A 142876-nucleotide genomic window follows, 5' to 3' on the forward strand; every position below is an offset into this window, starting at 1 on the left:
CACTTTCACTCCTATATTATTTAAAGCAGAACACTAAGTGTTGTTCCACAAACTATTCAATCAATAGAACTTAATTTTATGCATATACAAAATTCACTGGTTTTGAATTCTGGGTTTGTATCTTGTTCTGTCCTTACTACCATGGAATTTGGGATAAGCAATTCACTTATTTTTGCCTCAGTCAACTCATCTGTAAAATGGAGAGATTAACAGCGCTTTACTTCATAGGGACGTGGGGAGGCTTGAATGAGATAACCTCTGCAAGGCCCTTAGGCCAGCGTCCTGCCGTCAGCAGGTGTCCCCTCTGCGACTGGGGGAGTGCAGCTCTGCTCATGCAGATGTGGAGTCCTGGCCCCTGTCTGTGATCGGCTGCTCAGCAACAGCCCGATGGCCGGGTGGTTAGCTTTCCCCAGGATTGGCAGGTCGGTTGGTTCGTTCGTTCATTCATTCATTCATTCATTCATTCATTCATTCAGCCAGTGTTTCCCGTGCCTCCCGCGTCCAGCCGGTTTGGTGTGAGAAATGAGTGGTGAGCGAAGCAGCCCAGGCCGGCGTTTCCCGGAGCTGTGCGCTGCGTGGGCGGGAGCAGGTGCGCTCGGACAGCCCGCGCTGCACTCCGCACCCGCCGCCGGGCGCTCTGTGCTTCCCAGGAGCTGCCGCCGCGGCCCGACCCTCACGACCGCCCCACGAGGCGGAGGAGGAAACGGAGGCCCAGGGGGCGCCCCTTCGGCCGCTGCGCCGGGAGCGGGCTCTCTGAGGGCCGCGCGTGCCGGGGCTGCGGACGGGCGGACGGCGCAGGGACACCCGGGCTCCCGCCTCCCGCGCAGGGCGGCCGCCCCACGTGACGGGAAGCGGCGGCGGCGCGGCCGGCCCAGCCCAGGAGCCGCGGCCGGAGCGGGCGGCGGGCGGCGGGCCCAGGCCCAGGGCCGGCGGGACGCGGGGGCCGGCGGGCGCCGCGCCGGTGAGTGCGGGCCGTGGGGCGCGGCGGGGGCTGGGAGCGGGACGGGTGGGGAGCGAGGGGTGCCTGGGCGGGTGGCGAGCGGGCAGGCGTGTGCGCGGGCAGCAGTGCGTGGGGCATGTGCCTGTCAGAGCTGGGGCAGGGGTGCAGGTGGGGGGTGCCGGTGTGGGGCGCGCCCGTGTGCACATGCGGGGGGCGGGCGGTGTGGATGTTGTGGCGCGAGAGGAGGGAGTGGGTGTGTGTCTGGGGAAGGTCTGAGACCCAGTCCTTGATTCGGGGTGAGCTGTTGGTTTTCTGGAGGGAAGACCCTGGGAGGACCGTGCCCAGAGCCCCTGCCCCTCCACCCCTGGATGGACCGGCTTTATTGCTGTAATGGAAGCTCTTGGGATTTCAGAACTCAGTTCCGGGTCACACCCGACCTGACTTGTTGCCCTGAGCCGGGAGGCTGGGCAGGGTGTGTTGGGAGGAGGGCAGAGACCTCCCCCCGTTCCCCGCAACCTGTCCCAGGCCCTGGGGGCTGCAGGGGAAGCTGGGGTTTCAGCTGCCACCCTGTGTGTCAAGTGGGGATGACTCTAGAGACAGAAGCTGTCCTCCATCGCCAGTTGTCTGCCTGCCGCTGTCATTGTTCCTGCTCAGGGGCTGTTGGGGGACCCTCACCAAGTCCCCAGGCCGCTCTGGGGGCCCTGCCTGGCTGCTGGAAATGGGGGTTCACACAGTGCTTAGTGCAGATGACTGTATTGGGTGCCGGGGTTTATCCCTGATGAAATGCCTCAGTGATTGCAGCGACAGGGCAGGCACGAGGGAAGTGGAGGAGGCTCCTGCAGTGAGCTGGCTGCGGGGAGCCAGCACTCAGGCACAGGGGCCTGTGGGTGCCGGGGCGCCCTCCTCCCAGACTTGCTTCTCTCTGTCAGCCAGAAGCTTCCAGCACTAGGTCACATAGGAAGGAACATCTGGCCAGCTGCTTCCTTTTTCCTTCCAATTCTGCCAGCCAAGCAGCCTCAGCAGTCACAAGAGCGGCCTTTCTGTGGTATGTGGCCCTAGAAACAGCCCTGACGGGACTCCTTGGGAGCCTGCCTACAACCAGCCCTTCCCAGGCCCCAGTGTGTCTGCTCCACGTGGGCTCCAACCCTGATTCTGCCAGTCAACCCTGCACAGGCAAAAATCTGTGTTTGGACTCCCCCCAAACTTAACTACTAGTACAGTTGTCCTCGCAGACACCAAGTCCTCAGATTCTCAAGTCCCTTATATAAAACTAGGGGCCCAGTGCACGAATTCGTGCACCTTGAAAGAACTGTGGGCCGCGAGGCTGTGGTGGGCACAGGGGCGGGTCTCGGCCCATCCTCTGTGCCCCCGCCCAGCCCCTCCCGCCACAGCCCCCGGTCCCCTCTCTACCAGCAGCCCCGCTCCCGCCGCCACTGCTGACGGCGCCGAGCTATTGGGGCTGGCGCCAGCAGCAGGTGCAAGCAGGGTCGGCGCCGTCAGCGGGTGCGAGTGCCTGGTGGGACCACGGCGTGTGAGAGCAAATTCATGTATTAATGAAGGGTCTCCATCGCCCCTCAGGAGCAGGCCATTGGGACCGGCGCTGGACGCAGGTAGCAGGTGCGAGCGGCATCTCCGGCGCTGGCTGCGGGTGTGAGGGGGTCGGCGCCAGCAGTGGGTGCAAGTGCCGGGTGGGACCGCGGCGTGCGGGAGCAAAGAATTTTCAGTAACCACCAGAGGCTCGCCCCACCTTGGTCTGGCGCCCCTGCTCACCTGCTCCACCATCCCGCCGCAGCCAACACTCACCATGTTGTGCGCTCTGCTACCCACGCCGATGCCCACCGTGTTCTGCGCGCACCCTCTGGTGGTCAGCACACGTCATAGCCACCAGTTGTTCTGACATTCGGTCTATTTGCATATTAGGGTTTTATGTATAGAGATGACATCTGTGGATTCTCAACTGCAGATTAAAAATATTGTTTTCAGCCCTAGCTGGTTTGGCTCAGTGGATAGACCTCAGCCCACAGACTGAAGGATCCCAAGTTCGATTTCGGTCAAGGGCACATACCTCAGTTGCTGGCTCAATCTGGGGCAGGCTTGATCCAGGGCACGTGTGGGAGGCAACCAATTGATGTGTCTCTCTCACATCGATGTTTCTCTCTGTCCCCTCCTCCCTTCTACTCTCTCTAAAACTCAATGGAAAAAATATCCTTGGGTGAGGATTAACAAAAAATAAATAAAATGTTGTTTTCAACTGTATATTTGTTTTTGAAAAATGCATGTATTAGTGGACCCATGCAGTTCTAACCCGTGTTGTTCAAGAGTCAACTGTAATGGTCAATACAGTGGATGCTTTACTCTGGAGTTAGACTCCTGATGGGTTCTGATCCCAACTTGCTGTGCACATCACGGTGTATACATTGTACAAAGAAGCCAGGTGATACCCTGCCTTTCCTCCTCCGTGCCCACCTCCAGCAGCAGCCCTCCGGCCCTCGCATGGGGCGGAGTTAGGGCACCACTGCAGGCTCCCAGGATGCTGCAGCCTCTGCCGGACCCTCAGCACGGGGGTTTGGAAGGGCCTATTCTCCCATTACCAGCTCCAGCTGACAAGTTTTAAAAGCACAGAGCTTGCTCTTTAAAAAGTGCTCAGTATTCTAGGCCTGATTTGCAGCTAGCTTTTCTTTTCAGGAAAACCAAGTTGTTATTATGGCTTATTCCTTCATGCCAATATTAAACATTTGTGATCCTTTAACAAAGCTCGAGGAAGTTTTACTTAATGCGTTACGCATCTTCATCTTGGGCTGAATCCAGTGCTCATTAGAAATACATTAATCATTTGTGGTGACCAGGTGTTTGGATACTGACTGCCGAGTAATTTGGCCCACACTTTACAACTCATCTCTTCTGTGGTAAACCTGGCCTGTTTCTCTTTATTAAAAAATGCTAACTACTAAATCTGAATGTAGAAGTAGCAAGCTAATTGGAGGCCCCCATGGGCCTGAGTGCGCTGTGCAGAATGGGAGCAGTCACTGGGCGTGTTGTGAAGTCTTGCAGGTGATTTGAGACCAAGATTTTTTCTTGATAGTCAAGTAGCTGCCATCAAGTAAATTAAAGATTCAAGAAAAACAATATATATAAAAGAAAAATTGCCCAACATCCAGGAGGCAGTGGATAATTCTTTGTCGCTGTTTGAGGTCCAGTATTGGGGGAATGTCAGGAAGAAAATGCCCTAGAGACCCATACTCCCAGTCTGCGCCTCTCCCCTCCCCCTCCCCCTCCCCCAGTCCCTTCTTCAGTTATGTCTGTTGACGTTAATATTATAGGGCACATATGATATATACACATAGGCAACACACATTATATGCGTATGTAAGGTGTGTATATGTGTATATAAGGTGTATTTAAATGGTTTGTATGCGTGTACATATTCACTGTTATGTATATTTAAATATGTAGTTAAATAAGTTTGATTAGTGTTGCCCAGGAAAAGGATACTATCTCTGACGAGTCACACATCGGTACGTGCCAGAATAACGTCAAGTGACCAGTTAGATGTTAGGCTTGAGCTGTATTTTTAAAAAATATTCTTTCAGGTCATTGGAGCCAGTTTATTGTGCTATAACTAGTCTTTGGTGATCTCTGTTACATGAGCGCAAAGGAACGTGAACTGGTTTACGGTAGGTCCTCGTTTTCAAAAGAGGGACAAGTTGTGTCTGTTACAAGCAATAAATTTGTTGTGGATTCCTGGCAAATCTCAAGATTGAGCAGATGTCTGTGAGAACTTCGGGAAGAACCTGGGCCTAGCATGGGTGTGGCTCTGCAAGGACAACTCATGTCACATAAAAATATATCCTGCTTTGGTAAGATTCCTAGGTTGGTGGTGAAACATGTAAGGAGATCATTCTGTATCCGAAATTTAGCAAGGCAGTGCTGACACCGAGGCCCACTGGTTTGTGACAAAAGGTGCAGAGAAACCGAAGGGGCGGGTGAGGGGGGATAGTAGGGTGCCCGCTCTAGCTCAGGGCTACAAGGCCGGGCCATGCTGAGCCAGGGCCCCATAGGAGGCACTGCGGCAGGACCGTCCTCACAGGCCTCATACCACGGAGGCCTCGTGGGTGGAGCGGTTGCTTTCTTCAGCAGGACTGAATTCTAAGAGAGCGTCTGAAATCACACTTGCCCCCTTCGGTCAACAGAGTGGAAAGAATATGGCCTTGGAGACAGAAAGCGAAACGGTTTGAAGTCCCTGTTTTATCACCTGGTAGCTGTGTAATCTGGAGCAAGCCACCAGAAATCTGTCTGTCCGTAATAACCCCACCTCTTACAGTGATGTGAGCGTGAAAGGACATCACTTCTGTCAAGTTCTCAGCATCCGCCCCAACCCAGTGACTAGGGGCTCTCAGCAGGCAGCCGTCAAGGTGTCGGCCGGGGCCGCAGCCGGTGGTGCCCGTCCTTCGTTTAGACTTGGAGCAACAGGAGCAGCTGTACCCCGGGCAGCCAGGTGGCTCAGTGGGTAAGGTGCGTGCTCTTGAGGCAAGCTGCCTGGGTTGGAATCTCCGCTCCCCGTGGTCATTCAACCTTTCGAACCTCGTTCCCTGCAGGCGGAACAATCACAGTGCTCGCCTTCTAGGCTGGTTGTGAGCATGAAGCGAGCATTTAGCAGGGAGCCTTCTTAGCTCCCTGCAATAGTGTCACCACCTTGTGCTTCGAGGAGCTAGATAATAGTGCAGGGGAAGCATGCCAACCAGTCCCATTCCTATTTCACAAGGAGGTGACAGGCCCTGAGGCTCTAAGTGACTTGTCTAAGGTCAAAGATCAAAAGAGTTGGCCAAGCCCCTGGAGCTCAGGACCCCCAGATTAATATTGAGAATGTCTGCTTTGCACCAAGCCCACTTGACCACCCCTCACTATGTGGCCCAGGTTAGCTCCAGGGCCTTGAACCTTATGCAGGGGGGGCAGTTAGGAGGCCTCCTCTCTGCTCCTCCCAGCTCTGCACACCTGCAGCCCTCCTGCTCGCCATCAGGGCCTCCCACCCGCCTGCTTCTCCTGAAGCTCAGAGGATATCAGATTTTGGACCCAGCAGGAGTCAGCTGACATTTACCCCAATCCAGTCTGAATTCGTCTATGAGAAATATTTCAAATGAGCAAGGGTCCCAAAGTCTCCCCTTTGAAATACACTCTCAGGAGAAAAAACTTAATAGGTAGATATTACTCATCCCTGCAATTTTAAATTAGGACACTAAATTTAGAAAGTTCACCCCCAAAAGTTACTGAATAAAAAAGAGCATAGGGCCTGGCCGGTGTTGCTCAGTGGTTGAGCATTCACCTATGAACCAGGAGGTCACAGTTGGATTCCCGGTCAGGGCACAAGCTCGGGTTGCGGGCTCGATCTCCAGTTGGGGGCGTGCAGGAGGCAGCTGATCAATGATTCTCTTTCATCATTGATGTTTCTATCCCTCTCTCCCTCTCCCTTCCTCTCTCTGAAATCAATAAAAAACATCTTTTTTTAAAAAAGGTCATGGAATTGCTCCCACGGCCTGAGTTGCCTCGGGAGTCCACTGGGCTGCTGGCCGCGTGTCCGTTTTCTCCTTTCTGGTTACTGACCCAGCTCGTTCTGAGCATCTCCTTTCCTGCTAGAAAAGGAGAGTCTTACCTCTCCTCTTTTTTGAATAATCGTAGGTAAGATGATAAATAAAAAACTGTGATTACATTTGCCTTTTTATGTTCACTTTCTGTTTCGACATAACTGGCTTACTAAGGGGCTGAACAACAGTACCGCGCTCACCTCCGCTCTGGTCCCCTTGCTGACATCTGGCATGGCCACAGCGTAGTGATCAGAACTAATACTTTACTGTCAGTACTCCTGACCACACTTTATTTGATTTCACCAGTTATTCTGCTAATGTCTTTTCGGTTCCACGGCCCTGCTTTTGATCTCCGATCTGTGCCGGTTCCTCAGCCGCCTCGTTTTTCATGGCCCTAGCACCCTGAGGACATCGGGACTTCGCAGAGTGTGCTCGGTGTGGGGTAGTTTGGCGTGATCTCATGGGTAGGCAGTGGGGATACGTTTTTTTCAAGAGTCCCACAGTGGTGGCATGACTCAATCACTTCAACTTACTGTCGAGTTGCGTTCCGTGTCCCTCTGAAGTGACAGGAGCAGTGACCATGAAACTTCCCTGGGTCCCTCGGGAAGGGAGGGACTGGTGCCCAGGCCCCGGAAGCAGCTCTCCCTCCTGCGCCCCGTGAGGTGGGACAGAAGCGTCCTGTTCCCTTCATGTTTCTCTTCGCTCCATGTGCCCGGTCTCCCAGGCCCCCTGCGATGTCACCTTGAGGGTTTAGGAGAGCTTTTTCTGAGGCAGCTGCAGGTTAAAGAACAAAAATGTTAAGCTTTCTTATCACACAAAAAATTAGGTTCATGGCCACTGAGCCTTTGAGTCCTTTCAAATCTCACCTGCCTTTAGAGTGGCAGGGAAATACTTGCTATTTCCTTTGTTCTGGAGATGATGCCGATTGAAATTATAGTCGATTTGTATCTTAAGGGGAGAGCTGATTGGCCCACAGACCATTCAGATTCATCGTTCGGGTGCTGACTGAAGTTTTGAGACGGATGTGATTTTATGAAGTGTTTTATTTCTACAGACTGAAGGTGACCGTCAGAGGGCCAGTGGGCTCACCCAGAGGAACGAGGTGTTTAGCTGTTTGTTTGGAGTCGAGGACTTCCATAACGTTCCATTTGGCTAGTTTAGCATGAGGAGAACATGTGCAGGTAGCTTGCAATGGAAGAACTTTTGCTAGCAAGGTCTGTCCAAACCCACCCAATGATGCATTTGGAGTTTGTGATTTGGCTATTCATTCAGGCAGGAACGTCGGCAGCCAAAGGGAAAAAATGTGTCCAGTCACACCTGCCTCCCTTGCTCCATTCCTACGGCAGCGTGGCCGGGAGAGGAAAGATGAGGTGGGGTGATCCGGGACCAGGGAGGAGAATGGAGGGTCCGAGTGGATGCTCAGTGCCGCCGGGATGTGAACACAGAGGCTGGACCCTGGGCAGCAGGGCCCTTAGTAACTCTGCACACCGTTCCTGCCTCTTAATTAGCAAGCTGCCCTGAGCCGGGCTGAGTCCCTGCCCCGCCCGCTGAGCCCACCGCCTCACTTCTCTGGGCCATCTCAGTCCAGACACCAGGTCAGCCTCCATTGCTGAGACCAAGGAACTGGGCACAAGCCGGTAAAACAGCGGGTTCCTTTTCTGTGTGTGTGTGGCAATTTTGAGTAAGGCTGCTCTGCATATTCTTGTACGAGTCTTTGTGGATATTGGTATTTACTCGAGACAAATGGAAACATTAAATGTGGAATTGTGGGGTGACAGGATAAATGCATGTTTAACTTTATAAAAAAGCAACAGCTTTCCGGAGTGATGGTACCATTTTGTACTCCTTCCAACAAAGTATGAGGCTTCTAGTTGTTCTGCATCCTCATTAACATCTAGTGCAGTCTTTTTTTTTTTAGTGTTGTCAACTTTTTAATTGTAGTGATTCTAATAGTTTTGAAATGGTACATCATTGTGGCTCTTTGTTTGTAGGAGTTTTTGTATATTCTGGATGTGTGAGACCTTTGCCACATATATTATTGCGATTTTTTCTCCCAGCCTGGGGATTGCCTATTCATTTCCATAATGGTGTCTTTCAATGGATGCAAGTTTTATTTTAGGTTTTGTAAAATCCAGTTTATTAACTTTTTCTTTTATGGTTAGTGCTGTTTGTATTCTAAGAAATCTTTATGTACCCCAAGTTCCCAAAGACATTCTTCTATGTTTGACATTTTACTTTTACAATAATTTGATGTATCTCAAATTAATTAGTCTATACGGCGTGAGGTAGGGATAATTAATGTTAATTTTTTCCTCTTAAGGTTATCCATTTGTTCCAGCACCATTTATTGAAATGACTTTCCTTTCTCCATTGAATCGCATTGGTGCCTTTGTCAAGAATCAATTGAATGTATATGTGGGTCTAATTTTGAACTTTTTCTTCTGTTCTATTGATCTGTCTTTCCCGACGTCTTAATTACTGCAATTTTATAGCAGTTTTTAAATCAGTTAATGTAGGTCTTCAACTTTGTTCTTCATTTTCAAGGTTGTTTTGACTATTCTAGGGAGTCACGTGCTGCCTAGTGATTCGGATACATTCTCGTGCGAACATCATACGGTGTGCTTACACAAACCTAGATGACATATGTAGCCTACTTCACACCTAGGCTAGATGATATAGCATATTGCCCCTACGGTATAAGCCTGTACAGCAGTTACTGTACAAAGCAACCCAAGATTAAATCAAGCACAAGATAAAATGATGCAATCAGGAGATGAGGTAAAGATGAAATGTGTGAGGCTGCTGCCAGTGTAACATGGCATTCTGTTTTACAGCACACTTTTTTTTTAATAAGTAGAAAGAGCAAGCTCTAAGATAATGATTGAAAGTGTAGAGTAGTAAATATATAAACCGGTAACATGGCTGTTTATTACTGTCAGTTATTATGTATTATACATAATTGGATGTGCTATACTTCTATATGACTGGCAGCACAGTAGGGTTGTTTGTACCAGCATCACCACAAACATGAAAATAATGCATTGTGCTGTGATGTCACCACAAGTACAATGTCAATAGGCAATAGGACATTTTCAGTTCTGTTGTAATCTTTTTTAAAATTTTTTAAAATATATTTCTTTATTGATTTCAGAGAGGAAGGGTGAAGGAGAGAGCGATAGAAACATCAATGATGAGAGAGAGTCATTGATGGGCTGCCTCCTGCACACCCCCCACTGGGGATCAAGCCCGCAACCCAGCAGGCATGTGCCCTCGGCTGGAATCGAACCTGGGTCCCTTCGGTCCGCAGGCTGACGCTCTATCCACTGAGCCAAGCCGGCTAGGGCCTGTTGTAATCTTTTTGCACCAGCCTTGTATGCACTGTTTGCTGTTGACCAAACATGATGTGACACATGATAGTATTTTGATTTCCATTTAAATTTTACAACCAGCTTGTCCATTTCTACAGAAGAGTTTGCTGGGGTTATAATTTCGGTCTTCTTTAGGTATTACAAGATTTTGTGATTTTCTTCATAAAGATCTTATACATCTTTGTTAGATAAAATTGCTTCATATCTAATTTTTTATGCCATTGTAAATGTCTTTTGTTAAGATTAACGTTTTTAATTGTTGTTCTATGTAGGAATGCAGATTAATTTTGTCAACTTACAGGTGTTGGCGCCAATTCAGCGCCAACAGAAATCCCCAGTTTGGGGGGCAGTGAAGAAGGAAACTTTATTCAGTGCAAACCGCTCAGTTGTGATACAGCACGGCTGTGGGAAAGCTTAATAGTGTTACAGCTCAGTTATGAAGCAGCACAGCACGGCTGCAAGTCAGCCCTGGGACCTGCAGGCCCCTCTCCAGCGTGGTAGCTCTGCTCTGCTCAGGTCTGCTCTGCTCCAGCGAGACGTCCTCTGTGTTTCATCTTCAGTGTTCCCACTCCAGCCAGGGAACAGGTCCAGGCTTTGGTGGAAAGGGAATGTGCGCTCCTGGAGCTAGAGGGGAGGTGGTTTGTATGGACAGAAATCCTCACTCTGGTCCCAGTGATAGGGCCTCACTCCTGGACAGATTGGTCTGTCCTCATGCAAATGAGAACTCCAAATCATCATGGTTTGATTGGTCCAAAAAGCACTGTCCCGATTGGTCAGAATGGAGCCTCTCTGATTGGTTAGTGAAGATGGGGGTGGAGGGAGAATATAGCTATATAGCTGCACAGCTCCGACTGGATGGGGAAAGCCTCAGCCCTATTGGTTGAAATACTATTCCAGGAACTCCTTTTAAGGGCCAGCTCAGATGACAGAAACACAGTGCAGGCAGGCAGCTCAGTGCAGGCTCTTCCCTGAAGTATCGTTTGTGAGAGAGGTCCCTGTATGCAAATAGTTGCTAGGCTCTGCTTTTTAATTTTTTTAATTTGAGCCCCATTAGTCACCAGGAGCCCTTTTTAGTAAGTATCTTCTTTCTCAGGGTCCACATACATTGATTTTTTTAATTAAACAATATTTCTAAACTTTAAAAAAATTGTAATAGATTGTGAGAGTCTTTGCAAACACTAAAATCATCTGTAAACAATTATAGTTTTAAATTCTTTTTTTTTTTTTAAATATATTTTATTGATTTTTCACAGAGAGAAAGGGAGAGGGATAGAGAGCTAGAAACATCGATGAGAGAGACACATCGACCAGCTGCCTCCTGCACAACCCCCACCGGAGATGTGCCCGCAACCAATGTACATGCCCTTGACCGGAATCAAACCTGGGACCTTTCAGTCCGCAGGCCGACGCTCTATCCACTGAGCCAAACCGGTTTCGGCTAGTTTTAAATTCTTTACAACCATTTTCTTTTTCAGCCTAGCAGAGTCTTCCAGGTCAGTGTTGGGTAGAGACAGTGTTAGTTTGCTAGGGCTGCCATAACAACCTACCAGGAACTGGGTGACTTACACAACGTAGATTCATTGTCTCACAGTTCTGGAGGGTCGAGTCCGAGGTCAGGGTGATGGGCAGTGTTGGTCCTTCCGAGGGAGAATCTGGCCCCGCCTCTCCCCTAGCTTCTGGGGCCTCCGGCATCTGTGGCTTGACTGTCCTTCCTCTTTGTGTATCTGTCTCTGTGCCTAAACTTCCCCTTTTTATAAGGACATCGGTCATATTGGATTAGGGCCCACCCTAATGACCTCATCTTAATTTGATCTTGTGCAAGGACCCTATTGCCACAAAAGAACATATTCCCAAGACTGGGAGTTAGGACTTCATATTTAGGGGAGCATAATTTAATCCATAACAGATGGTAATAATCTTGTTCTTTGTTTTCTGTTTTTTCTCTTTTAATTTGTAAACATGGTGTGCTAATTAATATTTAATACTTTTGAATATGAGTAAGAATGATTGGTTATTTTTCCTTTTCCTACATCCTTATCTGGTTTCGATATCAAAGTTATACTTTATACTGGCTTTATAAAATGAAGTGTGATAGGTTCCCTCATTTGAATTTGTTTTCCCAGACTCGGCAGTGTGCCATGGAAAGTAGTAGGGCCTCTGAAAGCCTCTATGGCTGTTGTAAAGAACACAGACAAACATTTTTTTTGAAGCTTATGGGTAATATAAAAATCTGCTGCCCAGTCCCATGTGTAGCCCAGAGAACAGAATTGTTGTTGTTGAGCTGAGGCTTGGGAATCATGAAGAACCGCAGGGAAGGTGCCCCAGCGACATGTTCTTTTATCAGTGGCGACAGGTGTGAATTAAAGGTAAAGTTTCTGGCCCTGACCAGTTTGGCTCAGTGGACAGAGCATCAGCCTGCGGACTGAAGGGTCCCAGGTTGGATTCCAGGTCAAGGGCATGTACCTTGGTTGCAGGCACATCCCCAGTAGGGGGTGTGCAGGGGACAGCTGATCGATGTTTCTCTCTCATCGACGTTTCTAACTCTCTATCCCTCTCCCTTCCCCTCTGTAAAAATCAATAAAATATATTTAAAAAAAAGAAAAGAAAAGGTAAAGTTTCTGTGTACATCTGTAGAAGAAAATTAGTATTTTTATATTAGCATTTTCAAAGACACTCACTTTGATTCTCATTATCACCAGTGGGTGTGCATACTCGCATTTGGTAGAAAGTAATTACTAATATTTCACTGTGGACCTTAGCACATGTTGCTTCATGTTGTTACTCGATTATTTTCTCGTCCTGTTTCCTTAATGAGCCTGGGAGCCTCCGGGACGTGAGAGTGTTTTCCTGAATTTTATTTTGCACCTCGAGGTGCTTGTTGCACGTGCAGAATCTTTTTTAAACTTTGTCCGTGAATGTTCCATTTTTCAGTCTCTTTCCCTAACTAGGTATGTACTTGGAAATCTTGAGAAAAATATTAAAATGTTGATCTTTCAAATATAACCATGCTTTAAAGGTGACATTCTAACAGAAAGTTAGTTTAAACTTCAGGTCAGTTTGAGATCACACAATGAAGTGTAAATTGTACACCTTAGAGACATTTTTAATTTTATTACCATGTTAAAACCTCTGAATTTAGCACCTAGTAAGTTGGATTTAATGATAATACAGGTTTGGCCAAAAGTTTATCTTTTATGATTCATATTTAATATAAGTAAATTTATCCCGTGAACTAGATCATAGAGAAAATTTCTCCACTGCTTAAAGGAATAAACCATTTTTTAATACCAGAATGTTACCTTGTCAGCTTTCCCTTACCTCTGTGCAATTCTGTTTTGGCAGCTGAGAAGTTCATAACACGGTATTGTGGATAGTCACTGTGCTGTGCATTAGGTCTCTAGGAATTATTTATCTCCTAGTTCCAGGTTCCTACCCTGAAACACCATCTCCCATCCCCCACTCCTCAGCTCCTGGTAACCACAGTCATCTGCTGATACTTGGGTAGTTTTCACGCTTTGAGATCTTATTGTAATGTTCTTTGGAAATGCGCCCAGAAATGGAATTGCTGGGTTATGTGATAGTTCTGTTTTTAACTTTTTGAGGAACTCCACATTGTGATCCATAGTGGCTGCCCCAGTTTACATCCCCACCAACAGTGTCCAAGGGTTCCTTACCGCTACATCCTCGCCAACATTTGTTATCTCTGGTCTTCTTGATGATAGCTATTGTGACAGGTGTTTTGATTTGCATTTCCCTGGTAATTACTAATGTTGTGCGTGTTTTCATGTACCTGTTGGCCATTTGAATGTCTTCTTTGGGAAATGTCTTCTATTTAGTTTCTCTGGCCACTTTTATTGGACTGTTTTTAAAAAAAATATTTTAAATAATTTTGAGAGAGAAAAGAAGGGAGAGGGAAAGAGAGAGAGAAACATCCATGTGAGAGTGAAACATCCATTGACTGCTTCCTTCACACCCCCTACTGGGGATGTAGCCTGCAACCTGGGCACATGCCCTGACTGGGCATCAAACCCGCAACCTCTCAGTGCACAAAATGACACCCAACTAACTGAGCCATACCAGCCAGCGGGCGCGGATTGTTTGTTTTTTGTTGTTGTTATTAATTTGTATGAATTGCTTATATATCTTGTCATTAACCCCTTATCTGATGCATGGTTTGCAAGTACTTTCTTCCATTCCTAGGTTGCCTTTCATTTTGTTGATTGTTTCTTTTCTGTGCAGAGCTTTTCATTTTATTTATTTTTTAAAAATTGATTTTAGAGCGAGGAAGGGAGAGAGAGAAAAACATTGATCGGCTGCCTCACCCCCATTTCTCTCCCTCTGCCCCACACATGCACCCCAACTGGGGATCAATCCCGCACCCTGGTTTTGTGCCATGATCCAACATTAAACCCGCCGCCTTTTGGTGTATGGGATGGTGATCTAACCAACTGAGCCACACCGCCCAGGGCCCTGTGCAGAGCTTTTTAGTTGGATCTAGTCCCACTTGTTGATTTTTTAAAAATATATTTTTATTGATTTCAGAGAGGAAGGGAGAGGGAGAGAGAGATAGAAACACCAATGATGAGAGAATCATTGATCGGCTGCCTCCTGCATGCCCCACCCTGGGGATGGAGCCCACAACCCGGGCATGTGCCCTGACCAGGAATACAACCGTGACCTCTTGGTTCATAGGTCGACGCTCAACCCCTGAGCCACGCCAGCCGGGCCCACTTGTTGATTTTTGCTTTTGCCGCTTGTGCTCTTGGTGTCTCATGAAAAAATCATTACCCAGGCCGACATCAAGGAGTTTCTTCCCTATATTTTCTCACTATTTTATGGTATCAGGTCCCCTGGTTGTTGATTTCTTTTTAAAAAAATATATATTTTATTGATTTTTTTTTTTTTTTTTTACAGAGAGGAAGGTAGAGGGATAGAGAGTTAGAAACATCGATGAGAGAGAAACATCGATCAGCTGCCTCCTGCACGCCCCCCCCCCCCCCACTGGGGATGTGCCCGCAACCAATGTACATGCCCTTGACTGGAATCGAACCTGGGACCCTTCAGTCCGCAGGCAGACGCTCTATCCACTGAGCCAAACCGGTTAGGGCAGGATTTCTAATTTCATACCATTGTGATGGAAAAGATACTTGGTATGATTTCAGTTTTCTTAAATCCACTAGGACTTGTGTCCTATCATATGGGCTTTCCTGGAGAAAGTTCCGTGTACATGTGAGAAGAGTGTGTAGCGGCTCCTGTTGGGCGGAGTGTTTTATAATGCTAAATTCATTTGATTTGGTGTATAGCTCAAGTCAGTCCACTGTTTCCTTTGTGATTTTCTGTCTGGATGATCTATCCATTGCTGAAGGTAGGATATTGAAGTCCCGTATTATTATTGTTTGATCTACTTCTCCTTTCGGATTGGTTTGTGTTTGCTTATTGTATTTAGGTGCTCCGATGTTGGGTGCATGTGTGTTTATAATTGTCATCTTCTTGATGAATGTACCCCTCTGTCATTATATAATGACCTTTTTTGTCTACTGGTTTTGGCTTGAAGTCTATTTTGTCTGCTATAAGCACAGCTACCCCCACTTTCTTTTGGTTTCTACTTGTATGGAATGTCTCTTTTCATCCTTTCTCTTTGAGTCTTTGTGTGTCTTTAAAACAGAAGTGTAGGCAGCTTATAGCAGGGTCTAATTTTTTAAATCTATCCGGCCACTCTGTGCCTGTTGATTGGTGAGTTCAGTCCATTTACAGAGTTTTTGATTTCTGATGTTTTCTAACATTATTATGTTTCCAATGTTATATCTCTAAAGTTAATATCTAATATTTGTGATGTTACTAATGCCAACTTACTATTTTCTGGTTGTTTTGTATTTTTATTGTTCCCTTTTCCTTCAATTTCTGCCTCCCTTTGTAAATTGGTGACTTTCCACGGTGGTATGCTCTGCCTCTCCATTATTTCCTGTGCATCTGCCCTAGATTTTGGCTTTGTGGTACCACGAAGCTTACATAAGACATATAGATAACTGCCCATTTTAAGCTGCTGGCAATTCAACTTAGATCATCTACAAAAGCTCCACCCTTTAACTCCCCTTTTTATATTTTTATGTCATCACTCACCTCTGTTTATATTGTGTATTCGTTAACAAGTAATAGCTGTAGTTATTTTAATACTTATTTCCTTTGACCTTTATGCTGTGTTACTGAGTTTTCTAAGTCTGACTGTATGCGCACCTCTCCGGCGTTTTGTGTCTTTGTGTACATTCTCATGTTGCTGCTGAGCGTCTTTTCACTTCAGCTTGAAGAACTCCTTTCTCTCTCTTTTTTTTTTTCCTTTTTCTTTTTAGAGAGTGGGAGGGAGAGGGAAAGATATGAGAGGGATACATCGATTGGTTGCCTCCCACAGGAACCCTGGGCTGGGGATCCAACCTGCCACCCAGGTACATGCCCTTGACTGGAATTAAGCCCTAACCCTTCAGTGCATAGGCCAATGCTCTAACTACCGAGCATGCCGGCCAGGGCTCCGTTTAGCGTTTCTTGCAAGGCAGGTCCAGTGATGGTTTTGTTTGGGAAAGTCTTTACATCTTCATGTCGGAAGGATAACTTTGCCAGGTAGAGTTTTCTTGGCTGGCAATTTCTATCCTTCCACACTTCAAATATGCCTCCTCCCTCCTGGCTTGTAAGGTTCTGCTGAGAAAGCTGTTGATAACCTAATAGGGTTCTTTGTAGGTTATAGTGTCCCCTCCCCACCCAGCTACTTCTAGATTATTTTTGTTTTTGACAGTTTCTTATAATGTGTCTTGGGGAATTTTTTTTTAAATTGAGATAATAGGGTGATCTATTAGCTTTCTGAGTTTTGATATCTAGTTGTCTTCCTGGGTTTAAGAAATTATCAGCTATTATTTCACATATATACTAGTGGCCTGGTGCACGAAATTCGTGCACATTAAAAGGGGGACCCAGAGTCAAGTCCCCGCCCACCCACATGTGCCTCAAAATCGTGTGAGACCCAGACCCGGCCAACACCCCCCCCCCCCCCACCCCCCCCCCCGCATTGGGCTAGATCCAGACCCGGCCAGTCCCACTCTTGTTAAGCCCCGCCGGGCAGGGGGCGTAGCCTCAGGTCCCCTGGCCTGGTGCCAGGATGGGGGTCGTGGCCTGAGGTCCCCCAGATGGGGTGGGGGATGTGCCTTGAAGTCCCCCGTCAAGTCCCGCCATGGCCTGAGGTCCCCTGTCAAGCCCTGCCGGGTGGGGGGGCGTGGCCTGAGGTCCCCTGTCAAGCCCCTCAGGGGTGGAAGAGGGCGTAGCCTCAGGTCCCTGCTGATTGCTCATTAAGGCTCCTTAAGGGCACTTGGCCTCAGCTGTGGGTGCAACCATCTTTGTGATGGAGTGATGGTCAATTAGCATATTCCCTCTTTATTAGATAGGATAATTTTTAAAAATTGATTTCAGAGAGGAAGAGAGAGAGAGATAGAAACATCAATGATGAGAGAGCATCATTGATCGGCTGCCTCCTGCACGCCCCCCCACTGGGGATTGAGCGCACAACCTGGGCATGTGCCCTGACCGGGAATTGAACTGTGACATCCTAGTTCATAGGTCGATGCTCAACCACTGAGCCATGCCGACCGGGCTCAACTATTATCTCTTTTAATATATTGCCTGCTCCTTTCTAACTCTCTTCTCCTTCTGGAATCCCATTGATCACATATGCTTTTTTCACTCTTCATTCTTTTTTCTTTGTTCTCCCCTGACTGTGTTATTTCACAATTCCTGTCCTCTAGCTCACTCACTCCATCTTCCATTTGCTCTGCAGATGCCCTCTATTGCATTTTTCATCTCTGAGTTCTTGAGCTCCAGAATTTCTGTGATTTCTATCTCTTTGGTTAAAACTCTCATTTTGATCATGTATATATTTTTTGACAATTTGGTGAATTGACTCTGAGTTTTCTTGTAGCTCATTGAGCTTTGTCAAGACAGCAATTTTGAATTCTTTTTCAGCTAGGTCACAAATTCTATGCCTTTGAACTCAGTGGAGAATTGTTTTCTTTTTGCAATGACATAATTTCTTGATTTTTCATGTTCCTTGCAATTTTTCATTGCTGTTTTCACGTTTGAAGCAGCAGACACCTCCTACATCTTTGCTAGTTAGCTTCGATGGGGTATTCTGTTTGATGGTGTTATATTATCTGGGTTTTCTCCCTCTCTGGGGGTGCACCTCCTGTATTCCTCACGTTCCCCCTTGTGACTGAATCCTTAAGCTTTTATGGCTTCTCTGGTTCTTTTTTTTTTTTTTAAATATATATTTTATTGATTTTTTTACAGAGAGGAAGGGAGAGGGATAGAGAGTTAGAAACATCAATGAGAGAGAAACATTGACCAGCTGCCGCCTGCACACCCCCTACTGGTGATGTGCTCGCAACCAATGTACATGCCCTTGACCGGTATCGAACCTGGGACCCTTCAGTCCGCAGACCGACACTCTATCCACTGAGCCAAACCGGTTTCGGGGCTTCTCTGGTTCTTACAACTCGCTGGAAACCGCTCTTGTTTTCCAGAAGGTGGTGGTATAGCTCACGTATGCGGTTTCTCCCTTGCCCGTTTTCTGCGTGGGCTCCTGTCGGCCAGAGTTCTCTCTCGTGCTGCACACAGAGGCACACCGGAGCTGGCACAGAGGGCGGGGAGGCGTGGGCTTAGTGCTCAGGCGCGGGGGTGCCTCAGACCCGGGGGAGATGCTGCGGGTGGACTTCCTTCTTGCTGCATCTGATTCCTTCGTTCCCTTTGAAGTTCTCACCTGCCTCTCTCCCAGCCCTTTGTCCTCCCGGTCCTCCCGGTCATGGAGGTCCTCCCGGTGGGCGGGCGTCTGCAGCCTCTCCCCACAGCTGGGTGGCCGGGCACTCACTCACGCCGTCCTTTCCTCGGCAGAGGTGGCCACAGTGGGAGGTCAGCCTGGGCACTGTTTCCCGGGTGGTGCGTGCCCGGAAGTTTCCCTTGCCGCTGCCTCTGCGGTCACCAAGCTCCGTTTCGTTCTGTTTTGCTCTAGTGCAGTGGTTCCCAGCCTGTTTTTGTCCAGGCCCCACCTAAGCACTCTAAAATCCTGATGCCCCCGCCCCCCGCCCTGTGACATGCAATTCTTATTTAAAAAGTGGACTCCTTCTCACGGGGAGGAGGCCTCAGAGGCCATGAACTTGGTCTAAACAAGCTTCCGAAGATTCTGGCATCCATGAAAGAGAAAAATAAAAGAACAAAAGGACAATTGAAGTTCCGAGGAAGAAATCACTAAGAGATTGTTAAGATAGCTACAGCCACAGAGAGCAAGGTTTCCTAGGTAACAGAGGAAGCCAAGCTTTCTGCCAGCCGTTGCAGGCCTAGCCTCCACTCAAGCTACAAAGTTTCAATTATAGAAGGTAAACAAATTCAAACAAATGGCTGCAGAATGGAGCTTGAGAGAGCAGGCCAGGGTTGCCAACGGCAACAAGGGAAGCAAAGCTTTCCGCACACCCTGGCTGGGCCCACCCGCTTAAGGCAAAATTTCAATTATAACCCCAACACAAATGGCTGCCGGCCGGCCTCGGAGGGAGCCCCAGGCTTAGCTCTGCTCCAGGTTACAAAGTTTCAATTGTAGAAGGAAAATAAATTCCAGATACCAGGGCCTCCGCTTTCGTTGCCAGGGGGCGTGGCCGGCCTGCAAACCACCACAGGCCCCTCGCTCAGGCCGCCCCATGCCCCAAGGGTACCCCACCCTGATCAGGGACACCCTTCAGGGCAAACCAGCTGGCCCCCACCCCTGTACCAGGCCTCTATCCTATCTAATAAAAGAGTAATATGCAGATTGATCATCACTGCAACACACAATATAGCTGCCCCCATGTGGTCAAAGATCCTGCCCCCATGTGGACACAGGATCGCCACCACAGCAGCAGGAGAGGGCAGTTGGGAGGCACCTGGCCTGCAAGGGAGGGCAGTTGAGAGGGACCAAGCCTGCAAGGGAGGGCAGTTGGAAGTGATCAACCCTGCAGGAGAGGGCAGTTAGGGGTGACCAGGCTGGCAGAGGAGGGAAGTTGGGGGCAAACAGGCTGGCAGCAGATGGTTAGGGGGTGATCAGGCTGGCAGGCAGAAGCGGTTAGGGGCATCAGGAAGGCAGGCAGGCAAGCAGTTGGGAGCCAGCAGTGATTGTGAGAGGGATGTCCGATGCCCGTTTAGGCCCGATCCCACTGGGATCGGGCCTAAACGGGCAGTCGGACATCCCTTGAGGGGTCCCAATTGGAGAGGGTACAGGCTGGGCTGAAGGACAATCCCCCTCCGTGCACGAATTTCGTGCACCGGGCCTCTAGTAATAATAATAATATGAAATCATATGAAAAAATAGCAAATAAAGTTTCAAAACATGAGAACTGAAATGCATAAATATGTCACTATATATATTTATATACTATATATGAGGCCCCTAGAACCATAAGACATGCAAAAAAGTCACTGTTAATAACTCATTCTCGAATTGCCCCCCTTAAAAGTCCAGTTGCCCCTGTGTGGGGCGCGTGTCCCTTTGGGAACCACTGCTCTGGGAGTGTACCGGAATGTCCCTGCAGGCCGTCAGGACGGGTGCACATCCTCCCTTGTCTGTATGTCCGCCCAGGTCGGCACTGGCTTTCTCCAGGTTTTCGTTCCAGCCGTGGGGAGAGGGGTCGGGGCAGGCCTGCCTGTCACTGCGCGTCTGGGTGGGTGACCCTCCCCAAGGCCCCACAGCACCCACAGGGGAGCTTTTATTTGCGGACGGATGTCTAATTTGTTGTTTAAAAAGGGCAAAAAGGAACGTCTTACTCTACTGTGTTATTGGCAGCATTCTCCTTCTGCTTTTTATAAATTACCATTTAATTATTAAAGCAGGTCCCTTATTTAAAGGCCTATAGTAGGACACTTATTTTTAGTAAGACTTGAGTCACTGATTACCAGGTAATGAAACAATATTGCATGTCTTTTTAAACATCATAGAATTTTGACTTTTTAATAAACTGAAGCTCTTTTTAACAACTCTCTCCTCCTGTCCTTTGCTGTCCACCCCAGTATTTAGGCTAAATACGAGGCGTTTGATTGTTTTCCATATACATTTGGCCCTTGAGCAACGCGGGGTTGAACTGTGCAGGTCCACTCATACGTGGATTTTTTCTCAGGTGACCCACTCGGTTCACTGGCCGTGCCGTTCAAACCTGTGTTGTTCAAGGCCAACTGGCGGCTGGGAATCCGCATGTGCAGAGGGCACTTTAACTTCTATGTGGATTTTCAACTGCGTGGGGGGTGGGCACCCCTAATCCCATGTTGTTCGAGGGCCAAGCTGTATTCTTTACAGCAAACGTCTTTTGTTTACCTCTTGTGCTAGGTAAAGGTAGAGACTAGAATCATGGACAATATACTTGGGAAGTTAAATAGCGGAGTGGGAGTCTGAGTGCCTGAAGCCTGCTCCTCTGTTCCTGCTGCGAATCGGGCCACAGATTTCACTTCCCAGCAGGGGCGTGGCTGCCCATCCCCCGCCGCCCATCACTGAAGGAAGAACCGTCCTGTGTTACTTGACTTTCACAGACTCGGGTGTTTCAAAGCTTACATTTCAGTGTTTGTCTTTCATTCATTAGGATTTCAATGGAAACAGCCGTGTCTAGGGTGGGTTTTGGTGATTCTGCTGGTCATGGCACATAGGCGGTGGTGTGTAAACTTGCCAGATCAAAAGCCCTCTTCCCCAGCCCTAGGCTTTCCCGGGGGCCCTGGGGGGTGTGCAGCCCAGAGATGGATGGACGGATTCCTTCCCTGAGGCCTTCTGAGCTTTTCCCCAGGCCGTGAGGATGAGCTCACGTAAATGAAATGACTACAGTCTAGCCTGTCTGTCAGGGGGACTCGGGTCGGGTCGGCAGCTCAGGGCCGTGGACAGCACCGCTGTCTCTTGGAGCCGGCCTGGGAGTTAAAAGGAGAGTGCGCCGGGGCCGGAGGGACCCACGGGACCTTTCAGTGAGAGCTTACGTGGGTCGGCTTACTCCTCAAAGAACCATATGAAGTAGGCGCCATCACTACTCCCATTCACAGCTGAGGGCACTGAGGCAGGTAGAAGCCAGTCAGCTCGCCCAGGTCCCCTAGCTACTAGGCGACAGGCAGGGATCGGGAGGAACTGAGGTGCCAGTGGAATCCTTACCCCAGACCTGGGCACTCTGTGGCGCACAGAGGGGAACCGGAGGCTCCCCGTGTGTAGCTGTCGCCGCCCCAGTGGACGGGGTAAGGAATTGTAGCATTCTAAAATCTTTGCGCTGATTCCTACCCTTCCCCGATGCATACATCTTTCTCGAACACTTCCAAGGACTCGTCCAGCCTTTGCAAGGTGATTGAGGAAGTTAGTTTCTCAGGAGGCACCCGGTTCGGGGCAGCGTGCAGTGGCAGACAGTTCTCGAAGCCTCCCGCTCAGTCCCCTGCAGTCCTCGGAGCGTGGCTCCCTCTCCCGCAGGGTGGCGGGGACGGAGATCAGGGACAGGCCGCCTGGCCGCTCCGTGGCCTCTGCCTCCGTGCAGCGTGAACGCCAGCCCTTCAGAGGGAGAAGAGGAAGCCAGGCGAGCGTGGGCAGCCTGCCCTCAGTGGGAGGGACCGTTACCTGCCAGGCCCCCCGAGAGATGCGGGCATGTGCCCCGTCTCTCCTCCACACGGACACACTCACTCTGGGGGCCAGCTGTGGTGCTGGGACACGCGCACCCTTGTAGGGAAGACTCCAAGGAAGCGAGTGTGGCTCCTGCCCAGGGTTCCTGACAAGGTCCAGGGGGCAGGGTTTGGCAACACCATGTAGTACGTCCCGCCATTCACCACATGCCGAGCTCAGGGCAAGACCGTGAGGGTCGTTTCTGCCTTTTCCACAGTTTCATGTTGTCTGTGGGCGTACGTGTGCTTGCCTTCTGCCCGCAGGTGTGTCTCCTCTGCAGCGCGAGGAGCCCACAGGGACCGCGGCATCCCTCCCCCTCTCGGATGAGCGCCGGCTCTCCTGCCGGCTCGCCGTTGGCCTGGGGGAGGAGGCGAGTGGGAAACCTTTTGCCTCCACTGTTTCTAACAGCGTTGAACGCTGTGCTTTCCTTTCCCTGACGTTGTAACTGAGGAGTCAGTGTATGTTTATTGTGACCGGAAATGGCTCTGCTCCCTCCTCCTTAGGTAAGCTCTGTTTTCCTGTCCTCTCCCTGCAGACCAGCAGCGGGCATGATGAGCACCAAGGCCTTCACGCTGGTCTCTGCCGTGGAGCGGGAGCTGCTGATGGGCGACAAGGAGCGCGTCAACATAGAGTGCGTGGAGTGCTGCGGCAAGAACCTCTACGTGGGCACCAACGACTGCTCCATCTACCACTTCCTGCTGGAGGAGCAGAGCCTGCCTGCCGGCACGGCCACGTTCACGGCCACCAAGCAGCTGCACAGACACCTGGGCCTCAGGAAGCCCGTGAGTGAGCTGCGCGCCGCCTCGGCCCTGCACAGACTGCTGGTGCTCTGTGACTGCTCCATCAGCCTGGTCCACATGCTGAGCCTGGAGCCTGTCCCCTCGGGGGCCCGCATCAAGGGGGCCGTGGCGCTGGCCTTGAACGAGAACCCGGTGAGCGGGGACCCGTTTTGTGTGGAGGTCTGCATCATCTCTGTGAAACGCAGAACCATCCAGGTGTTCATGGTGTACGAGGACCGGGTCCAGATCGTCAGGGAGGTGTCCACGCCGGAGCAGCCCCTGGCGGTGGCGGTGGACGGCTACTTCCTGTGCCTGGCTCTGACCACGCAGTACATCATCCTGAACTACAGCACGGGCGCCGCCCAGGACCTGTTCCCCTACTGCAGCGAGGAGAAGCGCCCCATCGTCAAGCGGATAGGGAGGCAGGAGTTCCTCCTGGCCGGCCCCGGAGGACTGGGTGAGCTCCGCGCTGTCGCCCCTGCTACCTTCGCCTCCCATCTGCCCATTCTCTCCAGTTACCTCCACAACTTCATGCTGCGATTACAGTGGTCACATAACCAGGGTCTTTTACATTTTATTTTTCAATTCCAGTTCACATTCAGTATTACTTTGTCTTAGTTTCAGGTGTACAGCTTCGCGGTTAGACAGCCATGTACTTTACAAAATGGACCCTGGTATTTCACACACCCACCTGGCACCGTACATAGTTATTATAATACTAGAGACCCGGTGCATGAATTCGTGCACCAGGGGTCCCTCGGCCTGGCCTGCGGGATCAGGCCCAAACTGGCTCTCCAACATCCCTCGAGGGGTCCTGGATTGCAAGAGGGTGCAGGTCAGGCCGAGGGACCCCACCGGTGCATGATTGGGGCTGGGGAGGGACGCGGGAGGTTGGCCAGCCAGGGAGGGGCCGTGGGAGGGCTCCAGGGCGTGTCTGGCCCAACTTGCTCAGTCCCGATTGGCAGGACCCCAGCAGCAAGCTAGCCCCCCAGCTCAAGCTAACCTCCTGGTTGGAGCGTCTGCCCCCTGGTGGTCAGTGCATGTCATAACAATTGGTTGACCAGACACTTAGTATATTAGGCTTTTATTATATAGGATTGTTGACTGTTTTCCCTGTGCTGTGCCTTACATCCTGTGACTAATTTCTAACTGCCAATCTGTACTTCTCAATCCCTTCACCTTTTTCATCGAGTCCCCCAGCCCCCCTCCCCTCTGACAACATGCAGTCTGCCTCTGTATCTGTGAGTCTGTGTCTGTTTTATTTGTTCTCTAGTTTTATTTTGTGTTGGCATGGAGCCAGATTTGCTCTGGGGAGAAGATTCCTTTAAGTAAATAACTATAAAATAAAAGTCCGTAGCCTTTCGGGTAAGATTTCCTGTAGTGCCTGGGGGTGTCAGTGGATTGTTTTTGCTCTTCATTCTCAAAAGGATTTGAGTAGCTCACCGATAGGTCTTTTCAGATGCAGAGACCTCAGTGTTACTGACATAATTTTCTCTTTAATTGACTGAGATTTCATCCCAGCAAGAAGGATCTAGTAGCCAGCGCCTTGAGAGGGCTGTGGGTTTTGTATGGTCTTCCTAATTCTCTGCCTGCCATGCTGAAGTTAAGAATCAGAGCTACCGATTTCACTGGCAACCTGTGATGTTGACTTCGGCAGTGCGTGCTCCCTCAGGGTGTGGGCAGGTGTGTGAGGTGCAGGTGTAGGTGTCTCCCTCAGGGTGTGGGCAGGTGTGTGAGGTGCAGGTGTGGGTGTCTCCCTCAGGGTGTGGGCAGGTGTGTGAGGTGCAGGTGTGGGTGGTTCCCTCAGGGTGTGAGCAGGTGTGTGAGGTGCAGGTGTAGGTGTCTCCCTCAGGGTGTGGGCAGGTGTGTGAGGTGCAGGTGTGGGTGGTTCCCTCAGGGTGTGTGTGTGTGCAGGTGTGGGTGTCTCCCTCAGGGTGTGGGCAGGTGTGTGAGGTGCAGGTGTGGGTGGTTCCCTCAGGGTGTGGGCAGGTGTGTGAGGTGCAGGTGTGGGTGTGTCCCTCAGGGTGTGGGCAGGTGTGTGAGGTGCAGGTGTAGGTGGTTCCCTCAGGGTGTGGCAGGTGTGTGAGGTGCAGGTGTGGGTGTCTCCCTCAGGGTGTGGGCAGGTGTGTGATGTGCAGGTGTGGGTGTGTCCCTCAGGGTGTGGGCAGGTGTGTGAGGTGCAGGTGTGGGTGGCTCCCTCAGGGTGTGGGCAGGTGTGTGATGTGCAGGTGTGGGTGGCTCCCTCAGGGTGTGAGCAGGTGTGTGATGTGCAGGTGTGGGTGGTTCCCTCAGGGTGTGGGCAGGTGTGTGAGGTGCAGGTGTGGGTGTCTCCCTCAGGGTGTGAGCAGGTGTGTGAGGTGCAGGTGTGGGTGGTTCCCTCAGGGTGTGGGCAGGTGTGTGAGGTGCAGGTGTGGGTGGTTCCCTCAGGGTGTGGGCAGGTGTGTGAGGTGCAGGTGTGGGTGTGTCCCTCAGGGTGTGGGCAGGTGTGTGAGGTGCAGGTGTGGGTGGCTCCCTCAGGGTGTGGGCAGGTGTGGGTGGTTCCCTCAGGGTGTGGGCAGGTGTGTGAGGTGCAGGTGTAGGTGTCTCCCTCAGGGTGTGGGCAGGTGTGTGAGGTGCAGGTGTGGGTGGTTCCCTCAGGGTGTGGCAGGTGTGTGAGGTGCAGGTGTGGGTGGTTCCCTCAGGGTGTGAGCAGGTGTGTGAGGTGCAGATGTGGGTGTCTCCCTCAGGGTGTGGGCAGGTGTGTGATGTGCAGGTGTGGGTGGCTCCCTCAGGGTGTGAGCAGGTGTGTGAGGTGCAGGTGTGGGTGTCTCTCTCAGGGTGTGGCAGGTGTGTGAGGTGCAGGTGTGGGTGTGTCCTTCAGGGTGTGGCAGGTGTGTGAGGTGCAGGTGTAGGTGGTTCCCTCAGGGTGTGGCAGGTGTGTGAGGTGCAGGTGTGGGTGTGTCCCTCAGGGTGTGGCAGGTGTGTGAGGTGCAGGTGTGGGTGGCTCCCTCAGGGTGTGGGCAGGTGTGTGAGGTGCAGGTGTGGGTGGCTCCCTCAGGGTGTGAGCAGGTGTGTGAGGTGCAGGTGTGGGTGGTTCCCTCAGGGTGTGGGCAGGTGTGTGAGGTGCAGGTGTGGGTGGTTCCCTCAGGGTGTGGGCAGGTGTGTGAGGTGCAGGTGTGGGTGTCTCCCTCAGGGTGTGGGCAGGTGTGTGAGGTGCAGGTGTGGGTGGCTCCCTCAGGGTGTGCACAGTCTGTGGTGCTGGGGCTCTGTGATGTGCACGCACGTGTGTGGAAGTGTGTCCATGTTCATTTTCCAGTTTGTTTGATTCAGATTCATTCCAGGCCTCGACATTACAACATCTGTTCAGTTTCTCTTGTCTTTAGGTTCCCTCATCCTTCTCTTTTATTTTTCTTTAATTTTCTGTCGTAAAAGCTGGATCATTTCCGTTGCATATAGTTGAATAGGTGAGGCTGACCTTTGTGTCTCCTGCAAACTGGGAGCAGGAGAGGTTGGGCCAGATTCAAGTGTCGTTTTTTGTTGGTTTCTGAGGAGAGGCAAGACTTATTCATAGGCAGGGGACTTCTGTCAGGGTTACACACTTTCTTGTGATTGCGTCTGTGTTGTTACTAGTTATTGGTGAGTATTGCCTATATATTTTTTAAAACAATATATTTCTTTATTGATTTCAGAGAGGAAGGGAGAGGGAGAGATAGAAACATCAATGATGAGAGAGAATCATTGATTGGCTGCCTCCTGCAGGCCCCCCACTGGGGATCGAGCCTGCAACCTGGGCATCTGCCCTTGGCTGGAATGAATCTGGGACCCTTCAGTCCACAGGCTGATGCTCTGTCCACTGAGCCACACCGGCTAGGGCCTGCCTACATTTTTAAATCTACAAACTAGCGGCAACATTCTGTCTGTCCCTCCTTCATGTATGAACTGTAGTTCCTTGAGGAAGAGAAATGCCTCTATTTGGACAGGAGGAGGTTTTCAATAAGATGATCCCTCTGTCTTCCAGAAGTGACTTTTTAACATTAGAATTATGAACCGCGGATTTTAATTTATACAGTGTATTTGCAGCCATCTGTACGTGGTGGGAGTTTATTCAGGTTGAAGGATAAGTCCTTCCCATGGCCCTGCGCCTGGATAGCTTCCTTGCCTTCGGGGATGGCAAGGTGCTCAGGTTCACCTGGCACACTTCCTGCCCTGGATCTGGTTCCATGTCGCCAAGGAGCCCGCCGTTTAGAGACCACAGTCTGGTGCCAGAGGAGCTTGCTGTCCATTGTTTCTAGGCCTCTTCAGTAGACAGAGCTTAGAAGTTTGTTTTTAAATTTTATTTTATTGATTTGAAAGAGAGGAAGGGAGGTAGAGAGAGAAACATCAATGTGAGAGATAAACACCCGTCGGTTGCCTCCCATGTGTGCCTGAATCAAACTCTGTTATATGGATGATGCTCCAATCACCGAGCCACCGCCGGGGCAGAAGGTTGCATCGTTTAGAGGTGAAATCCAGTATGAGATCTAGTGATAGAACCAGGTCAGGGCGGCAGGACACCGACCTTATTTACCTGTGCACCGGAATCTCCTCCCAGCCACGCCGCAAACCTCCCTGCCGGCCACCCGGCACACTGTTCCTTTGTTGTCCCACAGCACCCAGGACAGAGCAGTCATACCGACCTGCGGTTCCCACGTGTGGTTACTGAGAACAGTCCGGTGGTTCGGGTGGGTACGGGACGTCCAGCCCCCTCACTGTGTGTTCAGGTCACTGGAGCAGTCCCCTGCATGTGCTTATGCCACCACCTGGACATACAGTTAGATTAACTTGTTTCATTTTACTTTTGATTTTTAGAAATTGCTTTATTTTATATTTTGTTATGTAAATATTTAAAGGGTTCCAAGTCAGATCGATACAATAAGGTAAATTCAAAGAGCTCATGTCCTGACTCCTTCCCCCAAAGGTTTTATGGTTTATCCTTTCACTTTTAAACAAAAATATAAACAAATATGTGACTATTTTTATCTCTTTCTTCCTTGGCTTTTTACTGAACAACGTGTTAGGAGCCCACTTGGTAGGTTAATGCATGTTCCTCATTGCTTCTGCATGCTGCTCGGTGGTGTGGCAGTCCCAGTTTATCAGTCTGCCCCCTGCTGGTGGCCATTGGGGTTTTCTCCAGTCCTGTGGTATTAAGGAGGGCTTACCTTGTACTTTCCCCGTTGTATCCGTTGTATCCGCGGGAGAGCTTTCTAGAGGTGGGACTGCTGCGTCAGAGGGAAGTGCCTGTGCATCCGGCTAGGTGTTGCCAGGCGCCTTGTCCGATGGGGACTGTCTCTGCTTCTCCCAGCCCTTCATTTTAGTGTTCTTTATAATTAGGGATGGAACCCAGTATGAGGTCATATTGATGGAACCAGGTCAGGGCTGCAGGACACTGACCGTCTCCACCTGTGCACCTGCATCTCCTCGTCTAGGTTATGGACAAATTCATCCATATTTTCTGCTAATAACTTTATGGTTTCATTTCTTACAGTGAAGAATATAAGGAATGGATCCATTTTATCCTTTTCTACACTCTGTTCATTATCCCAACAAATTGATTAAAGAGTCCATTTTTCCTCACTGGTTTCGGTGGCTGCCTTCAGCGTCCACTATATTTCCTTCCGTCATTGGGTCTGTCTCGATTTCCCTTTTGTTCCATCAGGCGGTCTATTCATGAGCCAATACCTGTTTTAGTTACAGACACTTTATGGTGAACACATTGGATCGCAATATCTTTTTGCTGGTTTTAGTGTTAGGATTGACGGGAAATGGTAATTGTTATTGGGGATGCATTTTTTCCTCAAGCTTACTTTGTCTCAACTACATAGACATCATGCAAAATGAACAGGCATTCTTACTTGTTTTGCTTATAATTGGTACGATTATAAGCAGATTGGACGATCACTTGTAAGCTCTCCCATGCATTTCTTACGTACAAGTTCTGTAGACAGCATAGTCACCACCATCATGGATGGCTTCAGAGATTACTAAGTTCAAACAAATCACTATAACAAATGCAAATCCACTTTTAACATTTGAAAGCTATGCATTACATTTGCCTTTCTTTCTGAAGATAACATGTGTCCACTCCTGTATCATAAGAAATTGCTCTTCACTTTTTTGGTCTTAATTTAAATTGACCTCTGTAAATTTTATTAATTTAAAATTTTAACCAATATCTTGCTGAAAATTTGATAATAAACTTTATTTTTTAAAATTAATTAATTAATTTACTTATTTATTTTTAGAGAGAGGTAGTGAGAAAGAGAGAAACATCAATTTGTTGTTTCACTTATTTATGCATTCATTGGTTGATTCTTGTATGAGCCCTGACCAGGGATTGAACCTGAAACCTTTGGCATATCGGGATGATGTTCCAACCAACTGAGCTATGTAGTCCCAAGGATTCTGCTGAAATAACTGTGTTCGGTAGAGCACAGCTCTCAGGGGAATATGGGCACGGAGACCTCCCCCAGCCCTCACGTGCAGTGCAGTGCGGAGGCCCTAGCACGAACGTTCTCGAAAAGGGCAGAAACCAGAGGTGACTATTAGTTCTATCTTTTGATAATGCTTGTTGAGAATGCAAATAATCCCCGTGGCTGCCCCCGCAGGCAGATAAGGGGTCCAGCGATACTCAGAGGGCGCACAAGTGAAGGCCATGGTTTTACAGGCGTTCCCACACGTTGCCACATTGGCACGCCTTACGTATGGAAACAGGAGGTCACCTGTTCACAGGTGCACAGGTGGCCGGCAGGTGTCACCGCAGCGCCCTGTTTCCCAGCGGGTCTGGCTCCTTGTGCTGGACCTGGACCCCGATTGCCTGCCGTGACTGCGCTGCCCTTGCCTCTCGGGAGTGTGCGCCGCTGTTTGTGCCGAGGCCTCTGTTCTGTGCCTCTGGTTTCTGCCCTTTTCATTTCGAGAACGTTCATGCTCGGGTCTCCCCACTGCACGGCGAGGGCTGGGCGAGGGCTCCGTGCCCATATCCCCCTGAGAGCCGTGCTCTGCAGAGCACAGCTATTTCAGCAGAACCCTTGGGATTCCCGCTCTCCCGGGCGCCTGGGTGAAGGCGGGGCACGGCCGGTGCCCGCTGGGCTCCCTGGCGGCTGGTTCTGACCGCATGGAGAATTCAAGTTCGCGCACCTGATTCGCTCCTCCAAAGCTCAGCCTTAATTTCAGGTCCTTCATGCTCCAGGAGCTCTGCACCGTGGTTTCTCCTTCAGGATTTTTAGTGCGTTGTGAGGACTTTGGCGATATTAATTCACCCGACTTGGTTGGGTATATTCAGACCTGAGTTACAGCCTCTCTCCCACTGGCAAACCTTGGGATGCCAAGCCCGCCCCCAGCTGTGCGCGTGGTCCCCGCTCTGGAGCCAGCCCAGACCCCTTACACCTTTTGTTCGATCTTACCCCTTCCCTGAGCACCTCCGGGCGCCTTCCTCCTTTCTATGGACTCCTGACCTCTTATCCTTCGGAAGAAGTGGGAGCAGGAGGCCCTCCGCCGCCCGGCGGGCCGTGGTGTGCCGCACAGAAGCGTGTCTCCCGCGTGGTCTGTGTCTGTCCTGGCGCTTGGTGTGCTGCGTGGAACCATGTGTCCCCGAGAAAGCACTTGAACCCCATGTCCTCCCCTCGCAGAAGTCTCTCAAGTTCTACGAAGTGCAAACCTGGCCTCCCAGCTGCCCTGCTCCGATTCCCGTCGTGTTGGCGGCTCCGCCCAGCCCTGCAGTCCCGAGGCTGTCTGCCCCTCCGAGTCCGGTGGCAGCTCCTCGGAAGGGAGCCTGCTCTTTGCGCACCTAGCCCCCTCCCGCGGCAGGCAGCTGCCGGCCTCCGGGTCTGGGTCTCCCTCCTCCGTGCAGCCTCCCCCGCAGGTGGTTTCTCGAAAGCCCTGGGACCTGTGCCAATTTCAGGCTGCACTCCTCCGCCCCACCCAAGCCTCGCTCTCCCACACTCTGCACCCCGTGAAGGGTTTGCCCTGTTCTGGGAGCCACTCCTCTGGGGGGGCACACGCCCCTCTCCCCTGCCTCCCTGTGACCTCCTGCTGCTTCCTGCGGAGCCACCCACCCCCCTCACCCGGTTCGTCCCCCCGGTGCAGCCTGTCGGACCACAGCTCGCCCGGACGCCGCCTCCTGTCTCTGCCGGGTGGTTGCCTCCGCAGTGACTATTCGGTTCTTCCTGAGCCTCCGGCGCGGAGTCCCTTGCTGTGTCTCAGGGTTTCTCTCCGTATCTGACTCAGTGCTGCACACACAGCAAGGTCCTAGCAAGTGTTGAATTTAGGTTGATACTCAACATGCTCATTTATAATTTTTCTTTTTGTAGGTCTTCATTTAATAAATGAGCTTTCCTTTCTGTTTGTGATGAGTTCACCAGAGTCCTACTCTGTTTGGTGTATGATACTCAATTTTATGCTCTTATTAAAAATGCCACGGTGGCCATCCATGTGCTTACCGGTTGGTGGTAGATTGAAGGCAGAATTACGGAACTGATTGTAGGTTTATGGTCAGTTTTGATAGAAAACACCAAATTATCCTCCAAAACGTTTCTTTATGCCATACTAACACAGTCTGTAACCTCCAGCCAATCTGCTGGGTAAAACTTGCTCTTTTCTTTACATTTGTGTCCCCTGGTTACTAATGAGCATGGACTCTATTCATGAGTTTATTGGTCATTTGCGTTTTGTCTTCTGTGACTTACTGATTCAGATCCTTTGTTTTTCTATTGAGTTTGGTCTTTTTCATAATGATGGTTAGAGACTTACAGGGTCAAAGGGAAATACTTAAGGTGAAAGAATGGTTCATGTTAGGCAGTTGTAACTTTGGTGGGCGGTGCACACGTGTTCTCCTCCCCCCCCCTCCTCTCTCTCTCTCTCTCTCTCTTTCTCTTTCTCTCTCAAAAAGCTTACTGTTCTGTCATCCTGACAGTTTCAGTTGGTGCTGCTTCACACTCCGAAAGCCAGTGTTGAAGGGTTCGGCAGGGCCAAGCAAGGGTTCTGGCACGGGGGAGGCTTCGGAATGTGCTCGGCAGGAGCAGGGCCTGCACACGGTGAGCCCCGGGTGCCGTCCCCTCGGACAGCCTCTGAGAGGGAAAGCGCCATGTCTGCACTTGAGCACGTGCAGTACTTTTCAGCCTTTGTAACCACGGAATATGGAGGAGGGTCAGTAGTTTCAAAGCCTCTGTAGACTCTTACATTTGAAAAGGAAATGTATTCGAGATACTGTTCATTGTTTCCATCTTAAAGCATTCTGGCATTCCTTCTGTCTCCCCCTCCGGTGTGTGCTGTCGAAGCTGCTTATCTCCTGCAGCAGCGGAGTCTAATCCTGTGCAGGCAGCAACAGCAGGCTGCTCTTTTTTTTAATTATTACTTATCTTTATTATTGAAAGTGTTACGTATGTCCCCTTTATCCCCATTGACCCCTCCACCCTGCCCCCGATTCCACCCAGGCCTTCGCCACACTGTTGTCTGTGTCCATGGGTTATGCATATATGCAGATGAGTTATTTGGTTAATATCTCCCCTCCCCCACCCCCTGCAAGCTGTTCATAAAGGTATTTCTATGTCCACAACTTTGAAAACAAAGTTAAAATGGATGGACTTCACTTGCTAAAGGCATTAATTTCGGTAAATACCAGAATCTATGGATTATAAACAGCTCATTTAGAAATGGCTCATTTAGTGCTTTCTGTGCAAGATAGATACACTGTCACTTACTAGTTTGATGTGGACGTTACTGCCGACAAACCCCTCTCAGCGCTCTGCCTGGAACTGCGGTCCTGATTCTCTGTCTCCTGGTGAGAGCTGCCCGGTGGGCGCTCGCTCCGACAGGAAGCCGAGGCGCCTGGCACATGGCAGGTGCGCAGTAAGCACTTGAATGAATGTATTCCGTACTCTTGTGGAACGAATGTATAAGGAAGGGCTGTAACTTCCAACTGCAAGCCAGGTGGAGGACTAGAAAGCTTGGGAAGCTTCTTGAAATTGTTTGGCACTTCCCCCACTGTGAGGACAGTGTGATAGAAACTTTCACCTGGGAATATGTAAACATTGGTTTACCTTCATTTTTATTTTATGTATTTTTTATATTTAAATATATCTTTATTGTTGAAATATTATATATGTCCTTTTTTCCCCCAAGGATCCCTTCCAGTCTGCCCCGCCCCCCGCCCCAGGCCTTCACCTCGCTATAGTCTGTGTCCATGGGTTATGCATCTATGCATACAAGGTCTTTGGTTGATTACCTCCCACCCACCTCCCCCACCTTCCCTCTGAGATTCCGTACTTTGTTCCATGCTCCCCTGTCTCTGGATCCACTCCTTTCATCAGTTTATTTAGTTCATTAGATTCCACATATGAGTGAAATCATGTGATACTTGTCTTTCTCTGACTGAGTTATTTCACTTAGCATGATACTCTCCAGGTCCCTCCATGCTGTCTCAAAGGATAAGAGATTCTTCTTTTTTATTGCTGCATTGTATTCCATGGTATAAATGTACCACAGCGTTTTTATCCACTCATCTACTGATGGGCACTTGGGCTGTTTCCAGATCTTAGCTATTGTAAATTATGCTGCTATGAGCATAAGGGTGCATGCATTCTTTCTGATTGTTGTTTCGGGTTTCTTAGGTTATATTCTTAGAAGTGGGATCACTGGGTCAAATGGCATATTTAATTTTTTGAGGAACTTCCATACTGTTTTCTATCCATAATGGCTGCACCAGTCTGCAGTCCCACCAGCAGTGTACTAGGGTTCTCTTTTCTCCACATCCTCGCCAGCACTTGTCTTGTTGACGGTAGCCATTCTGACAGGTGTGAGGTGATATCTCATTGTCGTTTTAATTTGCATCTCTCTGATGGTCAGTGACTTTGAGCATTTTTTCATATGTCTCATGGCCATCTGCATGTCCACTTTAGATAAGTGTCTATGTAGGTCCTTTGCCTGTTTTTTAATTGGATTGTTTGTCTTCCCTTTGTTAAGTTGTATGAGTTCCTTATATATTTTGGATGTTAACCTTCATCAAATGTATCATTGCCAAATATGTTCTCCCATGCAGTGGACTCACTTTTTGTTCTGTTGATGGTTTCTTTTGCTGTGCAGAAGCTTTTTAATTTGATGTAGTCCCATTTGTTTATTTTCTCCTTAGTTTCCTTTGTCCTAGGAGATGTATCTGTAAACACATTGTTATAAGAGATGTCTGAGATTTTGCTGTCTATGGTTTCTTCTAGGGTTTTTATGGTTTCAAGACTTACACTTAAGTCTTTTATCCATTTTGAGTTTATTCTTGTTTATGGTGTAAGTTGGTGGTCTAGTTTCATTTTTTTTTTTTTTTTGCATGTATCTGTCCAATTTTCCCAGCAGCATTTATTGAAGAGACTGTCCTGACTCCATTGTATGGTCTTGCCTCCTTTGTCAAGTATTAATTAAGGCTAATGGCTTGGGTTGATTTCTGGGGTCTCTGTTCTGTCCCAATGACCTATATGCCTGTTCTTGTGCCAGTACCAGGCTGTTTTGATAACGGTGGCTTTGTAGTATAACTTGATATCTGATATTGTGGTTCCTCCAACTTTGTTCTTCTTTCTCAAGGTTGTTGTAGGTATTTGGGGTCTTTTTTGGTTCCATCTAAATTTTTGGAGTATTTGTTCTAGATCTCTGAAATATGCTGTTGGTATTTTATTTTATTTTTATTTAATTCTTTATTGTTGAAAGTATTACATATGTCTCCTTTTTCCCCCATTGACCTCTCCCAGTCAGCCCCACGTGCCCCAGCTCATGCCCTACCCCCCTATTGTCTGTGTCCATTGGTTATGCTTTTATGCATGCATACAAGTTCTTTGGTTGATCTCTTACCCACCCCTCTACCCTCCCCTGCCTTCCCTCTGAGGTTTGACAGTCTGTTCAAAGCTTCTGTGTCTCTGGATCTATTTTTGTCATCAGTTCATGTTGTTCATTATATTCCACTAATGAGTGAGATCATGTGATACTTACCCTTCTTCACCTGGCTTATTTCACTTAGCATAATGCTTTCCAGTTTCATCTATGCTGTTGCAAATGGTAAGAGTTCTTTCTTTTTTACAGCTGTGTAGTATTCCATTGTGTAGATGTACCACATTTTAAAAATATTTTTTAACTAGAGGCCCAGTGCATGAAGTTCATGCACTGATAGGGACCCTAGTGGCTGCTGGCTGCTGGCTGGGTACTCCCTCCCTTCCCCTGGCTGGCCCCGCCTCCTGGTTGAACTCCCAGACAACTCCCAGTTGAGGGAACAATTTGCATACTATGCTTTTATTATATAGGATCCTCACCTGAGGATATTTTTCTTTTTTTGTGTGTGAACAAAAAACAATCTTTATGTATACTATGAGTAGATACCTAAATACAATATGGTTTTTTAAATGAAATTATGTGTATATAGTTGTATTCATAAAGATAAGTATACTCATCAAAAACTCTACAACAATAACAGCAAATCCAAATGCAAACGAATATATTCTTCTGAATTCTGTTTCATCGAGCATCAAAAACCACCAATTTTTTAAAAATATATTTTATTGATTTTTCACAGAGAGGAAGAGAGAGGGATAGAGAGTTAGAAACATCGATGAGAGAGAAACATCGATCAGCTGCCTCTTGCACAACCCCTACTGGGGATGTGCCTGCAACCAAGGTACATGCCCTTGACCGGAATCGAACCTGGGACCTTTCAGTCCGCAGGCCGACGCTCTATCCACTGAGCCACACCGGTTTCGGCAAAAACCACCAATTTTTTAATCCTTTTTTTGTACATTATTCTGTATCCACATTCTCTGCATCTGATTGGATCCCTGGATTTTATTTCATTTTCAGCGTGACATGCTCCACAGATATGTATCATTGGCTGCTGCTTTGGGGGAGGGACGTCCTTCCTGGTGCCCATTGTTAATCCTTAGCACCAACACACTCCTCTCGCTGCGATTCTAAACATACTGCAGCATGTTGTCGTATGCAGTCCACTTCCCCTGAGGACATTTTTCCATTGGTTTTTAGAGAGAGTGGAAGAGAGAGGGAGAGACAGAGAGAAACATCGATGTGAGAGAAACACAGGATTGGCTGCCTCCTGCACGCACCCCCAACAGGGCCGGGGAGGAGCCTGCAACCGAGGTACATGCCCATGACCGAGCTGAACCTGGGACCCTTAGGTCCCTAGGACGACGCTCTATCCACTGAGCCAAATCAGCTAGGGCTACCACAGTTTTTTAATCCACTCATTTGCTGATGGGCACTTAGGTTGTTTCCAAATCTTAGCTACTGTAAATTGTGCTGCTTTGAACATAGGGGTGCATATATCCTTTCTGATTGGTGTTTCTGATTTCTTGGGATATATTCCTAGAAGTGGGATTACTGGGTCAAATGGGATATATTCCTAGAAGTGGGATTACTGGATAAAATGGGAGTTCCATTTTCAGTTTTTTGAGGAAACTCCACACTGTTCTCCGCAGTGGCTGCACCAGTCTGCATGCCCACCAGCAGTGCACAGGGTTCCTTTTTCTCCACATCTTCACCAGCACTTGTCGTTTGTTGATTTGTTGATGGTAATCATTCTGACAAGTGTGAGACGGTACCTCATTGTTGTTTTGATTTGCATCTCTCAATGATTACTGACTTTGAGTATTTTTTTCATATGCCTCTTGGCCTTGTGTATGTCCCCTTTCTAAAAGTGTCTATTTAGGTCCTTTGCCCATTTTTTATTGGATTGTTTATCTTCCTTTGGTTACGTTATATGAGTTCCCTATAAATTTTGGAGATTAAACCCTTATTGGATGTAAAATTGGCAAGTGTGTTCTCCCATGCAGTGGGCTCTCTTGTTGTTTTGTTGATGGTTTCTTTTGCAGAAGCTTTTTATTTTGATGTAGTCCCATTTGTTTTTTTTCTCCTTAGTTTCCATTGTCCTAGGAGATGTATCAGTAAAGATATTGCTATGAGAGATGTCTGAGATTTTGCTGCCTATGGATTCTTCCAAGATTTTTATGGTTTTCCATCTTACATTTAAGTCCCTTATCCATTTTGAGTTTATTTTTGTGTATGGTATAAGTTGGTGGTCTAGTTTCATTTTTTTGCATGTATCTGTCCAATTTTCCCAGCACCATTTATTGAAGAGACTGTCTTGACTCCATTGTATGCCTCTTGCCTCCTTTGTCAAATATTAATTGAGCATAATGGCTTGGGTTAGTTTCTTTGGTCTCTATTCTGTTCCATTGATCTAGGCCTACCGGTTAACAATGCGGATTTTGTAATCAAAGAAAACATAATTTCAAGAGAAACATCAAAAGTGCTTTATTCAAAGTACTGTCCATCGCTAGCTACACATTTCCCCCATCTTTCAGGTAATTTGTGGATACCGTCCCAATAGAACTTTTCTTGTTTTGAGGCAAACGATTCAGAGACCCAATTTTCCACTTCTTTCGTATGTTCTGAAGTGCTGCTCAGAAAGTGCGTGTGCCATCGATCGGAACAAGTGGTCATCTGAAGGAGCAAAGTAGAGCGGTGGGCTAATACTTTCCAGGCAAGATCTTTTAACGTGTCTTTAACTGGTTTTGAAGTGTGTGATGGTGCGTTATCATGAAGCAAAATTACTTTGCTGTGTCTTCTGGCCCATTCTGGTCGTTTACGATCAAAACGTGATTCAAAATTGATTTTTTTGTTGTTGTCGGTAGCGATCAATATTTATCGGTTTCACTGGGTTTTAGAAGCTCATAATACACCACACCTTCCTGATCCCACCAAACGCAGAGCATTGTCTTCTTTCTGAAGTGATTTGGCCTTGCAGTCGATGTTGATGGTTGACCTGGATCAACCCATGATTTTGTGCATTTGGGATTCTCAAAATAAGTCCACTTTTTATCGCCAGTCACAATTCGATGCAAAAAAGACTTTCTTTCATGCTGTGGAAGCAACATTTTATTGATGATTTTTCGGCTTTCCATTTGTCTTTCGTTCAGTTGATGTGGCACCCATTTTCCTTCCTTTAAATCTTTCCCATTGCTTGTAAATGATCGGAAATTGTTTGCTGAGCAACGTTTAATCTTTCTTCAAGTTGTTTTTGAGTTTGACATGCATCTTCATCCAATAATGCTTGTAATTGTTGGTCTTCAAATTTTTTTGGTTGACCTGGACATTCTTTGTCTTTCACATCGAAATCATCACTTTTAAAGCATTTAAACCAGAGTTCACAAGTATCTTGAGATGAAGCATGTTCACCATAAGCTTCCCGAAGTATATGATAACTTTCAGCAGCACTTTTCCTCAAAATAATGAGTTAAAACTTCCTGCAAATGCTCTTTTTTTTTTGGCATGAAATTCAACATTTTTAAGCGTAAAAATATCTATGATGTTAACACCTTCAGAAAATTTGACATATGAAGTTTTGAAGCTTGTTGCCAATACAACAAAATAGCATACGTATCAAATCGCATATATATCAACATATGTGTAACTCCATCTATTGAAAAAAATCCGCATTATTAACCGGTACACCTGGTATATGCCTGCTCTTGGGCCAGTACCAGGCTTTTTGATTACAGTAGTATAACTTGAAATCTGATATCATGATTCCTCCAACATAGTTCTTCTTTCTCAGGATTGCTACGCCTCTTCAGGGTCTTTTTTATTCCATATAACTTTTTGGAGTTTTTGTTGTACCTCTAGGGATTGCATTGAATCTGTAGATTGCGTTGGGTAGTATGGATATTTTAATGATGTTGATTCTACCAGTCCATGGACACGGAATATTCTTCCACTTGTTTATATCTTCCTCTCTCTCTTTTTTTAAGGTCTTGTAGTTTTCTGAGTACAGGTCTTTTACCTCCTTAGTTAAGTTTATTCCTAGGTATCTTAATTTTTTTGGTAAATGGGATTGTTTTTTTAGTTTCTCTTTCTGTGAGTTCATTATTGGTGTATAAAAATGCCATAGATTTATGGGTGTTAATTTTGTATCGTGCTACATTGCTTAATTCATTGATTAAATCTGGCAGTTTTTGGTGGAATCTTTAGGGTTTTCTATGTTCAATATCATGCCATCTGCGAATAATGACTGATTTACTTCTTCTTTTCCAATATGGATACCTTTTATTTCTTCTTGTCTGATGATTATGGCTAGCACTTGCAATACTATGTCGAACAGGAGTGGTGAAAGTGGGCATCCTTGTCTTGTTCCTGTTCTTAGGGGAAATGCTTTTAGTATTTTCCCATTGAGTATGGTATCGGCTATAGGTTTGTCATATGTGGCCTTTATCATGCTGAGATATGCTCCCTCTATTCCACTTTGCTGAGAGTGTTTATCAAAATGGGTGTTGGATTTTGTTGAATGCTTTTTCTGCATCTATTGATATGAACATGTGATTTTTGTCTTTCATTTGTTTGTGTGATGTATCATGTCTATTGATTTGCAAATATTGTACCAGCCTTGCATTCCTGGAATAAATCCCACTTGGTCATGGTGTATGATCTTTTTAACCCTTTGCACTCGCTTGCTTTTTTCATCGAGCTGCTACCGATGCTCACCGTGTCGAGTCACACTCGACATCCGAGTGCAAAAGGTTAATATATTGCTGGACCCTATTTGCTAATATTTTGTTGAGGATTTTAGCATCTGTATTCATCAGGTATATTGGACTGTCATTCTCTTTCTTTGAAAGTGTTCCTCCCTCTTGGATTTTTTGGGAATAGTTTGAGGAGTATAGGTGTTAGTTCTCCTTTGAATGTTTGGTAAAATTCCCCTGTGAAGCCGTCTGGACCTGGGCTTTTGTTTGCTGAGAGTTTTTTTGATTACTGCTTCTATTTCCTCAGTTGCAATTGGCCTATTCAGGTTTTCTGATTCTTCCTGATTCAGTTTTGGGAGATGGTATTTTTCTAGGAATTTCTCAATTTCATCCACATTGTGCAGCTTGTTGGCATATAGTTGTTTATAATATTATCTTACAATCCTTTGTATTTCTTTGGTGTTAGTGGTTAATTCTCCACTTTCGTTTCTGATTTTATTTATTTGGGTCCTCTCTGTTTCTTGATGTGTCTGGCTAATGGTTCATCGATCTTGTTTATCCTTTCAAAGAACCAGCTCTTGGTTTCATTGATTTTTTTTTTTTTTTGGAATGATTTTTTAGTCTCTATGTCATTTATTTTTGCTCTAGTCTTTATTATTTTCTTTATTCTACTTACTCTGGGTTTTTCTTGTTGTTCTCTTTCTAGTTCTTTAAGTTGTAAGGTTAAATAATTTATTATTAATTTTTCTTGTTTTTTTTTTTTTTTGAGGTAAGCCTGTAGTGCTATGAACTTCCCTCTTAGGACTGCTTTTGCTGTGTCCCAGATTTGGGGTTGTGTATTCATTTTCATTGGTTTCCAGGAAGTTTTTTATTACTTTATTGATCTCATTGGTAACCCATTCAGTGTTTAATAACATGCTCTTTAGCCTCAATGTGTTTGAATGTTTTTGGGTGTTTTTACTGTAGTTGATTTCTAATTTCATTCCACTGTGAGCTGAGATGATACTTGATATGATTTCAATCTTCTTGAACTTGTAGAGGCTTGTTTTGTGTACTGACATGTGTTCTGTCTTTTTGAATGACCCATGTGCACTTGAGAAGAATGTATATTCTGCAGCTTGGGGTGAAATGTTCTATAAATGTCAGTTAAATCCTTCTGATCCAGTGTGTCCTTTAGAGTCACTGTTTCCTTGTTAAGTTTTCGTCTGGAAGGTTTATCCAGTGGAGTCAGGGGGTGTTAAAGTCCTCTACTATGACTGTATTGTTGTCAATCTCTCCCTTAACCATTTGTTCCCCATAAGTGTCTATAGATGCAAGTGGCAGACCATTTTTAATTAAATTCAAAATACCATGGCAGTTAACTGGTTAAAGCCCTCTAGAAAGTTTTTAAATATATTTAGGTGCTCCTATATTGGGCGCATATATGTTCATGAGGGTTATATCCTCTTGTTGGATCGATCCCTTTAGTATTATGTAGTGACCTATGTTGTCTCTTGTGATGGCCTTCATTTTGAAGTCTTATTTTGTCAGATATGAGTATTGCTACCCCAGCTTTTTTTTTTTTCTTTTCTATTTGCATGGAAAATTCTTTTCCATCCCTTCACTCTCATCCTGTGTGAATCTTTTTTTCTGAGCTGGGTCTCTTGTTGACAACATATAGTTGAGTCTTGTTTTTGTATCCATCCAGCTAACCTATGCCTTTTGATTGGAGCATTTAATCCACTTACATTTAGGGTTATTATTGATAGGTACTTATTGATTGCCATTTTAATTCTGTATGCTTAGGTTTCTTCTTCTCATGACAGCAGTCCCTTTAGCGTTTCTTGCAATGCTGGTTTGGTGGTGATGAATTCCTTTATCCTTTCTTTCTTTCTTTCTTTTTTCTTTTTTTTTTTTTTTGTCTGGGAAGCTCTTTATTTGACCATCTATTTTGAATGATAGCCTTCCTGGATATAGTTATCTTGGTTCCAGATCCTTGCTTTTCATTACCTTAAGTACTTCATGCCATTCTCTCCTGGCCTGTAGAATTTCTACTGAGATATCAGGTGTCAGCCTTATGGGAGCTTCTTTGTAGGTAGCAGTTTGCTTTTCTCTTGCTGCCTTTCAGATTCTCTCTTTGTCTTATAGTTTTTGGCATCTTAATTATGATGTGTCTGGGTGTGGGCCTATTTGGGATCTTCTTGCTTGGGACTCTCTGTGCCTCCTGAACTTGTATGATGTTTACCTTCACCAGGTTAGGGAAGTTTTCTGGCATCATTTCTTCAAACATGTTCTCTATCTCTTGCTCCCTTTCTTCCCCTTCTGGCTCACCTATTATGTGAATATTGTACAATTCATGTTGGCTTCCTTAAGCTGTATTCCTGGTTTTTAATTGTTTTTTTCTTCTTGGTTCTGATTGAGTGATTTTTCTATCCTGTCTTCTAATTCACTGATCTGATCCTCAGCCACTCCTAATCTGCTGTGTATTCCTTCCAATGTGTTCTTTATTTGTGCTATGTCGTTCTTTATTTCTGGTTTCATAGTTACTATGTCTTTTCTCTTGCTGTTGAGCATCTTTATCATCATTTTTCTTACTCTATATCAGTTAAAGTTCTTATCTCCATTTTATTTTTCTCTTCTTCTGGAGAATTCTCTTATTCTTTCATTTGGGGATTGTTACTTTGTCTCCTCATTTTGGCTGCCTGTTTGGATTTGTGACTTTGTATTAGGTAGATCTGCTATGCCTCTCAATCTCTAGTATAGGATAGTCAAACACTGTTTCTGACCTAATTAGATCAAGCAAAGACTCCAAGCCTCTGGAGACTGCTTCTGCTTGCAGACTGATTGGATTTAGTCTCAACTATCCCTCATGCAATCGTCTACAGGTATGGCAAGAGTTTTTCCCAACAGGGTGGGGCAGTTGCTTCTGCCTGGAGGCTAATTCTAATTCTCAGTCTCTTAATGGGCCTCAGTAACTCCACACTGTGGGACAAGGTGGTTTCCAGTAGCATCTGTCAACTGTCTTCCCCCCAGGCAAAGCCGCCTATATAGCAAATGTCTGTGTGAGAAAGATGACCTCTGCAGCATTAGGGAATGACTGAGCACTGGAAACTGGGGTGTATACCTTTTGAAGTATAACCCCAGAGCCCCCAATCCTGACTTCTGCTCACACAGCTCCAGTTCACTCTGCCCTCCTTCTGCTGGAGCACAAGGTGAGTGGCTACACAGGGAATTTTGTGTGTTGGCCCTTTAAGAGGGTGCCTACATTTCTAGCTGTCTCTCCCTGGCAGACAGCAACCCTGCTGCTTTTCACAGCCAGATGTTATATCATCTTTCTCAATTCTGGTGCTTTCTGCTTGGGGTTTAGACCCCAGAGTTCTCAATGGGAACCTCCCCGGAGCTGATCTATTGCTCTGGAACCTCATCTGGTGTCTGTGGCAGCCGGCTAGACCTTTTGCGCCTCTGCCCCTCCTACCAGTCTCTATGTGGTCTTCACTTTCGGTCCTCATTTATCAGGGTCCTCTCCAGCGAGTGTTCAGTTGCTTATTCAAGAAGTTTCTCTGTGTTTTAGTTGTAATTCCAGTTAGGTCCTGGGAGCATGTCCATGCAGCATCCACTTACTGTGCTGCCAATTTTAATCCCCCAGTTTACCTTCATTTTTAGTTGGAAGTAAATATAAGATATACACTCTGGGAAGCTGGTTCTCATGGAAATGAAGTCACATAGAGTTCTTCACACGTGCAGCAAATTATGTTATGTTTTCTATCTGAGATATAAGGAAAGTGGGTGATATTCTGTATCCAGACGCAGGAAAATAAGTAGTTACTTAAGGCCTCCTAATCGCTGTTTTCCTAGGCATGTTTGCCACTGTTGCTGGGATTTCTCAGCGGGCTCCTGTGCACTGGTCAGAGAACGTGATCGGGGCGGCCGTCTGCTTCCCCTACGTCCTGGCGCTCGACGACGCCTTCATCACAGTCCACAGCATGCTGGACCAGCAGCAGAAGCAGACCCTGCCCTTCAAGGAAGGCCACATTCTGCAGGACTTCGAAGGTACCGCTTGTGCAGAAATCTTAACGGAACTCAGTTATCACTTCTCTTGTGACATTTCCTCAGTAAATACTGCTCCGGGCCTTTAGGAACCAGGCCTTATGCTGAGCATAGCAGATACACAGGTGATGGTAACACACATTCCGCACTTCGGGGGCCCCAGGGTCAGAGGAGAGAGAGACATTAAACAGTAGGTACAGCAGTTGAAGAGCCTGATAGAATGAAGTAAGGGGAAAGCAGAGGAGGAAGTATTTCCTAGAAATATCAGGGAGGACTTCCTGAAGGAGGTGGTATTTGAGCCAAACCTTTAAGGGTGAGAAGGACTCAGCCAAGCACATGTGCTATGAAAGAACCTTCAGGTAGAGAGCAAGGTGCATGCAAACCTGCACTTCAGGCCCCAGAAGCAGGTCAGTGGCTGTGGTGCATGGCGTGGGAGGAGGATGGTGTCAGATGAGGAGACCAGGGCAGTCAGGGAGGGACTGCCTCTTCTGTGCAGTGGGGAGCCAGGGGGCAGATTTATTTTACTTGTAAACTTTATTAGAATGTTTTTAAATGTACTGAAGAGTTGAGAGAAGACAAAGTGAACCTAGATGTAGCACCTAACGTTGAATGCAAGTGGAGGACCACACAGCGTTTAAACCGTAATGTTCCAGCGTGCCTCTCCTCAGAATCAGCGCACTTTCCTCCATAACCACAACGCCCTTCCGCACTTTAGAGAGTGAGCTCCAATGTCCTGCCTGTGTCCAGATTCCCCAGGGGTCCTAGAACGCCTGCTATGATCTTTTCTTCGAGCCAGGAACTAGTCTAGATCCATGCACTGCATGTATCATTTAAGGATCTTAGCTTATCACATGTTGCCCTTCCTTTTTGAGATGCTGGGGATGTGAACTTACTAGGACTCATCCGGCACGTTAAGCCCCTCAGATTCCAGCTGAAGGCCTGACACGGGCCTCAGAGGACACATTGCACAACGGTGTTATGGTGCCGTGAACCTCGGGCGTTGGAGGTGGGCGGGGTCGTGTACACCGAGAGGCTGATGAGGTGCCCACCCTAGGTGGGAGCAAGGGAGGCTTCTGGGAACAGGCACTCCAGCGCAGAGAGGGGACAGAGTCTCCTGAGTATGAGAAAAGCCAGTTTGGCTGTGATAACAGAAGACAGATAATCTAGACGAGAGAGCAGAGCAGGAGGACCAGGGAGGGAGATGCGGTGACGATCCAGGCCAGGAGACGAGGGCTGGCTGGGCCGCAGTGGGCAGGAGCGCAGGGGAGAAGAGCTGACAGCAGCAAAGGCGTGGCTGACGGGAACTCTCCTTGAGGCAGAAAGAAAAGCGTGCCATTGCTTCCTGTGAACATGTAATAGTTTGCTTACCACGTGTCCCCAGGGGGCAGCAGAACTCACTTTAAAAGCTCTGTACTGGACCCTGGCTGGGTCACTCAATTGGTTGTAGCATCGTCCCATGCATCAAAAGGTTGTGGGTTCGATTCCAGGTCAGGGCACACACCTAGGTTGTGGGCTCGATCCCTGCCTGGGGCATGTACGGGAGGCAAATGATTGATGTTTCTCTCTCTAGCTCTCTCTCTCTAAAAATCAATAAACATTTCCTCAGGCGAGGATTAAAAAAATAAAGCTTTGTACTAGGAGCTGGTCTTGGACTGTGGTTGCACTCCTGGGTGGATGCCTGTGCAAGGTCCCCCGGGAAACGAGGGTGACATTGTTGGCCACGGTCAGGGTGACTCCCAGCTGCGTGGGGAAGTGAGTGAGGGAGTGCCGAGTGTGGAGGTGTTTGTATGGCAGGTGAGTATGAAATACTCTCATCGTTCAGAGTGTAGTGTTCTAATCTTTTTTTCCTGTAAAGTAACTAACACGAACAGAAAATAAAATTTTGAAAGTTTTACATGAGGTACATCATAATTCGGACTGACAATTTTCCATAACTGATCTCTATAACCTCATTAGACTGTATATTGTATATCTACTCAACTGGTTGTACATTTATCAGCACTTTCAAATAAAAACAATGCAAAAGAGGCTATTTTATACTTTGGAAATGTAGTGTTAAGAGTTTGGCCTTTGCTGACAGTTGAAAGTTTGGGATGAAGAAGAGAAAAGTGTTGTAATTTCTAATTTCCATGGTGATTCTGTGTGGGAGAACGCCAGTGAAATTGATCAGCAAGTCAGAGCAGGTCAGTGTGGGGAGCAGCGTGTTTTCTTGCCCGCAGTATGCCTTCCCCTTTCCAATTGGCTGATTTTCTTCCCAGGAAGAGTGATTGTCGCCACAAGTAAAGGCGTTTACATCTTGGTTCCCTTACCTCTGGAAAAACAAGTACAGGATCTCCTGGCGAGCCGCCGAGTGGAGGAGGCGCTGGTTTTGGCGAAAGGAGCCCGGAGGATCATCCCAAAGGAAAAGTTTCAGGTCTGTAGCTCCTGCTCACAGGAAGCACGCCTCGGGCAGTCAGCGGAGAGCACTCAGGTTAGCACCCCCAGAGCCCTTCCTGTGGGCCAGACCGCTCTCCCGGGCGGAGTTCTCTCGGCACATCCCACTGTGCAGGTAAGGAAACAGGTGCAGAGCCGCGGACGGGCCTCAGGACACTGCCAAGAGCCAGGTCAGGCTGGGAGCCTCCGGCTTCCGTGCTGAGTACACAGAGCTGTGCTTCTGGTCAACTTCCTTCCTCAGTGGCCTTCAAAGAAGAATCAGGGCATAATTCTGAAAACCAAGAGTAGCAGCGTGTTATTTTGTTTCCTCATTTAGAATTTGTATTTGTTGGGATGGGACTGAATGATAGAAGTTTAGGTTTATATTGTCTACAGGTTGACCATACTGATAACTATCTAATATTGCAGGAGTCCACCTAATTAATTTCCTTAGGAAAAAACTTAATGCCCTTAAGAAACATGAACTTTCATAGAGTTGGTATGGATAAATGTAATGGATATGATAATCACAAGTTAGTCTTATGTCTAATGAAATCACATTCCCTAACAATTGCTGCTTGATCGGCTGTCAGGTGAGTTCAGGTTACTCTCTGGAGTCGGGAGAAAAGAAATGTGACGTGGGTGAGTGTGCATTCCTGTGAATGTCTCAGCCGTCACTGAAAGGGCTCATGGACCTAGAGTGGCCCTGCGATTATGACAGAGGGGTCAGGTTCCCCGTGACTATGACTGCTGTGGAATGAAAGGATGCTTTATGCTGAAAACGGTAGTTTCTGAGAGTGAGAGGCAGGAAGTAGACTTAATGGTTATGGGGAGTGAAAGAAGGCATTATTCTATATTTAAATAGTGATAAACTTTCATCTTCCTGATTTTTTAAAGAGAGACCTACCTATCAGCACTCAGCAGGGGGCAGCAGAGGCAAAAGGAAGAAAGCGCCTGCTCAGGGCCTGCTGTGCTGAGCGCCCTGCAGTGCTTTCCTTAGGCCGCCGGCCCGTGGCCCCGAGGAGCCGAGGAGCCGAGGAGCCGGTAGCCCGGACCTGAGACCCTGCTGGGCTCCTCGCTCCTCTCTCCTGTGTATCAGGGACCCATGAGCTGCTGCCTGCAGACGAGTTGAATGGCCGGACAGGCTGGTCCTGGGGTGCCCCTCCTTGTGCGCACACACGCGTGCGCGTGCACACTTTAAGTTTGTAACATTTTCTTAAAGAGGCTCTCCTGGCTCTTTGTCTGCTTTTGCTTTTTCTCCTCTCTTCTTGCCACAGTAGACACATGCAGTGAGTATTAAGACATTACTAGCCGTCTTGCTCTCTAGTCCGATACCTCAGTTGGCGTGTCCCCTTTCTAACATGCTCTCTGCCTTCTCCCTGTTGCTGCGAACACGCACAGCCCTGGAACCTCAGGAGGCCCTCAGGTTCAGCCCTTTCTCCGTGCCCGTCTCTGCCGCTGGTTGGTGTCAGCAGCCTCCTCGGTGTGCCTGCTCCATCCTCCATGCCACCATGCCACCCTGGGTGACCTTTCTAAACGGCAGACCAAGTCCTGGCGTAAAACGCGTCGGAGGGGCCTCCCTGCCTACAGTCAAGTCCAACCCTGCAGGCGCTTCAGCTCGGCCCCGCCCGCTCCCCTCCTCTCCGGCCCCCTCTGTCGCCCCGTGAAACGGGCCTGAACCACAGTTCACCTCACGGGGTGGAGGACGGGAACGGCTGAGCCTGCAATGTGGAAGCCCTCTGAGAGGCAGCTACAACATTTTAGTCCTCAGAGCAGTTAAAACATAACCAGTACCTCTGCAGACAGGAAGGCACGGCAGCTGGTGAGAGCAGAGCGCTGGGCCTGTCTCCCGGTGCGGACCTGCCATGCACCTGCCGTGCACTCACACACACACACACACACACACACACACACACACACACACACCCGCCTTGCTCTACTGGAGCTACTTCCATGCGCTGTAAATTACTGTTTCGATACCTTGCTGAACTATGCCTGTTCTCGGAGCCTTCCCGGCTCCTGGGTAGACTCTTCTCTCTCGGTTCCCATCTCTGCTCATTTCTGGGCTGAGCTACAAAGGAATGGGTCCGTGTGAGTCACAGCTGTGGACCGGGCTCCCAGCAGCCCTGATGTGATGGGTGGGACAGAGGTGATTGTTTAGAACTAACTTCTCCTAAAGGGGTTGTGTTTTAGGGTTAGATGACTCTTACCATAAGGTACATTACTTCTTTTAACTTTAGGATGCGTGGGACCCAATGCTAGCCCCAGGCTTAGAGAGACCGGAAAGGGGGAGGAAGGAGACCAGGCGGTCAGTAGACTGGCATCTCACCGCTCACCCATTCTCTTCACTTAAAGCCAGAACTGATCTTGCTCCACTGAGCGCTAGGGAGGGATTATCAGAAGTTTGACTGAGGGGCTGGGAGTAAAGGAGTATTTCTTCTAGAGATCCAAAGAGACAGAGAGTGTGGCGCTTTAAGAAAGAGGCATCGAGGAGACAAAGGTGTGTGTCCAAAGTCCCCTTGATTTGTGTCGTGTGCTGTGGCTGGTATTTCTGTCGGAGCTCCTGAGCGTGGATCTGAGACGGGTCTTTCTTTCAGGGAATGTACAGAAGGATCCTGCAGCAGGCCGGCTTCATACACTTCGCACAACTTCAGTTCCTGGAAGCTGAAGAGCTCTTCAGGTAATTCGAGTGCTGGTAGCCGGACTTCCGAGGGTCCCTCTGTGCTCAGGGCTCCGTTCCACCTCGATGCTGTGCTGGGAGGTGCTGCCCTGGTTACATGGTACTTCAGGGAGGAGTGGCGAGGTGCCCATCCCCTGCCCTCCTGCCCCCTCAGCCTTAGTTTAACGGTCCCGTATCTTAGAGGGCGGGGCTGATGCACACGTACAGGACAGGAGAGGGGAGTTTAAAGAGTGGATTTGATAATGTGGAGGGTTTTTAGGAAAACACTATTGTTCACTTTTCCTTTTCTCCGGAGATTTCACAAGAAGCTATGAGTTTAGAACAAGAGCAGGTGGTCCTGGGAGGACTTACGAAAATGATTCTCTAAAGACGGTAAATGGCTCGCTCAGGAAGTTGCGTTTCTCCCGGGAGGTTCCCGGCACATGAGTAACCCTGTCTGTAGCAGGGCCGTCTCGCCCTCGCCCCTCGCCCGCTCCCGTCTCATTCTCCCCGCTGCCCTTCCCTCTCACACTGTGTGCCCAGCATGCTTTGCAGAAGATGAGGTGAAACCTGTACCGTCGTCTGAATAGCCACTAGCGCATCGCCTGTGAGCAGCTTTCAGAATGCGGGGCTAGAGCAGAGCCTGCCGTGGGGGCCACCACGGGCTGCGCTCGGGAGGAGCCGCGCCGCGCCTGCCGCCAGCACCGGCCGTGGCCACGCGCTGGGCTCTGATCTTTGTCACCAGATTAGTTGCAGAGAACAGACTCTGGGTGAAGAAGGGGTTCCCGTGTGAGCCCTGGTGCCCTCTGACCTTTGGCCTGCGGAAGTTCTCCGCTGTGGTCATCTGCGCCTGGATGACCACTAGCTTGGGGTCGGAGGGGAGTCCTGGTCCCTGTGGGCCGACGCTCGTCTCTCACGCCTGGTCTTGTCCCGCGGACCTGACGGCCTCCTCACCGGGGTCTTTTGTCACGGTCATGGGCGTTCCTAGAAAGGTTGGCCGATTTTGTGAGAATAAATACAGGGCCTGTCCATGGCTAGTACAGGCCCCTGTGCTGTCACGTCAGCCGCTGTATCACGTACCTTTACGTGGACGGCTGCTCGCTTTGGTCAGCGAGCGCCGGAGCAAGGGAGGTTAGCGGAGGACCCTCCTGGGACCGGCATGATTCTGCCTCCCCCTCCTGTGCCCTCGGCAGACGTGCTAATAGCACTCACGATTCTTCTCTCACTGACCTGGGGCCGGTCCTCAGATCCCTCTCCTGTGCTGCTAGAAGTTTGGTGCTGCCTCACATGGCGGCGGGCACCTCGCACCCTCCCACGGTGGGGGGGGGGGTGTCCCCAGGCGGCTGCTGGTAGCACTGTGGGCAGGACTGGGGCGGAGGGAGGCGAGGGGAGAGGGAGCGGCGATGGGGTAGCGATGGGCGTTACTGGAGGGCTTGCGAGGTGAGGACTGCTGGCCGCTTGAGTCCTCAGGAGTCACCGGCAAGGGCCGCGGGCGCGCGTGTGCCTGGTCCCAGGTGCCTGCCGAGGAGGCTGTAAGCTAGGGCCTCGCAGAGCCTTTGGGACGGTCAGCAGCCCGGCAGGAAGCAGTGCGGGGCCCACCGGCGCTGCTGGGTGTCGCCTTTGTGTCTCTGCCCTGGGCCTGGGGAGCCCACAGCCCACGTGGTGTTCCGCTGTGTCGGAGATTCCCTGCAGCACGTGCTGTGCGTCCTCCCGCTGGTCCCCTCCCTCTGCTGGGAATCGGGTGGTGGCCCTCGGCTCAGGGATGCTGTGCCGCACACGCAGGTGAGGGCGGTCTCTCCGGTGGCTCGCCGCTCTCCCGCTCCGTGGCAGCGTGCGCGCCCTCCAGTGCTGTTTGTGTGCCTACGTGCACTCTCTCTCTCTCTTTGCTTCATTTAGTTTGACACTGTAATTGCAGAGGCGGCCAGCTTGACGTCCGGGAGCTGATCTCTCTGTGCCCCTTCCTGCTGCCCACCTCCTCTTCATTCACGCGGTCTCACCCTCCTCTCCACGAGTACGCAGACCTGAACCAGCTGACCCAGGGCGACCAGGAGAAGGTGGCCAAGTGCAAGCGCTTCCTCATGAGCTACCTGGACGAAGTGCGCGGCACGGAGGCCGTGCGCAGCTACAAAGAGGACGTGGACACGGCCCTGCTCAAGCTGTACGCGGAGGCCGGCCACGCCAGCCTGCTGGACTTCCTGGTCAGCGAGAACGCCTGCCTGCTGGCCGACAGCGCTGCCTGGCTGGAGAAGCACAAACGGTGAGTGGCCTTCCGCCCGTGGGGAGGCTGCTGTGGAGCCGATGAGCCAGTGGGTTCGAGCTGATGAGCCCTTCGAGGGGCTGCCCTGAAGTCCCAGGGACAGCCAGCGCCCCTCCGGGCATCTTCCGTGGGAGCTGACCAGCCTGTAGTAAGTGAAGTGGTCCTTAGGTCGCTCCGTGTTCCAGGCAGGATTCGCCTGTGGAAGACACCAGTGTGTGTTGGCACAGTTAATAGTGCACGTTAACCACTGATGACCAGTTTGAATAGACAGACAGACAGCTGGGTGAATAGATAAAAGGGGCTTCTTGGTCTCGTGGTTAAGAGGTTACGGCTTAAAACGGTCTTCGTTATGTGCACGCGTTGGTAGGCGGCCACCCCCTCGCCTCACGCGAGGGCAGATAATCCGAGGACACGGATTGAATGCGGGCGGTAGCTTCCTCCTCCTGCCGGTGTCACGTGGTCGAATCTTCTGGGCCTCAGGAGTTTTTTCTTTAAAAGTGTTGGGTGACCCCCCAGCTCCACTTAGCAGTAAGGTTTTTGTTATGTATTTGAAATGACAACTGCCCTGGTGAAATCTCACGGGCCTGTAAGGGAGGGCAGTTGTGGGCGACCAGGGCTGCAGGGGAGGGCAGTTAGGGGCGACCAGGTCTGTCAGAGAGGGCAGCTGGGGGTGACCAGGCCTGCAGGGGAGGGCATTTGGGGGCAACAGGCCAGCAGGGGAGGGCAGTTGGGGGTGACCAGGCCTGTAGGGCAGGGCATTTGGGGGCAACAGGCCAGCAGGGGAGGGCAGTTGGGGGTGACCAGGCCGGCAGAGGAGGGCAGTAGAGGGCAATCGGGCCAGCAGGGGAGCAGTTAGGGGGCGATTAGGCTGGCAGGCAGAAGCAGGTTAGGGGCAATTAGGCAGGCAGGCGAGTGGTTAGGAGCCAGTGGTCCCGGATTGTGAGAGCAATGTCCAACTGCCGGTTTAGGCCTGATCCCACAGGGGTCGGGCCTAAACCAGCAGTTGGACATCCCCAAGGGGTCCCAGATTAGAGAGGGTGCAGGCCGGGATGAGGGACAGTCCCTCCTTCCCCACCCCTCCCCCATGCACAAATTTTGTGCACCGAGCCTCTAGTAAGTAAATAAGCAGAAACGAGGATCTTGTTGCTGAACTCTGAGTGGAGTAGAATGCAGGATGGAGTGTCGCTGTGTGGGTGCCACCACAGAAGGCGGGAGGGCACTCACCGCACTGTTTCCTTACAGGTATTTTGCACTGGGACTGCTCTACCACCATAATAACCAGGATGCGGCTGCAGTTCAGGTTAGTTCAAAAGCATGTTGGCATTATTGAGAAATCAGTACCGTTTGCCTTAGTGTGCTTAAAGCCATCACAAGTTGAAAGAGACCACTTTCCCCTGATCTATAAGCTTTTTTAAACAACAAGATGACTACTGCTTTTAGAAAGTGAATGTCTTGAGAATGTTGGCCAAGAATTTTTCCTCTGTCTTTACATCTCTTTAAAGAACATTATGAAGGCTGAGTTTTTTGAAATCTTAAGAAATAAAAGTATGATTTCTTATTGAGGCTTCAGACATTTGCCTTCACTGCCTTATTAGAAAATTAACACTGGGAATAACAGTTTGCTTTATAATTCCCTGCTAATGTTAGTGAATTTATGATATTAATAACTGTTAATGACAGTAACGATTGCCAGAGAGCTGGGTAAATTATATCCCTGTGTCATCTGTGACAAAACTAAAGCTGGTTGCCGGCCGGTGGTAGGGCGTCGACCTATGGACCGGGAGGTCATGTTAGGCTTCCCAGTTGGGGCACATGCCCGGGCTGCTGGCTCCATCCCCAGAGTGGGGTGTGTAGGAGGCAGCCAATCAATGATTCTCTCTCATCATTGATGTTTCTATCTCTCTGTTCCTCTTCCTTCCTCTCTGAAATCACAAAATTATTTAAAAACACACAAAACTGAAGATGGTCAAGGCAGGTTCAAACCACTGGCCAGCGGTAGAGCTGGGGCTGGAACCAGAGCTGCAGGTGGCCCTGGCCGGATGCGGAGCCTGAATCAAGTGACCCCAGTGTTAGTCTTGCATCGGGCAGCATCCGACTGACGCCCTCACGCTCTTGGGAGACTGTTCCCCGTGGTAGTTGCCATCCACTGGGGTTGCTGTGGTTTTTATGGAAAGGAAAGTCTTTTCTTTTTTTAAATTATAGTTTGCATTTAATATTGTTTTGTATTGATTTCAGGTGTACAGCATAGTGGTTAGACAATCCATATACTTTTAAAAAATTTTTTAGTGTTGAAAGTATTACATATGTCCCCTTTTTCCCCCATTGACCTCTCCCAGCCTGTCCCTGCCCCCCCAGCCTAGGCCTTTACCCCCCTATTATCTGTGTCCATTGGTTATGCTTATATACCTACAAGTCCTTCGGTTGATCTCTTCTACGCCCCCCCCCCCCCCCCCCGCCCCCCTGCCTTCCCTCTGAGGTTTCATGGCTGTTCAATGCTTCTATGTCTCTGGATCTATTTTTGTTCATCAGTTTATGTTGTTTATTATATTCTACAAATGAGTGAGATCATATGATAGTATCTTTCTCTGACTGGCTTATTTCGCTTAGCATAATGCTCTCCAGGTCCATCCATGCTGTTGCAAATGGTAGGAGTTTCTTCCTTTTTAGAGCAGCGTAGTATTCCACTGTGTAGATGTACCACAGTTTTCTAATCCGCTCATCTGCTGATGGGCACTTAGGCTGTTTCTAAATCTTAGCTACTGTAAATTGTGCTGCTATGAACGTAGGGGTGCATATGTCCTTTCTGATTGGTGTTTCTGATTTCTTGGGATATAGTCCCAGAAGTGGGAACATGGGTAAAATGGGAGTTCCATCTTTAATTTTTGAGGAAACGCCATACTGTTTCCCACAGAGGCGGCACCGTCTGCAGTCCCATGGGTTGCTTTGTGTCACTTTCCTCGTGGGCCTTCTTCTCTGTGCTTTGTGAGCAGCCACGACCACCAGCTCTCCTCAGCAAGCTGGAGGCGGCGCCGTGACTTTGGCAAAGCACACTGCATTTGCTTACACTGTCGTGGCAACATCATTGCAGAAAGGCTGAGAGGGAAAAAGGGCTCCTGTCAGCGGCACCCAATGCTGAGAGTAGATTTGAGTGTCAAAGATAAATTTTTATTTTTTACATCACATAATTACATACGGATTATAGCTTGATATACATGTAATAATAATATCAGCAGGGGTATATAGAGATTTACAAAATTGAAATAATATGAAAAAATCTCACTATATGACAGACATCCACCATGTTTTTAAAATGACACATTTAGTGTGTGTGTGATCAGATTATTTGGTTTAGGGCATTCAGTGTTGAAGAAACCGGTGCCATAAAATATGTTGGCGCGCCGACCACCGGGCTCAGCCGCTGCTGCCTGCCCGTTTCTGGGGCTCCAGCTGGTGGCGTGGCCCGCAGGGCAGCGCGGAGGAGGGCGCGGAGGCACCCCGGGCAGCGCAGCGGCGGGCGGGCGTCCTCCCCGCTGCCCTGCCGCTGCCCCTGCTGAGTTCGAAGGTAAGAGATGGCAGAGGCCTTGTGCAAAGGCTGTCGGACGCGAGGGGACAGACTCAGGGCGTTTGGAAGGACAGTGTCTGTCACCGTGGGAAGAAGACTAAGTGAGGAGTTCCTGTGGAGAAGGGAGACAGCCTGGCCAGCGTCATGGTGACTTCCCTGCTGAGCTGTCAGCCACCGCGTTGCTTTTGTGCACAAACATGCTGGACACACCCCCCTCTCCCGTACAGGCGTGTGTGACCTGTGTCACTGACGTCGCTAACGCGGGGGGAAAGGACAGGTTTTCTTGGTTTCCTGCGCCATGTCTTCTACACTTCTTTATTTCTCTGAGGAAAAGTTAAATTTGACTTAAGCACTTAAAATTCGTCCGACTGCTTTTACGTATTAAAAGGCCAAGTAAGTGAGGGTGTGCCCTTTCTCAGCCGGTTCTAGCAGGTACGTCAGCTTGTGTTTCTTCTTCTCGTTGCTCCTGCCAGCTGTGGGTGAGCATAGTGAACGGGGAGATTGACGACCCCACGCGCGCAGACCTGTACGACTACGTGGTGGATTTCCTCACCCGCAGCCCCGACCCCGAGCTGGTGTGGAAGTACGCCGACTGGGCCTTACAGAAAAGTGAGGAGGTTTGTGCTTCGTAAATGCATTTGGGGGGTGGGGCAGGGGGCAGGGGCGGTAAAAACAGACAAAACCTTGATGTAGGTGGGTAGGCAAGCTACGCGTTGAGCTGTGTCCACTTCCCTTGCTCCCCCTTCATAAGCCCCCTGAGCACTCAGTGCTTTTGGAGATGCGCCGTTCAGCGCCCTGTCTGGGGTGGGCCACTTTAGAGACGCGGCAGCATAGCCAGGCCCTTCTTAGCATCTTCTGGAAAACTCCCCCTAACTGGGGCTGGCGGCCGTGAGGTCTGTGGACGGGAGTAGGATCCGATGGCTGCTCTGCAGGCTGGGCGCCCGGGCTGGGCCACGCCAGGCGAACCGCTGCCCTGTCTCTGCTCCCACCGCTGTGATGGGGGCTCCTGGGTCTGGAGGAAGGAGGGCAGCGTGAGCAGGACTGGCCCAGCTCGGAGGCTGAGGAAGGACGTCCGTGAGAGAGCACCTGTTGGCCCCAGAGGGAACAGCGTGCTCGGGACAGGCCAGAAGCCCGAGGACAGACCCAGAGACGCCCGGGAAAGCGATCGCAGTCAGTTCTCGCCATCGAGAACGTCTGCGCGGCCTCGCTCCTTTGGAGACACAGCGGTGGCTTTCCGACGCAGGGCCTCGGCCGCAGGGGCGGATTTCTGCCCCTCTGCAGTGTGAGTCGGCCCGCGTCCTCCCTGTGCTGTCATAGCTGGAGAGTCAGCCCGTGTGCTCCGTGCACGTTTTACACCATCCGCACTCTGCCGTGCCACACGCAGGGCCAGGCCGACCTGCTCACGCCCGCTGACAGCCCAGGGCCGGTGCAGCTGAGGACTCCCGCAGCTAAGAAGAGGTCATGGCGCTTGGGCTGTGGGTGCGCTGCCCCGGACGCTGCACCGGTCCCTGACACGTGTCACCTCTTTAAACAAGGAGACGGCCCCCAGCGGGCGCCTAAGGATGGGAGCCAGGCTCCGAGAGCTCTGAATGTCCCCGAGGCGCTACGGTTGGCAGAGCCGAGCTGCGCTGTTCCGCCGATGGGGTTTGTGGCGTGCGAGCGTGTGCGTAAGAGTGCACACAGTGCCCAGGGCACGTCCTCGGAGCACGGCATTGCACCGTGGGCCCGGGAGACGGGCCCAGGCAGCGTGGAAACGAGGCCGGCCACCAGGCGGTGTCGGCGTCAGGAGAATGGGCTGCTGGGCGGGCAGCCCTTCAGATCCTTCCACTTCCCGGTCAGCCAGTGACCATCCTGGTTTGGGATGATCTTAACATTACAAGGTTTCGCTTTATGGGCTGCTTCCAATAAATGCTTCGTTCTTTAACTTCTGTCCCTTTAAAGGGAATCGCCAGGCTGAGGAGGGCAGGGCCCAGCAGCCTCTGCTCCGTCTGCCAGCTTCCTGTGCACTGCCCCCAGTGTGGCTTTCCCCAGAGCGCGGACCGCGGCGCGCGGGACACGGTGAGCAGGGCCTGTGCAAAGCCGGCCCTCAGGCGCGCTCTCCCCTCAGGTTGGAGTCCAGGTTTTCACCAAGAGGCCTTTGGAGGAGCAGCAGGACAGTTTCAATCCAGACCATGTGCTCAGTCGCCTTAAGAAATACCCCAGCGCCCTTGTCCGGTACCTGGAGCACCTGGTGATGGACAGGAACCTGCAGGTGAGCCCGCGGAGGAGGTCAGGTGTGCAGGTGGCAGCGTCCCGCTCTAAGCGACGGGAGTCGGCGCTAAGACTGGGGCAGGTGGCCCTCGTGGAACGCCCTCGGTGCCCTGGCTGCCAGCTGTGCCGCTGGTGGTCTGCAGGGAGCTGGCGGTTGTGAGAGAGATGGGAGGAGTAAGTAGCTTCTTACCCTCATCGCATGTCCACCAGCTCGTACTTTTCTTCTCTAGTCCTTCCTTGTTACATTTCTTAAAGGAAATGAGAGAAGCTGCACCTCTTTGGAGAATACTGACATCCTGTGGCCCTTACTTCTCCAAATGAGAAGTAACCCTTTATAGTTTCCCCATAAGTTTTAATATTTATTTATATTTTTATAGATTTCAGAGAGGAAGGGAGAGAGAGATAGAAACATCAATGATGAGAGAATCATTGATCGGCTGCCTCCTGCATGCCCCCCACTGGGGATTGAGCTTGAAACCTGGGCATGTGCCCCTGACTGGAACCGAACCTGGGACCTTTCACTCTGCAGGCCAAGGCTCTATCCACCAAGCCAAACCAGCTAGGGCCCCCGTAGATTTTAAATTCACCTTCTCTGTGTTGTGGTTTCTGAGAGGCTCTTGACCAGCCAGTGTGTTGTGGGTTGTCCTTACGAATCCGCCAGATCCCCTCGGCACTGCGGCCGGGCACCAGTCTCCCCCTTTGCGAACACGCGTTTGCTTGGCCCGTTTCCTGCAGAGGGAAGAGTACCACACACGCCTGGCCCTCCTCTACCTGGACGCGGTGCTGCAGCGGACGCCCGGCGCCGGCGGCTCGGGGGCCGAGGTGACGGAGACCCAGGCGAAGCTGCGACGCCTGCTGCAGAAGTCCGACTTGTACCGAGTCCACTTCCTGATGGGTGAGGAGGAGCTCGCCGTCTCCACGATAACCTGCGGGTGGCAGGAGCGGGGGAAGGCTCCGGCATCGCTCCTGTGGTTCTGTGGGTGATTCCTTGAGCCTTTAAGGCACAAAGCCAGTCCCGCTGGAGCACAGCTCCCAGGCCTCCCCGCCCAGTGGGCAGCGGCCCTTTCCCTGCAGGCGGGGCTCATGAGTCACAAGGCCATGCTCTATAGTCTCCACAGACAATTAGTGAGGACCCCGCTGCGCTCAGGTGACCCGGGCCAGCTCCCTGCGCACTCTGATCCCTAGCTCTCCCTCGGCCGGTCCGTGCATAGCCGTGTTTTATGAGCCTCTCTGTTTAAAGGTCTTATGTAATATCAGCTGGTTCGTGAACACTGTCTCACAGCAGCAGCGCTCTGAGTCAGCCTCCCCGAGGCTCAGGGGACACACCGCTTCTGAGAGGCACTGCCTTCCTGTGCTCCCAGCGTAGACGCGTCCAGCACTGTGCTTGGGCCGTTTCAAATGCCGACACCACCGACAGAAGCACAGCAGTGCTCCCCCGGGACCCTCCGTGGACCGTGATCAGCACACGGGTGTGCCCAGTGAGGGCCGAGCATCGCTTTGCTTGACCTGTCGCTGGCTCACCTGTTTGGCCACGCTGGGCCAGGCCACGGATGCCTCAGAAGCACCACAAGTATTGATTTTGGAGTTACAAATAGATGCTGGTTAGGAGGCACATAGAGAATCTGCAAATACTGGGGACTGACTGTGTGTATCCCAGGCATAGGTCACAACGCTCAGCACGCAGTGTGACGCTTATTTCCTGACCTTTATAGCAGAGGAATGTGAAGCTCAGAGCAGGTGCCCAGCAGGCCCAGCTCGCCAGCCCCACAGCAGGCGTTCCGAGCAGGCATGGGCTCAAGGTTTCGCGTGGAGGCCAACACTTGCCCACAGCCACCGCCCATTATGATTGGTCAGTGGCCGTGCTATCATGTTGTTCAGCATTTTTACTGGCCCTGACTTATGTCCTACTTTATGCTGTACCGATCCCTTCATAAAAACTTCATGCTACTCATCGTTTGTTGATGAGTGTTTTTATTCAGCCTCCTTCTTGGAGCATGCGTAGTGTCAGACATGCACAGAGGATAGAGAGTGGTGTGGCTGGATTCCTGTCCTCGTAACCGAAGGTCAGGCGAGGGCCCAGGGAGTGGCAGGCCAGGCCTTGGGTGGATGGGCCGGGGAGCCGCCCAGAGGCGGCCCTGTTCTGGCAGTCATAAAAGGTAAGCCTGGGAGCTGGCGGGAAGTGGGTGTCCCCAAGACTGGAACAGCACTGCAGCTCAGACGACCGCCGCCCCCTGTGAGTCAGGTGACTCGGGGGTCACCGGGGCACGTGGCATAGTAGTTCCTGTCAAGCCCACCATGGGGGCGAGAGTCAAGCATGAACGAGACGGCGACGTGAAGGTGTAGGTCACCGCCAGACCTTTCCGTCACCATCTGTGCCTCTCCCTGTCCCTCCCGGGTGGGTCCGCTGAGGAATGGTGGGTCCGGGGCTGTGAGGCCCGTGTCGGTGCAGTGGGTGGCCTGTGGCGGAGCCAGCCCTTTGCTGCGGGACTGGTGGTGCCCACCATGTGCGCCAGGCCTGGATGTAGCCAGACTTCAAATGCAAAGGCCTGTAAGCGGAGTAAACCTTGTCCCCGGAGAGGTGGTCCGTGGGAGAGACCTACGTTACCGTCCTGGTTGGCGGGGAGTGGGCAGTCACTGATGAGACGCGGCCCACCCGGGGCAGCTGGCCAGCTGCTGCTCTCTGCTGGTGCCGTTTACTCGTCACCTGGACATTTACATGGGAAACAGACAGGCAAGTCGTTAGGCCAAGCACGTCACACTCACAGGCTCACACGGGCCAAATGAACAAGGTGGAAGTGTATGTGGCCGCAAAAGCAGAAGCTTCAATTTTCATAGAAACGTAGGTTTATTTCGATAGAGACATGCTGAATACAGAGGGCTGAAATAAATGAGTCATCGTTAACAAAATAATAGAACATTTTAATAAAAATATTTTTTCTTGCACATTAACTTACCAGACACTGAATAACTACACAAATTAATAAGCGTAACGCAAATAAACCTATTTCTCTTGTTCTCCGAAAGCGAAATATTTCCTGTGGAGCACACCATACAAGTCAATACAAGACTAATGACGTGGCCATCGGCTGCTGGAATATTTGCTGCTGGTATTAGTGGAGAGAAATGGGCACCTGCGCATAAGGTGCATGAGGGAAATGAATGCAACACAATTATAGTAATCAGTCATTCTAGTTCGTTATTAATAGTTACGTGTAACAGGATATTGTAAAAATTAAGTTACGAAATTTTTATTAAAACGTTTCTTACGTACCGTTATATTGGCCGGGCCGCATGCGGCCTGTGGGCTACAAGTTTGACATGCTTGCTTTAGGCCTGTGTAGACGTGGATTTTAGCACTGTGGACCCATATGCCTTTGCATGGAATAGAGTTTAGATTAGAGTAAAGGGGTTTGGCCGACTGTATGGCGAGAGGTGGCATTATCTGTGACGCTTTTCTGCGTCAGTCGAAGGCACTCGCTGGAAAGGGGGTCCTGTGGCCGGTTGGAGGCCCCGTGCTGGCAGGCAGGTCCCCGGGCCTTCTGAGACCAGGGTCCTGTGTTTCGTTCATTCTCTAAACTCTGAGCCAAAGCTGTGTTCTGAGACCTGCCTGTCCTGAGAGAGAGGCAGCCTGTGTCTTTAGCGTTAGGGACACCAGATGCAAAGTGTGGACACGGACGCCGCTCCACACGGTCTGGGGCGGGGCGTGGGAGCGGCTGTTCTGACCCGTGGTTCTGCCCACAGAGAGAGTGCGGGGCGCTGACCTGCCCATGGAGAGGGCCATCCTGCACGGGAAGCTGGAGGAGCACGAGCAGGCCCTGCGCACCCTGGCGCTCGAGCTGGGGGACTTCCCTGCGGCCGAGGACTACTGCGCCTGGCGCTCCGCGGGCAGGGAGCCGGCCTACCGGCGGCGGCTCTTCCACACGCTGCTGGCCCTGTACCTGGGCCCCGGCCCCAGCGCTCCCGCCTCCGCCCCCTTCTCCGCGGAGCTGGCCGTGGCCGCGGTGGACCTCCTGAACCGCCACGCCGCCGAGTTTGACGCTGCCCAGGTTCTGCAGCTGCTGCCGGGCACCTGGTCGGTGCAGCTGCTCTGCCCGTTCCTGGCGGGCGCCATGCGGGACAGCACCCACGCCAGGAGGACCGCGCAGGTGGCGCTCGGACTGGCCACGTCGGAGAACCTGATCTATAAGCACGACCAGGTGAGAGCCAGGCGCTCCTGACGTGAGTGCTCCGTGTGCCGTGCGTTTTGCCTGGGGAACGTTCTCTGTCAGTGTTTTCTCTGCAGCGTCGGTCTGTGTGACACTCGGAGAGGCCTGTGCGCGGCAGGAGCGGGCCGTGTCCCGTGGTGCGTGCTTTCTCCCCTTCCCAAGACGATGGTCAGGAAGGCAGGCGCACGTTGTGCGTCGGGCGCTTTTCTGCACTTGGCATCATGATATCGCTTCATCGTCACAGCATTTGAATGCAGCACTACTATTATCTCTGTCTCACAGGAGGGGAAACTGAGGCACAGAGCAGTCACGTCAATGGAAGAGCCAGGCGTGCGTCCCAGCCCCTCGGAACGCCGCATCTTGGTCCCTCTGTCACTCAGCTCGGGCGGCCCTAGCAAATGCCCGCCTCGGGTTAGACTGCAGGCACGTTTCTCACCTTACAGGGACTGGGAGGCGAAGATGCGTGGCCGGCAGATTCCCTGCCTGGTGCGGACTCCCTGGCCCTCCCTGCGTCCTCACGCAGCAGAGCCAGCTCTGGCCTCTCCCTCTTCTGACGGCCCTACTCCCGTTTTGGGCGCCCACCATGGCCTCATCTGACCTTAGCACCTGCCACGGGCCCCACCTCCAAATACCATCACATTAGCAATTAGGGCTCCAACCTATGAATTGGGGGGCACAATTCAGTCCGCAGCTGCCCTCCCTCTGGAGACCCCTCCGTGGGAGGAGCGGTCTCCCGGAGCAGGAGCCGGCCTGTCCCCCTTGGAAGCGTCATTGGCTCCCCAGGGGAGAGGTCGATGCCTGGAAGATTCCGTCTCACCTCTTTGGCCCGTCACGGCTCGCCAGCACATGTGGCACCTCCCAGGGTGACACGCTGTCCACATGTATGGCCTTCGTTCCTGCCGTTCTGTCGGGGTGGTCTCACCTGTCCCTCCATGTCTGGGGACCACCTGCAGGAAACCCAGCCAGGCGGTGCCCCTCGTGGGACCTTCACACCCCTAAGCAGGTTAACCACTCTGAGCACACCTTTCGTAATTGCTTGGGTTCCTTGAGAGCAGGAAATGTCATTTATGATCTCAGTACTCCTCAGTGTTCCTAGAGCCACGCCAGGCGTCCCGGGGGCGTTGAATAAATGTTGGACGACTGATGACGCTAATGTGTCCAAGGTGAACTCACCAGGTTGCTGCTCAGTCCCTGCAACAGACCGCCGTGTCGGCCGCAGGGAATTGTGGCTCTTAGCTGGCGACGGAGTCACAGCTCGGGCTTGTCGGTACCTTAAGGAAAGAAAACGTGTCGTAGGACGTCAGGAATGGGCCGCTAACCAGCCCTGGGGCTTTGACCAGGTGCCTTGTTCGCGCCTTCCTCGGCCTGCTTGTCTGAGAGGCCCCGGAGTGAGGGTGGTGCGGCCTCATTCCGCTCTAAGAGCTCCCACGGTGAGCAGGCCTCGCTGGAGGGCGCCGAGCTCACAGAGCGTCCGAGGGGCCGCCTCGGGGAAACGCCTCCGCCAGACAAGCACCAGTGATGTCTGTAAGATAAGAGAGCGGTTCCGAGGCTGTGTGCTCTCCAGTGACTACGGCTGTGTTTGTTTATTTTCACTTGTGATATTTTGTCTCGGGAAGTTGATATTAAAGCAATGCTCATCAGTAACAGGGATCCCTGGGGAAGGCGTGTCTGAGAAACTGCACAGCAACATGTGAGCGCCCTGTCTTTATTTCCTCAGATGAAGGTGAAAAGGAGCTCGTTCCGGCTCTCAGACAAACAGCTGTGCCAGGTGTGCCACCGTCCCTTCTGCGAGCCCGTGTTTGTTAGATACCCAACCGGAGACCTCGTCCACACCCACTGTGCCGCCAGCAGACACGCGAACCCCAGCGCCCCCCGCCCTGGCGCTCGGACTTGAAGGGGCCGCCTGGGCGCCAGGGGGACCTCGAGTTCTTCGCACACCAATGCAAGGAGCAGAGAGCGCTGGCGCTATGCCAGCCCAGACAGGTGACATCTCGGTGCCGGGAGACTCGGTCAATGTGAAACAAGGACTCTGCCCTGCTGCCCAGTCGGCATGAATGTACACAGAAAGCCCACAACGGAGAAGTGAGCCTTCCCGGCGCACTCCCAGGACTGGCGCCCACCCCACCTTCAGGCACACACTTGCCCTGGGGCATTTCCTTCAGGGTGGCACGCAGGTGACACCGTCAGCCCGGTGAGTGGCCAGGACAGAGTCCTGTGCGGGCAGGTTTCACGTCGCACTTTTCCTCCCGCCTGGTGCGTGCTCCATCCACCGCACAGCGGCTGCTTCCCGATGACCTCGGGGGCTCTGCTCTTGCCCTTGGCCTTGGCGGGCCTGGGGGGTGTGTCCGTTCCCTCCTGTTTCCCATCCGGCTCCCCACCCTCAGAGCGCGCCCTTTGGGTGAACGGTATGCTTCTGGCTTCTAGCAAGTGAACACCACCACGAAACTGATGAAGGCCGAGAGAGAGGCTGCCTGCCCGGCGGGACGACGGCGGAGACGGAACCGTGGGGACAGGGCCCACGCGTGTGCCCCTCACTGCCGGCGTCTGCTGGTCTGAAACTCCACCGTCAATGTGCTTGACTAAACGTTTTCATTTGAAGTTATATTATCTTTGTAATCTTTCTCTTATTTAGAAAGTCATCTGTCATACTTGTTAGGGATGTTTTTTCTTGTTAAAATGTGCCTCCTGTTGAATACCTGGGAAATTAAAAGGGAAACAATGAGCACAACCCGAGTGTATTTTCAGGAGAGGCCGGCCTCCCGCACTCGCCGCTGGGCGGGCAGTGGGCGGCGCTGCCGCTGCGCACGGTGAGGTGGCCGCCTTTCCTGCAGGTGATGCCGCCCGAGAGGAGGCCCAGCCGCTGCGCACGGTGAGGTGGCCGCCTTTCCTGCAGGTGATGCCGCCCGAGAGGAGGCCCAGCCCGCCGCCTTACCTCCAGCTCTTCACACGCCGCTCCGGGTTTCCTGGTCATGGCGAAACGAATGCCCGTCGCCCCAGACTGCTGATGCGTTCTGTGGTTCCTGCACCGCCCTCGGACTTCTTCGTTTTGGTGACCGATTCTGTTAGGGATGGAAAATAAAGACACTGTACCCCGATGCAAGGCTTGCAAGCAAGCATCAGCGTCTGAGGAGAGAACCCTGGAACACGCCCTCCCGCAGCCTCAGCCTTACGGAGGGGGATGAAGAGCCCACTCCAGTCTTCAAAAACCTTCTGCACTAGGAATGGTCAGCGTTCCTTTTCCTTTGTGATGCCAACTGGGCCAAGAAGGCAGCGGCCTCCACGCCTTCTTTCCTGACTACGTCTCCGTGAGCTCAGGTAGAGAACGAAGGAATTCTGCCTGCAGCGCAGCCCCGTGCTGTTACTCGGGGTGGACACAGCCCAGCCGGGACTGACCCTGCGGATGGCGTGCAGAATCACCATGTTACTGTGCATATCACCGTTCAACTTGTGTGCTTGGATTTACTCCTCGAAGAACGGGCGACTAGTCCATGCAATATGCACTTTGCAAAGCACTGTTTCTCTACTCAGAATGGGTAAAATCTTGAAAAAGTCTTGTGATTGCTCATTTCTAACTTGGGGCCTCTACTCAGTCTCTTTTTTCTCTGAACATTGATCAGTACTTTGAAATGTTTGTTTTCCTTTAGAATAATGGGAATTGAAGTTGAACAGTTTTCCAGCTCTCTGTGACACTGCAGAATTGTCTCCTGTGTTCAAAACCGTTCTCTAATCTTCCTCAAACTCCCACAAGGCGCTTTTCTCAAATCATATTTTGAAAAGAAATACATGTTCTTTCCACAGGCCTGCTGCTTTGTGACCGTGCTGTTGACTAGAGCAGTTAGAAGCACCACTCAGCCGCTTTTCCCTCCAGGTTCTGTGTGACCATTCTAGTTAAAACAGCATGCTCCGAACTCAGTTGTCATTGTATGTTCTGTGCGCAAGGCTGTCTAATTTTATGGCCCGTGGATCTGCTGTGCCTGTCGAGAACTAACGGGGGAAGTGTAGGCTGTGGGGCACGGGCCTGGCTCAGCCCCGGGAACCGTGCTGGAGGGAGGGGCCTCGGTCACACCATGGAGCGATGCCTGTCACACAGGGGGGGTAGCCCTGGCTTTTTGCTTGCTCTCCTATGGAAACTGTTGTCCTTGCAGCTCTATCCTTTGCCCCTGGTTGGGTCCCAAATACACAAGATGTACAAATGTAAACTTGATTTTATTAAAATTCTTTTAATTCTTTGTCCTTTCTGTAGTTTTTTTTTTTTTAAATAAAATTCACTTGATAAAGGGAGGGTGTCCACTCGCCTGCGGAGTTCCAGAGCTCACGCCTCCGTACCTGGGCTCCTCCCGGCACCGGCAGGATTTCCGTGGCCGCCCCGTAAAGTTTTTGTTATTACTTTACCACATTTTAAATGGTCCACTTCTCATTGCTCTCCTGCACACTCACGTTGCTCCTTGACTGCTCCTTCAGGTCCATGGTGTCCTGAGGAGTCAATGGAGGTTTCTGGTGACTTCTGACATACCTTACCATTTAGCTAAACACTCAGTAAGCCTGCTGCCCGTGCATTTCTAATCCTCAATGTATTCAAGGAATAGAACCTTTAAAAAATTTCACCTTTTAGATGTTAATTTCCCTCTTAGAACCCTGTTCATAGCAGGTCTGGGATGTTCTGTGGAGTGACTTTGCCTGGCATTCTCTCACCCAGGCCTGGCCCCGCCCAGCACTGTCCCGGGCTCTCTCTCTCTCTCTCACCCAGGCCTGGCCCCGCCCAGCACTGTCCTGGGCTCTCTCTCTCTCACCCAGGCCTGGCCCCGCCCAGCACTGTCCTGGGCTCTCTCTCTCTCACCCAGGCCTGGCCCCGCCCAGCACTGTCCTGGGCTCTCTCTCACCCAGGCCTGGCCCCGCCCAGCACTGTCCCGGGCTCTCTCTCACCCAGGCCTGGCCCCGCCCAGCACTGTCCCGGGCTCTCTCTCTCACCCAGGCCTGCCCCCCCCCAGCACTGTCCTGGGCTCTCTCTCTCACCCAGGCCTGGCCCCGCCCAGCACTGTCCCGGGCTCTCTCTCTCTCACCCAGGCCTGGCCCCGCCCAGCACTGTCCCGGGCTCTCTCTCACATCCAGGCCTGCCCCCCCCCAGCACTGTCCTGGGCTCTCTCTCTCACCCAGGCCTGGCCCCGCCCAGCACTGTCCAGGGCTCTCTCTCTCACCCAGGCCTGGCCCCGCCCAGCACTGTCCTGGGCTCTCTCTCTCATCCAGGCCTGGCCCCGCCCAGCATTGTCCTGGGCTCTCTCTCTCATCCAGGCCTGGCCCCGCCCAGCACTGTCCCGGGCTCTCTCTCTCATCCAGGCCTGGCCCCGCCCAGCACTGTCCTGGGCTCTCTCTCTCATCCAGGCCTGGCCCCGCCCAGCACTGTCCTGGGCTCTCTCTCTCTCTCACCCAGGCCTGGCCCGCCCAGCACTGTCCTGGGCTCTCTCTCTCTCACCCAGGCCTGGCCCCGCCCAGCACTGTCCCGGGCTCTCTCTCTCTCTCTCACCCAGGCCTGGCCCCCCCCAGCACTGTCCTGGGCTCTCTCTCTCTCTCTCATCCAGGCCTGGCCCCGCCCAGCACTGTCCCGGGCTCTCTCTCTCATCCAGGCCTGGCCCCGCCCAGCACTGTCCTGGCCTCTCTCTCTCACCCAGGCCTGGCCCCGCCCAGCACTGTCCTGGGCTCTCTCTCTCACCCAGGCCTGGCCCCGCCCAGCACTGTCCTGGGCTCTCTCTCTCACCCAGGCCTGGCCCCGCCCAGCATTGTCCTGGGCTCTCTCTCTCTCTCTCTCACCCAGGCCTGGCCCGCCCAGCACTGTCCTGGGCTCTCTCTCTCTCACCCAGGCCTGGCCCCGCCCAGCACTGTCCTGGGCTCTCTCTCTCTCACCCAGGCCTGGCCCCGCCCAGCACTGTCCTGGGCTCTCTCTCTCATCCAGGCCTGGCCCCGCCCAGCACTGTCCTGGCCTCTCTCTCTCACCCAGGCCTGGCCCCGCCCAGCACTGTCCTGGGCTCTCTCTCTCTCACCCAGGCCTGGCCCCGCCCAGCACTGTCCTGGGCTCTCTCTCTCCCATCCAGGCCTGGCCCCGCCCAGCACTGTCCTGGGCTCTCTCTCTCTCTCTCACCCAGGCCTGGCCCCGCCCAGCACTGTCCTGGGCTCTCTCTCTCTCTCACCCAGGCCTGGCCCCGCCCAGCACTGTCCTGGGCTCTCTCTCTCTCATCCAGGCCTGGCCCCGCCCAGCACTGTCCTGGGCTCTCTCTCTCTCACCCAGGCCTGGCCCCGCCCAGCACTGTCCTGGGCTCTCTCTCTCACCCAGGCCTGGCCCCGCCCAGCACTGTCCTGGGCTCTCTCTCTCTCACCCAGGCCTGGCCCCGCCCAGCACTGTCCTGGGCTCTCTCTCTCATCCAGGCCTGGCCCCGCCCTGAGCACAGGGTGAGCTGACATAGGCCGACGGTTCTGTGCTGCATGCCACCCGGGCTGGTAGGGGGAGGTGCACGAGTCATCCATATTTCAAGTTGAAGAAACAGGCAGGGTGTTGGGTGGTGGTCCTATGCTGAGGCGCACCAAGCCAGAGCTCTGCCCAGCCGGCAGGTTCCCTGCCTGCTGCTTCACCAACCACGAACAGAAGCAAAACCCAGAACCAGCCCAGGGCTGACCACGCCTGCCGAAAACCCTGGGGCAGCAACGTGGCTGTTCTTTTTGCATTTCCATGTCATTGGTGTTGGGTGGTTCATTCTCACGTTAGGGGTGAAGAGGGGCGCAGCGGCTTACACACCTGACCAGACCGGAGAGGGTGTGGACTCACACTGCCTGTCCCGGTGACTGAGTGAGAAAGAGAGTGAACTGATGGGCGGAGAGACGCGCCAACTCCGCTCAATGGGCCGTGGCTGTGTTAGGAGTAATTAGATACTAACACCCATCTGCTCTTAGCAGCTCTGTCAAGCTTACTATTGAAATGAAAGTGTACAGGAATCTAGCCCATATGGACGAGAGGCCCTTTTACCACCTCAGAAAGCTAAGCGGCGGGAGCACCGCCTAACGGCGTGTTAATGCCGCTCGGAGACGAGCGCTGGAAGTAATGAGGCCCGCTTTCCTTTGCTGGCAGCTGGGGGACACACCGCCAATTCAGTCTGCACTCCAGAGTGGTCAGCTAGCTAAACGAGACCGGCAAAAGGGATTACAAAGCAACACACGGCTCAACAGGCCAGGGTGACTTGGGAAGTAACGTTATCACGAGGTGTCGGGAAACCTGGGTCTCTGGCTCCACCAGCCAACTGTGGTCCTGGGCAAGTCACACCCTCGAGACTTTGTGGTGCCATCGCAGACCGAGGCAGAGCGGGGTGCTGTCTGAGGGCCCTTCAAAGAAAGTCAGGCCGGGGCAGTGGGGGTGGGCCAGCCTCTGACAGCAAACGCTGCCCCACAGGTGCTTGGGTCTCTCAGGGCAGCATCCAGCTCAGGAACTGGGCTGCAGGGTCCCCATGGCTGTCTGAGCTCCCAGAGTCCCAACCCCTGGAGTCTCGCTGCGTTGCAGAGACCAGGAAAGTGCCTCTGTGGCTGCCACCTCCCGCTGCGAGAGGAGCTGGTCTGTACGAGCCCTTTCCAATAGCGGGCTTTCAGACACCCCCTCTGCCAGCATTTTCCAGTCTTGGCTGCACGAATCCCTTTGCCTTTCCTCATGGCTCCCACAGTCCCTCACCATTATGGCCCTCTTTCCCCCGGGAACGTTTTCTGTTCGCTTCACTTGAAATACTAGTTTTTCCCTTTCAGATTCCATTGGTGTTGACTGAGCTGGGAGGCAGATTCCCAGTGTGAGTGGGGGGGGAGGGGAGGGGGGCAACAGGGGGGAGGGGGACCCAGAGCATGCGCACATCACTACCCTCACCTGGCTCTTACAGCCCCATGAGTTCATGACTGAGCTAGAGCAACGTGTGCAGGCAGTGGGCTGGGTGGTCCGTCGCCCCCACCTCCGCAGCCCGCACATTACAGTAAGACCCCAAACTTTTCTAAACTGCTCTTCAATACATTGCTGACTTGCAGTAACTGTTGACTTCAGCTCAGAAATAAATATAACTGAAATGCTAAACGTCTGCTTTCTTGAGAGTTAGAGTGCAAGAAGCATTGCCGTGGTTGAGGTTTGCACAGCTAACGGCATTTGATTATCACTTTGATTTCAGTTAATTTACAAGAAAGTATCCACTTTATAGGACTAAACAGTCAGAAATTCAATTTCCTGTCCCCCCAAAAAAACACAAAAAACAGGTTACAACATTCTAATATGTCTATACACTGAGTGGCCAGATTATTATGATCTCTGAACGCATAATAATCTGGCCACTCAGTGTATATCCTATATAATAAAAGGCTAATATGCAAATTGTCCCCTCGACCAAGAGTTCGACCAGCAGGCAGGCCGGCCAACCGCCCATGTCCCCTCCCCCTGGCCAGGCTGGCTGGACCCCACCCATGCATGAATTCATGCACTGGGCCTCCAATATATATATATATATATATATATATATATATATATATACTGAGTGGCCAGATTATTATGCGTTCAGAGATCATAATAATCTGGCCACTCAGTGTATATTTTTTGTGTGGACTCTTTCAAACATTTATTAAAAAAGCAAAATGGATGTCCATCTCAAAAGGAACCATTAAAAACGAGAAAGCAATACAAAAGTCATCTCTAGCAGCCTCCGGTGGTTAGCCTGCGGCCTGGTCTCCAGCCGGTCGGGCGAGCCCAGCGCCTCGGAGCTGGGGCCTCCCGCACGCCCTCTCAGGGTGCGGGCCACACCAGGTCCATAAAATTAACAATTTCAGTTTAAATAAGCTTAAATAAGGGTGTTAAATACAGGACACTTCATCGAAACCTCTGTACAAAGACGATTTAGCCTTGTCCTCATGACCGCCAGCCCAGCTCGCGGGAGGTTCTGGCACATGAGCAGGTGACCCTCATCTGACAGTGTCCCCTACACGCGTGTGAGCTAAGGTCAGGGAGACTACTGAGCGAGCCATTTACAAGGCAGCCGCATCTTCTTAAGAAAACATCAGAACACTGTCAAGATTCAGGCACCATTTGCTCCTGCAAATAAATTAGCCTCAGTAACTGCATCCAAGCGAGTGTTAAGCATCAAGCACACCTTCCCCAGGCCTGTCTTATTGCTGTGTTAGTGGCTGTTAATATGGCCATTTATTTATCTTCTACATGTTCTGTGTGTGTTAGTCTGCTTGCCGTTTGTATGAATTTTAAAGTTGAGGTAAAATGTACGTAACGTGAATGAGCCATTTTAATCGTTGCAGTGCACAGGTAAGTGTGACGTCAGCTCACAGTGCAGCCATCACACCCTCCATCTCCAGGCCGTTCTCATCTTCCCAGTCAAGCTCTCCCCACGGCAGCAGCGCCCTGCCCTCCTCCTGTGCCCTGGCAACTTCCATTCTACTTTCTGTCCCCAAATTTGATGACTTGGGACCTCAGATGAATGGAATCACACAATTTTTGTCCTTCCGTGAACTGGCTTATTTCATTGAGCATCGTGTCCTCAAAATTCATCCATGTTGTAGCATGTGTCAGAGTTTCCTTCCTTTAAAAGACTGAATAATCTTCCATTTCATGGTTTTTAAAATAGTGTATTTAGTTACCCAAACTGTGTACACATATACTATTTGCTTGTGTTTTATGTAAAACTAGAGGCCCGGTGCACAAAATTCGTGCACAGGGAGAAGGGGGTGTCCCTCAGCCCAGCCTGCACCCTCTCCAATCTGGGACCCCTCGAGGGATGTCTGACTGCCCTCTCACAATCCAGGACTGCTGGCTCCCAACTGCTCACCTGCCTGCCTTCCTGATTGCCCCTAATCGCTTCTGCCTGCCAGCCTGATCACCCCCTAACCACTCCCATGCCAGCCTGATTGATGTGTAACTGCTCCCCTGCCAGCCTGTTAGCCCCCAACTTCCCTCCTCTGCCGGCCTGGTCACCCCTAACTGCCCTCCTCTGCAGGGTTGATCGCCTCCAACTGCCCTTTCTTGCCGGCCTGGTGCCTCCCAACTGCCCTCCCCTGCTTGCCTGATCGCCCACAACTGCCCTCCCTTGCAGGCTGGGTGCCTCCCAACTGCCCTCTCCTGCTGACCATCTTGTGTCCACATGGGAACAGGATCTTTGACCACATGGGGGCAGCCATATTGTGTGTTGGAGTGATGGTCAATCTGCATATTACTCTTTTATTAGATAGGATAGAGGCCTGGTGCATGGGTGGGGGCCAGCTGGTTTGCCCTGAAGGGTGTCCCGGATCAGGGCGGGGGTTCCCTTGGGGCATGGGGTGGCCTGGGCGAGAGGCCTGTGGTGTTTGCAGGCCAGCCATGCCCTCTGGCGACCCAAGCGGAGGCCCTGGTATCTGGGGTTTATTTATCTTCTACAATTGAAACTTTGTAGCCTGGAGCAGAGCCAAGCCTCCTGCTCGCTCTATGGCTGGCAGCCATTTACAAGATGGAATTGATGTATCTTCTATAATTGAAACTTTGTAGCCTGGAGTGGAGGCCTGGACTGGCCAGGGTGTGCCGAAAGCTTTGCTTCCTCCATTGCCAGGGGCAACCCTAGCCTCCTGCTCTTTCCAGCTCCATGGCTGCTGCCATTTCTGTTTGGATTTGTTTATCTTCTATAATTGAAACTTTGTAGCCTTGAGTGGAGGCTTAAGCCGTCAAGGGCAAGCGGAAAGCTTGGCTTCCTCCATTGCCTGGGAAACCCAAGCCACCCTCCTGCTCTCTGTGGCTGTAGCCATCTTGGTTGGGTTTATTTGCATACTCGCTCTGATTGGCTGGTGGGCGTGGCTGGTGGCATGGCTTGTGGGTGTAGCAGAGTGATGGTTAATTTGCATATTACTCTTTTATTAGGTAGGATTAGCATTGCTATCTATAATAATAAAAGCGTAATATACTAATTAGACCGGACAGCCAAACGACCTTTCGGATGAAGCTGGGGCTGCGAGGGCCAAGCCCCTTGCACAAATTTTGTGCATCGGGCCTCTAGTTTTATATAATCTTATTAACATGTAGAATATAACCCTGCATTAGCCATCTAGCAGTCATCACGCATTGTCCTAATTCCTTCCATTGGGTTAAAACAGAGCAACAAACAAAGCTCCCAAACGGCCCAACACAGGCCCTTGAAATGGTTCAGAACCAGCCTGGGTCTCTGTCCACTAGGAAAGGCACAGGGCCCTGCCCAGGGACGTGACAGTTGTGCACATGCAAGATCTGCAGGAGCTGACTGAGAGCCAAGGCCAGACTCACTTCTTTTTTAAAAATATATCTTTATTGATTTCGGAGAGGAAGGGAGAGGGAGAGAGACATAGAAACTTCAATGATGAGAGAGAATCATTGATGGGCTGCCTCCTGCCCGCCCTGAGCATGTGCCCTGACCGGGAATTGAACCGTGACCTGGTTCATAAGTTGAAGCTCAGCCGCTGAGCCACACCGGCCAGGCCAGACTAACTCTAACGAAGCAGTGGCACAGGGCACGACTCAGCAGCCGGGCGTGCTTCCCGCAGGCCCGCACAGAGATGTGCACGTTTCTCTTCTTCCAGCCTGTCCCCACGGGCTCTGGGACAGCTTCCGGGCAGGCGGGGCAATGCCAGCCCAGACCCTGGCCAGGCCCTGCCGAGAGGCTCCAGCTGTCCTGGCTCCAGTGCCGGCCTCCGAACGGGTCACGGTGGGACATTCGGGGCGCTGGCAGCCGGAGGCAGCCGAGCACCAGGTGGGCAGGGGCATTCTCTTCGCTTTCCTGGGAGAGCAAGAGAGTGACTGGGCAGCAGCTTCTGGACGGCCCGTGTGTGCGTGTGGGTGCGGCGTGCTGAGGGCAGTGCTCCCCACTTCTTCCAAACATGTGAGTCAGAACCAGCCTGCTTCCTCCACCGGGCCCTGTGCGGGCGCCGCGGGTCTCAGCGCTGCGTCCCGGATAATCCAGCAAGGGCTGTGCCTGCACGCTGACCGCACGCGCACCCCGCACCCCACATCATCGCTGCTCCTGGAACCAGCTTCTCCCCTCTGAACGTGGGAGAGGTACCCGCTGTGCCCATTGCCTGTTGGTGCTCGGTTTGTGCCCACGGCTGTGATTTTCAGAGAGCTTGTGTTTACACAAATACCAGCAATGAGCTGCTCCCCCCTAGCAGCGGACAGGTCAGCCAGTCCCACCTCCATGGCCCGAGGACGGAAGGCTCTCTCCACGTGGGAACTGCCTGGGCTGTCCTCAGTGCGAGTGTCACGCCACAGGCCTTCCTCCGAGGTTACTACCATGTTCACACAACTGACACTGCTGCAGAGGGAGGCAGGGGGGCTAAAGACTCACATTACCAAGAACTAATGCTAGGGGACAGTTTTCCTTTTCCGTCCATGCCTCCCCGTATCACATGTTCACTCATCAGCAGGAGAGGCACGTGTTCATGCTGCAGAAAGACGGGTCATCCCATCCCACCCCGGCAACCACGGCCAACATGTCTGCCCTTCATCTGGTCTTTGTATCGTTGTTAATGACATGGGAAAGGACTCCAGCCCCACCACCAAAAAGGCAGAATACAAAATGTTGTAGCCGGTGTATTTGGAAAATCCTTTGTTTTAAAATATAGCATATTAACAGAAAATCTGAGGTATGATAAGACCAACGGGTCAGGGGACACTTGCATTGAAAAGATAGCGTTTATACTCACAGCTCCCGGAGGTCCTCCTCGCACCACCCCAGGGGTGCCCGTGAGGGGCGCCAGGGTCCGTGGGGCAGAGGGAGGAGGGGGCTGCGGGCAGCAGCGCGGTTGTGGTTCCAGGGAAGGGGGCGAGGCGGTGAGCAGACTCGGGACTGCTGGTTTGGATGATCCCAGTGGCCCCTGGGCGTAGGCTGTCCTGTTGTCTAGTGGACCAGGCCCTGGTGCGGAGGGCGGAGGACAGTGGACGGGGGGCCTGAAGTGTGGAGGGGGCTGCTCGGCGAGGTGTTCACTATCTAAGACCCCCAGGTCAGCAGGGCCCCGGTGTGAAAGCATCAGATACAGAAAGTAACGGTGCAGTTGGTACATCCTTTGGATGAAGCCACAGGGCAGCCACAGCTGTGTTCTGCTCCCATGACAGAGACCTGAACATGGGGAACCTAATGCTCCAGCAGCAAGGTGAGAAGGGCGGCCTTGGAGTGACAGCACAAGGAGAGACGGGGCTCTGCAAACCTTCCTGGGCCCCGAAGCCAGCCAGACAGGCTCCTCTGTGTTCAAAGAGTTTCTGAATGTGGAGGACTCAGGTTTGCCTGTAGTTGCCAGGAATAGCCACAATCCTTTCAGCCTAAATCAGTTTCTGAAGAGGTGTAAAATACCTTTAACAGTTGTTTGTTTTGTGCTTTTCTATATAACTAGAGGCCCGGTGCATGACATTTGTGCATGGGTAGGGTCAGGGTCGATCAGGGCTTTCCTTCATTCCGCACCGCCCCCTTGTGGTCAGCGCATGTCATAGCGAGCAATTGAACTCCTGGTCTCCTGGTCGAGCTCCCGAGGGGACACTTTGCTTATTAGCCTTTTATATAAATAGATTAATGAATAGCTATTAGTTGACCGTAGCCTACACAGAACTGCAGAGCTCCTGACTGCCCTCTCCTCATCCCGTGCTGTGTTTCCTCTCCCTGTGCCTCCACGCTCCAGTTCTTGAGCCAATGGGCACCAAAGAGTGTTGGCCCAGTCTTGTGGAGGGCTCCAGGGGCTCGTGGGAACTGATCCATGACCTAGCTTAAGAGTTTCTGTGTTCACGGGTGAGGCCTCGTGCACCTAGGCCCGGGTGAGCCCAAGTGGCCCTGGGTCTGGGAGAGGCCAAGCGTCCCTGGGTCCGGGTGAGACCATGTGTCCCTGGATCCGGGTGAGGCCTTGTGCACCTAGGCCCGGGTGAGCCCAAGTGGCCCTGGGTCTGGGAGAGGCCAAGCGTCCCTGGGTCCGGGTGAGACCATGCGTCCCTGGATCCGGGTGAGGCCTCGTGCACCTAGGCCCGGGTGAGCCCAAGTGGCCCTGGGTCTGGGAGAGGCCAAGCGTCCCTGGGTCCGGGTGAGACCATGTGTCCCTGGATCCGGATGAGGCCTCGTGCACCTAGGCCCGGGTGAGCCCAAGTGGCCCTGGGTCTGGGAGAGGCCAAGCGTCCCTGGGTCCGGGTGAGACCATGTGTCCCTGGATCCGGGTGAGGCCTCGTGCACCTAGGCCCGGGTGAGCCCAAGTGGCCCTGGGTCTGGGAGAGGCCAAGCGTCCCTGGGTCCGGGTGAGACCATGTGTCCCAGGATCCGGGTGAGGCCTCGTGCACCTAGGCCCGGGTGAGCCTAAGTGGCCCTGGGTCTGGGGGAGGCCAAGCGCCCCTGGGTCCGGGTGAGACCATGCGTCCCTGGATCCGGGTGAGGCCTCGTGCACCTAGGCCCGGGTGAGCCCAAGTGGCCCTGGGTCTGGGAGAGGCCAAGCGTCCCTGGGTCCGGGTGAGACCATGCGTCCCTGGATCCGGGTGAGGCCTCGTGCACCTAGGCCCGGGTGAGCCCAAGTGGCCCTGGGTCTGGGAGTGGCCAAACGTTCCTGGGTCTGGGTGAGACCGTGCGTCCCTGGATCCGGGTGAGGCCTCGTGCACCTAGGCCCGGGTGAGCCCAAGTGGCCCTGGGTCGGGGAGAGGCCAAGCGTCCCTGGGTCCGGGTGAGACCATGCGTCCCTGGATCCGGGTGAGGCCTCGTGCACCTAGGCCCGGGTGAGCCCAAGTGGCCCTGGGTCTGGGAGAGGCCAAGCATCCCTGGGTCTGGGTGAGACCATGCGTCCCTGGATCCGGATGAGGCCTCGTGCACCTAGGCCCGGGTGAGCCCAAGTGGCCCTGGGTCTGGGAGAGGCCAAGCGTCCCTGGGTCCGGGAGAGACCATGTGTCCCTGGATCCAGGTGAGGCCTTGTGCAACTAAGCCCGGGTGAGGCCACGTGCCCCTGGGTCTGGGAGAGGCCAAGCGTCCCTGGGTACGGGTGAAGCCAGATCCTGGGTCCGGGTGAGGCCGTGCGCCCCTGGATCCATCCCGGTGAGGCTGGGTCCCAGGCCCGGGTGAAACCACGTGCCTCTTGGGTATGGGTGAGGCCACGTGCCCCTTAGTCTGGGTGACGCCGTGCCCCTGGGTTCGGCCGAGACCAAACCAGAGGGAGTCGGACCTCCGTTACCACCATTTGTCCACCATCCAGAGCTGAGGGGTCAGTGCTGACATGTACACATAAGGAACTACTGGACATCGAAATTGGGTCTCAAAAGAACTGTTGGTCCAGGGGGAAGCTCGCTACAGATTGATTCATTTGCCTGTCAGCATAAATATTATTGCTCGTCTCACATTCAGTTCTTATTAGTATATATCTAGTGACATATGATCTCGTTCATCTAGAGGAAATGATGAACAACATAGACTGAGGAACAAGAACAGAACCAGAAGCAAGGAGGCATCGATCGGACTATCGGGCCTCAGAGGGAGGATAGAAGAGGGTAGGGGGAGGGTGGGGGGAGGGGGAGAGTTCAACCAAAGGACCTGTATGCATGCATATAAGCCTATCCAACGGTTAAGTTCAACAGGGGATTGGGGCATGCATGGGGAGAGGGGTGGGATGGGAATGGGGGGATGAGGACAAATATGTGACACCTTAATCAATAAAGAAATTTAAAAAAAAAAAAAAAAAAAAAAAAAAAAAAGAGTTTCTGTGTTCAGTGATCCCCGAGCACAGGCTGCAGGATAAGCCACTCTGGACTTTCTGAAAAAGCAATTTTGTTGTGGCACCAGAAGCCCAGAAGTCCACTGTTAGAAGTTTATTTCAGGAAAACAGTCAGCAGCTAGGCAGAAAGATTCACATTGAGGATGCTCATTGCAGCATTTAAAAAATAGTAAACTAGAGTGCCTACGTAACTTAGCTGGGGGCACCTCCAGGCAATGGAGGGTTCCAGCCATTAGAAATGACTTCAAAACACAAACAAACAAACAAAAGCCCATGAAAAATAAGAAATAACATTGATCTGAATTTCTCAAAGAAAAAGACACATTTTTGTATGTAATAGACAAACACTACAAAATCTTTATTTTTCTTTATGCTTTTGAGTAAAAATACACACCTCTGATAAACACATTACTTATTTTCATTTCATTTCATTTCTTTTCTTTTTTTTTTTTGCTTACTTAAACTGATGATAGACTTTATTCCCCCTTTCCCATTGACTGCTTCTAGCCCACCCCCACCCCTTGTCCCAGGCCTTCACCACCCTATTGTTTGTGTCCATGGGTTATGCATATATGCATATACGTTCTTTGGTTGATTTCTTCCCACACACCCACCCCTGTCTTCCCTCTGAGAGCCGGTAGTCTGTTCAATGCTTTTATGTCTCTGGATCTATTTCGTTAATCACTTTATTTTGTTAATTAAATTCCACATTATGAGTGACATCATGTGATACTTGTCTTTCTCTGGCTTATTTCACTTAGCATGATACTCTCCAGGTCCCTCCATGCCATCTCAAAGGGTAAGAGACCCTTCTTTTTCACTGTTGCATAGTATTCCATGGTGTAAATGTACCACAGCTTTTTTATCCACTCATCTACTGATGAGCTCCTGGGCTGTTTCCAGATCTTAGCTATTGTAAATTGTGCTGCTGTGAACAGAGGGGTGCATACATTCTTTCTGATTGTTTTGGGTTTCTTAGGATATATTCCTTCCAGACTTTTTTGAGGGTGAGGATGAGCACCCTCATCTTTTACACACACACCTCTTCTTACCTCTCAGCCCTGCCCTACCCCCAGTGATGTCGCAGCCTCCTCCCCAGTCTGTCTCTTCCCCACACAGCTCGCCTGTCAGAAGCAACCCTCAGGGTTCCTTGCGTCTGTGCTCAGTGCGGCTGAGGCATCCTTCTTGGCTTCTCTGGTCAAGAGCAATTCGAACACCTGCCCAGACATCTGGATTGGGATTCATCACAGGTGTGATGACATCTCCTGCCTGTTATCTCTGAAGCTGCTGTGGCCATTCAGGCCCACTCCCTGTCCCTGTGCCTGCCCAGAGAACTCCAGAGCTCAGAGATCTGCAGGGACATTTTGGGGGAAGGGAGGACCTGGAGGCCAGGTGAAGAGCTGAGTTCTGTGAAGGTCAATAGTCTCCAGCTGAAGTTAATCTGCCTCTTGTTCAGATTTGTGTACAATTCAGACGTGACACCCTGTAATTCAGTTCTCTGAGCTTCAGTGAGGCTACACATACTGTGCTGAGGAATCCTTCAGGGAATTCTCCAGAGCCAGGAAATGCAATGCTGGTTTGTCTTCTCCCATCTCCTCTCATCTCTCCTTTCTTTGGGTCTCCTTCCCCTGGAGAGGGTCCCTGGTGACGATGAGTGTGGAGCTTTGAATTCTAGGCTAGAATCTGGGATGTCTTTCCTTTGAGCCATGAGCTCCACCAGCCCCATTCACTTTAGGTCCTCTCTCTCTCTAGGCCCTAGATGGGCACCTGTACTTAAGGAATTAGAAAGAAAACAACAAGAAAAGCCCAGAATAGTATTTCATTTCATTTCTTTTTTTTTTTTTCTTACTTAAACTGATGATAGACTTTATTCCCCCTTCCCCATTGACTCCTTCTAGCCCACCCCTACCCCTTGTATTATAGTATAATAGTATTCTGGGCTTTTCTTGTTGTTTTCTTTCTAATTCCTTAGGTAGGGTTAAATAGTTTATTATTAATTTTTCTTGTTTTTTTGAAATAGGCCTGTAGTGCTATGAACTTCCCTGTTAGGACTGCTTTTGCTGCTCCCACAGATTTGGGGTTGTTGGGTGTTCATTTTCATTTGTTTCCAAGAAGTTTTTTATTTCTTTCTTGATCTCATTGATAACCCATTCAGGGTTTAATAACATGCTATTTAGCCTCAATGTGTTTAAGTGGTTTGGGGTATTTTTACTGTAGTTGATTTATAATTTCATTCCACTGTGATCTGAGAAGATGCTTGATATGATTTCAATCTTCTTAAACTTGTAAAGGCTTGTTTTGTGTCCTAACATGTGGTCTATCTTTGAGAATGATCCATGTGCACTTGAGAGGATGTATATTCCTCAGCTTTGGGGTGAAATGTTTTATAAATGTCAATTAAATCCATCTGATTCAGTGTGTCATTTAGAGTCACTGTTTCCTTGTTAATTTTTTTGTCTGGAAGATCTATCCAGTGAAGTCAGTGGGGTGTTAAAAATCCCTTACTATGACTGTTTTGCTGTTGATCTCTCCCTTCAAGTCCTCTAGAAGTTTTTTAATATATTTAGGTGCTACTAAATTGGGTGCATATATGTTTACCAGGGTTATATCCTCCTGTTGGATTGATCCCTTTAGTATTATGTAGTGATCTTTATTGTCTCTTCTGATGGTCTTCATTTTGAAGACTATTTTGTCAGATATAAGTATTTCCACCCCAGCTATTTTTTTTCTTTCCATTTGTCTGGAAAAATTTTTTCCATCCCTTCACTCTCATTTTTTGTTCTGAGATGGGTCTCTTTTAGACAGCATATATTTGGATCATGTTTTCTTATCCATTTAGCTACTCTATATCTTTATTGCCATTTTAATTCTTTATGCCCATGTTTCTCTCTCTCTCTCTCTCTCTATATATATATATATATATATATATATATATATATATATATATATATCTTATTCTCAGTACAGCAGTCCCTTCAGCATTTCTTGCAGTGCTGGTTTGGTGGTGACACACTCCTTTAACCTTTTTTTTTTTTTTTTTTGTCTGGGAAGCTCTTTATTTCACCATCTATTTTGAATAATAGTCTTGCTGGATATAGTAAAATTGGTTTTAGATCCTTGCTTTTTATTGCCTTGAATACTTCGTGCCATTCCCTTCTGGCCTGTAGAGTCTGATGAAAAATCAGCTGACAATGTTATGGGAGTTCTTTTGTAGTCAACAAATTGCTTTTCTCTTGCTGCCTTTAAGATTTTCTCTCCGTCTTTAATTTTTGGCATTTTAATTACCATGTATCTGGTCATGGGCCTGTTTGGCTTCTTCTTGCTTGGGACTCTCTGTACCTCCTGAAGTTGTGTGACTTTTTCCTTCACCAAGTTAGGGAAGTTTTCTGCCATTATTTCTTCAACCATGTTCTCTATACCTTGCTCCCTTTCTTCCCCTTCTGGCACACCTATTATGTGAATATTGTTATGTTTCATGTTGTCCCACAGCTCCCTTAAGCTGTCCTCCTGTTTTTTTATTGTTTTTTCTTTTTGGTTCTGTGATTGAGTGATTTTTTTTCTACCTTAATTCACTGATCTGATCCTCAGATTCTCCTAATCTGCTGTGTATTCCTTCCACTGTGTTCTTTATTAGTGCTATTCCATTCTTCATAGATACTATATCGTTTCTCATGCTCTTGAGCATCTTTGCCACCATTATTCTGAACTCTATGTCTGATAAATTTCTTATCTCCATTTCATTTAGCTTTTCCTCTAGAGAAGTCTCTTGTTCTTTCATTTGGGGCTTTTTTTTTCTCTCCCATTTTGGCTGCCTGGTTGGGTTTGTGACTATGTATTAGGTAGATCTGCTATGCCTCCCAATCTCTAGTGCAGGACAGTGTTGGACACTGTCTGTGACTGGCCCTGCATACCCTGTTTGGAGCTATCAACAATTGATAGCTTGTGGCTCCCTCTGCTGGAGCTGTGTGCCTTTGGAAAAGACTAAGATGTGCCTCAAGGTATGCTTTTCCTAGCCCCAGGCCCTAAATTAGATCAGGCAAAGACTCGAAGCCTCCAGAGACCCACCTCTGCCTGCAGCCTGATTGTATTCAGTCATGATTAGCCCCAGGCTATCAACCACAGCTTGGGGTTTTCCAACAGGGTGGGGCAATTGCTTCTGCCTACGGGCTGATTGTTATTCTCAATCTCTTGATAAGCCTTGGAAATTCCACAGGGTGAGGTAAGGGGTTTTACAATAAGGTGAGACAACTGCCTCCCCTGCCTGGTAAAAACCACCTGGATAGCAAAAGTTTGCCTGAGAAAGTTGTCCTCCACAGTGTGAGGGAATGACTCAGGACAAGAAACCAGGATGTCAGCCTTCTGAGGTCTAACCCTAGAGCCCCCAGCCCTGACTTCTGCTCACACAGCTCCAGTCCACTCTGCCCTCCCTCCACCAGATCCCAAGGTGAGTGGCTGTACATGAAATTTTGTGTGTTGGCCCTTTAAGAGGGTGCCTGCATATCTCTCCATGGCAGATAGCATCTCTGTTGCTTTTCATAGCCTGATGTTGTATGGGCACCTTTCTCAGTTCTGGTGCTCTCTGCTTGGGGTTCTCAGTGGGAACTCCCTGGAGATGAGATATCCCTCTGGAACTTCAGTTTCTGTCTGAGGGAGCTCAGCCAGCCCTTTCCTGCCTCCACACTTCCTACCAGTCTCTATGTGGATGTCACTTTCCATCCTTGGTTATGAAGGTTCTCTCCAGCTAGTCTTCAGTTGGTTATTCAGGATGGTTTTTCTGTATTTTAGTTGTAATTCCAGTTTTGTCTTGGTAGTGTGTCAGTTTAACATCCATTTACTCTGCCACCATTTTGGAATCTTCAGTTGTTTTCATTTCTATAAGGAGCAAATTACCTGTATAATTAAAAAGTCAATCGATAGGTATATTTTGAAAACTTTTCTTAAGCCTAGGGAATATTTATTCATAAAGAAGGAAAATATGCCCTTCTTGTACAGATGCTACCTCTAGACTTTATAGAGTCTAGTTAGGAACCTAATGATATCTGCTTCTTGCATTGTTTGAGAAGGAAAGAGAAGAGGCCTGTAGATAGAAGAGGGCCTGCAGGTTCCCACAAAGACATAACAGAGTTGTAGACTCTGTGAGGTGAAACCCTGTGGAGTATCCTTTCGGTGCTAGTGAGGGAAGCCTCCATGAGTGCCCATCTGGGCCCAGCAGAGAATCCCACAAGTGGGTGTGTTTCAGCTGCACCGGGCTCCCCTCGAGGGGAGACACTGCTCAGTAGCCTGGGCTGACTACTTCCCAAGAGGCCCGGCACATCCTGGAGAGACTAGCCAGCCAAGGAGAGAAGGAGCCTCCTGTTTACCATATTTCTCCCTCACTGGTGGGTACTCTGTGAGAGCAAATTAAGCTTTCCATTTCCCATGTGCATGTGAAAAATTTATTCCGCTTGTTTGTCTTTTATGGTGAGGCTAGCGAACCTCTTTTCCTGGTTTAATAAAACATTTGAATCTTTGTGACACCACACAATACTGCAGCGAGGAAACATGGTGGCAGCATTTCAAAAGGACTCTTAATAAGGAGCAGTAACCTGTCTTTTTAAAAAAATGTCTCCAAAAACAAGCTTGGCTATTTTTTTCCCTTGGCTGGACTGGTTGGCACAGGACCAGCAAATGCCAGTGGCCACAGGAGCGCACAGTGGAGATGGAACGTGCAGATCTGGTGGGGGACTTCCTGCTTGTTCTCGGCCTCTGGGGAGCTTTAGGAGCTTAACCCTGAACACCTCGGGGGGCTGCACTTGCACCTCAGGCACCCAGATTCCTGATTGCAGAAGGTAACGTTCTGGTCACATCTAAGTGCTTATACAGTTCTTTATGTTCCTGTCAGACTAATGAGGCCAAATCTATCTCCCCAGAGGCCGCCCTGTTTCCCTCTCTGAGCCAGGCAACCTCTGGCCCTCTCCTGTCTCTAGAACACCATGTCCCCTGCTCCTCCAGGACGAAGGGCCAGAGAGCAGAGGGTGAACTGGAACTGCCTGCTAAGGTAACCTCTTGGCCATCCCCTCAGCACTCTCTCTCTCTCTCACACACACACACACACACACACACACACACACACACACACACCATGCTTGTGCTCAGCACCCTTCTATTCTTAGAGATCCAGCTAGGATGGGAAGCCCTGACTTTCCTTGAATAATTTAATGGCCAGGGCGTGGCCTGTGCCCTCCCACACTCTGTGGGGTCTTCCTTGTCACTGGCAACCAGTCTCCACCTTTCAATAGGCAAAGCTTTGAACTTATACTCTTTCCTTTAACAAACACATTCTCAGGCAAGGGTGGTCTCAATCACTGTTAGGACTTACAAGTCAATATAATTACTGACGGCCATTTGTAAGCTTTCCCGCCACAGGAGGACAAACACCAGGAAGGCTTGTCGGACCGGAAATGCCAGACACCAGGAATCAAACCGTATAAGGAGCTAAAACTGCCAAAAGCACCACATGGCATTCCTGTTGGCCCAACCCACTGCCCAAGCCCACCCACCAAGCCCCCCAAACCCACTGATGACAAAGCTTCCTGCCACTGACTGCTTATAAGGACAAGATTTGAGCTCCTCGGGGCTGCCATCATCGATCCAATTCCCTTTGGCTCGGTGCCCTGTAGCCCTTCCCTTTGCACATTCCCATCCCCCAACCCCTTTTCTTTAAATAAATTCAATTTTTCTTTATTCACTGTCTAAAATTGCTATTTTGCCTGCCTGTGCACCAACGAATTGAACCTTTCATTCACTGTTGATTTTGTTTTAAATAGTATTTTTTTTCTTATTTGGCAAATGCGTCTCTTTGCGGCTGCAAAGTTTCAGGTTAGCCCTCCTGTCTCACATCTTCCGTGTCCAAAAGGTTGCCTGTGGGTCCTGTCTTCCTTGGCACAGGTGTTGGTGCTTGCCGTCTCTGTCTGGGAGCGGTCCCTGTATGTCGGGGCGGGAGTGGAGAGGCAGCCTTCCGCGTGGCTGTGACAGAGACGTGCTTATGTTACAGTAAGGAAAGGGTCAGTGATGCGATTTCTACTTCGGACGTGAGAATTTGTATATGTGCTAGGATCCCTTGTCTTTCAAAATCGTGCCATGTCTTGGCAGAGGCTGCTGGGAACGCACCAAATCCTTCTCCTCTCCTTCCAGGCTAAGAAAGCCAGAGCTGGGCACACACTCTAGACCAGTGATGGGCAACCTTTTGAGCTCGGTGTTTCAAACTTCGCCAAAAAACTGAGCAAAACTCGGGTAGTGTGTCCCTTTGAGGAAAAAAACATTATTTCGCGATATTTATAGTTTAAATAACATAAATGTTTCATCCTCGGCATGCAGCCGCCTCAGCGGCCACCTCAGCAGTCGCGTGTCATCAGAAATGGCACTGACACGCGTGTCAGAGGTTCGCCATCACTGCTCTAGACTGTAGGCTCACCTCCCAGCCGCTTTTGCAGCTGTGTGGTCATGTGACTCAGTCTTGACAGGGAAGCCCAGGGGACTGTGGGTGTCTTACTTCTCTGCTTTTCCACACCCTTTCCTCTCCTCAAGGGCCAGCGGGAACCTGGACGGGAGGAGGGAGTCCCGAACCGCCTCCTGGCGGAGAACCCGCCCACTGCCCTGGACTTCAATGAGGGAAACAGGGTTATTTTTTCACAGGCACTTTCGAGTTGGACGTCTGTTAGAGCAGCCCCACCCTTACCCTTGTCACACTCCTGCCTCCCTCCTGCTTCCCTGCATGCTCACAACCCTGCTCAGCTCTGCAGCACGGAGCCCCTCCGGGCAGTGTGCTCTCAGGATATGCATGGAAAGGGGTCCACGGGTCTGTCCTTCTCCTGGCAGCCCTGTGAGGCAACTCACAGCCCAGGGACAGTTCGGATGCGGTCAAGTGCTGCAGTCCAGCCATCGGGAATTTTGCTCTTTAAAGTCAAACCTATGCTCCTGGCTCTTGTGGATGTTGTGTTATCAACTGAACCACGAAATCTTAGGGCCACCTGAGAAAAGGGACTAACAGCCAGTTTCGGAAACAAATCTCTACCCTTGCCCCGGAGTACAAAGGTTGGCCTTAGAGCAAGTGGACAGTACAACTGTAGTCATTACCGCCACCGTGTGTGCAGCCTCTGCCATGGCCCCGCAGGGACCGACCCTTCATGTGCACCAGTTCATTTCTCCCCCACGGAGCCCTTGGGTGGGAGTATTTACAGGTAGGATATGAGGAAGCTCGGACACCAAATCACTCGCCCGGAATCACGCAGAGAACAAGGTGGCCCTGGGTTTGGGGAGGGCATGCCCTTTGGCTCCGCCCCCCGTGCATTTCCTAGGAGCAAAGCCTGGGTGCTGGCACTCCGAGACTTCAGGGCCCTGGGAGGCGGGGCTGCCGACTGCGTGAGCAAGGGGGCAGAGCAACATTGTAAAGACTTAGCCAGCAGGCTTTTAGCCCCCCAAAAGTGTGCTGGAAGTCACGCAGGGGGAAAACACACCCAGGTCTCAGAACAGCCCAGTAGGAATTAATCTAGATTTTTGTCACTTATCTGGGTTGGCAGAACGCCCTAGGTAACCTTTGCTTTTATTTCATCCCGACAGTAGGGACCAAGATTCAAGATGAAAAGGTCGTGGATTTCCCGGAGGACTCGGAATTGGGATGACGCCCCTGAGACGTGTGTCTCAGTTTTCTCCCAAGGAGCCAGGGAGCTGCCTCCTGGAGAGTCACTACCGTCATCACCTCCTAAGGCCACACCAAGCAATTCAGGTGCCGGGTTTGGGTGACTCCGGGGCTAAAGAAGAGACAAAAACGGAAACCAAAGGAGCCGTGGTTGTCCTCCTCAGGAGACAAGCGTGGACAGCTGCTTTGGGCACAGCCTGGGCCTTACACAATGGCTTAGGGGAGGAGAGTTTGGTAGAGGTTCGGCGAGGAAGAGAGCCTTCCGAAGGTGCCGCCTGGGAGTCGGAGGTGAAGACCACAGGTTACTTAGCAGGGCCGTGATTTAAAGCGATCTGGGCGCCCCACCACTGAGCCCACTGCTCACACAGTCTCCCGCTTTTCATCTGCCCGCAGTGTCCTTCAGTCACTCAGCACAGGGAGTAACTGCCAGGTTCTGCGTTTCCTGAAGTTGCTGTGCCTTAGGGGGCGCTAGACTCCAGATCAGGGGTCCTCAAACTTTTTAAACAGGGGGCCAGTTCACTGTCCCTCAGACCGTTGGAGGGCCGGACTATAGTTTAAAAAAAACTATGAACAAATTCCTATGCACACTGCACATATCTTATTTTGAAGAAAAAAAAAACAAAACGGCAAAAACACCCGCATGTGGCCCGCGGGCCGTAGTTTGAGGACGCCTGCTCCAGATGGTTGGCTTACTATTCATGGCCTTGGTGCTAATTATGGCAAGAGCATAGTCTTATACACAGAAAGAGCAATAGTACTTTATTTAAAAATATGTACAAAATTATTAGTTTGAAACACATTACTTTTCAACATACATCATATAACACTGACGGGTGTAAATTTTGCTACCTGCATTCATTCAGTTTTGTGATTTCTCTTTTACTCAAGGCTCTGGGGGAGCATTTTCTTAAACGCCCACCAGGGGGAGGCGACCACTGGCCTGGCCCCTTGGGGCTGGCTGTGTTCTGGGCCCACTAAGGCGGAACTGGATGGGAGCCAAAGGCAAACCCTGACCCTGCCGGGGGCACGTGGGACACGAACTGACAGGCCATCTCAATCACACACCAACTGCCCATCTGCTTCCTCTCTGTACCTGGGGAAAGTTAGTGAGAAAAAGTACCAATTATTTTCACAACAAATCCTGCTCTGGGCTTAGATAACATGATTTATGTTCTCTGTGATCCCTGCCCTTCCCTGCCTGTCACCAGCATCACAGGAAGCGAGTGCGAGACGGGAAGCTGGCCTCTTACTACAACCTGGGAAAGGAACCGAGATGAGCAATGAGAAGGGAGCATCTGCGTTAGGCCGAATTTGAGTTACAATAATATTTTTAGAAATATATTTTTATTGATTTCAGAGAAGAAGGGAGAGGGAGAGAGAGAGGAACATCAATGATGAGAGAATCATTGATCAGCTGCCTCCTGCACACCGCCCACTGGGGATGGAGCCCACAGCCCAGGCATGTGCCCTGACAGGGAATCAAACCATGACTTCCTGGTTCATAGGTCGATGCTCAACCACTGAGCTATGCAGGCCAGGCTTGAGTTACAACGATCTTGAGATAAATTGGACAACTGCCTTTGGGCACAGCCCAGGCCTTACTCATCCCCCTTCCTCCCACAGTGCCTTGCGTCTAGCAGGCACTTAATAAAGGCTCATGGTGTGGGGAATAAACGAATACAGAAGGGCTGTGACTACGAGCAGACAAGATACCCTTTTAGAATCCGAGTGTTTGAGAGATGAAAGGGACACGGGAGATCATGTAGACTTGCCTCTTCGCTTGGTAAATGGGGAAACAGACCCATAGAAGTCAGGTGACGTGAACAAGGTCACACACCAGTTCCTGTTAGAGTCAGACTTGGGTTCAGATTTTCTGAATTTCTCCTTAAATTTCCCACTCTCTTCATATCTGAAACTGTAAAAAGAACTGCATGGACTTAGTGGTGTGCCTCAAACTCGGGAAAACCGACCCCACGTCAGAAGCTCTGGAGTAATGGGTGACCTTGGCCAGGTGGCCAAGCGCACAGCGCAAGCAGCCAAGCTCCCTGTCGGCAGCCTCACTCCCAGGGCCCAGTCCTGCCTGGGCTCGGAGGACCAAGGCCCCGGGCGGGTGGCCCAGAGGACAGCGGAGGAATGAGGTAGGAGGAGCACGGAGATCAACGGGGACCTGCGGGCAGGTCGGCGTCTGTCCGGCCCCTGCCAGCAGGTCCAGCGCAGAAGTCCGTGCGGCAGCTCGGGAGGCTACAGCCTCAGCGTGTCCCGAGGAAACGTGTAAACTAAGCCCACGGACCGCTTCTGAGATGGAAAGCTAGTCGCTTCACGTACTTGCCAAGAAGATGAATTACAAGAGAAGGACGGTGCCTCTTCTGCCCCCCGGGGAGGACGGAGTGAGAACAAAGGGAGGCGTGAGGAGCAGCGAGAGAAAGAGAGGGGCAGAGGAATGGTCCTGGCAGACAGGAGGATGGAGGGCCCCGGGCCCAGAGACAGGGTGTGCTGGACCAGCAGGAGAGGCGGGGTACACACCCAGCCCTCCGTGGGCCTGTCCTCTCAGCTGAGCTGCCCCGGGGCCTCCCACGTGCCCTCCCGGGAGCTGAGAGGCACTGGCTCCCTCTGCTCCCAGCGTGATCTTGGTTTATAGAAAGGACGATGTGGCCTGGCTGGAAACGCTCATGTGATCGATGTAAGGAAACCACAGGCTTTCTCTTAAGCAGAGCCTTCTTCCCGCGCACACGCAGCCCACCCACCCCCTGCTCCCTCCTCTTCCCTGACTTTCTGCCCACTCCCTGCTCCCCTCCTCTTCCCGGCGCCTTCCTCCCAAAGTCTCCATCAGACCCCCTCCCTGCTCTCCTGCAGCAAAACACAGAAATCATTCACCCTGCAAAGAAGCCGGCTACTCTGCTCACAAATGAGTACCTTTGTGCTTCCTAGGCCGCCACAGGATGCCCCCTGGGGCCCAGGGGCCAGGAGGCAGAGCAGGACAGCCAGGTCCCGGCCCCAGGCCCTGTGCCCCCTCCACCCGCCCGCCTCTCGCTAGACAGCCGACTGGTTTTCGTTGCACGTGTAGATGGTGCTGGGCTGGATGCGCCTTCGGATCCGCTCAGGCACTCTGGGGAGGATTTGGAAGGTCTGGGGCAGCAGCTCTATGCAGGCCTCGCGGAACTTTTTGATCCTCCAGCAGTAGACGATGGGGTTGAAGACAGACTTGATGTAGCCGAGCCACAGGACGCAGGAGCTGGTGGTGTAGAAGGAGGGGCTGCAGTAGAACCGCCTGCTGAACACGGACAGGAGGCTGTAGACGGCGTGCGGCAGCCAGCACAAGGAGAAGCCCACGAAGAGGATGAGGATGGTGGTGAAGGCCTTGGTTTTGAAACTCAAGTCCAAGCTGATCTGCTGCTGCCGCTGGCGCCGCCGCAGGCCGGCCCTGGCGAGCTGCCGCAGGTCCAGGGTGTCCGACTGGTTGCGCACGCGGACCGCGTTCTTGCGCACGGCGTGCAGGATGCCCAGGTAGGAGCCCAGCATGACGCCGAAGGGCGCGAAGAAGGCGGCCACCACCAGCGTCACCACGTAGGCGCGGCCGGCCGGGAGCTCGGTGTAGCCCAGCACGCACTGGGGGGCCCGCGCGGGCACCTCCACCAGCGTCCAGCCGGCCAGCGAGGGCGCCGACACGCAGAAGGACAGCGCCCAGGACGCGGCGATGATCGCCTTGGCCCGCCGCGGGGTCAGCCTGTCCTGGCGCTGGGCGATGATGAGGAAGCGGTCCACGCTGATGATGAGCAGGGCGGCCACGCCCTCCAGGACGAAGAGCCAGTAGAGCGCGGCCGAGAGCCGGCAGAAGGAGTCGCCGAAGCGCCAGCGGACGGTGACCAGCGTGGCGGCCGCGAAGGGCATGCAGCACAGCGAGAGCATGATGTCGGAGAAGGCCAGCGTGGCCAGCAGCAGGTTGATGGCGGAGCGCATGGCCGGCCGCTGGTACACGATGACGCAGACCACGGAGTTGCCGAGGAAGCCCACCGCGATCATCAGCACCATGATGCCTGCCAGGCACCCCCGGAGGGGCGCCGCCGCCGCCGCCCACGCGTGGCTCCCGTTGGGCAGCAGGTATTCAAAAGTCTCCGCGGACGTGCGGTTGCAGGACATCCTGGAGAAAAGCTGCGAGTCTAGACAGAAACGCCGGAGGGGCGCCCCGCAGCGCTTTGGGGGCCGCCGGTTCGCTCGGCTGCCTGCATCCCCCGCGGCCGTCTTGGCTCTCCAGGGCGGTGGAAGGGTGCAGAGAAGCGCCTTCCTCGGGGAGCATTCGCCAGGATGTGTGACTCATCAGGGACATCCACCCGGCTCAGACCACCGCCCGTGTCTCAGCTTCCTGGTGGACGCTCTCCCACCTGGGCAAGGGGCAGAGGGAGACCGGAGTTAGACCTTCCAAGCGTGCTGAGCTGAGCATTTAATCCGCGGGTTCTAAGCCTGGGGAGGAGAGAAAAGGGATCACCCAGTTACCATTCGGGACAAGGTTTGCTGTTCACAAACACTGTAACTCTTGTTAAGTAACCCAGAGACACCTAATCAGACCTGCTTTGCAAGGGATTATTAGTAAGTGAATACTTTCTAATAATCACTTACATAATGAGCATGGATTTAATAAAGAATTACAAGCAACCTGGCAGAAGGAAGTTTGGGGAAGCCGGCTTCCAGGGGAGGTCAGGGAGTGTGTCTGCCTCCTCCGAGGCCTCCCCGCACCCGGAGCAGGCCTGCACGTAGGAGCTGCCAGCAGATATTCGTTGAGTAGATGAGTCCAGGGCAGCTGCCACTGTGACATTTATTTAGCTTTATTCTGAGACACACGTAGGTAGAGTCACGTGCGGTTGTAAGACATAATCGGGTAGATCCTGTAGACCTGTATCCACTTTACCTCAGAGACACCTTGGGTAGCCAGTGTTGCGGAAAGAAGGAAACTCTCCCCAAAGATAAGCTCTTTTAAAAGATGCCGCTGCCCTGGCTGGTGTGCTCAGCGATTAGAGTGTCAGCTGGCCCACTGGAGGGTCTCGGGTTCCATTCAAGGTCAAGGGCACTGACCTGAGTTGCAGGTTCGATCCCCGGCCCAGGGGTGTGTGGGAGGCAACCAATCAATGTGTCTCTCTCACATTGATATTTCTCTCTCCCTCTATCCCCCTCCCCCTTGCTTCCACTCTCTCCAAAAAAAGAAAAAAAAGATGATGCTGACTTTACTTTTGTTTCTCACAGACATGGGAAGAATGGTGCTCAGCGTTCAGTAGCCTGAGGCCAGAGTCTTGCCGGGCTGGGTGACATCCAGCCCCCACGGCAAATCCATCACTGGCTCCCTATAGCAGGCTGCTGACCTCTGCCACCAGGTGTGCCCTCCTCACGGGGTCACATGGGAATCCCATGCAGTAACTTCACCATGCCTGGGCCATAGAGTACTCAATAAACCTTAACACTTGAGCCATGTCATTTACCATGTTACAATGACATCGCTTATTTATATGTGATACGTGCGCCACTCCCGCGTCTGTTTAGACCGGCCGACAGGTGATGTGGCTCCACCCGGAGGGAGGCAGTCATACTTTTCCCGTCCCTTCCCGCCACCACTTCCCACACAGCTGCGGGGACCAGGCCACCGCCCCAAGGGCAGCTGGTCCACGGCCTGGCCACTGAGGACTCTGAGGGCTCACATTCATTCAGTAGAAATTTGAACTAGGAAATAAAGTAACTAAAGCAACTACACGTAGGGATGTGACAAAGGGCTTCATGGAAAAAAGCCCCAAGTTCACATTCATCCAGGCCAGGAGGGTGTGCTGATGCTCTTCCTTTGCCCTTCCAAGTCCTGCCACTCTCCGCCTTGACCCTGCCCAGGAGACTGGCACCTTGCTTAGGAGAGAGATGAGGTCTTTTTTGCCCTGGCTCCCTCCCATCTGGTTGTGACTGGCAGTGGTTCATTCTCAGAAGGTCTCAGCCCCTCCAGGGCAACTGCCCAGGAAAGCCCAGCCCTCTCCCCAGTTCCCTGACTCCCCCTGCCTCAGCCTGTGGCCTCCGGGTGACGCCCAGCGTGCTTCCCCAATGTTCATTGGGTTCCCTTAGCCTGGCCTCACCTTTGACAAGAGTCTCTTACTAATTGGGTCTGGACTCTTTCTGATCTGCACCCTGACTAATAAAAGGGGTCCTGGCAAACTGAAGCTATGAGGAAGCAGAAACTGAGAGTAAGTAGGTATCATAAGGAAGAAGAAAAGGTGTGTGTGTGTGTGTGTGTGTGTGTGTGTGTGTGTGTGTGTATGCGCATGCGCGTGCGCCTGCCTACATGGAAACAGAAACACAGGAAATCTACCTCAATTCCTGACAGGTTTCTAATTAAAGTTGCATTTCCATATGCATATTTATAATATTTACTAGAGGCCCGGTGCACGAAATTCGTGCACGGGGTGGGGTGTCCCTCAGCCCAGCCTGCACCCTCTCCAACCTGGGACATCCCTCTCACAATCCAGGACTGCTGGCTCCCAACTGCTCACCTGCCTGCCTGCCTGCCTGATTGCCCCCTGATTGCCCCCTGAAGAGCATCAGCACACCCTCATGGCCTGGATGAATGTGAACTCGGGGCTTTTTTCCATGAAGCCCTTTGTCACATCCCTACGTGTAGTTGCTTTAGTTACTTTATTTCCTAGTTCAAATTTCTACTGAATTTCCACTCCCCTGCCAGCCTGATTGACCCTAATTGCTCCCCTGCCAGCCCGATTGACCCTAACTGCCCTCCTCTGCTGGCCTGGTCGCCCCTAACTGTCCTCCCCTGCCAGCCTGGTCACCCCTAACTGTCCTCCCCTGCAGGCCTGGTTGCCCCCAACTACCCTCCCCTGCTGGCCCAGTCACCCCTAACTGCCCTCCCTTGCCAGCCTGGTCACCCCTAACTGCCCTCCCCTGCCAACTTGGTCACCCCCAACTGCTCTTCCTTGCAGGCCTGGTTCCCCCCAACTGCCCTCCCCTGCTGGCCCAGTCACCCCGAACTGCCCTCCCTTTCCAGCCTGGTCACCTCCAACTGCCCTCCTCTGCTGGCCCGATCACCCCTAAGTGCCCTCCCCTGCAGGTCTGATCGCCCCCAACTGCCCTCCCTTGCAGGCCTGGTTCCCCCCACCTGCCCTCCCCTGCTGGCCTGATTGCCCACAACTGCCCTCCCCTGCTGGCCATCTTGTGGTGGCCATCTTGTGTCCAGATGGGGGCGGCCATCTTGTGTGTTGGGAGTGATGGTCAATTTGCATATCACCTCTTTATTATATAGGATTCCTTTCTTTGTTTTTAATTAAAATATTAGCTTTTTGTTTTTGTCTAGTCTCTTACACCAATCTTTGCCATCACCTCTCAGAGGCAGGCTCTTTTTGCCATTTTGTGGTTTGGGTTTTGCTGATGGTTACCCCATAACCAGATGGTTACTTATGTCTAATTTCCTGATTTAGTCATTAGAGACACTATCTGCTGGCCTCACCATATGAAAGATGAGGTTCAGCTCACTCTACTTGACCTCACTCTCTTCCTAATGATTTCGATTCACTATTTTTAAAATAATTTAATTGAGTGACCATTGTAACTATAAAAATATACTTATATGTCTGTATGGCCTATCAAATATGGACAGTATCTCTTCATCGCTATAAAATATGGACTTGGTATCTCTACCCATCCCCCACATCCTCTCTCCCCTTTCACATTCATACTGTCATCCACTATGCCTGTCATTAATATTTACATCCTTTCCTGAATCCACAACTAGGCTCCTATGCCTTTTATCAGTTGGCTCTAAGAAGGTAACTACCGTTAAAAGTGTTTAGATTGCTCAGGGTTGAGTCAGATTGTCTGCTGGAATTCCTTCTTCCCGCCTGGTGTAACTTGATCCTAGAGGGGTCCTCTGTGTGAGGAGCACAGGCCAGCGTCACAGTCCGATGGCATCTATTATCTGACAGCTCGTCGGCTCTGATGCTAACCACATGCCATATTACAGCTGTCCCATGTGCTGCCCGTGGCTTTCCTGGGCCCCTCTCTGTGTTTTCCTGGGAGTTTCTTGTTGCCGTTCTCATTTCTTCCCCAGCGCAGTGAGCCTTTTCCTGGATTTTCAATCATGCTTTCTTTCAGAAGATGATCCTTTCTTCCCAAGGATTCCTTCCTGGAGCCTTTGCACCTGCTCCTCGATTCGCCATTTTTAAAATAACTTAATCGAGTGACCATTGTAACTACACAAATATACTTATGTGTCTGTATGGCCTTCTTTCAAGTGTGGGCAGTATCTCTTCATCTCATGTTCCTAACCTTTGTCATCTTTCTTGGTTTCCTTTATTTTTCTGGACCAGTGGTCGGCAAACTCATTAGTCAACAGAGCCAAATATCAACAGTACAACGATTGAAATTTCTTTTGAGAGCCAAAAACTGACTTCTGCGCATGGGCCATGAAGTTTCAATCGCACTGTACGTGCATGCCCGCACGTGGTATTTTGTGGAAGAGCCACACTCAAGGGGCCAAAGAGCTGCTTGTGGCTCGCGAGCCATGGTTTGCCGACCACTGTGACAATATCCTTAAAACACTGGCTAAGAAAGGGCTCTCCGAGTCCTTGCTCACCTGGAATCTTCTGCCTTCCTGCTGGCTGCTGGCGTGCAGGCTGGCGTGCAGGCTGGCGTCATTTCCCAGGAAGCTGGGAGGTGCCCCCTCTGGCACTCTGCATTGCTGGGATGAGGTTGCAAGTAGATTGGATTCTTTTCCTTCGTAGGTGACAACATTTTGTCTATTGGCGGTTTGATAGTTTCTCTCTGAAAATGTCTTTATAAGGGTGTAGCTAGGTTTGGGTCTTTTCTCCTTTATTGGCTGGATGCTTGGTGGGCCTTTTAAACCCAAAGCCACGTACATCTCGACTGGAAACGTCTCTGATCCACACCTGTATTCGTTTCTCCCTCCTGATCGTTCGGGTCGGTGCGGGACCTCACCCACTGGGCCTCAATTTTTCTTTTCTTTTCCAGGATATATTTTTAAATTTTGTCTCTTTTTAGTCCCTTTTCATGCTATGCTCTGGGATTTTTAACTTTATGTTTAGTCTTATTTAATTTCTAATTTTGGCATTCATATTTTTTAAATCTGAGAGCATTCTTATTTTCTGTGCTTTTTGCATAGCACTTTATTCCTTTATGGATGCACTATACTGACAGGCACAGAGTGAGAAACACAGTCCCCACACTCCACAAGCCACAGCTGAGGCACAGGAAGCCTTAGGATAACTCCTGCTCTTCTCTCCAGCAGGTGGGAAATGGACGCCTAGAAGACAGCACTGATGGTTGGAAATCTGTGAGGGGAGGGAAGGAATCTCTTCCTGCTCTCTAAATATGACGACTTTATGTGGAACCCGTTTTACGCCAGCGCAACACCCTTACACGCTCTCCTAGGCTTTACTGATTCCCAAGGACCCGTCTTGCCAAGATGCCCAAAACTCGTGGCGATGAGGCGCAGACGCTGGCAGCACTGCGTCCTGAGGGTGCTGGGGGCCCGCCTCCAGCCACTGGAGCAAAACAAACGCTGACGCTATTTTCACTTTCTCCTGTTTTCTTAAAAGTGAAAGTCCTCTTTTATTTATCTGGTTTGTGAAAACAGGTGCTAATGTGGGTCTTTTGTAGAAGTGAAGTGGTGTAGCATGAACTTTTGAAAAATGGGGAATATATACACACATACATACACTGGAGTACATACGTGCTCACACACACATGCATGTACAAACATGTACGCACATATATCGCCAACAGAACTTGCTGCTTCTATTCCAGCCAGTAGCAGGGCGTCGGGGGACGCTGTGGTTGTTCCTGCTGCTTCAGGGCAGGAGCGGGGCTCTGGCGTGGATTTCCTCTCCTGGCGCCGAGAACGTTTTGGTGCGCGGGTTGCTGGGGAACAGGTGACTCTGCCACTACCTGCACCAGTGTCATCTTTTTGTTACAGATGGTATATTTCCATTTCAATAACTTTATTGGCAATGAGGAAATAGGCAGGGACTGCCAGAGTGAGACATCAAGTAGCTGTGTTTGGAAGACAGATATTTTATTTCTCAACTCAGACAAGGCCCTCGGGTGGGGGTTTCAAATAGAACTGAATTGGGAAGCCTTTTAAGGAAGCAAATCTTTATTGATGATCCTTAGCAATGCCTGCCGTTTCTTGTGTGCTGATTAGATGCTGGCTAAGCCCTTAAGAGACCAGTGCTTCCCTGGACCTGCGTCAGCATGACACAGGACCTGTCACACATGCAGTGTAAGCATGACACAGGACCTGTCACACATGCAGTGTAAGCATGACACAGGACCTGTCACACATGCAGTGTAAGCATGACACAGGACCTGTCACACATGCAGTGTAAGCATGACATGGGACCTGTCACACATGTAGTGTCAGCATGACACAGGACCTGTCACACACGCAGCGCCAGGCCACCCAGACCTACTGATTAAGGACCTGGGTGACCAGCCCTCTGTGTGCTAACTGCCAGGGCGTCAGCGGGTCCCAGAGGTGGGAGCTACTGACACGCTGAGCTCTGGCCCCTCGCAGCGGCTCCGTGGCGCATGAGGACCTGGCGCAGAGCAGTCCTGACGGAAGGCAGCAAGCAGCCCGCTTAGCCCCGAGCGCCTGCATCAGCCCGCTAGCCACTTCCAGAACCGGAAGGTGGGAGTTCACGTCAGGCCTTGGTGTTGGCAATGAGTTAGCGTATGGGAGCAAGAGCACTGATGTCATCCAGCGGGAACAGAGACGCGGAACCGCGGGAGAGGGCTGCAGGGCATCCGTGGGACCGCGCCGCTGGAGCCAGCAGGCTGTGGACAGTGGGAGCCGGGACAGAGCTGCCCACGGCCGGTTACACTCCGTGCCCGATGGCTGTGCTGCCACAGGTGCTCTGGAGCAGACATGGGTGAGACCTATGTCCCCTCAAATCTAAAACCTGCTGCGTGCAGACGATGCAGGATTGCCTGCTGCAGTGATGGGAGGCGCGGGCGGCACGAGGATGTGGCCACTGTGCAGTCTCTGGCCAATCCTTGGTGTCCCCGGGACACATTTAGGGAATATTCAGATGTCATGCCGGGTGACCGGGTCAGAGGGCGGAGAGGGTGATGCCCTGTGCACCTCAGCAACACTCCCTGCTCCCCAGCAGCTCCTCCCTGCTCCCCAGCAGCCCCTCCCTGCTCCCCAGCAGCCCTTCCTGCTCCCCTGCAGCCCCTCCCTGCTCCCCTGCAGCCCCTCCCTGCTCCCCTGCAGCCCCTCCCTGCTCCCCAGCAGCCCTCCCTGCTCCCCAGCAGCCCTCCCTGCTCCCCAGCAGCCCTTCCTGCTCCCCTGCAGCCCCTCCCTGCTCCCCTGCAGCCCTTCCTGCTCCCCTGCAGCCCTCCCTGCTCCCCTGCAGCCCTCCCTGCTCCCCTGCAGCCCTTCCTCCTCCCCTGCAGCCCTCCCTGCTCCCCTGCAGCCCTCCCTGCTCCCCTGCAGCCCCTCCCTGCTCCCCTGCAGCCCTTCCTCCTCCCCTGCAGCCCTCCCTGCTCCCCTGCAGCCCTCCCTGCTCCCAGCAGCCCTCCCTGCACCCCAGCAGCTCTCCCTGCACCCCAGCAGCCCTCTCTGCTTCAGGGCCAGGTGCCCCAGTTGGGAAACTTTAATCCAAGTTGCCAAAGTTCAGCGCTCTGCATATACGAGGTCTAATCCAGATGTAATTTTTGCTCTGACCAAAGAAACAGTAATAACATTTGGATAAAACATTAAGCAAACTGTTCCAAAACTGTGCCCTTATTTCTTTTCCCCAGTGCTGTGCTCTTACTGCTCCAGTTACAGGTGAGGAGGCAGCAGCAGGACTCGGTGGTTTGCTGGGATGATGCGCGGGGAAGAAGGGGCACCAGGGCTGCCTGTCCCCGGTCCTGGCCGGGCAGGTCCCGTCAGCCGCGCGGTGCCACGGGCCAGGGTGTGGACAGAGGCCTGCCGCCGAAGTTCAGAGGACCGAGGTTCAGAGGACCGTCAGGCTGGCCACTGCCTACCCTCACGCTCGTGATGAGAAGGAACAATTGGTATTTTACGTGCTTCTTGACCGTCCACAATAACCTGCGGCCCTCCACGAAGGTCTGTTTTCATGTATCTTCCACGTACCTTTCCTAGGAGAGGCCAAGCACCTAACTCCTCAGGGCCAGACCCCCAGGGGGTCCCTGGGAATTTTATTTGTGCCTTTGACGGTTAAAAGCCAACGTTTGCCCCTTTATGAACTAGTTTCTCGTGCTGCACCTAAGGTGAGTTTTTAAGGCTCGGCACCAAGCATGGAGATTTTGCTAGAGGCACAAAGCATACGGTGCTTGTTTAAATGGATATAGCTTGGGATTTAATGAAATCTGAGTCACTTCTGCTTTTCCAAGATGCTAACGATGAGACCGGCCCACGTGGACTGGCTGCGGGGGGCGGGGCCCTGTGGCGGCCCCTGGCCCAGGCCCAGGCCCAGGCTCAGGCTCAGGCTCAGGCGGTGGGGCTCCCTCCAGCGCACCGCCCTCGGGCGCAGCAGGGCTGCTGTGCAGAACCTTTCCTTCTCCACAGTCACGCGCAGGCTCCCTGCCTCTGCTCAGCTTTCTAAGAACCAACCTTAAACTTCTCTGTACCTTTTGCAATTTTTCTAACATTTTATGTCCCTAGTCTGTACACAAACAAAACACAACGAACACCCAAGTCTGGTAGAAGTCAGCATTTTCATTTGTAATATAAAGAAGACAGGCATAGCTATGTATTCAGTTACAATTATTTTTGATGTTTTAATGTTTTTAACAGCTTTATTGGGACATAATTTACATATCATAAGATTTGCCCATTGTAAGTTTACAATTCAATGAGTTTTTAGTCAATTTACAATGTTGTGCAACTGTCACCACAATTCACTGTCAGAACATTTCTGTCATCCAAAAAAGACCCCTCATTTCTGTTTGTAGACAACTGATTGAAATTTTAATTGTGGTTTTAATTAATTTTCCAAAAAAGAGTTCTCAGTACTGCCCAAGAGCACTGAGGCAGGGCCTACGGGAGGCCCGAGGGCTGGCAGCCCCTGGTCCATGGAACGAGGAGAAAGTGGCGTTGAAAAGGCCTCCTTCCTATTACAGATGAAAAATCATGTCCGTCCTTCGGCCAGGCCCATGCTGATACTCAGGAGTCTGGGTTAGTGAGGACTGTTGAGCGAGAGAGGACAGCTTAACGTACTCACATGCCTCCACCCCATGCCCAGCTGACATGAAGTCATGATGGCCCCAGGACGTATGGGAAGCCATGGGGACTTGGGCCATAAGGCAAATTCCAGGGCTTGGGTTCAGATCTAACCATAGTCCGGGCTCTGTTTACAGCCTGTACCCCAGGGAGGTCCCCACTGTTTGGCCTCAGATTCTTTTGTACCCACCTCACAAGGTTGTTGTGAGGATGACAATTTAGAAAAGCACCTTGCAGATCACAAGGCACCAGGCAAGGGGCGGAGTGGGCCTTTATGGGCACAGAGGGCGAGTCCTGATCACCCAGTGTGTTAGGTTTTAGGAGTAGTCTGAGCTAACTGTGGGAATGTGGGTCCCTGGGGCCACGGTCCTAAGGGTTTTGCTTCTGAGCAAATTTAATCTTACACGAATGGCAGTCTAAGGCTTTGCAAACCGTTTCATGATCGGTGCCTTTCAACTCCCATGAGGCCACAGGGTATGTGCGTAGAAAAGCTGGAAGTTGGCACCTTTCTCATCCTTTTAAGTTCCCTCAAGTCGGACTTTTGGGATTCTTCTAGAGTCTAGACAGAGTGTGGGCGCGCTCCAGCTGGCAGAAAGCACACCTTCAGAATTTGAAGGAGAGAAAACCTCTTTTCTCAGCAGGGTTGGGGCCCAACGCTCTCTGGCACAGCCATGGCATTCAAGCCACAAAGGAAATAAGCCAGGTGGTCAGTGACCTTGCCCATCCACAGTGAGTAAGAGGTCTTCCAAAAGAGAAACAACCACAGGGGAGTTTACTTTGGTTCGTAAAGTGAAAAACAAAATCTAAGAGAGGTTAAGTAGGTTCCCGTGAAGTAACGTCTTTGAGTTGTATAGCGAAGTGAAACTAATGTCTTAGTCTTCAGATCAGAGAAGTGCTCAGTGAATTCCTGGTTTTTAAAAAGTTGTTAAAACATTGAAATCGTGTTTATCAACTTGTGAGTTCTGGATCGAGCACTGTCTCGGCCAATCCCAAACGGCCCGTCTGCACACAGCTGTCTTCACCGTTATGCGGACACCAGCCGCCTATGCAGTAAACAAGTTTGTGCATAAATACAGTCACTGCGGTGACATCTATGCTTCACGGATTGAATGCCTGTAACAGCAAACACCTAACTGAAAATGTCCCTGCTTGCATGACGTGTTGGGTAGAAATGCAAAGCCTCTGGGGTCCACGTCGGGGAGACACGGTGGCAGGGTGGGCGTCTAAGGGGTGGCCCTCAGAGTTGGGCAGACTCCGCATTGGACTTCCTGCTTGGCCATCTGTCAGTTGCTCACAGTATTTATATTGATGAGCCTCAGCAATGTTATCTGTGAAATGGGTATACAATACTAATATTGTCTCTTTAGGCTTAAAAACTAAATGAGAATAAGCATGTGAAACATACACATTTTGTCTTTCATTGACTCTAAGGGCCATTGATTTTAAGATGCTTCATTACTTTACACCCACTACCCAGGAAAACATGCTTCCAGTCAACCCGACACGGTGTCCTCGCAGCAGCCCGTGCTGGGGAGTCGCCATGCTGCTCCTCGCTCATGACTTCTCCCACGCGGCCCATGCATTTGGAGGTAACAGGCAATTGTACACTTTTATACTTTGACTAGAGGCCCCATGCATGAAATTCATGCACTGAGGGGGGAGGTCCCTCAGCCCAGCCTGCCCCCTCTCACAGTCTGGGAGCCCTCAGGGGATGTCCTACTGATGGCTTAGGCCCACTCCCTGCGGGGAGCCGCAGTCTCGCCTCCCTCTGTGGGAGGTGACTGGCTGATCAGGGAAAGGCGCCACCCCCATCACCCCACTGCTGCTGCTACTGCCGGCTGCCGCAGCCACCAAGGTGTTTTCATCAACACAGACTCCAGTTCCTTCACCATGAAAAAATGACAACTTTCTTTAGGCATTTTCAAGATGTCTCTTTCTAATAAGAAAAATTGTCAATTTAAGTCATTACTACTCTTTTATCTGTAGGTCTCAATTTTATACCATTTCTGTTTCGAACTCAAGATATATCGACATGATAGGCAGGAAGGGAAAACAGAGACTGAGCTGGAGGGAGAGGTGGTGAGGCAGGCAGAAATGGCTCTCTCAGGCCATTTCCCAGGCAGCCGTCAAACCCCTTGCTAAATCAAGGGGCTGGAATTTAATGCTGCTCCTTATCAAGAAAGCCAACTTGTTAATTCAAACCCTGGGACAAAGTATTTCAATACCAGCCCTTCCAACTTCTAATAATTTTCAACATTCTTCCATTGTTCAGGCTTCTAACAGGACTCACCAGCACAAGGAGCACATTTAGTTCAAAAGCATCCAACACTGAAACATGTGAAGTGCGTGGCCCAGCCCGGGTGACGCAGCCTGGGGGCGTTCCCGCGTGGGCCCCACATCCAGCCAGGGGAGGAGGCCCCACTCAGGCTTCCTGAGATGATGCCTAGCAGTCAGCTCAACACAGACCTGCTCTGTGTGGACCTCCTCGGCGTGATGTCCTCCAAACGTCGCGAGGGCACAGAAGATGGTGACTTGGTTCTCACCTGGAGACAGAGGTCATTCTAGAGCCTGGCTGTCTCAGGGCCTGTCTCTGCTTTTCTCACGAATCCTCCCTAGGAGATCTATTCTCATCCACGGCTCCAAACACCCCCAGGATACTGCCCAGCCCCGATTCCACAAACCCAAACTGGCCCACCTTTCTTGAGTTTCAAAGTCCACAGAACATCGATTATTTATTTATTTATTTACTTACTTACTTACTTATTTAAACTAGAGGCTGGATGCACGAAATTCATGCACAGTGTGTGTGTGTGTGTGTGTGTGTGTGTGTGTCCCTCAGCCCAGCCTGCGCCCTCTCGCAATCTGGGACTCCTCACTCCTAACTGCCTGCTGACTCACTCCTAACTGCCCACCTGCTCGCTCCTTACCACTTGGCTTAACACTCCTTAGCGCTGCTGCAGAGGCGAGAGAGACTCCTGCCACTGCCGCTGCACTCCCCAGCCATAAGCCCGGCTTCTGACTGAGCGGCACTCCTGCTGTGGGAGCGCACTGACCACCAAAGGGCAGCTCCTGAGTTGAGCGTCTGCCCCCTGGAGGTCAGTGTGCATCATAGCAACCAGTCGTTCTGGTCGTTCCACCTTAATAGTCACTGTGCTATTTTTTTTTTAATTTCTTTATTGATTAAGGTGTCACATATTTGTCCTCATCCCCCCATTCCCATCCCACCCCTCTCCCCACGCATGCCCCAGCCCCCTGTTGAACTTAACCGTTGGATAGGCTCATATGCTTGCATACAGGTCCTTTGGTTGAACTCTCCCCCTCCCCCAACCCTCCCCTATCCTCCCTCTGAGGCCCGATAGTCCGATCGATGCCTCCTTGCTTCTGGTTCTGTTCTTGTTCCTCAGTCTATGTTGTTCATCATTTCCCCTAGATGAGCGAGATCATATGTCACTAGATATATACTTATAAGAACTGAATGTGAGACGATCAATAATAGTTATGCTGACAGGCAAATGAATCAGTCTGTAGCGAGCTTCCCCCTGGACCAACAGTTCTTTTGAGACCCAATTTCAATGTCCAGCAGTTCCTTATGTGTACATGTCAGCACTGACCCCTCAGCTCTGGATGGTGGACAAATGGTGGTAACGGAGGTCCGACTCCCTCTGGTTTGGTCTCGGCTGGACCCAGGGGCATGGCGTCACCCGGATTAAGGGGCGCGTGGCCACACCCATACCCAAGGGGCGCGTGGCCTCACCCGGGCCTGAGACCCAGCCTCACCCGGATGGATCCAGGGGCACACGGCCTCACCCGGACCCAGGATCCGGCTTCACCCGTACCCAGGGACGTTTGGCCTCTCCCAGACCCAGGGGCACGTGGCATCACCCGGGCTTAGGTGCACAAGGCCTCACCCCGATCCAGGGACACATGGTCTCTCCCGGACCCAGGGACGCTTGGCCTCTCCCAGACCCAGGGGCACGTGGCCTCACCCGGGCCTAGGTGCACGAGGCCTCACCCGGATCCAGGGACACATGGTCTCACCCGGACCCAGGGACGCTTGGCCTCTCCCAGCCCCAGGGGCACGTGGCCTCACCCGGGCCTCGGTGCACGAGGCCTCACCCGGATCCAGGGACACATGGTCTCACCCGGACCCAGGGACGCTTGGCCTCTCCCAGACCCAGGGGCACGTGGCCTCACCTGGGCCTAGGTGCACAAGGCCTCACCCGGATCCAGGGACACATGGTCTCACCCGGACCCAGGGGCGCTTGACCTCTCCAAGACCCAGGGGCACGTGGCCTCACCCAGGCCTAGGTGCACGAGGCCTCACCCGGATCCAGGGACACATGGTCTCACCCGGACCCAGGGGTGCGTGGCCTCTCCCAGACCCAGGGGCACGTGGCCTCACCTGGACCTAGGTGCACAAGGCCTCGCCCGGATCCAGGGACCCATGGTCTCACCCGGACCCAGGGACGCTTGGCCTCTCCCAGACCCAGGGGCACGTGGCCTCACCCGGGCCTAGGTGCACAAGGCCTCACCCGGATCCAGGGACACATGGTCTCACCCGGACCCAGGGGCGCTTGACCTCTCCCAGACCCAGGGGCACGTGGCCTCACCCAGGCCTAGGTGCACGAGGCCTCACCCGGATCCAGCGACACATGGTCTCACCCGGACCCAGGGACGCTTGGCCTCTCCCAGACCCAGGGGCACGTGGCCTCACCCGGGCCTAGGTGCGCGAGGCCTCACCCGGATCCAGGGACACATGGTCTCACCCGGACCCAGGGACGCTTGGCCTCTCCTAGACCCAGGGGCACGTGGCCTCACCCGGGCCTAGGTGCACAAGGCCTCACCCGAGTCCAGGGACACATGGTCTCACCCGGACCCAGGGACGCTTGGCCTCTCCCAGACCCAGGGGCACGTGACCTCACCCGGGCCTAGGTGCACGAGGCCTCACCCGGATCCAGGGACTCATGGTCTCACCCGGACCCAGGGACGCTTGGCCTCTCCCAGACCCAGGGGCACGTGGCCTCACCCGGGCCTAGGTGCACGAGGCCTCACCCGGATCCAGGGACACATGGTCTCACCCGGACCCAGGGACGCTTGGCCTCTCAGACCCAGGGGCACGTGACCTCACCCGGGCCTAGGTGCACGAGGCCTCACCCGGATCCAGGGACACATGGTCTCGCCTGGACCCAGGGGTGTGTGGCCTCTCCCAGACCCAGGGGCACGTGACCTCTCCCAGACCCAGGGGCACGTGGCCTCACCCGGGCCTAGGTGTGCGAGGCCTCAACTGGATCTAGGGACATCTGGCCTCACTCGGACCCAGGGGAGTGCGGCCTCCCCCAGACCCAGGGGCGCTTAGCCTCACCCGGGCACGGGACCCAGCTTCATCCGGGTCCAGGGGCACATGGCCTCACCCGGACCCGGAATCTGGCCTCACCTGGGCCCAGGGGCACGTGGCCTCACCCAGACCCAGGGACGTGAGGCCTCACCTATACCCAGAGGCGTGTGACCACACCCGAGCCCAGAGGCGCGCAACCCCGCCCGCACCCGGGTCCCAGCGGGGCCCCGTTTTCCCGATCCCAATTCCTGCCGGTCAACCCCCCCTCAGCAATTCCCCTGGCCATCCTTCCAGAGCTCCAGGACGGCTGCTGCAGAACTCGTCGGGCGGCGGCTCGGTGAAGCTCCGGTGCGCCTGGTGCATGGCGGCGGGCCGGTCCGGCGTCGCTGCATCGGCCCTTGGGTCTGCAGCGGTGGCCGGTCGCCGAGCATGCGCACCTGGCCGCTTCCGGGGCGTTGAGATTCTTGACGGACTCGGAGGTCAGCAAGCGCGGAGTCTCCCACCCCATGTCTCATAGGGGCTCGTCTGTCCGTGCTCGGCAGCCAGTGGAGCCGTCCCCTCAGCCGGAGACCGCCGGGGGAACTGTGCCGAGCACGTTCCAGGCCGCCGTTGTGTCGCCTGAGCCGTAGTTCTTAAAGTGTGGTCTTTGGGTCACCGGCATCAGCATCATCCCGTATACCCCTCTTTTATTCTAGTTGTAGAGCATCCACTCAGCCAGCCCTATGGTGGTCTTGGATGGTGTCTGCTCTGCTCTCCTGTCGTAGTCTCAAAGTTGTTGTGGTAGGCAGCAATCAGGCTTCTGCCCTATGCCTCCATCTTGGTCCTCCTTTGTATAGTTAAGTCTTGATTGTTGTTGGTGTTACTGGGAGGGCTCTCTTTGTCTATAAAGGAAGAGTTGCTGTGCAGGAGACACGTTTATGGGCCGGGTCTTGGTGCAGCAAGGCTTTGGCACTCACTGAATGTGTCACTTATGCGCGTGGTTGAAATCTGGTGTCATCTCCCACAGACCACTAGATGCCCTCATTTCTGGGTCTCCAATGGGGTGTAGATCAGCTACTGCCTTAGGCACTCAGCAAGGATTACAGCAAAAACTGTAGTTTCCTCCTCCTGTCTGAGTGGCCCTGGAGCAGTCCGACTAGAACAGCAGTTCATCTGGTCCGCTGCCAGAGGGCAGGCCACCCACATGCATAAGCCGTTGCTTGGAGCGCAGGTGCGCCTGCAAGACTTGCGGGGCGGGTCTTCAAAACGTGTGGGGCGGGTCCCAGGGCAGGGCAGGTCCCAGGGCGGGGCGGGGTCTCAGGGCGCCAACAGGCCATGGTGCGGCGAGCCGCGATGGCTGCGAGTCTGGTCCTTCTGCCTTCCACGTTTCTAAGTCCCCTTGTTCCGCACTCCAGCGCAGCATACACTGATTGCTGGGCGCACCTCCGCAAGAGTCCCGCCTCTCCCCGCAGGCATCTGGGTCTCCCGCGGGTCCCCAGAAGCTGGATTTCAGGGTGATGGAGAGCTAATCTCCCCTAGGTTTGGAACAAAAGCCCCTTTCCCCCGCCACCAGCCAGACCCACGCGCCTCCACACCTCATCCCCTCCGATTTCGCTGGATGTGAGGCAACAGGTCAGCCTTTCACCTCCGCTGCCATCTTTTTCGAACTTCCCAATTTGTACTTCTTAATCCCTTCAATTCAGTCAACTCTACTGAAGTCTAGCGCCGCCAGGAGGTGCACGGAGAGGGCGCCCGGGCCTCCGTCCGGTGTGCGGGGCGCGCGGCCCGCGGAACCAGGCGCGCGGGGGCTGCGCGGTGGGGATGGGCGCTGGGCGGCCGCCGGGCTCCGGGCGCCGCCGCCGCCGCCGCCGCCGCCGCCGCCGCCGCCGCCGCCGCGTCCCCAGCGCCCCGGGCCGGGCGGCCTGCGGGGGCGGCGCAGTTGCGAAACTGAGTGAGTATGGAGTCGGAACTTTCCTTGGCGGCCGCGATTTCTGGGCAGCGTCTGGGACCCCTCCCGCCTGCTCCCCAAGCCCCCGAGCCCGCTCCCTCTCCGCACCTGGGGCCTCTTAGCCGCCGTCTTGATTCTCCTCCGTCAAAATGGCTAGAGGGCTTGAATGTAAGATGAGAACTCCTAAGAATCCTCCAAATCGGTGTTGGCGGCCTCCGGGGCCCCGAGGATCTCACTGCGCAGCTCGGCCAGGTCGGTGGCGCAGATGCGCCCCTCCTGCAGAAAGATGGTCTCTTCCTTCACCGAGAGCCGCTGCGCCGAGTCCGCGGCCTCCGCCACAGCAGCTGCCGCGGCGCCCACGAGCCCATGGCCCCGGCTTCGGTGTTGACTGAGAGGAGCAGCCGCCCGGTCTGGGGAGACGCGAGCAGCAGTCGCCACCCTCACCAGTCCATGTTTCAGTTGTATTTCCGAAACTGCCATGCGAGGCAGCAGATCAGCCTTTCACCTCCGCCGCCATCTTTTTTTTTTTCCTCAAGCGTCACTGTGCTTTTATATATAGAGAATGTTTTTATTGATTTTTAGAGAGAGAGAGAAAGGGAGAGGGGGAAGGGAGAGATAGAAACATCAACAAGAGAGAAACATCAATTGTCTGCCTCTTGCTTGTCCCCTACTGGGAATCGAGCCCTCAACTTGGCATGTGCCTTGACTGAGGATGGAACCAGTGACCTCTTGGTGCATGGATCAACACTCAACCACTGAGCCACGCCAGCTGAGCTATTAATTTATTTTTAAAATTTATATAAGCTTTTTATTTATTTTTCATTTATTGGTAATTTAAGCCTAGGGACAAAATATTTCAATAGCAGCCTCTCCAACTTCCGTATATCTATGCATTCACACACAAGGGGACTAAAACGGGGGTGGGGGGGGGAATTCACTTGAGGAAATGAAATACTCTAATTCCAGACATCAACAGCACATTAATCGATACAGACATTGCCTATGGTTTCACTTTTAAAAATTTAAGACAGATAACTATCATCAACATATTACCTAGATAAGGAATGCTTTGACTTTTGACTCTATATCCAGAATGTTTAATATATTTATAATGAGAACATTTTTATTATGCTTATGTAAATGGACTTAAGAGCAACTTAAAAATTAAAATCAGAATGAAACATTGAGTGAGTAGGAGACTGAGTAGAGACTAAAGGATATGGCATTGAGAAGGGAAGGCACAAGGAAGAGTTGGGTGGGGAAATACCGAGGGAGATTATTTTAGTGAGGAAATCAGCATGTGACTACACTGATGGGGAAGAGCCAATAGCGAGGGAGGACCTGAGGATAGTGGTCAAAGGCGTATGCGAGAGTGGGGAGGATACATCTGTGGAGCAGGATGAAGGGATAAAGATGATACGCAGAAGACCATCAACTCTTGAATGTCTCACACACAGCCACCCAGATTGGAACTCAGCACCTTCCCCCCAGTGGGGTCCTCCTCCATTGTTCTGTTTCTCAGCACCCAGCACCACCATCCTTCCAGTTACCAAAGCACAATCCTGGCATCACCCTTGACTTCTCCCTCCTCCTCACTCGACGCTGCCAACCAATCACCTATTTTCTGTCTTAATAATCTCAAAAAGCAATCCGCTCTCTGTCCATGCTGCCATTGCTATATTTGGGGTGCCCTTATCTTTCCACCAGGTCACAGCAGCCAACCAGACCTAGGGTGTCCTTCCTCACGCCCACCACGTCCACCTTCTGCTGGAGCGTGAGTGTTGCTCCATGAACAAAACTGGACCAGGTCACTGTTGGCTTAAAGCCCACCAATGGCTTTGTACTGACCTTGGGGGAAAGTCCCAGCTCCGTACAATGATTTTCGATGGTGTGTGGAGACTCAGTAGAAGGTTGTGAAATCAACTTTGTGTCTTAACCAGCACTGGAAAAAATACAATAAGCTAGAAATAGAGTACTTTTGCATGTTGCTTGTGGCTGTTGTATTATACACCCATGCTTGTCCTGACTTACGACATTAGGTGTATTTCTTACCGTGTGTTGTAGTGAAGACAAGTTTGAAAAAACTATAGACAAGAACTTTTGTGATCTGGCCCTAGACCAATACTCCAGACCTCCCCGTACCTTCAACATTCTCTAGTAACATGGAATCTCAAACACTCAGCTCTCCACACCCTCCGGCCCTTTGTACACGCTGCTCTCCTTGCTTGGAGCTCTGTGCTTGCCCCGCACACACTTTCCTGCATGGCTAGCTCTTACTCTTCGGATCTCAGCTCACACGTCCCTCCCTCATGGAAGCCTTCCTTGACCCCTAGGCAGGGGTAGGTCACCTGCCACAGGTGTCCCACCACATCCTGCCTTGCCCATCGTAGCACACACAACACCGCAGTGCAGCGTCTGCTTTCCTGCTCCTGTCCCCATTGTGGCAGGAATCACATCCATCTTTTCACCTCTGTATCCCCAGCACACAGCAGAGTGTCCCACATAGTGTAGGTATTTAATGACTACGTGTTGAATGAACAAACAAATGAGCCCATTCATTAAGGGAGATTTAAGGGCTGCTTGAGCCCCTCTGATGTGGGGACCCTTGGACATACAGAAACAAAGAAGGCAACATTATCGCCTTGAATTTAAAGATAACACATCCCTGATCCCCGCAGCAAAATCGCATCTCCCCAAAATGGCTCACAAGCAAGTTCACGAGGGAGGCTGGGGCTAAGGAAGCATCTCTTGTGTACCAAGTAAAAGTCAACAAAACCTCCTCCAGCTACCACGCTAGATTTCAGCAGGTGACTCCCAGCATGGAAATCTTGCGTTTTATTTATTTATTTATTATTTATTTATTTATTTATTTATTTATAATATATTTTTATTGATCTCAGAGAGGAAGGGTGAGGGAAAGAGAGATAGAAACTTCAACGATGAAAGAGAATGATTGATCAGCTGCCTCCTGTATACCTAACACTAGGGATTGAGCCTGCAACCCGGGCATGTGCCCTGACTGGGAATCGAACTGTGACCTCCTGGTTCCTAGGTCGATGCTCAACCACTAAGCCATGCCAGTTGGGCGAAATCTTACATTTTATATAAAATTTTTACATATCACATAAAATTCCATGTGTGGTTTAAGCAGGACTTTAATATTTTGGGACAATGTTATAGTTCCTTAGGCATAAGCCAAGCTCCAAACACACCTACCCAAAAGGAGAGAGTCCACATGTGTCAGTTATTTACACCGCGGCAGCTCATAGTTCACATTAATGCCTCACTCCTTCTGCAACGTAAATGGCACTGGGCAGCGGGAAGAGCATTCTAGCCCCTGAGACGAGGAGTCTGAGAGAGAGGGACGAGGAGCACGTGGACGAGGGCACGTGACAGTCTCCACTCCTGCTCAGAGTGGTGGAGACCAGGCCTCGGGGACAGGGTCCCAGTCCCGAGCTCTGCCTGCCTGCGGCCTAGGTGCCCTGGTCAAGGCCCCCCGTCTTCCCAAATCACGTCGCCTTCCTGTAGCGCTGGGCAATGGGACCTGCGGCCGAGCGTGTTGGAAGGATGAAGACCAACGGAACTTTGAGGCTGACTCGGCAGGCCCTCCTTACGGTACACTAGGGCGGCGGGTTCCCTTCACGGGACAAGGTCTGCAAGTGGCCTCTCTCGGGAAGAGGCGGGTCCTCTAAGCCCTGGGCAGGCGGGGACCAGGATCAGCCACTGTCACCAACCCCGCTCAGGGGAGGGCCAGAGCATCACCGCAGCATGAAGTGGGACTGCCCAGGGTTCAGGAGACAAAGGGGACTTCTACAGCCAGGAAACCACCTGAGCATTTTCATTCCTTTTCTTTATGTCTATTGTGAGCCTGTGTGTCCGGCAAGCAGCCCCCCAGCAATAAAACGTTTTCTTCAGGGACAGCGGGTGTGAGGAGTGAGGAAGGAAGCGTATGACTGCTCATTAGTCCCCGTCAGCCTGGGCCTTCGGCTCTCTGATGCCAGGGCCCCAGGACACAGCGTGTTCCCTATCTCCTCGCCTGCTGGAAGCCCTGGAGGAAGCCAGAGGGGAGGCCGGCCAGGGGGAGCCGGGGGGACCGGGCCTCCCACCGCCTTGTTGAAACAGTTCCAGCCGACACCCCTGAGAAAGCGCATATGAACCAGCGAGGGAGCCCTGCATCTCGCCCAGCGTTTAATGTAAAACAGCGCAGAACAGTCGCGGCTGTGAAAGGAGGGGCCTGCTTTGCTCAGAGAAAGTCTGGAGGTCAGATTCTCAGTCTCTACAAGCCATTTGTGAAAGTAGGAAAATGAGGGGCTGGCTTGGCCTTTATACTTTGGGGTGAGGATTGGCGAAAGGTGCGCATATTTTATCAAGGGGAGTCAAATAAATGACAAGGTCTTCCTTCCGGCGCATCACAGTGGGCGATGGTGAATTTTATGTGTCCACTTGACTAGGCCACACTCTCAAAATATTGGCTAACCATCGTTTCTCATGCCTCTGTGGAGGTGAATATTTAACTCAGTGGACGTTGAGTGAAGCATCGTGTAGGAGCCTCATCCAATCAGTTGAAGGCCTTAAGAGTAAAGGACTGAGCAAGAGACAATTTGCCTCCAGACTGCCTTCAGACTGGAGCGGAACATCAACTTTTCTCTGGGTCTTCAGCCTGCCACCATCAGACTTACCAGCACCCACTCTGCTGGGAGGCAATTTCTTAAAACCAACCTCTCTATCATCTATCTCTATCTCTATCTATCTATCTATCTATCTATCTATCTATCATCTATATCATCTATATCTATCTATCATCTATCTATTATCTATCTATCTATCTATCTATCTATCTATCTATCTATCTATCTATCTATCTATCTATCTCTATATCTATCTATCTATCTATCTATCATCTATCTATTATCTATCATCTATCATCTATCTATCTATCTATCTATTATCTATCATCTATCTATTATCTATTATCTATCTATCTATCTATCTATCTATCTATCTATTATCTATCTATCTATCTATCTATCTATCTATCATCCATCATCTATCTATCTATCTACCATTTATCTATCTATCTATCTATCTATCATCTATATCTATCTATATCTATCTATCATCTACCTATTATCTATCATCTATCTATCTATCTATCTCTATCTATCTATCATCTATCTATCTATCTATCTATCTATCATCTATCTATCTTCTATCTATCTATCATCTATCTATCTATCTATCATCTATATATCTATCTATCATCATCTATCTATCATCTATCTATCATCTATCTATCTATCTATCTATCTATCTATATCTATCATCTATCTATCTATCTATATCTATCTTCTATCTATCTCTATCTATCTATCTATCTATCTATCTATCTATCTATCTATGCCATTGGTTCTGTTTCTTTGGAGAACTCTGATTAATATGGGGGTAGGTGTGAGGACAGTCCCTCAAACCAGGTATGAAGAAGGTGGTTAAGGTGAGATAAGGTCTTATAATTGCAGATCTACCAGAGTATTTGCTGATGGGGGTGGGGTGGGGGGTGAAGTTAGCCTAACATCTGGGTAGTGAGAGTCAAAAAAGATTTTTGTTCCCTCACCAGGCTAGGAGATGGCAAGCTGACTGAAAAATTCGGATCACACATCTCTGTGTTCCCATTCATTCAGGTGACAATCCTGACTACAAGGCACTCTCTGGACACTGGAGGTTCAGCAGTGAGCAACGCAGGGCCTGCCTTCCTAACTCAAAAAGAGACAATACACAGATAAACTAGGAGGAGAGAGTAAAGTAAGAGGGCTGAGTCTGGTGGGCGGCTAGCGGGTCTCCTCTGGAGCAGATTGCCAGCACCTGAAACACAAGGCCTGCCCAGTTTCATGCCGGGGGCCAACTAGTTCATGGGCGGTTGAGGCACAGCTCTGTCCGGGGCCAGGCAGCCTCCTGTGAGGACACCACATGCCCGCGGCCGCAGGAACTGTGGCTGGAGGAGGTGCCTCTAGGCTCCCAGAAGCCAGCCCTCCTCAGGCTCTCCATTCGGGGAGCATGGGCAGGGTGAAGCCCAGGGGGCCTCAGGGGCTCCGCCCTGGCTCAGCACCCCTCGAGGCCCAGCTCCCTGCAGTCTCTGCCTGCCGAGTTAATCCGGACCAGAAGGCTGCCTCCTTTCTGAAATGCATTCACGTCGAGGAGGTAAGGAGCATCTCCATCAGGCATAGAAGAGCCCAGGTCCATGAAGGGGACAGGGAGGGGGGTGAGCCTAAAACTGGGGCCTGGCAGGGAGGGAACCAGGCTGGATTTCCACCTGCAAAAACCAGGAGCCAAGCTGCGCTGGTCTCTCTGGTCGACGCAGGCTCCAGGAATCAGCAGAGGGAAGGGCCTGGGGCTGGCTTTGCAGCAGTGGGACTTCTGAGCTGAAAAAAAAAAGTGTTTCCATTCGAGGACTTCATGGAAACAAAGCCTCACACACTGAGCGGAAGTGATGGCCCTTCTCGGCCGCTAATGGTTCCTGACGGCGAGGCTTGGTCGGCATTGGTAACATTTGCAATCGGCGTGTCTTCTTCAGAGCCCTGGCATTTCACCCAGTGCCTGGAGCTGCAGTGGTGATGGGCACCCCTGCATTTCACACAAACAGAACGGGGAGGGAACCAGCTCGAGGCAGGCTGAGCATTAGTCACAACTGCAAATGGAACTGACGCCTGTGCCCTAGCAGGAGCGGAGCCTGCGCGTGAGCAACGAGATGGAGGTGTGAATGTACAAGACTAACATTGTATCTTGTGGGCTAGGCCTTGTATGAGAGACGGGATCACGCCTTTCTATGTGTGTTATGTTCCTGCTACTGAGGTTAGTAGAGACATTTATATGTGAGTGAGCATGGTATTTATTATATTAAAATGCATGACAGCAAGTTCTTAATTTTCCACATTAATGGCTGGAATCTTTGGTGAATAGCATTAATAAAATAGTGGTAATAATAATAACAACAACTACTACTACCTAAAAACCTAACCATAAGACCCCAAACCATAAAACTTGTAAAAAAAAAAAAAAAAAAAAAAAACAAGCATACGAGAAAACATTATGACATTAGATTTGGCGATGATTCCTTGGATATGACACCAACAGCATAGGCAATAAAAACAAAGACTGACAACTAGAACAACATCAAACAAACCCTTTTCTACAGCAAAGGAAATAATCAACAGAGTGAAAAGGCAGCCTATGGATGGAAGAAAATATTTGCAGATCATATACTGGTATCTGTTAAGAGTTTAAAATGCAGAATATATAAAGAACTCCTACAACTCAACAACAGCAACAACAAAAACAACCAGATTGAAAAGTGGGCAAAATATTTGAATAGACATTTCTCCAAAGAAGAGACACAAATGGCCAACAAGCTTATGAAAACATGCTCAAAATCACTAATCATCAGGGAAATGCAAATCACAACCACAATGAGATATCGCCTCACCCCCAGTAGGAGGGCTACAAAAAGCAGGAGCCTGGGTGTGGACGTGGGGAAACTGGGACCCTGGGCACTGCTGGTGGGATTGTTAAACGGTGTAGTCACTGGAAGGCAGGATGGCCTTTCCTTAAAAAATTAAAGCCATACGCTGCAGCTGCTCCTCGTCTAGGTGTACAGCCAAAGCATTGAAAGCACGATCTCACAGAGATATTTCCCACCCCGTGCATCAGAGCAGCATCCACAATAGGCAAGGGTGGAAGCACCCATGTTCATCCATAGGTGAACGGATAAACAAAATGTGTGATCTACATACAATGGAACATCACTCGGCCTTAAAAAAGAAGGAATTCTTTTAAAAAATGTATCTTTATTGTTGAAAGTATTACAGATGTCCCCTCCCCCTCTACCGCACATCTGCACCCCCCAGGTCTACCCCACTATTGTCTAGGACAGTGGTCGGCAAACTCATTAGTCAACAGAGCCAAATATCAACAGTACAAAGATTGAAATTTCTTTTCTTTTGAGGGTCAAATTTTTTAAACTTAAACTTCTTCTAACACCACTTCTTCAAAATAGACTCGCCCAGGCCTGTGGTATTTTGTGGAAGAGCCACACTCAAGGGGCCAAAGAGCCACATGTGGCTCGCAAGCCGCAGTTTGCCAACCACGGGTCTAGGATGTAAGGAAGCTGCCATGACGTCATCACAAGATGGCCACCCCATGTTGTCACAAGATGGCCACCACAAGATGGCTGTCCCACGTCATCACAAGATGGCCGCCACAAGATGGCCACCCCCATGTCATCACAAAATGGCCACCACAAGATGGCTGTCCCACGTCATCACAAGATGGCCGCCACAAGATGGCCACCCCCATGTCATCACAAAATGGCCACCACAAGATGGCCACCACAAGATGGCTGGCAGGGGAGGGCAGTTGTGGGTGATCAGGCCAGCAGGGAAGGGCAGTTGAGGAGGACCAGACCTGCAGAGGAGGGCAATTGGGGGCAACCAGGCCTGCAGGGGAGGGCAGTTGGGTGTGACTAGGCTTGCAGGGGAGGGTAGTTGAGTGTGACTAGGCCGGCAGGAGAGGGCAGTTGGGGAGGACCAGGCCTGCAGTGGAGGGCAGTTGGGGACAACTTGGGCTGATTTCTAGGTTCTCTGTTCTATTCCACTGATCTATATGCCTGCTTTTGCCAGCACCAGGCTGTTTTTATTACAGTGGCTTTGTAGTATAACTTGAAATCTGGTATTGTGATTCCTACAACTTTGTTCTTCTTTCTCAAAATTGTTGTGGCTATTTGAGGTCTTTTTTGGTTCCATATAAATTTTGGGAGTATTTGTTCTAGATCTGTGAAATATACTGTGGATATTTTAATAGGGATTGCATTGATTCTACAGATTGCTTTGGGTAGTATGGACATTTTTGATGATTTGATTCCACCAATCCATGAACATGGTATATTTGGTATATTCTTTGTATCTTCCTCTATTTCTGTTTTCTGTGTCCTATAGTTTTCCAAGTACAGATCTTTTCCCTCCTTGGCTAAATTTATTCCAAGGTATCTTATTTTTTGTTGTTACAATGGTAAATGGGATTGTTTTTCTAGTTTCTCTTTCTGAGAATTCATTATTTGTGTTTAAAAATGCCATCAATTTCTGGATATTAATTTTGTATCCTGCTATTCATATACTATAGCATAGATGAAACTAGAGGACATTATGTTAAGTGAAATAAGCCAATCACAATGAAACAAATACCATACAGTTTTATTTATTTATTTATTTATTTATTTATTGGTTTGAGAGAGAGGAAGGGAGAGAGAGAGAGAGAGAGAGAGAGAGAGAGAGAGAGAGAGACATCAATGTGAGAAACATCTATAGGTTGCCTCCCACATTCAGGGGATCGAACCTGCAGCCTGGGTATGTTCCCTGACCAGGAATCAAACCCGCTACCTTTTGGTGTACAGGGTGATGCTCCAACCAACCGAGCCACACTGGCCAGGGCCATATGATTTCAGTTATATGCAGAATCGAAAGTAGTCAAACTCAAGAAGCACAAAGTGGAACGGTGGTTGCCGGGGCTGGGGGAGGGGCAATACGAAGTTGTTCAATGGGTACAGATGAGCAGAGCTTCGGAGACCTGCTGCACTGAGGGTGAAGGCACGTTTAAAATTAAAGTTTAAAAAAACTGCTTATTGAGCCCTAAGTGCCAGATACCGAATTAAGCTCCTTACATATGTTATTTCATGGAATCATTGCAAGCCATCCTGCTGAGGAGGGCCTGCTGGTTAGCCTGTTCTGCAGAGGGTGTGATTAACGCTGAGAGGGCAGTGCTGTTGCCCAGCCTGATGAGCAATGTGTCTAAGTGACGCAGCTAAGAAGTGGCTGAGCTGGGATGAGAGCTACCCCAAGCTCATTCCCGGAACCACCACATGATACTGTGGGGCATTAGAAGCTGGGCTGGGGTGACCTTCCCCCCACCCCCAGATGTGGGACTCAACCTCGGGCACAGTGGGGGGCGAGCTGGGGCAGGGAGCAGGCTGCAAGGCTCCTTAGTTTGGAGTTAGGGATGAATGACAGGTTTTGTTTCCAGAGGCAACGAATCTAAGGTTAGTTTCCAGGGCAGCATCTGAGCAGCACACGTGGGTCACCCACGAGGAAAAGGAAGGCTGCCTTCATGTGAGTGAGCTATGACTGGTCCTGTGTTGGGGCCTTACCGATGTTATTTAATCCTCAGCAACAAGTCAGGAGTCAGGGTTCTAATCGCTATCCAACAGATGAATAAACTGAGGCTCACAGCGAATCAGGAACTTGCCCAAGGAAGTTCAGGATTCTTAGTATATATTCCAAGAAGTGAGATCACTAGATCAAATGGCAGTTCCACTGGTACCGCCCCCAGGACTGGAAAGCTGCCGGCTCTCACTGTAAGCACCGGACGCAGCCTCCAGGGGGCGCGCGGCCACACTCTCCTGGTCCTCTGGCCTCCCTCTCTCCTGGACTCCTTTTCCTCTCTTCTCAAATTCCCATCACTCGCTCCCCTCCCTGCGCCCGGCGTCTGGCTTCGTGCTTAACTGGAAGAAACAGCCTCCCCAGGCTGCCCCCCCAACCCACTGCGAACTGCATCTGCGCTGACTCTCCCCCGCCCCCCTCTCCGGCCGTGGCTGACTGTCCTTGGTCCTGATGCCAACCAACCCTTCCCCATCCTGCAGATCTCCTCTGTCTCCCCCGTGTCCATGGTCCGCCTTCCTTCCCCGCTGGACCATTCCCACCTCAGCGAAAGGGCTTTTCTTTTGTGGGTCACCAGTGACCGCCGCGGAGAGGCGTTTCTAGCGTATTTCACAGCCAAGCCGGTCGGTTTTTAACTGTTCCTCCTCTATACAACACGGTTTATTCAGTAACAACCATTGCTTTCTTGACTCACTGTCTAGTTTTAAAACAATTAACGGTTAAACAAGAATAAATTTCCATGGCAAAGCTATTCAAATTCAGTATATTTCATGACTAAAATTTTCACTTATCAAACCAAAGTATTGCACCTTGCAGCTTGCACTCTGCTGTTTAAATTTTAAACACAAACAAAAACTTCAGTCAGTCACACAAAAATGACAGAACTGAAGTAACTCAAGTTCTGTTTTTAAAAGTATACATTTCTAAGTCCATGAAGATCTGTTTGACAACCTCCCTGCCATTCTCTGAGCTCAGGACAACTTCCTAGAGCCACTGCAAAAGTCACTCACTAAAAGCAACAAAGACGTCCCAGACACAGGCACGTACCACCTGCTGGCTGGAGACCTCTGACGAGGCTTAGGCCAAGGAGGCACGTTTATGGCATGGATTTCCCCCTCTTCCCTGAGAGATCTTGGCAGACATTATCCTTCAGTCACAGCCCAAAGTCTCCATGACGCACCAGCTACTGTTAATTAATGGAGTTGGCATGTGAAATGACATTTATTGTGCCATCTTTAGTTTTAAAATGCTCAGGCCCTGACTGGGTAGCTCAGTTGTCTAGAGTGTCATCCCAATACACCAAGGTTGCAGGTTTGATCCCCGGTCAGGGCACATACAACAATCAACCAATGAATGGGTAAACAAGTGGAACAACAAATCAACATTTCTCTTTCTCTCTCTCTCTCTCTCTTTCTCTCTCTCTCTCTCTCTCTCTCTCTCTCTCTCTCTCTCTCTCTCTCATCAATCAATAAATAGCTCAACCAGCACGACTCAGTGGTTGAGCATCGACCTATGAACCAGGAGGCCATGGTTCGATTTCTGGGTCTCAGGCTCAGTCTCCAGCAGGGGGCATGCAGAAGGCAGCCAATCAATGATTCTCTCTCATCAGTAATGTTTCTATCTCTCTCTCCCTCCCCCTTCCTCTCTGAAATCAATAAGAATATAAGAAAAATAAAAGCAATCAATCAATAAAATAAAAACATTCAATGTATACATTTTTAAAAATATGTATTTTTATTCAAACTAGCCAACCTTGCGAAGTTCACCCTGCCCCGCCTGGTCCTTCCTGGACAGCCCAGACCTCCCCCTTGCTCCTGTCTTCCTGACCACCCTGGTGTGTCCCCCATGGGGCCCTTCATGCGTGCCCCGCCCCCTGTCCCTGGAAGCTGTGAGAACAATAAACTTTGGTTTCCTAAGCCTCTCCTCTGTCTCCTCTGGAGGCCACACCTGACTGACCATCTCACCAAAGAACACAAAACACTGTGGATAGTAGTCATTACCCACAAACTTATCATGTACTTAAGGCCATTTTAAGTTATGAAAACATCATAATATACATAAAGTAAAATATATATGACTCACGCCCAGTGCATGAAATTCGTGCCTGGGTAGGGTCCCTAGGCCTGGCTGGTGATCAGGGGCGATGGGGGGCGGGGAGGAGGAGGCCCACTGGCACCTGCCTTGGCTGGCCTGGCACCGCCCGCTCACCAGCTCCGCCCCCACCAATGCTGCAGGTTGGGGCCTGCGGGCTGGGGGCAGCTCCTGTATTAAGCGACTGCCCCCTGGTGGTCAGTGCGCATCATAGTGACCAGTTGTTCTGACAATTGTTCTGCTGTTCAGTCGATTTGCATATCAGGGTTTTGTTATATAGGATAGGCTCAGTTAGTTGAGGCAGAGAAGAATTTGAGCGTAGGTGGAATTACTCAAACTAGCCCACCTTGCGATGTTCACCCTCCCCGTCTGGTCCTCCCTGGGCAGCTCCAGCCGTCCCCTTGCTCCTGTCAGTAATGGCTCTGCGCGAGGGCTGGTCTCCGGTCGCCTGGAACCTGGCCCTGGGATGGCCAAGGCACAGGGATGTTGCCGGCTGGGGTGTGAGGCCAGAGAGAGGGGGTCTGGCTCGGGACTGTTATCTGCATGTGAGGGGCAGCTCCTGGCTAGACCCTTTGCTGCCTCTAAGAATTGGCAGCCTCTCCCTGGCCAGGAAGGTCTCATAACATACATAAAGTAGAATATATATGATATGCTCATAAATAGAGCTGCTAGTTTACATGTTCTTTGAAACTTTCATTGCTTCCCTTTAAAAAATATTTATTGATTTATTGATTTATTTTTATCCTCCCACCCCCATCCCACCACTGTCCTCCTCGCTGGCAACCATCAGCTTATTCTCTATATCTATGAGTCTGTTTCTGTTTTCTTTCTTTCTTTCTTTCTTTCTTTCTTTCTTTCTTTCTTTCTTTCTTTCTTTCTTTCTTTCTTTCTTTCTTTCTCTCTCTCTCTTTCTTTCTTTCTTTCTTTCTTTCTTTCTTTCTTTCTTTCTTTTAGATTCCACATGGAGGTGAAATAATACAGCATTTGTCTCTGATTTATTTCACTAGCATAATATTGTCTATGTTCATCCATGCTGTTGCAAAGATTCCTTCATTTTTATGGCCGAGTGTAAATGTACCAAAGCTTTTTTATCCACTCATCTATTGATGGGCACTTGGGTTCCTTTCGTATCTTGGCTATTGTAAATAACGCTGCAATGAACATAGGGGTGCATATATTCTTTTGAATTAGTGTTTTGGGTTTCTTCAGATAACTACCCAGAAGTGAAATCACTGGGTTACAAGGTGGTTCCATTTTATTTATTTATTTGTTTATTTGTTTGTTTGTTTGTTTTTGTTAATCCTTACCCAAAGATATTCGCCCCCCTTTGATTTATTTTTATTTTTTAATAAATCTTTATTGTTCAGATTATTACAATTGTTTTTCCTTCCCCCCCCCCCATATCTCCCCTCCTCCTGGTTCCCACCCTTCCCTCTGCCCTTACCTCCCCCCCTCGCTATCCTTATCCATAGGTGTATGATTTTTGTCCAGTCTCTTCCCGTACCCCCCACACAGACACACTCTTCCCCTGAGAATTATCAATCCACGCCCATTCTATGCCCCTGATTCTATTATGTTCATCCGTCTATTCTGTTCTTCAGATTTTTAATTCTCTTGACTTTTAGATTCACTTGTTGATAGGTATGTATTTGTTGTTCATAATTTTTATCTTTATTTTTTTCTTCTTTTTCCTCCTTTTAAATAATACCTTTCAGCATTTCATATAATACTGGTTTGGTGGTGATGAATTCCTTTAGCTTTTTCTTATCTGTGAAGCTCTTTGTCTGCCCTTCAATTCTGAAAGATAACTTTGCTGGGTAGAGTAGTCTTGGTTGTAGGTTCTTGCTATTCATCACTTTGAATATTTCTTGCCATTCCTGTCTGGCCTGCATAGTTTCTGTTAAGAAATCAGCTGATAATCGTATGGGTGCTCCCTTGTAAGTAACTAACTGTTTTTCTCTTGCTGCTTGTAAGATTCTCTCTTTGTCTTTTGCCCTTGGCATTTTAATTATGATGTGTCTTGGTGTGGTCCTCTTTGGATTCCTTTTGTTTGGGGTTCTGTGTGTTTCCTGGACTTGTAAGTCTATTTCTTTTACCAGGTGGGGGAAGTTTTTGGTCATTATTTCTTCAAATAGGTTTTCAGCGTCTTGCTCTCTCTCTTCTTCTGGCACCCCAAAAATTTGGATGCTGGTATGCTTGAAGTTGTCCCAGAGGCTTCTTACACTATCTTCTACTTTCTGAATTCTCTTCTCTTCTTGCTTTTCTGGAGGTGTGTCCTTTGCCTCTTTGTATTCCAGATCTTTGACTTGATTCTTGCGTTTCTCTAGTCTGCTGCTGGGTCTCTGTATAATATTTTTTATTTCAGTCAGTGTATGTCTCATTTCTAGTTGGACCTTTTTCATATCCTCGAGGTTCTCATTAAATTTATCGGCTTTTTCCATGAAATTCTTGAAAAACCTTATAATTGTGGTTTTGAACTCTATGTCCAGTCATTTGTTCTCCTCCATTTCTTTTGTTTGGGATCTGTTTCCTTGCCTCCTCATTTTCATTTTTGCTGCTTCCCTGAGTTGGTAGGGTAGCTTTGTGTACTAGGTGTCCTATTGGTTCAACGGGTCAGCCTCCCAGTTACCTGAGGTGGACGCTCTTGGTGCACCCCTTTTTAGACTGTGTGTACAGCCTTGTTGTAGTTAAGTCTTGATTGTTGTTGGTGTCACTGGGAGGAATTGACCTCCAGGCCAATTAGCTGTGAGGACCCGCTGTGTCTATAAAGGAAGAATTGCTGTGCTGGAGACGTGTTTATGGGCCGGGACTTGTTCCAGTAGGGCTTTGGCGCTCACTGAGTCTGCCTTTTGAATGTGTCCCTTATGCTAGTGGTTGAAATCTGGTGTCGTCTCACGCCGACCACTAGATGCCCTCGTTTCTGGATCTCCAATGGGGTGCAGGTCAGCTACTGTCTGAGGCCACTCAGCAGGAGTTACAGCAAAAACTGCAGTTTTCTCCTCTTTGTTTGAGTGGTTTTGGAGCAGTCTGACTGGAGCTTCAGTTTATTTGGTTAAGCTGCCACAGGGCAGGCCATTTATATGCAAAAGCTGCTGTTTGGAGCCTGGGTGGGTCTCAGGGCAGGGCGGGTCTCAGGGCGTCACTAGGCTAGGGTGTGGCAAACAGCAATGGCTGCTAGTCTGCCTTTTCTGCCTTTTCTGCCTTTCCACGTTTCCCAGTCCCCATGTCCCATGCTCCAGCGCAATAAACACTGATTGCTGGGCACACCTCTGCAAGAAAGTCACTCTCACTTTCCGACACGATGGCCGAGAGTCCAGCTTCTCCCCGTAGGTGTCTGGGTCCCCCGCGAGTCCCCAGAAACTGGATTTCAGAGTGATCGGGAGCTTATCTCCCTTCGGGTTGGAAAAAAAGCCGCGCGTCCCGTAGCCCGCCACCAGCCCGATTCATGCACCTCCGTACCTCAGCCCTTCCGCGTTGTTCTTTCTTTTTCCTTCTTAGTTGTAAATCTACCATTCAGCCAGCTTTCCTGTGGTTCTGGGTGGTAGACGCTTTGTCTTTTAGTTGTATTTTTGAAATTGTTGTGCAGGGCGGCAGTATAGTTGTTTAACTTTGCCGCCATCTTGGTTCCTCATCCCCCACATTGATTTTTAAAGAAAGTGGAAGAAATGGGGAGGGACAGAGAGAAATATTGATGTGAGAAAAACACATTGACTGGTTGCCTCTTGCACGCAACCTGACTGGGGTAGAGGATCGAGCCTTCAACTGAAGTATGTACCCTTGACCAGAATCAAACCCAAGACCCTTCAGTCCAAGGACCAACACTCTAACCACTGAGATAACCAGTGGGGGTGGGGAACTTTTTTAGTGTCGAGGGCCATTTGGATATTTATAACATCATTCAGGGGACATACAAAATTATCAATTTAAAAATTAGCCTGCTATATGTGGTCAAACATTTAATTAACTCACCCCTAATGTCTTGGCAGAGCCAGACCAAATTATTTCGTGGGCCTTATGCGGTCTGCAGGGTGGACGTTCCCCACACTGGCTAGGGCAAGGCGGATCCATTTCTAGTTTTTAGAGCAACTGCCATCCTGTTTGCCTCCATCCTATCTGCATTGCCACCAACAGTGCATGAGGGTTCCCTTTCTCTGCATCCTCACCAGCACTTGTTGTTTGTTGATTTATTGATGGTAGCCATGCTGGCAGGTGTGAGGTGATATCTCTGTGGTTTTAATTTGCATCTCTGATGATTAGTGATATTGAGCATGTTTTCACATGTTTATTGGCCATCTGTATGTGCTCTTGAGAGAAATGTATATTTAGTTCCTCTGCCCTTTTGTTGTTGTTGTTGTTTTGGTAGTTAATCCTCAAGGGAGGATATTTTTTCATTGGTTTTTAGGCAGAGTGGAAGACAGAGGGAAAGACGAGATAAACATCAGTGTGAGAGAAACACATAGATTGGTTGCCTCCTGCACAAGCCCTGACCAGGGCCCAAGCTGGGGAGGAGCCTGCAACCATGGTTAAATTAAAAAAATGGGCAGCCCTGGCCAGTTTGGCTCAGTGGATAGAGTGCCCTTGACTGGAATCAAACCCGGGATTCTTTGGTCCACAGGTCGACACTCTATCCACTGAGCCAAACTGGCCAGGGCTGCCCATTTTTTTTAATTGGATTTGTGTGTGTGTGTGTGTGTGTGTGTGTGTGTGTGTGTGTGTAAGTTGAATGAGTTCCACTTAATGCATTTTGGATAGTAACCCCTTATGGGATGTATCATTGTTGAAAAATCTTCTCCCATTCGGTAGGTTGTCTGTTCATTTTGTTGATGCCCCTCCCTGCTTCCTGTTAGGTGCTGGTGCTGGAGGCAGTGCCACTGTCTGGCCTGTGCGATGACTGAATGAGGTGGGGGTGCATTTAGCACACTGCCTGGCACACAGGACTCCATAAATGGCTGCAGTTGCTGTGATTATTATTACTTTTAAAATATATTTTTATTGATTTCAGAGAGGAAGAGAGAGGGAGAGAGATAGAAATATCAATGATGAGAGAGAATCATTGATGGGCTGCCTCCTGCATGCCCCACACTGGGGATTGAGCCCGCAACCCAGGCATATGCTCTTGACTGGAATCGAACCTAGGACCCTTCAGTCTACAGGCCGATGTGCAAGCATGTCAAACTCGAGGTCGAAGGGCCACATGCCTCATTTATTGAACACATTAATCACATGATGCTGTGATTATTTTTATTGTTCTTGCTCAAAGCTTTCCCAAACCCATACAGTTACCATGAAAAAACTACTTCCCAACCTGTACCACTGACATGAATTTCCAGAGCAAAATGCGGAGGAATGATGGGTGCCCCCTTGAGGATGAGCAGGTGCAGCCACAGTCGGCTTTCATTCGCCAGCCTCTTCCTCCTGCCTACATCCTAACATCAAGGCCCTCTGCTGGGAGAGCAAATCAAAATGGCCTTGGTGCGAGGCAGTTTGAACTTGCCTTCCTGTTGCTTATGAACTAACTCACAACCCAAACTGCTGAGAAATCTCTGCATGTCACATATTTCCCTCCTAACTGATAAGGAAGTGCTAAAAAATAAACTGTCATCTGACAAATCCCAGGACTAATTGCCTGGCATGTAGCAGGCATTCTCCCTCCACTGGTGGTTCCCAAGGAAACGAGGTTCATGCACTCATGACTAACATTTGCCTTGAGCGTCCCAGTTCACTGCAGTAGGCTCATAGCATGGGGGTGAATGCCGAAAACATCATCATGCCTTTCCACTCCTGCATGAGGTGCAAACATCTCAATCAAAGATTACACAAGTGCTCGGCCAGCCATCAAAGATTACCCAGCATTTCACTTGCCTCACACTGCCTGGTTGCTCTGCTGGCATCAAAACACAGAGGCGTCTGAAATGCCAACCGGCAGTTTCAACAGTAGTTAACCCTTTAGTCATGAGAGGTTAAAATTTTCTTTGGTGTATTTTGATAATTTCTTAATTTTTTTACATCGACATGTGTTACTTTATTATTTTATTTTACTTTTTCATTGCAGCATTGTCTTTATTTTTTTTTAATAATTTTTATTTTTCAATTAGTTGACACACAATATTATATTAGTTTCAGGTGTACAACATAGTGATTGGACATTTATATAACTTCGGGAGTGATCACCCTGGTAAGCCCAGTGCCCCTGACACCAGGCAGAGTCATTACAATATTGTTGACTACAGTCCCTGTGCTGTACTCTACATCCCTGTGTGTCACTTTGTGAGAACTATTTTAAAAAATATATATTTTATTGATTTTTAAGAGATGAAGGGAGAGAGATAGAGAGTTAGAAACATTGATGAGAGAGAAACATCGATTGGCTGCCTCCTGCACGCCCCCTACCGGGGATTGAGCCTACAACCAAGGTACATGTCCTTGACAGGAATCGAACCCGGGACCCTTCAGTGCACGGGCTCATGCTTTATTCACTGAAAGAAGTCATTGTAATGACTCTGCCAAGGCTGTGAGAACTATTATGAACTATTTCAACCTACAGAAAATTACAGAGATCATTAAAATGAGTACTCATACATTATCCAGATCTCGTTTTACATTTATAACCAGAAACAACAGTAGTGACAACCACAAAATCCCTATGCTCATCCTCACTTCCTCCAATCCTTCCTCTTGACTTCCAATTTCTGACAATGGCAATACTGTAATTCAGACAATCAGCATGAAAACCTTAGAACTGTGAGTGAAAGTTATCCATTCCTCAACACACAATCCAACTGATGGCAAGTCCAAGTTTCTTTTTAAAAATCCATAGTTTCATTCCCATTGCCACTGCATTCCCATGGCCTCAGTCACCATTCTCTTCCTCATTCTGGTCCTTTCTAGGTCAGCAGTTGTAGCACTGTCTCCTGGCTTGATCGTAATTTAGAAATCAGCAATGAGTCTATGGAATTCCTTTGTGTCATCTTTCTTTTTCTTTTTTTCTCCCTCTCTAGATGGTGATTTGGTATTTCTCTATGTTATACTCAGATATAGATGTCTTTTTAAACATCCTACTTGGCATTAGTTAGGCTTTCTGGAGCGGAGGAAGCTAGTTTTCCCACAATTTCTAGAAATTCTCAATCATTATGCCATCAAATTTTCCTTCTCTCTCATTCTTTCATTGTCTTCTTTCTCCTTTCTTTGAGAGGGATCTCCTAACCCCTCTTATGTTCCATCTCTCAGCTGGTATTCTGGGTCATTTCTTCATGTTTTCCTTCCAGTACACAAAGTCTTTCTTTTGCTGAGCCCATTTTGCTATTTAATCTGTCCAGGAGTTTCAGGTATTACTGTTTTCATTCACATCTTTCTGACAGAGCTCTTTACAACCTTTTAGAATTTCTGATAGAAACTGTTATGCTAATGGAACCACTTATGGCGGGCCCCTGGATATTGTCAGGATGGGGGCTGGTCACCAGGAGGACCAACCATATGATTAGAGGGTTAAGACTTCCAGTTATCAGCCTTCAAGGGAGGAAATGGGGGCTGGAGGTTGAGTTCAATAATGTGACCATGCCTACCTAATGAAAGCCTGATAAACATTGGACACCCGGTTTTCCTGGTTGCTGAACACATTGATACAGTGGGACGGTAACATTTAATTTTTTAAAAAAGAAGTGAGGTCTCTCTCCAGGAAGTCACTTCCTGGAGAGAGAGCTCACTTCTTTTTTTAAAAAAATAAATTTATTGGGGTGACATTGATCAACATGTTCACATATGTTTCTATGTTATAAGATCTATATATTACACTGTGTGCTCACCATCCAAAGTCAAATCTTTTCCTGTCACCTCATATTAGGACTCCCTTCTCCTCCTACCCCATTCCCTCTGGCAACCACCACTCTGCTGTTTGTGTCCACGAGTTTCAGTTTTATATCCCACATATGAGTGAAATCATATGGTTCTTAGCTTTTCCTGACTGACTTATTTCAGTTAGCATAATGTTCTCAAGGTCCATCCATGTTGTTGCAAATGGCAGGATTTCATCCTTTCTTCCTTTTTTTTTTTAAAAAAAATATATTTTTATTGATTGCAGAGAGGAAGAGAGAGGGAGAGAGAGATAGAAACATCAATGATGAGAGAGAATCATTGATTGGCGGCCTCCTACACGCCCCCTACTGGGGATGGAGTCCACAACCCAGGCATAGAATTGAACCCAGGACCCTTCAGTCCACAGGTTGATGCTCTATCCACTGAGTCAAACCAGCCAGGGCTATTTCATCCTTTCTTATGGCTGAGTAGTATTCCATAGTGTATATGTACCACATTTCCTTTATCCAGTCCTCTACCTCAGGACACTTTGGTTGTTTCCATGGGTGGCCAAGGCATGAAAACAATGAGAATAATGCTTCAATGGATACAGGGGTGCATATATCTTGTGAATACATGATTTCGACTTTTTTGGGTATACTAGTATACCCAGGAGAGCGATTACTGGGTTGTATGATAGACCTATTTTCAATTTTTTGAGGAATCATCAGACTGCTTTCCATAGTGGTTGTACATTTACATTCCCACCAGCAGTGAATGAGGGTTCCCTTTTTCCCACAACCCCTCCAACACTTGTTATTGTTTGTCTTGTTGATAATGGCCACTCTAACAGGTGTGAGGTGTTTTGTTTTTTTAAATAATTATTTATTGTTGAAAGTATTACATATGTCCCCCCTTTTCTCCCATTGACCCCCTCCAGCCCACTGTGCCCCCAGCCCAAGGCCTTCAGCAACCTATGGTCTGTATCCATGGGTTATGCATATATGTATACAAGGGCTTTGGTTGATTACCTCCCACCCACTGACCCTCCCCCATCTTCCCTCTGAGATTCCCCACTCTGTTCCATGCTCCCATGCCTCTGGATACACTCTGTTCATCAGTTTATTTTGTTATGTAGATTCTACATGAGTGAGATCATGTGATACTTGTCTTTCTCTGATTGACTTATTTCACTTAGCATGATACTCTCCAGGTCCCTTCATGCTGTCTCAAAGGGTAAGAGATTCTTCTTTTTTACTGCTATAAAGTATTCCATGGTATAAATGTACCACAGCTTTTTTATCCACTCATCTACTGAAGGGCACATGGGCTGTTTCCAGATCTTAGCTATTGTAAATTGTGCTGCTATGAACATAGGGGTAATTCTTTCTAATTGGTGCTTCGGGTTTCTTAGGATATATTCCTAGAAGTGGGATCACTGGGTCAAATGGCAGTTCCATATTGAATTTTTTGAGGAAACTCCACACTGTTTTCCATAATGGCTGCACCAGTCTGCATTCCCACCAGCAGTGTACTAGGGTTCCCTTTTCTCCACATCCTTACCAGCATTTGTCAAAGAGCTGCAGAAATATTGAGAAAGATGAACAAAATTGGAGGAATCACCAATACCTGATTTCAAGTTATACTACAAAGCCATCGTAATCAAAACAGCCTGGTACTGGCACAAGAACAGGCATATAGATCAATGGAACAGAACAGAGACCCCAGAAATGGACCCAAGCCATTGTGCTCAATTAATATTGACAAAGGAGGCAAGAGCATACAATGGAGTCAAGACAGTCTCTTCTATAAATGGTGTTGGGAAAATTGGACAGATACATGCAAAAAAAAAAAAGAAAAGAAAAAGAAACTAGACCACCAACTTACACCATACACAATAATAAACTCAAAATGGATAAAAGACTTACATGTAAGTCATCAAACCATAAAAAAAGAAGAAACTATAGGCAGCAAAATCTCAGACATCTCTTGTAGCAATGTGTTTACAAATATATCTCCTAAGGCAGTGATGGGCAACCTTTTGAGCTTGGTGTGTCAAACTTCGCCAAAAAACTGAGCATAACTCGGGTAGTGTGTCACTTTGAGGAAAAAACATTATTTCCCAAATGTTTCATCTTCAGGAGCAGCAAATGTTTCATCCTTGGCATGCGGCCACCTCAGCGGCCGCGTGTCATCAGAAATGGCTACACGTGTCAGTGCTGACACGTGTGTCATAGGTTGGCCATCACTGTCCTAAGGCAAAGGAAACTAAGGAGAAAATAAATAAATGGGACTTCATCAAAATAAAAGGCTTCTGCAAAGCAAAACAAACCATCAACAGAACAAAAAGTGAGCCCACTGTATGGGAGAACATATTTGGCAATGATACATCTGATAAAGGTTTAATATCCAAAATATATAAGGAACTCATACAACCTAATAAAAGGAAGACAAATGATCCAATTAAAAATTGGGCAAAGGACCTACATAGACACTTCTCCAAAGTGGACATATAGATGGCCAAGAGACATGAAAAAATGCTGAAAGTCTGACCATCAGAGAGATGCAAATTAAAAGGACAATGAGATATTATCTCACACCTTTCAGAATGCTACTATCAACAAATCAACAAATGACAAATGCTGGTGAGGATGTGGAGAAAAGGGAACCCTAGTACACTGCTGGTGGGAATGCAGACTGGTGCAGCCACTGTGGAAATGTTCTATAAATGTCAATTAAATCCATCTGATCCAGTGTGTCATTGAGAGTTACTGTTTCCTTGTTAAGTTTTTGTTTGGAAGATCTATCTAGTGCAGTCAGGGAGGTGTTAAAGTCCCTACTATGACTGTATTATTGTCAATCTCTCCACTAAAGTCCTTCAGAAGTTTTTTTATATATTTATGTTGGATCGATCCCTTTAGTATTATGTTGTGACCTTTGCTGTCTCTTGTGATGGCCTTCATTTTGAAGTCTATTTTGTCGGATATGAGTATTGCTAATCCAGATTTCTTTCTTTTCCATTTTCATGGAAATTTTTTTTCTATCCCTTCGCTCTCATCCTGTGTGTGTCTTTTGTTCTGAGGTGGGTCTCTTGTAGACAACATATACTTAGGTCATGTTTGTATCCATTCAGCTACCCTATGCCTTTTGAATGAAGCATTTAATCCGTATACATTTAGGGTTATTATTGATAGGTACTTATTGATTGCCATTTTAATTCTGTATGCCAAGGTTTCTCTCTTTGTTTCTTCTTCTCATTACAGCAGTTTCTTTAGCATTTCTTGTAATGCTGGCTTGGTGGTGATGTACTCCTTTAGCCTTTTTTTTTTTTCAAGAAGCTCTTTATTTGACCGTCTACTTTGAATGATAGCCTTGCTGGTAATCTTGGTTTCAGATCCTTGAGTACTTTATGCCATTCCCTTCTGGCCTATAAATTTTCTGATGAGAAATCAGGTGTCAGCCTTATGGGAACTTCTTTGTAGGTAACATTTTGCTTTTCTCTTGCTGCCTTTAAGATTCTCTCTTTGTCTTTAGTTTTTGGCATTTTAATTATGATGTATCTGGGCTTGGGCTTATTTGGGTTCTTCTTGTTTGGAGTTCTCTGTGCCTCCTGAGCTTGTGTGACTTTTTCCTTTACCAGGCTAGGGAAGTTTTCTGCCATTATTTCTTCAAACATATTCTCTATCTTTTCCCCCCTTTTCTGTCTCTTTTGGCACAGCTGCTATCCTAATATTGTTACATTTCACGTTGTCCCACAGTTCCATGTCCCTCTTTTCTATCTCTCCTACCTCAGCCTGAGCACACTCCGCCTTTCCCAGCCAGATTGCTACCATATCCTCCATGGCCCGGTTCCCTTCAGCCCACCCTCCCAGGCTGCAATTCTGTTCTAGCCAGTATACCAGGCCCCTCAAAGGCCAAACATAGAGTGTAGAACCAATCACCTGTTTTCTTCAATAAGTGCCCAGGAGCAAGGGGAGTGACTGCTACTGATTTAACAAGACTTAAGAACTTACCAACCACATGCATGTGTAGATCTTGTCTGGATCTAACACCACTATGAAAAGAAGTCCCTGAGCTAATTGAGAAATTTTAGAACTGGCTGAATATTAGATAATATTTGGAGGTATTGTTAATTTTTAAATTGTTATATTATGATGTGTTTAAGAAGTGTTTCTCTTAGGGACACATGATGAACTACTGACTAAAATGACATGATGTCAGGGGGTGAAGGGAGCAGTAGAAAAATATAAATGATACCAGATTGGCTGCATATTGAGAACTTTCAAACCATAGGAGATGGGCATGAGGAAGGTCATTATACTATTCTATTTTTATACATGTTTTACCATTTCCATAGTCAAATATCCTTTCAAAAACAAAAGTAAAACCACCAAGTGTGCAATGAACCCTACTGACTTCATGTTGTGGTTACAAATGAGGCACCAAAGGCTGCCACGCCTCATGCCTCCCATCCGCACTCCGGTCACTCCCCCTACTTCTCTGGGCCTGTAGCCTTGCCAAGGCCATTGCTGCTCCCAGGGCATGCAGTCCCAGCCCCAAGTTTTGCAAACATTCCCATAACTGCTTGAAATACTCTTCCCCTGCCTGCTGTCCTTCAGCTTACTTGGTAGCTCTGTTGGGCTCCGTGTGCCTTTGCAAACAACTTAAATGGAGCTACTTTAACATGGAGCCAGAGCTTCCATCCTAGAGGAACTGCCTTAAAAGTCTTATGCCTCAAACCATTGGAATGTTAAAAAGGGCAGAATAGCCCAGCCAGCGTGGCTCAGAGGTGGAGCGTCGACCTATGAACCAGGAGATCATGGTTCGATTCCAGGTTGGGTTGCAGGCTCAATCCCCAGTGTGGGGCATGCAGGAAGCAGCCAATCAATGATTCTCTGTCATCATTGATGTTTATATCTCTCTCTCCCTCTCCTTTCCTATCTGAAATCAATTTTTAAAAAAATATTTTTTAAAGGGCAAAATAATCATTGGATGGGGCCTAAAGCAACACCGTGTCTCAAAGAACTGTTTGCAAAACTAACAAGAAATCAGTTATTATGAGTACTGAACTGAGGACTATAAGACTGAAAATGAAAGACACTTTTTAGAATTGCTGTCACTATGTTGTGTTATCTGCACCAACAGAAGTGTCTTCCTTCTACTGATGCAACTGCTCCCCTCCCCTTCTCGTAAATGCCACTGCCTTGGTCTCCTAATCAGAACACTATTTGGGCTTCTGCCTGAATCAGTGCACTGCAATAGCTATTCTTATGATCTCAATAAGTGCTTGTTGCCTCTCACTTGAAAGGCCCTTTTATTTTTAAGGTAGCACTTTCTATGACCCCCACCCCATTGGTCCCACAGTGTTCAGGGCTCTCTCCTCTCCTCCCAGAGTGCCCCTGCATCTCAACATCAACTCCCTGCAAACTTTCTGAGTCCACTTGCCTTCTTCTCTCCCCATCTAGCCTGAGCTCCTTGGAGATGGAAAGTATGACCTCTCAACACTGACCTGAGGGGACTTGCATTGTCTTGGTCCACAATGGGTGGTCAGTACATGAACAGAATGAGGCCAGGAGGAAAAGGCTAAGCCGAGTAAGCAGTCACTTGGACTCTGGATCAGATGAAAGTGTGCAGGATCCCTCACTCTAAAGAAACGTGGGACAATGAGCTGGAGGAGGCTTCCTGGTGGTAAGCACGTCACCTCTGGCAATCACAAAGTGTTAAAAATAAGATAACAGGCCCCAAATGGAGTCACCTATGCTAAGCCCCACATCACCAACCAGACATAATTACATTGCAGCCTCTCCAGAAATGGAATCTTAAACCTCCAGCCAGAAATCACCTGACCAGCACCCGCACAGTCATTTACCTGATGGACCTGTGCGGGCCCCTGAAGGGAAGTGAGCTAGCCACAACCATCTGCTGTTTGCTGGTGTGACTTCCTTGTCCCGCGCCCTCTGCCTGTAAGTCTGTCCCTTTGCACAGCTCCCCCGGGCTCCTCTCTATTTGATAGACTGGATGCTGCCCGTTCATGAACCACTGAATAAACCCAATAAGATCTTTGAAATGTACTTGTTGAATTTTGTTTTTCAGTATTAGGGACCCCCTTTTTTAAAGTTGAATTTTTTAGAGAGGAGAAACATTGATGTGAGAGAGAAACATCAATTGGCTACCTTCATACTCAGATCCACATAAAGAAACGTGTTTGAGAAATAATAAATGAAGGTAAAATAAAATCTATTTTTTATTTGTAATTACCTAAAATATAACAGTATGTTCAAAATAACAATGGCAATAGGCAACAGTGTGCTTGGTATTAAAGCTTATGGATCAGTTAAATGAATGACATGAATATTATAAAGAATGGGTGGGAGGCATTGGTAATACCGTTATAAGTTACCTGCACTACTAGTGAAGCAGTATAGTATTTCTTGAAAGTAGACATATCCTATATAATAAAAGGGTAATATGCAAATTGACCGAATGGTGGAACGACCGGAACACCACACCCTGGCCAGCCCCGCCAGTGGCCCCTCGCCCCAGCCAGCCCGCCCCTGATGGCCCCACCAGGCGGACTGGCTGGACCCCACCAGTGCATGAATTCGTGCACCACACCTCTAATCTAAGTATAAAGGCATATTGCAAATTCTTGGGCAACCACTAAGAAAATGTCTCAAAAGAAGTATAATTTAAGAACAGGCAGTGCCGGGGTGGCTGCAGAGCCATGGACCGCTGTGGTGTGGGCCCTTCAGCTGCCTCATCTGCCTGGAGCCGGAGCCGCAGAGCCTGTGATTCTGCCCTGCAGCCACCCCTTCCACCTTGCCTGCCTGAGCGCGCCCCAGCTGCACCGCGGTGGGGAGAGCCAGCGCATCTGGAGGCACAGCCTGCTGCCTGCTGTGTCAGGAACCCTTCACCGATGGCCTGCTCCATAAGAACCACACGCTGTCCGAGCAGCTGCAACTCCACCAGGGCTGGGGCCATTGGTGCACAGGGAACCTGAGCCATGGAGGGTGGGAGAAGAGCCACAAGCTGCCATGCCTGCCCTGAGGGCCATGTCCTGCCCCCCTGCTCTCCTGCCTCACCTCCATCTGCCCCATGCACCTGGGTCCACCTTATGCAGACACTGCCTGGTGCCACCACTGTTTTGTGCACGTGCCTGCACGAGGCCTGGGTTGCACAGGAGCATGGGGCCAGGAGCTTGTGCCATTGGAGCAGCAGTGCATGCTCCAGGAGGCCAAGCAGCCCAAACAGCCCAGTGCTGTGGAGGAACCCATGGATGAGCTGGGCGCCGGCATCGCCCAGTTCTGGCAGATCACAGGACTCATCAAGAGTGTAGCTGTGGCAGAACAGGAGAGGGGGAGCCAGCTGTTTTCAGAAACTGCAGCCACCCTGCAGGGGTTCAAGAAGGAGGTGCTGGGCTTCATGGAGCTGAGGGAGGCCACCATGCTGAGCCACTCCCAGGGTGACCTTCAGTGGTGGGAGGAATAGCACAGCGGGCTGAGTGGACCTGTCACAACCTCAGCCAGGCCCCTGAGGCCCACTAAGTCAGCTTCCTGCAGGAGCTACTGGCACTCCACTGGCCCTGGAGGAGGGCTACCTCCAGCTTCACTAAGTCTCCCAGGCGTTGAAGGCAGTGTGAGAGGTGCTGCGCACGCCTGCGCCAGCCAGTGGGAGCAGCTGCAGGGCCTCACAAGCTCTAGAGGAGTTTAAGGGAGAGATTGACAACAACACAGTCATAGTAGGGGACTTAACACCCCACTGACTTCCCTGGATAGATCTTTCAGACAAAAAAATTAACAAGGAAACAGAGACTCTAAAGGACACACTGGATCAGATAGATTTAATTGACATTTATAGAACATTTCACCCCAAAGCTGAAGAATATACATTTCTCTCAAGTGCACATGGATTCATAAAGACACCCCACATGTAAGACACAAAAAATGTCACTACCAGTTCAAGAAGATTGAAATCATATCAAGCATCTTCTCAGATCACGGTGGAATGAAATTAGAAATCAATTACTGTGAAAACACCCAAAAACATTCAAAATCATGGAGACTAAATAGCATGTTATTAAACAATAAATGGATGACCAATGAGATCAAGAAAGAAATAAGAAACTTCCTGGAAACCAATGAAAATGAACACACAACAAACCCAAATCTCTGGGACACAGCAAAAGCAGTCTTGAGAGGGAAGTTCATAGCACTACAGGCATTCCTCAAAAAACAAGAAAAATTAATAATAAGCCATTTAACCCTACAACTTAAAGAACTAGAAAGAGAACAACAAGAAGAGCCCAGAGTGAGTAGAAGGAAGGAAATAATAAAGATAAGAGTAAAAAAAAAAAATGATATAAAGACTAAAAATATAGTACCAAAAAAAAAAAAAATCAATGAAACCAAGAGCTGGTTCTTTGAAATGATTAACAAAATTGATGAACCATTAGCCAGACTCATCAAGAAACAGAGAGCATCCAAAAAAAAAAAAAAATCAGAAATGAAAGCAGAGAAGTAACCACTGACACCACAGAAATACGAAGGATTGTAAGAAAATACTATAAATAACTATATGCCAACAAGCTGGCCAATGTGGATGAAACTGACAAATTCCTAGAAAAATACAACCTCCCAACACTGAATCAGGAAGAATCAGAAAACCTAAATGGGCCAATAACAACTGATGAAATAGAAGCAGTAATAATAAAAAAAAAAACTCCCAGCAAGCAAAATCCCAGGTCCAGATGGCTTCACAGGGAAGTTTTTACCAAATATTCAAAGAAGAACTAACACCTATCCTCCTCAAACTATTTCAAAAAATCCAAGAGGAAGGAACACTTTCAAGATCTTTTTATGAGGCCAGCATTACCCTAATTCCAAAACCAGATAAAGACACTACAAAGAAAGATAATTACAGGCCAATATCCATGATGAACAGAGAGCCTAAAATCCTCAACAAAACATTAGCAATATATTAAAAAGATCATACACCATGACCAAGTGGGATTTATTCCGGGAATGCAAAGCTAGTACAATATTCACAAATCAATAAACATGCTACATCACATAAACAAATGAAAGACAAAAATCACATGATCATATCAATAGATGCAGAGAAAGTATTTGACAAAATCCAACATCCATTTTTGATAAAAAGTCTTAACAAAATAGAGGGAGCATATCTTAACATGATAAAGGTCATATATGACAAACCTACAACAAACATCATACTCAATGGGCAAAAACTAAAACCATTTCACTGAAGAACAGGAACTAGACAGCAATGTCCACTTTCACCACTCTTGTCCAACATAGTACTAAAGTCCTAGCCACAGCAATCACACAAGAAGAAATAAAAGACATCCAAATTGGAAAGGAGGAAGTAAAACTCATTATTTGCAGATGACATGATATTGTACATAGAAAACCCTAAAAACTCCACCAAAAAACTACTAGATTTAATAAATGAATTTGGCAATGTAGCAGGATACAACATCAACACCTAAAAATCTCTGGCTTTTTTATACACTAGTAATGAATTCTCAGAAAGAGAAACTAAAGAAACAATCTCATTTACCATTGTAACAAAAAATTAATATACTTAGGAATAAACTTAACCACGTAGGTAAAAGACTTGTACTTGGAAATCTATAGGACATTGAAAAAAGAGATGGAAGTTTAAACAAGTGGAAGATTATTTCATGTTCATGGATTGGTAGAATCAACATCATTGAAATGTCCATACTACCCAAGGCAATCTACAGATTCAATGCAATACTAACAGCATATTTCACAGATCTAAAACAAATACTCCAAAATTTTATATGGAACCAAAAAGACCCTGAATAGCTGTAGCAATCTTGAAGAAGAAGAACAAAGTTGGAGGAATCACCATTACCAGATTTCAAGTTATACTACAAAGCCACTGTAATCAAAACAGCCTGGTACTGGCACAAGAACAGGCATATAGATCAATGGAACAGAACAGAGACCCCAGAAATGGACCCAAGCCATTATGCTCAATTAATATTGACAAAGGAGGCAAGAGCATACAATGAAGTCAAGACAGTCCCTTCAATAAATGGTGTTGGGGAAATTGGACAGATACATACAAAAATAAAAATGAAACTAGACCACCAACTTACACTATACACAAGAATAAACTCAAAATGGATAAAAGACTTAAATGTAAATCAGGAAACCATAAAAATCCTAGAAGAAACTATAGACAGCAAAATCTCAGACATCTCTTATAACAATGTGTTTACAGATACATCTCCTAGGACAAAGGAAACTAAGGAGAAAATAAACAAATGGGATTACATCAAAATAAAAAGCTTCTGCACAGCAAAATAAACCATCAACAAAACTAAAAGGGAGCCCACTGTATAGGAGAACATATTTGGCAATGATACATCTGATAAAGGGTTAGTATCCAAAATATATAAGGAACTCATACAACTTAACAAAAGGAAGACAAACAATACAATTAAAAAATGGGCAAAGGACCTAAATAGACACTTCTCCAAAGTGGACATACAGATGGCCAAGAGACATATGAAAAAATGCTCAAAGTCACTGATCATCAGAGAGATGCAAATTAAAGTGACAATGAGATATCACCTCACACCTGTCAGAATGACTACCATCAACAAATCAACAAATGACAAGTGCTGGCGAGGATGTGGAGAAAAGGGAACCCTAGTGCACTGCTGGTGGGAATGCAGACTGATGCAGCCATTATGGAAAACAGTATGGCATTTCCACAAAAAATTAAATATGGAACTGCCATTTGATCCAGTGATCCCACTTCTAGGAATATATCCTAAAAACCCAAAGCACCAATCAGAAAGAATGCACGCATGCTATGTTCATAGCAGCACAATTTATAATAGTTAAGATCTGGAAACAGCCTAAGTGCCCATCAGTAGATGAGTGGATATTTATACCATGGAATACTATGCAGCAGTAAAAAAGAAGAATCTCTTACCCTTTGAGACAGCATGGAGGGACCTGAAGAGTACCATGCTAAGTGAAATAAGTCAGTCAGAGAAAGACAAGGATCACATGATCTCACTCATATGTGGAACCTAATGAACAAAATAAACTGATAAAGGGAATGGATCCAGAGACATGGGAGCATGGAACAGAGTGGGGAATCTCGGAGGGAAGGTGGGGGAGGGTGGGTTCATGGGAGGGTGTGGGGATAGCTGGAGGGATCATGGGATAGCGGGAGGGAAAGGGCATGGGGAGAGCAGGAGTGGGCATGGGGATAGCGGGAGAAGGGCGTGGGGGTAGGTGGAGGTGGACAAAGGTGGGGCAAAGACCTTGTATGCATATATGCATGGCCCATGGACACAGACAATGGGGCAGTGAGGGCCTGGGGTGGGGGTGAGGGTGGGCTGGAGGGGTTTGATTGGAGAAAAAGGGGACTTATGTAATGCTTTTAACAATAAAGATTTCAAAAAAGAAGGTGTGGTACATTTACACAATGGAATACATCTCAGCTGCAAAAAGGGAGGGGAAATCTTAGGTTTTCGGACAGCATGGGCGGACCTGGAGGTTATTATGCTAAGTAAAATAAGGCAGCCATAGAAAGACAAACACCGTATGATCTAATAAACAAAATAAACCGATGAACAAAATAGAAACAGAGGCATGGAACAGACTGACAGCTGTCAGAAGGGTGGGGTGGGGGCTTGGATAAAAGAAGGAGAAGAATTAAGCAAATATCTATATAACTACATATATATCTCACATACACACAAACAGCAGTGTGGTGATAGGCAGAGGGAAAGGGCATGGGGAGAGCGGGAGAAGGGCATGGGGGTAGGTGGAGGTGGACAAAGGTGGGGCAATGGGGACAGAAAGAGACTGCTCCAGGTGCTGGACACACGATGCAGCGAGCAGATGATGTTTCACTGAGTTGTACACTTGAAACCTGTATGGTTTTGTAAACCAATGTGACTCCAATAAATTCAATTTAAAAAAGAAAATAGTTACACAGTGGCAACTAATTCAACTATATCAATAACTTTAAATGTGAAGGGTCTAAATACAGTGATTAAAAACAGAGATTGTCAGAAGGCATTTTTAAAAAATATTTTTTTAATTTATTTCAGAGAGGAAGGGAGAGGGAGGAAGAGATGGGAACATCAATGATGAGAGAGAATCATGGATTGTCTGCCTCCTGCACGCCCCCAACAGGGGATGGAGCCCACAACCCGGACAAGTGCCCTTCAGTCCTCAGGCGGACGCTCTATCCACTGAGCCAAACCAACTAGAAAGCATTTTAAGAAAGAAGACCCAATGATATGTTATCTACAAGAAATTGACTTTTGGCCTGGTCAGCGTGGCTCAGTGGTTGAGCGTCAACCTATGAACCAGGAGGTCACAGTTTGATTACCAGTCAGGGCACATGCCCGGGTTGTGGGCTTGATCCCCAGTGTGGGGCGTGCAGGAGGCAACTGATCGACGATGATTCTCTCTCATCATTAATGCCCCCCTTTTTCTCTCTCTCACCCTTCCTCTCTGAAATCAATAAAAAAAATTAAATAAATAAAATAAGTTGACTCTTTATAGATATTTTCAAATAGAAACTCTGTAGAGTGGCTTTTGTTGAGACAGACTAAAGGTAAGAAATGGAGAAAATATATTGTATGAACAATAATCAAAGGGGAACTGGAGAAGATGTGTTAATTTCAGACAAAGCCAACTTCAGTGCAAGGAAGATGATGGGGGTTAAGGAGGAGCTTTCATATTGTGAAAGTGGCAAAAAACCAAGAAGATGTAACAATTCTTACTGTGCACAAGCCCAACAAGAAAGCATCCAACTATGTAAGGCAAAGCTGCTAGGATGGGAGGGCTAGGAAAACCCACCACTGTCCTCGGAGCCTGCCTCGGTAACCAGCAGACCCGGCAGGCAGTGAGGAAGGGACAGTGGAACCGAACAGCACATTAATCAACGAGACCCAATTGGCACCTGTAGGACACTCCATTCAAGAGGAGTAGAACAAGCATTCTTCGCAAGCTCACACGGACTGATTGCCAGCGAATACTATATTCTGGCCATAAAGCATGCCTTAAGATATTTTTTTAATCCTCACACTAGGATATGTTTTTTACTGATTTTAGAGAGAGAGGAAGGAAGAGTGAGAGAGAGACAGAGAAAGGAGAGGGAGAGGGGGAGATCAGTTGCCTCCCACATGTGCCCCGACTGGCGATCAAACCTGCAACCTGGCTATGTGCCCTGACCGGGGACCGAACCTGCCACAGTTTAATGCATGGCACCACACTCCAACCCACTGCGCCACCCAGCCAGGGCGCCGTTTTTGTTTTTTTTTTTGACACTAATCTTGGCTGCCACGCATCTCTAAAAGTGAGGAGGACAAATCATGAACATGTCTGTGCTGATCATTTGTTTTTCCAAAATGAAGACTAGAAACGCTGCCTCCCTGCACCCCTTCCTTCCCCGCTGGGCGGGCAGCACCTCCGCGCTGTTCTGTCAGCAGCAAGGGGGGAGCCTCCCGCCCCCGGGGTTCTGAACTATAAACATCTATGGAAACAGGTTTCTCCCCTGGAGATGGAAAGAGAGAAAACCGTGACGAGAAAGTGAGGAGGAGCCTCCTGTCTCCTCAGTGGACAGGATCCCGTGATTCCCGCCGGCCTGGGCCTTCACAGTGCGGTCTGTGCACGTTTCTTAGAAATCCTCCACTCTGCGAGTTTCCCCCCAAATATGTTGCCGTTTCCCTCTTCCATGGGGTGGCCACTGCCTTCACACCAGCCCCAGCAAAGTGAAAGAGCAGAGCGGGCAGCGGGGAGACGAAAGGCGGGCATCTGTAATCCTCTCAACAGAAAAGATTCTTTTTAAAGTGGCAAGATGTGATTCATCCGCCAGATTCCAAAAATAAAAAATAAAAATAAATAAAGTGAAAGAAAAACACCTCAAGCTACCAAACATCCAAACAATGCATATCAGCTACCAAACCACGGCTATTCCCCACAGATTTTCAGAGAGAGTGGAGGGGGGGGGGACAGAGAGACATCGATGTAGGGGAGACACAGCGATTGGTTGCCTCCTGTACGCACCCTGCCCAGGGCCAGGAATGAGCCTGCAACTGAGGTCCATGCCCTTGACCGGAATCGGGTCTGGGACCCTCCAGTCCATGGGGCGATGCTCCATCCAGTGAGCCACACAGGCGAGGGCCTCAGTCTCTCCTTGTTTGGGCCTTGAGGCGGAGGAAAAGAAATGGAACGAGATGAGGCAAAAATGTCATTGCCTGATGCCGGCCAGTGGCCGCTGCAGGCTCTCTCTTGGAGGCATGCTGGGCAGCCACGGACGAGCCGCCTGGAGCCCAGCCTTGGGGCTTACGGCACGTGGGGAATTCATACATCGACCAGTGTGTCACCCAGCCTGACCCGAACATCTTGGAACAAAAGTCATGGAAGAAGCAAACTGCAAATCAGGCTGAGCTCCCGGGCCAAGCGGTGACCCCGCACTGCCATCAGCCCTTTCTCAAGGCGCACCAACGTTTGACGGAAGAGTGGACAAAGGAGACAACGTCTTGTTGTTTGTTTGTTTGTTTTTAAAAAAAGCATTTTGTGTCCACAGGGCCTTGGTGACCTGGTCTGCCACTAGTCTGTTATTTAAATTAGTAACCGCCTCACAACAACTCCACCCCACAACAAATGCCACCCACAGTGGGAGGAGGAGGGAAGGGGTGATTTATTGAGCACATGTTACATGCTTTACAAATGCAGTTTCATTTAATCCCATAGCAGCACCCTACAGCCTTTTTCATTGCATCCCTCTTTTACAGATGAGCAAACAGAGGTTAAAACTGCTGTCATAACTTGTGCAGGATCATACGAGAGAAGGGAGGGGCACCCCAAGGATTCAAACCCCGGCCCCCTTCTTTCTAGAATGCCATGACTTTTCAAACTCCCCCCAACAGGACAAGAAAGACCTGAACCATATTAGGATGTTCTGCTGCTAAAATCATGTAATGACTTATAATGACAGATTTCCCCCAGTTTGCTCAAAAAGTTAATTGACAGAATTGTCTTAATTTCATGTTTTTCTCCTATTACTTTTTCCTTAGTTTTGGTGACAGCACTCCTTGTTTGATAGTGATACCAGCAGCCCTAAAAAGAATGAAAAATTAGAAAGAGATAATTAACAAGCATTCATGCTTCATTCAGTAGATTTTCTTTTATTGTGGAATGAATGCTCCTGATTTTGATTGTATATTGAATTTGTGTTCCATGAGACTTGGGGCTCATAGGAGAGTTCTGTGCACAAGTTCATTAGAAGGTGTTTGGACTGGATGTCCTGAGGAGGGCTGTCCATTCGAGGGAGAACATTCGGGAAAGCTCAGCTCCAAATTAGCAAGGACACCCCAGGGGCGATGAAATTAATTTCCTATTCAGAAGTAGCCAGTCCTGCTCCTTCCTCACCTTCAGCAAGCAGCTTGTCTATGCTGGTTTCTATTAGGAACAGAAACGGTTCTGGTCACTCAATAAATCAACAATATCCCACAGAAGACACGTCCCTTTCGTTAAAGGAGGGAAATGAGGCCACTGCTCAGTATTGTCATTCTGCAAACCATCGTATAAAAGCCAGGGCCCACTGAGCAGCACCCTGCCGGGGCCGTAGGGAGGAAAGAAAGAGAGAAAAAGCTTTTGAAAACAGTCAGAGCTGAGGCTCTACAGCCCTGTGGAGAGGCCAATTTTTCTCCACCGAGAGCCATTTATTCAGTTACCCCTTTATTTACTCATCCAACGTTTTTCAGCCCCCACTCCGTGCTGTGAGGTACTTTGCAAGGCCCGCGTTAACAGACATTCCCTCAGCAGGAAGCTCACAGTCTGTTAAGGAGAATTGATAGCTCTGGGTTCCAAGGCTCTGCTGGTGGGTAAAGGGTGCTGGGCAGGTTCGTGGTGGAAAGATGTCTCCTCATTGCAATGATGCCCCAAAGATTCTCCAGATTTGGCACAAGCAACAAAAGAAAAAGCAGATAGACCGGGCTTTATCAAAAGTACAAACTTTTATATGTCAAAGGACACCATCAGCAGAACAAAAAGGCCGCCAATGGGGAAACAGTGCTCAGCATCTCCCCAACAAACAGCTGCTCTGCAGACCATGTGACGGACGCCTACAGGTCACCGCAAGAAAAGCAAACAAGCTGATTTTAAAATGCATGGACTTGAACAGACACAAATGACCAAGAAGCACATGGAAAGATGCTTATCATCACTGATTATTAGAAAAATGCAAATCAAAACCACAACGAAGTACCACGTTGCACCCATTAGGATGGCGACTATAAAACCACCACCACCAGGAAGCAGCGAGTCTGGGGAAGGCTGCGGGGAAGCTGGAACACTGTGCCCGGCGGGTGGGGTGTGAAATGGTGCAGCCACGGTAGAAAGCAATATGGTGGTTCCTGAAAAAGTTAAAAAAAGAATTACTGTGTGATCCAGCAAGTCCACCTGTGGGCACGGAGCCCAGATGACTGAACGCAGAAACTCAGATAGATGCTTACACACCCGTGCTCAGAGCAGCGTTGTCAGCAACAACTAGGAGGTGGAAGCAACCCATGTGCCGCCAGTGGGTGGGTGGGTAAGCCAATGCGCTTCACACACGCAGCGGAGCATCGCTCAGGCTTAGGGAAGAGGGCATTCTGACGCAG

The 142876-nt window shown here is 49.9% G+C and overlaps 2 protein-coding genes and 1 long non-coding RNA gene across 3 annotated transcripts; 2 read left to right on the forward strand and 1 right to left on the reverse strand.

The window, feature by feature from the left end:
- The first annotated feature begins 795 nt into the window (after window positions 1–795).
- On the forward strand, window positions 796–3196 carry LOC129151833 (uncharacterized). The gene is made up of 2 exons (XR_008558503.1): window positions 796–961; window positions 2519–3196. It is a non-coding gene; the product is annotated as an uncharacterized LOC129151833 (long non-coding RNA).
- A 19900-nt stretch (window positions 3197–23096) lies between these two features.
- TGFBRAP1 (transforming growth factor beta receptor associated protein 1) lies at window positions 23097–65447 on the forward strand. The gene is made up of 11 exons (XM_008153412.3): window positions 23097–23793; window positions 43682–43876; window positions 46132–46286; window positions 48883–48965; window positions 50860–51201; window positions 52444–52501; window positions 55237–55380; window positions 56871–57014; window positions 57749–57908; window positions 60755–61209; window positions 62936–65447. Exons 1-11 carry the CDS (start codon window positions 23106–23108, stop codon window positions 63110–63112), a joined length of 2601 nt encoding a protein of 866 aa, XP_008151634.2. The 5' UTR covers window positions 23097–23105; the 3' UTR covers window positions 63113–65447.
- Window positions 65448–88654: 23207 nt separating this feature from the next.
- Window positions 88655–89761, reverse strand: GPR45 (G protein-coupled receptor 45). Its single transcript, XM_008153411.3, has one exon. It carries the CDS (start codon window positions 89759–89761, stop codon window positions 88655–88657), a length of 1107 nt encoding a protein of 368 aa, XP_008151633.1.
- Window positions 89762–142876: the final 53115 nt, after the last annotated feature.

The sequence above is a fragment of the Eptesicus fuscus genome, chromosome 16 (assembly GCF_027574615.1).
Source record: "Eptesicus fuscus isolate TK198812 chromosome 16, DD_ASM_mEF_20220401, whole genome shotgun sequence".
Lineage (NCBI taxonomy): Eukaryota > Metazoa > Chordata > Mammalia > Chiroptera > Vespertilionidae > Eptesicus > Eptesicus fuscus.

Coding starts and splice junctions, on each gene's coding strand:
- GPR45 (XM_008153411.3), bottom strand. CDS start 89,761: ATGTCCTGCAACCGCACGTCCGCGGAGACTTTTGAATACCTGCTGCCC.
- TGFBRAP1 (XM_008153412.3), top strand. CDS start 23,106: ATGATGAGCACCAAGGCCTTCACGCTGGTCTCTGCCGTGGAGCGGGAG. Junction 48,966..50,859: donor GAAGCTGAAGAGCTCTTCAG/GTAATTCGAGTG, acceptor CTGTAATTGCAG/AGGCGGCCAGCTTGACGTCC. Junction 55,381..56,870: donor CCTTACAGAAAAGTGAGGAG/GTTTGTGCTTCG, acceptor CTCTCCCCTCAG/GTTGGAGTCCAGGTTTTCAC.